Source organism: Plecotus auritus, assembly GCF_963455305.1.
Source record: "Plecotus auritus genome assembly, chromosome: 6".
Taxonomy (NCBI): Eukaryota; Metazoa; Chordata; class Mammalia; order Chiroptera; family Vespertilionidae; genus Plecotus; species Plecotus auritus.
In genome coordinates this window covers 22,002,644-22,141,010 of record NC_137773.1, presented here as the reverse complement: position 1 = coordinate 22,141,010, position 138,367 = coordinate 22,002,644, and the positions used below count along the sequence as shown (strand labels likewise).

The window sequence follows — 138,367 nt, the reverse complement described above, 5'->3', positions numbered from 1 at the left end:
CCCCTTCACGGTGGCACGCTCAAGGGGAGCTCTAATGTGAGCAGTTCCAACCCAGCTCTGCCTCTTCCTGGCCGTGGGACCCTGGACAAATGACCTGATCTGAGCTGTCTCAGCCTCAGTGTTTTCAGCTGTAAAATGGGGATACAAGTACTTACTTCACAGAGTTGTTGAGAGGCCTGAATAAGTGATGCATAGAAGGCACTTTATGCAAGAAACAGAGAAAAGCAAGAAAAATCCACGAACGGTGACAGGTTCTCAGGTAGCTACTGTCATAGAAGTCCTCCGAACGCTGGGACAACCCCTCGCTTTACAGCCGGGGTGACTGCGTGACCAGGACTGGAAATGAGTGTTTTGTCTATACTTTCAGGCCCATGCTCTTCCCTGAAGTAGGAAACCAGGCTGAACTGACCCCCATCTTGATCCCCCCCCCCCCTTACCTTGTAAGAGCCGGAAGCCACAGTTCTCAGTGGGGCGGGCTTGGGGTGGGGGGAACGGGGTCCGGAAAGGGCGCCTGAGTGGGAGATTTCCCAGGAGGCCGCTCAGCACTCACTCAGGCAGGGCCAGTGGCCACCACATCTGGCTCTCCCACGCTCCCAGCACTGCGCCCCCCACCCCCCACCCCAGGCTCCTCCTGGGCCGAGGAAGTAGCACACATGTCCCAGGCATCAGCACAGTCATCTTGGATGGATATCAGGGCCCCAAGAGTCCTAAGAGTGAGTCCATTGTACAGGCATGGGAACTGGGGCCCAGAGCACACAGCGGACTTGGAGGACGTTAGCAGAGAGAGAGAGGGCCTGGAATGCAGGACACCGGACCTCTAGCTCAGTGTGCTTCCCCACTGCCCACCCTGAGCAGGAGGGTCCTTATTCCTGCAGCTGGGGAGCCAGAAGAGGCATGCAGTGGGAACTGCCCCTTTCCCTCCTGGACACTAAGCATAGTGGCTGTCTAGCTGAGCACAGGGACCAGTGGGGACTTCAGGCCACATTCCTACCCTAGACACCTAGGACTGCTCTTACTGGGCAGTAAGAGCTTATATCCCAGGATATAAGAGCTTCAAGACCTGCTGCCAAGATAGCGTGGCTCAGTGGTTGAGTGTTGACCTATGAACCAGGGGGTCATGGTTTGATTCCCGGTCAGGATACATGTCCAGGTTACAGGCTCAATCCCCAGTGGGAGGCATGCAGGAGGCAGCCGATCAATAATTCTCTCTCATCATTGATATTTCTCTTTCTCCCTCTCCCTTCCTCTCTGAAATCAATAAAAATATACTTAATAATAATTTTAAAAAGACCCTGCTTACCTCAGACTTTCCAGCTAGCCTCAGCCCCAGTGCCCCAGGGAACAAGGGTGTGTCCTGGGTGCCTTACACAGGTGTCTCAAGGTCATCAGAACAGCAGGGCCCTCAGGGGCCACAAATCTCCCCGCTGGGTCCCAGAGAGGGCCAGAACCTGCTCCAATGGCACACAGAAAGTCTAGAATGGAGCCTCTGACTCTGACTCCAAGACCATCCTATTCCTCTCACCATTTCTCCATGCAACCAAAGTTAATTGAGCACCTACTGTATGCCCTGTCTTCCTACAGCTCACCAGATAACACCAAGGAAACCACAACTTAATAATATCAAATTGTGATGTGTGATGAAAGAGAGAGAATAATGGGCTGGATAGGTGGGGGTTCTTGTTTAGGCAGATTAAGGCCTCCCTGGGGAAGAAATATTTCAACGGAGACCTGGGGTCAAGAAGACACACATAATGAAGGGACAGGAACTGTGCTCTAGGTAGAGGAAACATGTGCAAAAGTGTAGAGGCCGGGAAGAGCTTGGAGTCCTTGGACAGAAAGAAAAGAATGGCTGAGACGCAGAGAGAGGACATGGTGGGGTATAGGCTAGAGAGGTAGTCAGGGGCCAGGTGTCAGGGCCTTTGGGCCCCAGAGGAGTCTGACTTTAATCCCGAAGGTCAGGAGGGGCCACTGCAGGATTTTAAACAGGAGACTAATGAGATCAGGTCACTGAAGTGCACTTGCTAATGGGGGCAAGAGGCGAGGGGGTGGGGCTAGTAGGGATGCTGTTGAAGCCCAGCATGGGCTGACTGCTTGCCCCCAACCATCTGAGAGGCTGCAGGAATGCATCTGACAGGGAGTTGGGACTTCTGGGCCCCAGTCCATGCTTGCCCACTGACTCACCTTGGAGCCTTCCTTTCCTCATCTGACTTCTCTATCTCCTCTGAACAGAGGGTCAGACACAGTGCTCCTTCAGATAAGGACATTCTGTGCCCTCTGCTCCGTAAGTGGCAGTGTTCTGGGGGACTGCCTCCCTCCTCCAGGGCACTGTTTCCCCACAGGGAGCGGAAGGAGAATCAGCAAAGCTGGGATTGAAGACCAGGCAGCCAGTGAGCCCTCCAGTAGTACCTGGCAGTGCCAGCAGATGGCGCCCCAGCCTCTGGAGGGGCAGGAAGAGGAAAGGAAAGGTACTACCAGGGAAAGGGAGGGGCTGCAAAGACACCTGACAGATGCCCCAGCACCCACCCGAGAGCCTCGCATCTGCCCCCTGAAGGTGAACAAGGTGGGAATTACCACCCCTGCTGGGACCTCAGGCACAGCTGAGAGAGGGAGATTTCCTTGCCCAAGGTCACAGAGTGAGGTGGAGGCGTGGTTGGGACGAGCCCGCAGTCCAGGTCGGCCTAATGCTGGCCCTGGTGCCAACCAGCTACTCTTAAGTAAACCACTTCCAACAGAAAGCTGAGCCCAGAACCTTTTCTCTCCCAGGGCCATAAACCTGATTTAAAAACCAAGTTATCACCCAGATCTTTATGAGGCCATCCTCTCTGCACCCCACCCAGGAAGCCCCGGTGGGGTGTGTGGGAGCAGCCCAGAGGGAGGACTTCCAGAGGGAAGAGGGGCCCTCCTGGGGAGCCAGAGGGAAGGAGAGGTCCAATAAACAGCCGCTCCCAGAGATAAGGGGCTGTCAGAGAGGAAGAGGCTGCGCCAACGAGACGTGGTGGACGGAGGGGGGTGGTGCTTCTCCACCCACACATGGTCACAGTGCCATCGCTGGACCACCGTCTAAACCACCCAGTCCCTACTGGTCACATGGGAACACTGAGGCCCAGGGAGGTGAGGGCAAGTCAGAGGGAGGACCTGCCATTTCAGCCACCCAGCCTGGGACTTTCAAACAAGGTCACAGTGTCCTTGGGGAGAAGCTGGGTGTGTCACATCAAGGCTGGCTCAGGTCTCTGATGGGGGTGGTCCACCCAGAGGTGGTCATCAGGGATTCCTGAGGGTCTTTTGCACGATGAGGCCAGAGAAAGAGGAAGAACCAGCTATTTGTTTAAGCAAAACCCTGGGATTGGGGAGTGGGGGGTGTTGTGAGGCACACACAGGCTCACTATCCTCCCAGGCTGGCGCAGCTGGAGAGCAAAGAACTTCCACGCAGGCCACTGCCTTGCTGGGTGGCCTCAGGCAGGTGACTTCACTTCTCTGAGCTGCAGGTGCTTCATCTGCAAAATAGAGATAACAATCCAACTCTACCTCATGGAGGATGAACTGAGATCACAGGTCCCCACCCCCATCGGAAAGCAGAATGTTCCTATGAAACATTTCTTAAGCGGAAACAGCGTAAAGCAGAGAAGCAATTAACCTCAGGACACGTCTTACTAATGGATGCACAAAATGAATTGGGATGAAGCACAGGTACTTCAAACACAGATCAAAGCTATGATGGCTTGATGCTGAGATGCTGAGCGTAGCTCTTGGGGAAGGAGCTTGGCGAGGCCACCCTCGCTGCTCAGGGTACACACTGCCTCTCTAAGGGCTCATGGCAAAACAAATGCTGAAAGCTACTTGATTCTTTGCCTTTTTCATAAAAGCGAAAATCCTTTATCTGTCCCTTAGCAAAAACAGGTACTAATGTAGGTCTTTCCTAAAAGCAAAGTGGTATAAAGAGAACTTGCAAAAAGTGGGGGATACCTGTACATGCAAACTACTTGGCATGGTGCCTGGCACTTACTGATGCTCAATAGTCATTCTATTGTTATTATTATCCAGCACAGGTAAAGGGTCCAACTCTGCAATCTCAGAGAGATGCAGTGAAGGGCCGCTGTGCTGGGGGTCAGAATACCTGGGTCTGTTTCCAATACAGCACTGACCTGCTGTGGGAACATAGAAAAAAACCCACCTTCGTTCTGTAAGCTTCTGGGACTTCATGTTGCTGTCAAGTGAGCGGGTTGGCTCTCTGAGGGTCTTCCATGGTCAGGATGCTCTGGATCCTTGCTGCCCCTGCTCTGCTACCCGAGGTGGACTGGAGGATCAGCAGGACTGGGCTGAGGACCCCTCAGGTAATCTGGGCATTGAGAACGGCCAGTGAGGTCAGGAAACCCAGCTTCTGTACCCAGCCCTGCACCTGTGTGACCTTGGCCAAAACCTGGACCTCTCTGTGCTTCCTTTCATCACCCAGCAAATGGAATGAATTTGCCCCATCCTTCCCAACACCCAGGGCTCAGGAAAGAGCAGGCTGGGGAGCAGGGGGTGGGGAGGCTCACCCTAGGGGTGTGTGTGGAATAGAAGGCAAGTCCAGACTTCACCCTGGGAGAGGACAGCTCTGAGGGGACCACAGAGCAACTGGGATGGCTCCCCTAGACCTTAGGGCTCCCTGGCTTTGCACTCACCCTGATCAGGGAAATAAACCCTGCTTTGCTGAAAAGTCCCCCATTTCTCAGCCACTTCCCAAGTCCTGGACACCATCTTCCTCACTCCTGAGTCCTGCCCAGCTTCCATGCTGCTCTCTGCCCCCTCGGCCCTCCTCTGGCTCATTCTCTACACACCAGCCACAGCCACCTTCCCACTCTCACCCTTGATAACATCCTTCATCATGCCTGGCCTGCTGGGCCTTGCCCCACCCCTCTCTGGACTCATCTCCTGCCCCCCATCTCCTGCCCCCATCACTAACACCAAACTGGTGTTTCAGTTCCAGGAGACCATGTGTCCCCTTGGGCCTCAACACTGTCCCTCTGCCCACAATGTCCTTCCCTACTCCCAGGACCTTGACTCATATGTCACTTTCTCTTGCAAGACTTTCCTGTCTCCTCCAATTGGGCCAAATCTGTGGATTCCTGGCCCTCACCAAGATGCAATTTTACCTTTATTTGTGATTATTTGATTCATCTCTGCATCTCCCTTTCCCATTCTGTAAGCACCCTGAGGCAGGGTCTCATCCTGTACCTAAAAGTGTCAGCACAAAGGAGGAGTGTTAATACATAGTTGACAAATGAATGAACACAAATGAATACCTATGCCTTTTCCCAACCTTTAAGCCTTCCATTTAAATCTGATTTAGCATATTCTTGGAGTCAGAGGTCACTAACCTTCCCACCCCCCCTCCCACCCCCCCAGGATAGGCATCTTTTCTGCAGCATCCCTGACCAGGGACTTCCAGCAGTCACTTACATACCTCCTGTGATGGTGGGCTCACTCTCTTTTTCATGACAACCCATTTCCTGATAGATGGCCCTTTAGAGAGCACTTTATTGTGGGTGGGTTGAAATCTATGTCTGTGCCTGCAGCTTTCTTTCTTTCTCAGGTCCCAGTTCTGCCCTGTCCCATTCCCCACACTCAGACCTTCAAGTGCCACTCCAGGTTTTCTCTTCCTCTAGCCGGAGCAGTCCCAGTTACCTCAGATCAGAGAGTCGAGCCCAGTCCTCCTCTCTCTGTACCTTTCCAGTTTCTCACTGACCCTGTGAAAGATTTTACATGACTTCTGAGTAAAATTTTACCAACACATCCAATTCCTGTCACGGGAAGGGGGCCTTCCCTGCTGAGGCAGCCATGTCTGCATCCATGTCAGCCACAACCCAGGCAGTCTCTGCTCCCCTCTCCAAGAGCAGCCTTCGTTTTATCGCATAAACTTGGGCACTGCCTCTTTCCTTTCGAGGCCTCAGTGATTCCACCTGTATAATGGAAAGAGTTCCTCTGAGCAGGAAGGGGAGCCCTGGCCCTACTGTCCCTGCTCTGTGTCCATCAGAGCCCCAGAAGAACAAGATCCTGACTGGGGTGAGCTTCATGGGAGGGTCACCTTGCAGTCATACTGGGCCCCATGTTTAGAAGGGCCTATGCTTGGTTGAACTCTCTGCTGTTGCCATCTTGAAATTCTTAATAATTTCTTTCTTTTTTTAAATAATTTTTTTCTTTATTGATTAAGGTATTACATATGTGTCCTTATCTCCCCATTGCCTCCCTCCACTCATGCCCTCACCCCCCTGGTATCTGTGTCCATTGGTTAGGCTTATATACATGCATACAAGCCCTTTGGTTGATATCTCCCCCTTAATAATTTTTGAATGTGGGATCTCACTTTGTCATTTTGCACTGGGCCCTGTCAATGTTGTCCTAATCCTGACACGTCTATCTAGCCCTGAGATATGCTGACCTGCCCCAGGCCAATGTGGTGACTCAAGGGAGAGACAGGCTGCATAGATAAGTATCTGTCTCATTCTGTCTACTTCTGGGGGCCACATGTCCCTGAACATTTGGGGGCCCCAAGAAATGTCAGAGGTCAAACCCCATAGGGGCCTTCTGAGCAGCTCCTTGGCTCTTTACCTCCTTCCGCAGCCTTTCTGGCCCAAAGCCCTGTCCTTCAGGAATTCTTCCTCGGATCCCACTCCCAGCTCACTCATGGCCCCTCAACTGCCCACCTGCCCCTCCACTTGGGTTGCGGTGAAATGTTTGCCAGTCTTAGAGTGGTGGGTGCTAGGTAATACCCAGGAATTTGTGTTAATTTTATTAGATGTGACAATGGCAAATTATGTAAGAAAATGCCCACGTGCTGCAGGCTGAAGTATGTGGGGGTAAAATGACAGGCTGTTTAAAATTTGTTTTAAAATACTTTAGCAAAAAAAGAAGGGGAGGAGATGAAAGGAATCTTGATAATGGCTGAAGCTGGGTGACGGGTATACAGCGATTCACTATACAATTCTATGTTCGTGTAACCTCTCGTTAAAATAAAGGGGGCAGGAGATGCCAAGAGAATTGAGAAGTTCCTTAGAATGTCCCTCCCGAAGATGGCTCTGCCCCACCTCTTGAAAGAACTTGTGTATGTGCATATGTGCATTTTCCCGGTAAAAACATCCACAGCTTTCATCGGAGACTCAAAAGGGTCGTGACCCCTGCCCCCAAAAGATTAAGAATTCCTCTACCTTCCAGACAGGAACCCTGTTTGAAGTCAGGTTGCGCCCTCCCCTGGAGCTGGTCACTGCGGAGTGTGCCGCAGGCCTGGTGGCTGTGTGACCCTGGCCTGGAGTCCCCGTGCAGCCCTGGATCCCTTTCCTCCTCGGGGAGATGGAGGTGCCAGGCCAGCCGCTAGGCCGCCGACCTCTCCGGAGGCTCCTACACTTCGCGCGCCTCGACGCGGGCCCGGGAGGCGCCTCCGCGTCCCCACCTCTTCAGGCCCCGGCCGGTCCACCTCCCACTTGGGGTGGCAATTTGTCTCCTTTTGAACCCCCCGCCCCCGACGGGTTTCCCCCTTTGATTCGCGGCCCTGAGGCTCCCCCCGCTTTGAAATGCAAACCCGCCTCAGCTGGGGCCGCGGGCCCGGGGCTATAAAAGGCTGGGTGGGGCGCCGGCCGCGGGCGGCGAGTTCAGGTGAGCTGTGCTCGCCGGGGCGGCCCGCAGCGGCGGCTCCCGGGCCCAGCATGCGCGGGGGTCCCTGCGGCCACCATGTACGTGGGCTATGTGCTGGACAAGGACTCTCCCGTGTACCCCGGCCCCGCCAGGCCCCCGAGTCTCGGCCTGGGCCCGCAAGCCTACGGGCCCCCACCCCCGGGGCCCCCGCAGTACCCCGACTTCACCGGCTACTCTCATGTGGAGCCGGCCCCCGCGCCTCCTGCGGCCTGGAGCGCGCCCTTTTCGGTGCCCAAGGACGACTGGGCCGCCGCCTATGGCCCTGGCCCCGCGGCCCCGGCTGCCAGCCCAGTCCCGCTGGCATTCGGGGCCCCTCCGGACTTTAGCGCGGTGCCCGCGCCCCCTGGACCTGGCCCGGGCCTCCTGGCGCAGCCCCTTGGCGGCCCGGGCGCACCGTCCTCGCCCGGAGCGCAAAGGCGGACTCCCTACGAGTGGATGCGGCGCAGCGTGGCGGCCGGAGGCAGCGGTGGCAGCGGTAAGGACCCCTCCCTGGCCGTGTGCTTACTACGGTTCCCCTGGGCACCGGCAGGTGCTAGGGTGAGGCCCGGCTGCCCCCTGTCTGACCCCCTGTCTGCCCCCAGCTGACCTCTGCTCTGGCCCTGCTTGGGTCCCTGGAGTGCAGTCTCCGACCATTCTGGCAATGGGGACTGCGCTCTCAGCTTCCCCTTCCGAATCCCAGCCTACGGAAGCACAGCCTGTCTGTCTGTCTAGGTAGGGAAACTGAGCCCTGAGAACTAGAGATACCTGCAGTGTGGGTACTGGCGCGGCTGGAACCAGAACGCTGCCCCAGACTTTTGTCCTAGGGCTCTTTTAGCCACACCCGCCCTCGTCCTCATCGGTTTCTTCTACCCGGATCCCCACCCCAAGCGGAGGCGAAGGTGCCCTAATTGTAAGGATGGGGTCAGGGCACTTTCCTTTCCCGGTCCCAATCCCCCCCACAGTGAAGAGATCGGTGGGTCATATCATCTGGACTGAAAAAGAGTCTCTTTGGTTAGATTGGCGCTTGGGGGGCTCCTACCTTCCCATCCCAGGGTCCTTCCTGAACTCTTGACCCTGGGGGAGGGGAAAGCAGGAGCAGTTGGGAAGGTGGCTGCTGTTTGGCTCCTGAGCCTGTGAACCTCCTGCCCCCAGGCAGGCCTCTCTGATCCACCCTCTTCAAAGGCAGGGGAGGGGGCAGGACAAAGGCCCAGCTTTAATGAGGGGCGGCCTGACCTCCTTTATAGGTCCCCCCTTTGTCATGTAACAGGCTGCTCCTTGGCTCGGTAGTGACTCCTGTTGGCCGGAAAGTGAACACGATACCCCATTGTCCTGACTGTGTCGGGCCTGTCCTGACAAAGGCCACCTGGCCTGGTGGGCGGGAAGTTGGCCTGCCCACCCTTTGATGTCCAGCCCCTCCTCCCCTTCCCCCAGCTGGGAGGGAGCCTGGGACTTCCCCACCTCCTCTCTCTCTTCACCCCCATGTCTCCACACATGCCCAGCTCACCCAGGGGGCAGATGCTGGGGAAGGCTTGATCAGTAGCTACAGGTCTGGCTGCAATCAGACCATCTTCTTGGGAGGCTCAGGGACACATAACCTCCTAACTGCCGCCAGAGGCCTCAGAGGGCTGGGACTTATGGCCCAGTTTTGCCCCTTGTTTCAGCGGCCTTGGCTAAATTATGACAGCTAACATTTATAGAACCCTTACTAACGGACCAGGCACTGACCAAGATCTTGCATGTGTTAACTCATTTAATTCTTATGTTATAGTAGGTACTGTTATCACCCCCAGTGTTGAGATGGAGACATGATGGCATAGAGAGGTTAAATACTTGCACAAAGCTGTATAACCAGCAAATGGTGAGGCTGGGACTTGAAACCTGGCAGACTGACCACCAAGCCTCTGGGCTAATTCTCTAAACAGCTTCTCTTAAATCCGTCATCTTTTCCTGAGTCTCAGTTTTACCATCGACAAGAGAGGGAAGGGTCTCGTATCTTTGAGTTACAAAATGACCCCTTTGAAAAATTAATGGAAAGTATAAATCTTCTTTCTAGAAAAGAGTATTGCCTAATTCGGTAGACAATTTCAGGAGTTCTAGGGGCCCCAGAAGCTTTATCCATAAACCCCAGTTGAGATCCTTCCATATGAGAGTGGGCTGTGGGGCCACACCCTTAGGGTCCTGCAGTTCTGTGTGCAGTTCCCTGGAGAAGGAAGCCCGCATTTCCTGCTCCACTATTCCAATTGTTGCTTCCTGCTGATTGGGTGGCTTTGGAGATGGATGGGGAGGTTTCCTAGGGGCGGGACTTGCAGAGAGGCCCTCACTGTGTGAGGCAGAGAGAGTGGGCCAGTGGGAGTCAGAGGCCTGGGGGAGCTTGCAGGCCATGTGATGTCAGTCAGGTAAATCACCTCTTCTCTGGGCACAGGAGCTGAGAGCCCAACTCAGCCTCTGGTCTCAAAAGTCATTTGAACACTGTTGTTCTCAGGCAGAAAAAGGGCGTAGGAGTAACTCTGCCTAAAGGCAAAAGACCTTTCTCCCTGTACTCCCAGACAGGAGGCGAAAGGGCTAAGGGAGGCATGGGGGCTCCTGAGCAAAGTGGCTGCCCCTAGGAGTCAGGTAGGACCCGTTCTGCCAAGGAGGCAAGAGCCTTGGCCTTCTGAAAGCTAGACACTGCTGCCTGTCGGCCCAGGGGGCATCTGGCTCTTGACCAGTGCTCTTGAGATTCAGGCAGAATTGGGGTGGGGTTTCAGACCCTCCCTGAGAAAGAGGCCAAGTCCCTCCCCTATTTGGCCTCAGTTTTTCCTCCTGGGCAAGGAAGATACAGGCTCTCTCAGGGGTGTTTGCTGTGTCCACGCTGTTGTCTCAGATGGCAGAGGGAAGGTCAGTGCATGCCACCCACCCCCGCCCCCCGGCTGGATGTCCTACAAATGTGGCTCACTGGTCACCATGTCTCCTGGTACCATCTTGGCCAGCCCATTTTCCCTCCCTTGTGAGGCTCTGGCCTTCACAATATCTGAACTGGACATTTAGAGACCAGACATACAGATGGAGAACTGAAGCCCAGAGTCTGGAAGGAATGTTCTAGTTTCACACAAGTGGAAGTTGGACTAGAATAGATGTTGGATGAGTCAGTTAAAATTTTTCCAAAGGTTTTCCATCATTTTTAGGGCAAAATCTTCACTCCTTCCTGAGAGCTCTGAGACTGTAGAGCTTCCTGCCTTCCTGACCTCATCCTAGGCCACTCTCCCTTTGGCCACCAAACTAGCCACTCCAGCCTTCCTTTAGCTTTTCAGATATGCATGTCCTACTGCAGGTCCTGTGCATGTGTTGTTCCTTCTCTCCAGAAACCTTTTCCTTGACTTCTCACCCTTCAGGTCTCAGCTTAACGGTCACCTCCTCAGAGATGTCCTCCATGATTTCTCAAGGAAGACCTCCCCCCCCCCCATACCCACCAATAATCTCTACCATGTTTCCTTTAGAGCACTAACCCTGACTGCAATTTATTCACTTATTGGTGTGTTTGTGTGTGGTCTGTTCCCCTACCCACCCACCAAGGTAAACACCTATGAGGTCTAGAGCCATGTCTATGTGGCCTGTCACTACATTCCAGACACCCAGCTCGGTGTATGGCATTTAGCAGGTGCTCAATGCATATTGTTGAATAAATGAACAGGGCAAGTGTGAAATCTTGGCTTTGACATAGATTTCTGAGGTCCCGACCCTGGAGATGGGACCTATGACTGTCCAGGCGAGCAGCTCATGCCAAAGGTTGCTCCTCTCTCCCTGCTGGGACAGTGAGGTGCCATCCTCACCTGGGAATTGGCATGGCTAAGGCTGGGACTAAGTCCTGGCTTTATTCTAAGGAGGTGCCAGTGAAAATGGGGGAGATAAGGGCAAGGCTGTTGCCCTTCATTCCACAATCAAAATATTAAACAGTTCCAAGTGATTATTGTCACTTGATTGAGGCCAGGGTAGGAAGTGACTACAAGGGGTTCTATTTTTTTTGCCTTCCCCCTTTGCATTTATATATACCAGCCTTTTCATTAAGAAGGCTCTACATCAGCCTTCTGTCAATAAACAGGGCTTCACAAGTTAATGACCCGTTAGGGTGGCTAAGGTCCCACACAACCAGGGAGATGTTCACTCAGATGATGAGACAGCTGCAACAGGGTTTAGATCTTGGTCCAACCCCTTCAGCTTTCAGATGGAGAAACTGAGGTCCATGGAGGGATGAACCACTCCTTTCCCCACCACATTCCAGATCCTCCCCTTGACCCATTGCCACAGCCACACTGGCCTCTCAACTCCAGCCTCTCTGATGCCCCAGCTATCTTCTAAACCATTAACAGATTTACCCGTTCCAGACACATCCCCTGCTCAAGAGCATTGCATAGCTCCCCACTGTTATGGAATCGCCATTGCATTTTATGCCATGTCATTGCTGTAAAATCCAGCCCCATTTTTGTGGCATTTGAATCCCTTTTGAGAACTGGCCCCCAACCCTACTATTGAAGCTACTCTCACACTGGTTTGCCTAGATAAGAGATGCTTAATGGCAACAGTTAAGATCTGGGCCTTAACTGTGAATGAATTTCTGTTAGAAGCTGTGTTAGCATCAGGAAAGCTAATTTGGATCATTTCTCTGAGCTTCATATTTTTCCACTGTAGCATAAGGATAACAATAGGATTGCACCTTGAAGCAATGGTACCTAGATCCCTGAGCCTGGCATAGTAGGTGCTCAGTGACCATCGGTACCTCTGACCATCCCTTCTAGTCCTTAGCAGGTGCATTCAAGCACACACCCTGCCTCTCTAGTCTGGGTCTCTCAACCTGAACTACCCTCCCTTTCCTCTTCTACATTTTCACCTGTTCAAATGCTGCTCCTTCTCCAAGGTCGCTTCCTCTAGTAAGCCCTCCTTGGTTCCTCCCTCCCGGCACTCCATCAGGCCCTTGTATTAACAACGTTTACCACTGACTGTATTTATCTCTATCAGCTCCGTCCTTCTCGCCATACCTTGCCCATAGTAGGAGCTATTGATAAACCTGATAACTGTGGTTTTGGCTGAGTCCTTACCATGTGCCAGGCACTGTGCCAAGAACTTTGCCTGAGTGATTCCACTTAAGCCTCATAACAACCCTAAGAGGTGTGAGGTTCTATTATTAGCCTCATGTTACAGATAAAGTTAATGAGGCTCAGAGAGGGTAAGGTGGCTTGCCAAGCTCACACAGCTGAGACGTGGCAGCACAGGGTTCCAGCCCGGACACTGTAGCCCAAGGAGCACCTATCAAATAGAGTAACACCCTGGGCACAGGAGCCCAAGCCCCCTTCATGTGCATCCCAGCCCAGGTGGGGAGAAAGGAGGCCAGTCAGGGAAGAGCTACAGGAGGCTGGAGGGGGAGGGTGGGCACAGCAGGGGCCGAGCTGTTTAAAACTGGTTCTCAAGGCAGAAGCTCCATGTGACACCTCATCTCTCAGATGTAGCTGGGAAGGGGGATGACCCAGTTAGGAGGTGGCAGAAGGCTGTTTTTGGTCGAGTGTTTTCTCGCCCCCGTTTTGGCAGATACTGCTGCTGAGAGCCGAGGGAGTCTTTCTGAAGGTCCAAAACGGCTTTGTTAGCAGTAGTGTCTGGCTTGTCAGGAGGAAGTTATCTTAATGGGCTGACCCCTCAGATGTCTGTCTGGGAGCTCCTGGGATTTAGAAACAATTGCATCTGGAGTCAGGTCCATCATTGTGTTAACAAGCTAAACCCTCTTTCCACACTCACCCCTTACATTTGTAAAGGGGCGTATAGATCCCTTTGCATGACCGAGAGGGAGCAGGTGTTAGCGAAACCCAGGCTGATGCTCCAGGCTCAACACCCTCCAGTGACTTCCCGTCGCTCTTGAAATCAAATCCAAACCCCTTATCCCAGGGCTCAGCTCTGCTAGCCTTTCCAGACTCATTATGTGCCTCATTCATTCATTCATTCATTCATTCATTCATTCAGGCCGGCCGGTCTGTGGGCAATAATATTCTCCAAGTGTCTCTTCTGTGCCAAACATTCTTCTAGGTGCTGGGGATTCCATCCAGAACAAGCAGACAGGGTCCCCTCAGGGAGCTGGCATAGTCTGCCCCTGACTCTGCTTACTTCTGCCTTGGGGCCTTTGTAGATGCTCTTCTCCCTTCCTAGAATATTCGTCCCCATCGGTGACATGGAAACCTCCTTCTCAACCTTCAAGTCTTGGCTTAAATGTTGCCTCCTCCAGGATACCTCACCCAAACTAAACAAAGTATGCCTCCCACCTCCCGCCACAGAACCTAGCTCTCAGCTCTATGCTTGCTTTCCTTCATACTAATCACAGTTTGTAATTATTTCATTTGTTTGTTTTTAATCAGTGCCACCCCCCAGTGAGAGAGGGGAATGAATTATTTAACAAATACATACCAAGCAACTAGCATAGTAATAATATGAACTAGCATCTCTTGACTGCTCAGCATTTTTTCAAATGCAGGTATTCTGACCCCAGAACAGCGCATGTGTGCGTTAGATTAGTGGCTTTGAGGATGGCTGTGGGAGCAGTGCAGGTGGACAGACAGGTGTCCTTTGGAGGTTGAGCTGACCAGCTGATGGAATGGATGTGGAGAGTGGGGAAGTGCCAGCAAGGCTTTTGGCCTGAGTGGCTGAAGGGTGGGGCTATTGACTTAGATCAGGAAGACCAGGTCAGCAGGTTTGTTACGTATTCAACGAGATCCAGCAAGTACTCGCAGTGTGGCAGCCACTGTTACCGGACTGGGCGAGCAAGGTGGCATGGTGCCTGCCCTCATGGAGCATAGGAGGGGCCAGGCACCGGGGGAAGGGGGTTTGCCAAGGTCACAAATAAGCTAGAAAAGGGCAGGGTTGCCCAATAGAACTTGCTTTGTGATGAACATGCTGTCTATCTGTGCTGTCCAGAATGCTAGCCACTCGCTGCTTGTGTCTTTCCAGCACTTGAAATATGGCTGATATGACCCAAGACCTGAATTTCAATTCTGTTTTATTAATTTAAGTATAAAATAGCCACGTGTGGCTAGTAGCTGCCACAGGGGACAGTGCGGGAAAGTCCCTCTCAAGTGTTCTGAGGGTGGTAATCCACTCCAGATGGGCTCCTTGCTCTCCATGGTGGAATCTCTCCGGCCTCTTCCTTCTCGAAGTGCTCTTCATCGTTATCTTCCTCGTCACAGCTAGCTTTTAATAATTACCTGTTAAGTAGATTGTCACATCTAATCTCCACAACTACGGTGTATAAGGAGGAATTCATGTCCCCACTTCACAGATGAGTAAACTGGGATTCAAAGAGGTTCAGTGACTTGCCTGGGTTCTCACAGCTGGCCCGTGGCCGGGCGGGGTGAGAGCCATCGGGTCTGTCTGACTCTGAAGGCTCTGTCCTCTTCGCTGCCTCCCAGAGCCAAGGCTGTGGACCTCCAGGAAGAAGATAGGGCAGCGGGTGACACACAGGTGGCCTGGGAGGAGGAGGGTGACAGTGGGGGGGAGAACCTTGCCCGAGGCTGCAAGGATCCTGGTGTGGCTGGCCAGGCCATTGCTCCCCACCCCATACCAGCCTCACCCCTGCTCCGGGGCTTGAAAGAGGAACTGTGATAGAGAATCCTGGGACTCACAAATCAGCAGGAACAAGGACCCAGTCAAGAGCCCAAAAGAAAGCTTCACGGCCCACGAGACATGTCTATCCATCATGGAACTGGCCGGGTCAGGGCTGCCACAGCAGAGGTCCCACCCCTGGCAGCACAGATGAGGAAACAGACCCAAACCGAACATCACATGTACAGCCGGTGGCCCAGCCAGATCTCCCCACACCCAGGCCAGCGTGTTCTTTGCCCTGCTGCTCCCCATCAGGCGGCATTCCTCCCTCTCCCAGGGGAGCCTCCAACATCCGCTTCTACAAATAGCTCAGGTCTCCTTGTCCTCTCCACAGCTCTTTGCCCTTTACAAACTGCTTCCACATCCATCTGTTCCCCAGGGGGAAGGAAGCCCAAAGAGGTTCAGCCACTTGTCAACTCCTTCAGCTAAGGGTGGTCAGACAGGGGCCAGGTCTGGGGACCACTCCCCCGGCCCCCCATGTAGCGAGCCTTCCCCAAATCTCAGGACAGTGGCAAAGCTGCTAGGATCAGGGCCTCTGCAGAAGCGCCACCACCTCAGGGCTACCCTGCCACCTTTGCAGCCCTCTTATATATGTTATCTGGATAACACCTCACGTGGTTTATATTAAAGTTATTTGCATGCGCAACATATTTGTAATTCTTTTCTCCTCCTCAGTATACTGAAAACTGCCCACCCTTTCAGTGAAGTATGTCTCTCCTTCCCCACTCCAGATTCAGGACTCCTGGCAGTGGGATTCCAGGGCCATCCCGTCCTTCCCCCTTCCCCGAGCTCCCTCCTGCCAAAGGTCCCAAAGCTCGCATTTCTCTTTGTCCTCCCCAGACCAGGGCTACAGACAGGTGCCTCCTGCCCCTCATGTGTCTGAGGCACTTGGCTGGAGGATGTGCAGGCTATGCCCTCCCTGTGGGTGCTGCCCATGAGGGGTGGGGTGGGAGGAGGGGTGTCTGGTTCTTATGGAAGGGCTCAGAGCTGCACAGAACTTTGGAAACCACAGGGCCCTCAAAGCTGACACCCCAGCCCTCTTCTGATGCACAAGAGAAACTGAGGCCCAGAGAGGGAAAGGGACTTACTCAAGGCCATACAGATGACACAGAACTGGGGCAGCAAGGCCCTGCTGACTCCAGATGATGGTCCAGATGCAGGAGATCTGGGGTGGACCTCCTGTGTGTTGGGGGAATTTGGGTGCACAGCCAGGGCTGGACCACACAGGGAGGGGTGACAGAGGGTCCAGGGCTGGATTTGTGTCCCAGGCTCTGAGAGCCAGAGCTGGCAGTGTCATCCCTCAGGGCCACAAGAGGGCAAAGGAAGTGCTGACCCAGAGTCCACTTGGTTTTCCTGGAGCTCCCCACCCCGCCCTTGAGGCAGAGTCTGGACTCTGTCCTCCCCTGGCCCAGGCTGGATGCGGTGGCCCCGCTGAAGGCTGTGTGGCTCCTGCCCCGTGTCCTCCAGCTGGAGAGGCTCCGCATCTAGACTCTCAGACAGGGAAATCAGTCTTAGAATTCTTTCAGCAGCAATAACAAACACAATCAGAGAATCAACAAACATTGGGAGCTTCGCGTTTCCAAGTTGGAAGGGACCTTATAAATAAACAGTCTCGTCTAACACACCACCCATTGCACAAATCATTCCCCAACATTCCTGCCATATGGTTGTCCTGCCACTATTGGAAATGAATGCGATCTGTCCTTCCACACACACCCATTGCATGCCAGGGACTATGCTAGGCATCCTCCATCCATCTCAAGTGATACCCTGGACATACCACGGTTGGGTGGTTACAGGAGAACTTACACTTTGTGGTAGGTGCTAGTGCTGCTCTGAGGCTGGACACACCTGCGTTTAAATCCCACCTGCCAGATGTGTGGATTTCTCTGAGCCTCAGTTTCCCCATCTATAAAATAGGGATAAAAGTTGCACAACTTCATAGTTTGTTGAGAGGCGTATACAAACTGCCTGACCCGTGGACATGTTGGCCCTTACTAGAATAATAGTTATCCCCATTTTATAGATAAAGAAAGTGAGGCTCAGAGAGGTTGTAGATCACCCAGCCAGTGAGAAGCTGTACGGCACAACCATGTGTCAGGGTCACAACCACGTGTCAGAGAGCTCTTCAACTATCAAATCCCTGAGCCCTATTTCAACCCCACTGAGTCTGAATTTCTGGGCTAGAATCTGTGCTTTCTAAAAAGCTCCCGAGCCAGTTCTGAGGCTGCTGCTCAGGCGTTTGTGCCATTAGCCTTTAGCTTCCAGGGCCTCTGCTGTGCACACTGAGGGGATGGGGAACTTGACCTTCACGGCAGTCTGGTGCACATGGGTGGCCATTCCTCAAGTCTCAAAGCCAGGGCAGAGAGAGAGAGCCTCTCAGTTGGGTGAGTTACCCAAGGCTCTTCCTGCCATGCTCACCCCTGAAAATCTGGGGGCTCCCCCCACCCTCCCTCTGCCCACTCACACTGGCATCTGGCCCAGAGGGTTATTTATTAGGTGGCTGGGCGCGGAGGCCCCCATCAGACACCTGTTACTGGAGCCTGGACTTCCCCCTCAGCCCCAACATCCCAGCGGCCTGTAAATCATTGATCCTGGGCCCTCTCCCCGCCCCGCCACTCTCACGCACCTCCCTGCTCCCTCCCTCCTGGGCTTCAGGGTGGCACAGGTGCTCATAGGAGAGGGGAGGGAGTGAGGGTAGCTTCGGGCATTTGGGAGTTCTGGCCCAGAGCTGTGACTGGAGCCCAGGGATCCCGTCATTAAAAACACAAGTTCACATCTGCACATGGCAAAAATTTAAGCACCCCTAAAACTCCCTCCTACCTGGGGCTCCCCAGTTCTCTCTCCAGAGGCAGCTCCTGCTAATGGCTTTTTGTATATTCTTTCAGAAAGAACCCTATGGGTACACAAACATGTGATGGGGTATATGTGAGTGTGTATCCCCATTTTTATACAAAACCAGTAATATTATTCACAACATTCAATATCTTGATTTTATTTTTACTCAACAAAATATCTTAGGCATTGCTCCATATTGGTACAGATGGAGCTTTACAGTCTCTTTCGAATGATTGCACAAAGCTCGTCTGCATGGATGTGCCATCTTTTATTTAACATTTTCCCTACCTGTAGCATGTACAGTGATTTTAGTCTTATGTCGCTTCAAACAGCTACAGCTTTGGACATTTCTCTGTGGGATCAGCTTCTGGAGGTGGGATGATTGGGTAAGGGGCATGCGATGCTCAGTGAGGCTACACATCACCAAGCTGGGCTCCTGTGGGACTTGCTGACTCCTGGACCACACGGTGTGATAGCAAACATTTTGTTCTTTAGCAGAGCCATTTTGAAGCAATGAAACTCTGTGCTTTGAGCAGCTCTATCAATAGAAGTTGGTCAGTAGGTTCCTGAGCCCACCAGCCCCTCTCCCGGGCCCAGATGGGGAAGGGGGACAGGGAAGACCAGGTCTATGGGCTGCGTCTTCACTGGCAGCCATGCTAGAACAGAGAGGACTAATTATTCAGATAGAGTCCTACCTCCCAACTGGTCCCACCCCCTTCCCTCAACCTGGACTCTGGGAAGAGCTAGGCTAGAGGTCGGGACACCTGAGCCTGGGACACCTGAGCCCGGGTTCATACCCTACCAGGCAGAATAGCCCTAAGCAAGGGCCCCTTTTAAGCCTCAATTTCCCCCATCTGTGAAATGGGTGTGATGGATCCCTGCTTGCTCACGAGAAAGGATGGGAGTGAGAGCTGGGTGTCTTGGGGGACAGGTAACGGCATAACCACTGCTTGGAATCTCAGGCTGAGGTTTGGGTGGGCAGGGAGCCTCACTCCCCACCTCAGGCTGTGGGTCTTCCGGCTGCAGCCCAGGGCTCTCAGGGGTCTGCCTTCACTATGGACTGGCCCCTCCCTTCCCAGAAGTACACGTAAATGGGTGGTCTGCTGTTTGAGCTTCTGCTGCCAACGCTTAGGTGGGCTCCATAACGAGTTCTATAGCCCCTAAACGTGGTGGGTGACGAGTCGTGAATGAGAATGGAGAGCGAGAGCTCTAGGCCACGGGACGTGGTCTTGGGCGAGTTCGACTGCCAGGGCCTTCAGTGACCCTGCCTGCACAGGGAGGCTGGATTGGAAGGACTCACCAGGCCTCTCTTATTTGGATCTCTGGCAGCTGTATAACCATCCTGAACCGCAGTCTCTTCATTTATAAAACGGGAGGAGACTAAACTCCCATGACCGCTCTGGGTTTAGCCTGGCGAGCCCAGTGGGCTGTGGAGGCAGAGCTCTGGGCTCTGGTGGTGGTGGCATTAGGCAGAACTGATTTTGAGCTGGCGTTGAATCTTCTAGGCCAAGGAGGGGCTCCATCTGGACCGAAGCCTTAGCAGCCACTCCCTTGTCCCTTTCCTGGGCCAGGCCTGGCAGCGAGCCGAGGCTGTCCCGTGCTGCGTCGGGCAGGGAGCTGAGGGCCGTGGATGTGGGAGCGTCCAGCGCGGTTCCGCTGCTCTGGCAGGAAACCAGGGAAAAAAGCCCAGTAATATCTGTTGTCTCCCATTCTCCACAAAACCATTTGGCTCTTGAGGAGCCCAGTGCTGCCCTGCCAAGTTGTGTGGGCTTGGTGGAGGGGGTGGGGGCTGGATCGGGGTACGGGGTAGTTAGGACAGGGGTGCTGTGACCCAGACAGAGGGAAAGGCTAGGGTGTTGTGGGGGCACTTGGGTGAGGCAGGAGGGGATTGATGGGGATTCAGAGACCCACCATGCCCTGGTGGGATGCATGTGTAAGTCTGAAAGTGCTTGCATGTGCCTCCTATTTATAGCCATGTGCTCAGCTTTTTACAAAGAAAACTCGTGTTTAGTCAGGCCTCCACACCAGCCAGGCCAAGCATGACTCTTAATATTCTCTCCAGACAGACCTCTGATCCCAGCCCCAAAATAAGCCCTGACATGAACCCCGGTCGGTCCTCCAATCCAGTTCCTGGCCCCAGGCAGAGCCCCATGTAGAAGCCAGCCCACCGCCTTCTCTCCCCTGGGTTATTGCAGGTCTCTCTGTGCTTCCTGCTGCTTCTTGCCAATCTGTTCTCCGTGCAGCAGCTATGGAAACGTACATCAGACCTCATGTCTCCTCTGCGCAGGACCCTGCAATGGTTCCCATCCCAGACAGAGGAAAACCCGGAGTCCTTTCAATGGCCTGTAAGGCTCTGGGCCGCCACCCCTCCCCTCTTCCTCAGTGCTTTCCAGCCACGCCTTACTGTTTCTCACACATGTCAGATGTCAGGCATGTTTCTGCCTCAGGGCCTTTGCACTTGCTGTTCACTCTGCCTGGAGCCCTGAATCTTTCCGTTTTGCTTTTGCTGATGTACCCCAGTGCCTGGCTCACAGCAGGGGCTCAGTGTGTATTTGTGAGCTGAGCAGTCATTTCTGCTCTGTGCCCGGGCACAGGCAGAAGGGTGGATGGTTTCAGGAAGACCAGCCCCTATCCACCCCTAGCTCAGGGCTTGGTGTTCAGGGCTAGGGCTTCTTCTTCTTTTTTTTTTAAAATATATTTTATTGATTTTTTACAGAGAGGAAGGGAGAGGGATAGAGAGTCAGAAACATCGATGAGAGAGAAACATCAATCAGCTGCCTCCTGCACATACTGGGGATGTGCCCGGAACCAAGGTACATGCCCTTGACAGGAATCGAACCTGGGACCCTTCAGCCCGTAGGCTGATGCTCTATCCACTGAGCCAAACCGGTTAGGGCAGGGCTAGGGCTTCTTAAGGTAACGTCTAGGTCCTCAAGAGTCACCAGCAGCCACATTCAACAGGAATCGAGGTGCCATACACCCCAGGACAGTCCGGCAAGCGTCTGCCCTGCCTACAGTGGCTCTTCCCTGGTCTCCTCTGCACAGGAGAAAGGAACAGCTGCCATCATTAGTCTCCACCTGCCCTTGCCTGCCAGATGTCCCTCCATCTCACTGGTGTTCACACCTGTGGTCTGAGGGCCTGGAATGGAACCACCTGGGGAACATATTAAAAATGCAGATTGTACGCCCAGGCTTTCTGACTCACATGGTCAGGGATGCCCTGGAAGCTGCTTTCCACATGCTCCTGGACTTTCTGTCACGCAGCCACGTCCACAAGCGGCTGGGTTAAAGCTGGAGGAGCTGGTGATCAGAGTAGGGCTGTGCTGTGTGACCATGGCCAGGAGGCTCAACCTCTCTGTTCTCCTCCTTTGACTGAGCTCAGGAGACCAGGATTGAAACCCAACCCCACCAGCAGCTTGCTGTGTAACCCCGAGAAAGTTGTTTTCCCTCTCTGTGCCTCAGCACCTCCCCAAAGTGTTTGCCTCTTAGGAAGTCTCCAAGCCTGAGCCTGGGGGGAATGATTGTCACCCCCAGGTCTGGGGTGTACCTCTCTCCCCACCTCAGGGTCCTTCTTCTAAGGGCTAGGGGCCTTGCCTGTGCCTTTTGCAGGCTGCCCCTCCGCACTCACCTCTCCTCCTGGCCCCTCTGCCTCTCAGGAAAGACCCGGACCAAGGACAAGTACCGCGTGGTCTACACCGACCACCAGCGCCTGGAGCTGGAAAAGGAGTTCCACTACAGCCGTTACATCACCATCCGGCGGAAATCGGAGCTGGCTGCCAACCTGGGGCTAACTGAACGGCAGGTGTGTGGGACCCCCACCTCAGCCACAGGAGCAACACTGGGAGTCTGGCCTCCAGGCTGTCAGGCAGATTACAGAGCTCAGTCAAAGGAGGAGAACAGAGAGGTTGAGCCTCCTGGCCATGGTCACACAGCTCAGCAAAAACTGAGCTACTGCCAAATCCTCTCCTGCCTCAACAAAACCCAATATCTCTAACTCCCAGTAGGGAAATAGGGGATCTGATTAGCTATAGACCAAAGCCGGCTACTATCGGTGCTGTTTAAATCCAGACAAGGGAGCAGTCACAGGCAGAACAGGGCGAGCTTCCTGGAGAAGGGGCGTCAGAGTATGGCCTTGGGAGATGGGGAAGAAGAAGGCTACAGGAAAGCTTGTCATTAGAGTAGGGGAGCATGTTTTAGAAAGGAGAATGTGTTCAGGGTCCACGAATGGTCTGGGTGGCGGGAGCAGGAGGAAGGCTACAAACACCACATCAAGAAGTGAGAGCTCAGCTGTCATCCCTCTCTTCCTCTCACTGTCACTGGGTCTCCGTACCACCCACCTCTGTTCTCCAACCACAGGTGAAGATCTGGTTCCAAAACCGGCGGGCAAAGGAGCGCAAAGTGAACAAGAAGAAACAGCAGCAGCAGCAGCAGCCCCCACAGCCACCACTGCCAGCCCACGAAGTCACCCCCACTGCAGCTGGGCCGCCCCTGGGGGGCCTGTGCCCCAGCTCCGCTAGCCTCCTGGGCGCCTCCTCCCCAATGCCTGTCAAGGAAGAGTATCTGCCTTAGCCCCCTGCCCAACCTTGTGGGGACTCAGTTGCTGGGAATGTGTCTCTCATTGGGGCTCAGGAGGCCTGGTCTGAGTCCCAGCCCTGTCACTGACCTTCTGAGTCACCTTGGACAAGTCACCCACCCAGCCCCTGTGTGCCCTTGGCCAATCTGTGCAGTGAGCTCTTTGGATAAGGACATTTTCCTTTTCTAGGCCTCAGGGGGATAAAGGAACCCAGGTTGGGTGGTCTCAATCCCTATAGGGCTGGGTGAGGGAGTCAAGATAAGTCCCCATCCCTATCTCCTTCTCCGTAGGTTCAAGGGCAGAAGGCTGCTATAGGGACTAGACTGATCCTGGAGAAAGGAGATGGAGCTGAGGGAAGATGGAATGTTGACCTGTGGGGAGGAATGTGATCAGCTCCTACCTGCCTGGTCCTGCAGCCTCGCCTCTACCTGCCCCAATCCTAACACACCCTGAACCTCTTCAGGCTGATGCAGAGCAAAAGCCCACAGGAATGAGCCCGTGAGGCTCTGATGATTGTCCCCTCTGGGTTGCAGAGCCATATCCCCTCACTAGTATTTTCAATGGGGCTCCAGGGTGGGGGCTTGGAGGGGGACAGAGGTCAGAGCCCATACTGCCAAGTTCCCCCTCACCAGGCTGTCCCTCAGGGCCCAGGCCGCAGTGGGCCCTCGGAGGACTTTCTCTGAACCAAGCAGAGCTCACGGCTGGGCAAGTGTTGTACATAGAGTGGAATCTCATGGATACAGCTTCAAGAATAAACTTTTTTCCTCTTTTTAAAGATGTATAAAAATCATTTTACATAGCATTAAAGGAAATGTTAAGTATAAGTCATCCTCCCCCTTTCCTGACAATTGCATAAGCCCTTTCAGTCTCCGTCAACCTACAACAAGGTCACCTTTAAAATGCATTTGAACGATTAAAACATGACATTGTTAGAGTAAGTCTATGAGACCATGTAAAATTTTAAGTCCATTTTGTAAGCAGAATCATCAGACTCAGTATAGCAGTCTTTTGAATTTTTCAAACACTTTCAGCTCAGGATTTTACAATATTCATTGGGCACCCGCACGTGCCGGGCATGGTTGTGCCCCCCGGAAGTCCCCAGTCTGAGTTATGCTCTGGGCCTCAGAGAGCAGAGCATGATTCAAGGACTGAGCTTCTCCTGGAGGGTCCAGAAGGCTTCCTGGAGGAGGTGAGGTCTGAGCAGGTGCCTAAAGGACTAGTGGGTGCTGTTAGGCCAAGAAGGGAGGAATGATAATAAAGAGTCTGAGCTGTATGAACTTAACGTACAATTTTTTAAACCCCTGAGGAAAGCTGCTGTCCTCAACTCCCTTTCAGAGGTGGCCAGGAGTCTGCTACCTGGAGCGCTCCAGTGCCAGCTGCCTGCCTCTCTGTTTACTGTTCTGGGAGGTGGCCCAGCCATAAAAGGTGTGCACAGCCTGCCCTTTGCTCCGGGGCACATGACAACAAGGCACGAGGTGGATCCCTCCCACACACAAGCCCTGCAAGGCAGCAGGCACTCCTCTCTCCTCCTGGTGGGGGCCTGGGAGAGGTGGCCTCCCTGAAGGTGCTGGGCATCTAAAGCAGGGGAACCAGGTGTGCCAGGGAAAGGACCAGGGTCCCAGGAGCAGAAGAGGGTTGGTGGAAGGGTGGCTGGCAGTGACTGCAGTTTTCTGATCATCAAAAACATTTGCTGTGTGACCTGAGGTGACCACTTCCCTTCTCTGGGCCTTGTGCCCTATCTAAAACTGGGGAGCTGGTTTACCAAAAGTAAGTGGCTCCGGTCAAATACGTTTGGAAAGTCCTACAGACTCGACCCTTCTGGGAGAGTCACGGTGCTGCATCAGCACAGCAAAGGCTCTGACAAGTCCCACAGCAAAGACTCCCCTTGAATCTTAGTCCAGCATTCCCCATGCTTCACTACCCAGGAGCCCCCTAGAGCACCTGCCAGCGCCCCACTGGACACTCTACGCTCTGGAGTGTGGGGGTTCCGTGAGCTGGAGGGCCACACTTCAGCTGTGACTCAGCATTTAGTAGCAGGTTTTGTCCGGTGGCCTGGGCTCCAGCCTAACTACATTCAAGCTGTGAGAGTTCAGCCACGTTCCTTAGCTTCTCTGAGCCACAGCCTCCTCATTTGTCAAATGGAAGAAAAAAAAAAATACTCTAACCTACCTCAGAACAGGGCCTCGCACATAGTAAGTTCTGGGTTTCTGCCACCTGCTCATAGAGCTGTTGCATCCTCGTGTGACAGGCTGCCAGGCCTGACTGATGTTGTGGCTACCCCACCCCCAATGCTGAGGACAGATGGTGGCTGGGAAGATCTGAGGCGGGACGAGCCTGTCCCCAGCTACCGGAAGACCTTCCTGGCAGGAGGTCAGTGGCCAGGCCTGGCAGGCTGGGTGAGCCGCAGCTGCTACCTGCATGGGAGACCAGGGGTTGGGTGGGGCCCACAGGTTGGGTTGGCGATCACCTGCCAAGTAGTGTGAATGCTGTGAAAAAGGAAACTTCTCTAAAACAACTTCCAAGCAGTACCACGGGCTGGCTTGTGAGGTAGTGAGTTCCCCGTCACCTGGAGAGTTCCACCAGGTGTAAGACTCAGGAAAGGGACCACTCATGTCCTCATAGACCCCCGTGCTAAGGGATGTTCCAGCTGGTTGGCAGGCTCTGCATTGATACTGGAGACCCAGGGTCCAGACAAAAGTCACATCTGGCCTAGCCTGGCCCCTGAAGGCTCTGGGCCTAGTCACGGCTTCTACTGAACCAGAAACATGCCCATCAGCACCATGATTTCCCTTCTCAACCCTTCATGCCATGCTGAGAACATCAGTCTAATGGAGGCCATCACTGATTGCCAGAGATCGGTGTGGGCTGAGCAGAGAGAGTCACAGCCCAGCTCTCGGAAGAACCCATCTCAGAGCTGGGAGTGGAGTGTTCTCACACAGGAAGTCTCCAGCAGCCCGGGTGTGTGTGTGTGTGTGTAACAGGTTACAATGGGGGGGACAGAGGGCTGTGGGGCTCCAAGAAAACCAGCCTGGCTCTGGGTGGCTGAGAGGCCCAGCTAGTGGAACGCAGAGCCTGGGGCACAGCAGGCCTGCGACGGGCAGCTTTGGAGGGCAATCCTATCCTAGCATGGCTGCTCCGGAACCACTTCCTCGGAATCACGCCAGATGGGCTAGCAATCTGGATCCTCATTTTTCACAGTCGCCACTCACGGGTATAACAAAACACATGCTCTACAGCTATAAAGTCTGAACATTAAAGCAAATTAAAAATGTTTATTTATGTGCATTTAAAAATATCTCCCTATATAATAACAGGAAGTACATTTTCATCTGGCACTTTCCTTAAATTAGCACACATCTCCACTTCACTTTTGATGTGAGACCAGAAGAGAGAGAGGAGGGGAGGGGAAGAGGGAGATAGATTGAGCATTCACTGGTTTGGTTTCCTAAGTAGTTCCTTTGCCAAGTAGTACCCCGACTTCCTCTGGGATGCTAGCAATGGTCCACCATGCTTGGTAGCTGACTGCGTGGTCAGTTGTATGATCATAAAACTGGGGCTTCAGTGGGTAGATTGACTTATGTGGACCATCTTTTCCAATGCTGGGGTTTTGTTTGTTTTATAAAGTACAGATTTTCCCCACAGCGGCTGTGGTGGGGAGAGGACGGCAGAAAGGTGTGATCTGAGGGTACAGCCTGCGTGGGGTCGGACTCCTAGACTCCAGGCCTGACCCTGCTCTACTCCACAGAGTGAGTTTGCAAAGTCCTACCACCTCTGGGCCTTAGTTTCCCCATATGAAAGGTGTGGGCCCAGGACCATGTGCGCCCCATGACTACGGCTGATGCTCAGTAGTCACCCCGTGATGCGTTGGCTTCAGGAAGGCTAAAGCCCTGGCCCTGTTCCTTCCTGGTCCCCCAGGGCTGGCTCCCTCCAGGGTTGGATCTAGGGAGAGCAGGTGCTGCTGGGAAGGGGCCATAAGAGGCTCTGGAGCTAATGCCTTGCTTCTGTTCCCTGTTCCTATGGTTCTCTGTGCCTTCCATGGGGTCTAATGAAACCAGGATGCCAAAGGGAGGGAGTGGTTCAGAAAAGCTGTGTTTAGGGAGGAGGAAGAAGGGTACTGGCCGGGCCTCCTTGGGATCCCCAGGCACAGCCCCATGTCCCTTTTGTTTTATCTCAAAACTCAGAGATTCAGTGACATCACTCCTCTGAGACGGTGTCCTCAGGTGCCAAATGGGGCTGCACAAACCTGTCCTCTCAGGCTGCTAGAAAGAGTCGAAAATCAGTATCAGATACGAGTTCATCTAGTACACACAGTAGGGCTGGATGAATGCTCCTTCCCTTCACACTCATGGCCCAGGGGCTCCTTCCTCCTGGGTCCGGAGAGCCCCTGGCCTGCCCTGGGAGGCCAGTTTCAAGGAAGGAGCAGCTGGTGGAACTTGGGGAGGGGAGGTGGGCCCAGGATGGACCAGACCAGGTCTTTTCCCCAAGCTCTTTTTTTTCTTCTTTTTTTTTCTTCTTTTTTTTTCTTTTTTTTTTTCCCCCCCAAGCTCTTGCTTTGATTTAACCCTTCCCACCTCCTGCCAGGCTCCAGAGCTGTAAATAGCAGCTCCTATCTTCACTCGCCTCAAAGGCCTCCCCATGTTGGCTGATGGTAGGATGACCCTATGAAATAGTGTCTGAGCTGGGACACTTTTAAGCGTGAAAGGGCCCCAGCCGGCATGGCTCAGTGGTTGAACATTGACCTGTGAGTCAGGAGGTCACATTTCCATTCCCGGTCAGGGCACATGCCCAGGTTGCAGGCTCCACCCCCAGTGTGGCATGTGCAGGAGGCAGCCAATCAATGATTCCCTCTCATCATTGATGTTTCTATCTTTCTCCCCCTCTCCCTTCCTCTCTGAAATCAATAAAAAAATTTTTTTTTAAGAGTGAAAGGGGAACAATTTTTAATGCATATTCCGGGTTCACTAGCATTACTGGTTCAGTCCCACAAACCAATGCATATAATCACTCTAGCTCAGTGGTCGGCAAACTGCGGCTCGCGAGCCACATGCGGCTCTTTGGCCTCTTCAGTGTGGCTCTTCCACAAAATTAGGAGTACCCTAATTAAGTTAATAACAATGTACCTACCTATATAGTTTAAGTTTAAAAAATTTGGCTCTCAAAAGAAATTTCAATCGTTGTACTGTTGATATTTGGCTCTGTTGACTAATGAGTTTGCCGACCACTGCTCTAGCTAATAATTTCCCATCCTAGACATAGGCTCTCTGGAACCTTACAACACTCTAAGTCAGCTATTTACAACCAGTGTGCTGCAAGATTTTTTTAAACATGTAATACCTGACTATTTAGTCAGGGGCACTGACCTCTTTTCCCTTAGATTGTCAAATAAAAAAACGACAACAGCCAGCACAACAATAGCCATCTTATGTGAATGTAACAAAATTATATTTATTTTTTTGTCAGATTGGCAAAAAATAATATATTTTTTTGGTGTGCTGCAGACTTTTAGTAATGAGTTTATGTGTGCCATGAGATGAAGAAAGGTTGAAAATCGCTGCTGTATGAGGTCAGCCAGGCGAGGGCTGGTTGGTGGCCCATTTGACAGATGTGCAATCATAACATTCCCGTGGTCATACTGCTGGTGGTGGACAGGAGCCCAGGTGCTCATGATCTAAGTCACAAACCATCACAATGACACAGTGGCGCTTGCGCTGTTTCTTCTTGCCCAAAGCTCCCTGTTTCACTTTCATCCCAAGGGAAAAGGGACTGTTCAGGACCACTACTGGCCTGGAATCTCGATGAGGCCTGACTCTGCCACTGGTGTCATTCACCAGCTGTGTGACCTTGAGTGAGAAACTGAACCTCTCAGTGCTTCAGATTCCTCATTTGTAAAATAGGGATAATACCATCTGCCTCCCCAGGTCACTGTGTTGATGAACTAAGACCTAGCCTAGGATCTGATACACTTTAGGTACTCAATAAATATTGGTGGATTGGATGACTGGGTAAATATCTGACCAATGGCAGGAATGGGCAACAAATATTGAGCCCCTACTATGTCCCTGGCCCCGTGCTAAAGCTTTTCCTGCACCATCTCCCTGAATTCCTTATAAGGGAACTAAGATTCTTTTTTCTTTTTATTGACTTCAGAGAAGAAGGGAGAGGGATAGAGAGATAGGAACATCAATGATGACAGAGAATCATTGATTGCCTCCTATACACCCCCTACTGGGGATGGATCCCACAATCCAGGCATGTGCCCTTGACAGGAATCGAACCCAGGACCCTTCAGTCCGCAGGCTGACGCTCTATCCACTGAGCCAAACCAGCTAGGGCAGGGAAGTAAGATTCTTATTCCCATTTTCCAGATGCAGAAGTGGCAGTGCAGGGAAGTTAAGCAATGTGGGCAAGGTCGCACAGCCAAAGAGGGGGCACTGGGATGCTGGAACCCACAAAGGACTGTTCGTGCCCAGCTGAGGAAAGAGAGGCCCAGAGAGGAGAGGTTACTTGCCCAAGGTCACGCAGGAGACTGTGACGGAGGCCTCCAGACCTCCAAGGATTTCCATCGCAGACACCCCCACCTTACGCGCTTGGCCCCTCCAATCGTAGCTCTGCGCGAGGGGACGCGCATCCCCCCATCCCTACCCCTCTGCTGTCTGTCCATTTGGATGTCTTTGCGGGCGCAGCCGTGCACCCCTCCCCAGCCTCCGGCCCTGCGTGGAGAGAGACTGGCGTTCGCAGCTCCGCTCTGCGCCCCACACCCGCAGCCGACAGACGGCAGCGCCTGCGCTCGCGCCCCCAAAGCCGGTGCACGGAGCCGCCGGGGCAAAGGCGCGGCGCTGGCCGGCGGCGCATCTCCCGTTCTCTCGCTCGCTCCCTGCTCTCTGCGCTGAAGGGAAGACAAGCCGGGAAGCCCCAGCAACCTGCCCTCCAAGATGAAGAAGCTCCAGGAAGCTCAACTACGAAAGGTAGGGCACCAGGGCGGACTGGGCGCGCACCTGAGAGGGGAGTACAGAGGCCCGCCCCCAGAGAGGCCCCGGGAAGGCAGGGGGGCACCAGGACCCAGTTCCGAGCTCTGGGGAAGGCCGGACTGAGTTGGATAACAGGGAGGGACGGGCCACGGCCTGTGCCACCCCATACCACCCCACCCCCCGTCTGAGGGTCGGGAGGTAGTGTGTTTAGGCCTGGGGTTCATTGGGTCAGGTCCTGGGAACAGGTGTCTGCAGCCCAGGAGGCGGGAAGTAGGGGTGGCTAGGGCCAGGCACCCACCCCTCTCCAATCCCCCTAACCCGCCGGGGGAGGATGGCGGGGTGGGGTGGGGGGTGGGTAGAATTGCTGAGCACTAGCCTTGAGCTGGACTAATTTCAGGGTAGGTGGGGGGGGGGCGGGTGGCGCCGACATGGGCCTGGTCCTCCCCTGTGCACTCTAAGCTGAAGCAGCCTCTGCCATCCAGCCCCTGCTACTGCCTGCCGGGGCCCACCACCTGCTTCCTCCCCACTCCCTTCCTTCCCCAGGCAGCTTAGTGTCCCTGCTAAGACCCCAGGCTGCCCCTCAGCAGGGCAGAAGGAGGCAAAGGCAAGGAGTGAGGAACTTGGAGACCCAAGGGTGAGAGCTGACATGAGAGAGGCTGCCAAATCTATGTGTTCCTGGGCCCTGGGCCCAGACCTCAGCCCCTCCCCACCTTGTCCTGTGGGGTTGGACCTCCCAGCCAAGTGGCACAGGCCTGGGGAGGGAGAGTATTGGCCATGTTTTCTGGCTTTGGGCTTAAAACTACCAGTCCCAGCCAAGGAGTCAGAACTCCAGGGCACTATTTCTGCAGATGTCCCTTATCCTGTGGCTTTGGGCTAGTCCATTCTCTAACCTGGACCATTGCCTGTCCATCACCTGTGTCAGCACCAAAGCAGGACCCCTATCACAGGTGCTGGTGGATGCGAGACAATCGTCCATCAGGGCTGGTTTTATTGACCACTCCCTTCCTCCAAGGCTCTCCCCTATTTATCCAAGCTCTCTGCCCTTGGTCAGCCACGTGGGACCACGGTGATAAGTGGGTCCTTTTTCCTCCTGACATGAGTAACTTCTTTGGGCCATTTGAGGGTCTCTTGGGTCTTGAGTTCTGCCTGGCTATTTTCTCTTCTCTTCCTTTTCCTCCCCTCCCCGCAGGAATCCCTCCCCTCATTGCTGTAGGGCCACACATTATGTAAATAGCTATGTTTTGTGAAGCCTCATCTCCTGTAATCCCCCAACAATTCTGGGAGCTATGTCTTATTATCCCCACTTTATAGACAAGGAAACCAAGGCATACAGGGGTGTAGCTTACTGCTTTCCTGAAGGTGGGCTGAGCAACTTAGGACCAGCAGAGCAGGGGTGGGGCCACCTAGCCTCAGGGTCCCCTCCCTTGGTCTGAAGGAGAAGGGGGCAGGGAGGCAGGAAATGCCAAGTATCAGCAAAGGAGCAACAATGTTCAGAAATGAGTACTGGGCTGAGAGTCAGGGATCTGGGTCCTGGTCTTGCTCTGCCCTTAACTTGCTGTTTGACCTTGGGCTCATCCCTCCTCCTCCCTGAAACACATCTGCACACTGACGAACGTGGGTTCAGGATTCCTATCGCCCCTCATCCTGAAAAAGGTATGAGAGCCTTGGCTTAGGCGGTCCTACCTCTCCCAGTCCCTGGCGCTGCTGGTGACCTATATCTGCTGGTCCCTCAAAGAGGAGGTGTAGGTCTGCCAAACTCAGGTGTGTTCCTTCTGACTCTGGGTGGGGAATGGAGGGGAGGGGTAATCTGGAGTGGGAGCCTCACACCCAGTGGAAGTGTAAACTGACTCATTAAGCTTCCAGCCCTGCCCCATTGATGTGGTTGCTTTCCGCTGTCTCCCAACTGGTTCCATCCTCTGTTCCAGCCCCTGGGATTCACTCCATGGTGGGGTTGGGGGCTCCTCCAGCGATGGAGGACCCCATTCCCTGCCCCTGGAGCAGAAACAGGCTTCCTCCGATTGGGGGAAGAGAGGGATTGAGAGCTGGCAGCATCCAGCTCTTGGAACTCTTGTCACCATGGAAACAGAGAGCTGGGCCGCTCTGTGAACATAGAAAGGGCAGCAGCTTCTCAGAAGGGATCAGAGGAACCTCATTATCAGGCCTTCCTGCCAGCTGGCCGGGATGGGGTTGGGGGGCTCTCAGGGTGACAGGCTTGCCTCACCACTCAGTATCCGTCCGTGTCATCTGGCATTATCCCATCCCTTCTGGAGCTTACCTATGAGGGCGTGGTTCCGGAGGGCTGATGCTCACCCAGCTGGTGAGGGAAAAGGCATCAGGGGGAAGGGGCAGTTTTCAGATAGGTCTGAGAGCTGCTGCTACCCTAACCCCAGCAGAGGTCACAGCTAAAGAACCGCCAGGCATATATTTCAACCCTGGGTGCCCATTTTTTTAAAAAACAGCTTTTCATATTCTTCATTATTGTCACCATCACCCATAATCACGCCAGGCTGTCCTGGTCACCACTACCCTTCCTCAGGAAGGATCACCCCCATGCTCCTCACTATCACTGAGAGTCAACCCAACACTGTTACCCCATTCCTGCCACCTGAGCCTATTGCACCAACCCTGTCACCACAGCCAGATACATCCAGTCCTCTGACACTTGCACTCTTCATCCCAGCAATGCTCATGTGACAAATCCCCAGCAAAGCCTCCTCTGTCGCCAGCTGATTTGTGTGTAGACACCTACTTGGTTCTGGTGGCAGGAAGGGCGATTTTAGGAGAAAACACAAGCCTGATTAGTAGCTCTTTCCTGAGCCCCTGTGTGTGAATCTGGCCTGGCCCTCGACCACTGCAGGTGTCTCCAGCGAAGAATCTTGCCTCACACATCAGAGCCAGAGACTATTAGGTAGAGATTGTCTAGACCTGTATTTCCCCAAGTATATCATGGCAGGCCAGCTCCTTGAAACCCTTTTCTTAAATAGGATTGGGAAATACTGTCTATTCCAGTCCCTATTTGGAGAGTCACAGTGCATATTGGTCCATTAAAGGATCTGACAAGTCCGTGAAAAGAAGCCTGTCTTACCTGTGTTAACCCAGCTTTTCCCAAGTCCTTTGAGTCAAGAATCATTTGTTCCACTGACTACCAAGGGATGTGTTTTTGGAAACACTCACCATCTAATCCCCCCAGTGTCCAGATGGGAAACTGAGGCCCAGGAGACTCTTCCCTAAAGTCATAGGATGAATTGGCACAGACCTGGGACTAGTATTGTGGTCTCCTGACTCCCAGTCCAGTGGCATCACTGCTTCCCCACAACCATTCCTCAGTGGGAAGCAGGGGCTTCTTTCTCTCTGAAAACCATGGATGTCTTTCATAATTGGCCTTCTTTGCAGTTCCATCTTTTTCCGCCATAAGGTGAGACTTTCAGAGGCAAGCAGGAAAGGTAGGATTGTCCCTTTCTCCTGGCCCATTCCTGGAGTCACGTATGGAAGCTGCTCTCTGGGTTTTAGGAGGTCATCCTGGTATCTTTGAGCTTAATTCCAGGCTCTAAGCCCAGGCAGTTCATGGACGCGCTAACTCACATCCCTTGGGGCCAGGATTCCAAGCAGCTGATCCATCTCCTAGCCCCAGCCTGAAGGGAGAATGCCGGTGGACTTCCAGCCCTCCTTGAATCACAAGGGGGCCCTTAGGGACAGCTGGCCTCCATTCCCTCTGTATACATCTGCCCTCCAGTGACAAGAAGATTATGACTCCTGAGATAGATCGGTGCCTAAATAGGGACTTCCTGCTGGTGAACTAAAATTCACAGTCCTCTGTAGGCCCCTTGAGCATAAATCTACTCCCTTCCTCAGGGGAGCTCAAGGTCCCTCCAAGCCCTCTCCTTTCTATGCTCAGCGTTCCCAGTTCCTTCCTCTTGTCCTCAAGTAACCGCTTTTCCTGAGCAACCTCCAGTCTGGCCACCCGCCCTTTGGACATGCTCCAAACTGCCTGTGTCTTTCTAAAATATGGTGCCCAGAATGGAGCAGCTAAGCTTCAGCACTGTGTTTGAAGACATGGGCTTGAACTGCAGGAAGCTCTCCCACTCCCCAGCCTTGTAAAAACCTCAGATGTGGCAGGACTCCTCTTTGACCTTCAGTTTTTCCCGTCATTGAAATGGAGCTTAGATGAATACTTAGCTCACAAGGTTGTTTTGAGAATGAAATCAACTAATGGGAGTAAAATGTTTATTCCATAATCATAGTAAGTGCTCAATGCACGGTGACTGGTAAGATCACCATCATTATCAGCGTTGTTGTCATCTTAAAATAGGACCATCCCTTGATTTGACCTCTGTGGTAGCCAAACGAAGATCAAGGTGGCTTTCTTAGTGCCTGAGCAACCCTGATGGTCTCATAAGTTTGCAGTCACCGAAAACTTCGAGGGGCTCCTGCTTATGGGCCATGTTAGCCCAGAGAGAGGAATTGATCATCTGAACCAATAGAATGTCTTTCTTGGAGCCCTGTTCAAGTCTATATTCTTGTATTGGTGGTCACAGTTCCATCCTAGCCTCACCTTTCTCTTTCACCCTTTTGGTTTCTCTTATTGGCAGCCCGTCACTCCAGACCTGCTGATGACCCCCAGTGACCAGGGTGATGTAGACCTGGATGTGGACTTTGCCGCAGACCGGGGGAACTGGACAGGCAAACTGGACTTCCTGCTGTCCTGCATTGGCTACTGTGTGGGCCTGGGGAATGTCTGGCGTTTCCCCTATAGAGCCTACACCAACGGAGGAGGTATGGGCCTGATGTCCTACCTGAGGGGCAACCGAGTGATAGGTCAAGGCTCCGGGTGCACTGAGGTTTGAAGTGGCCTTAGCTACCATCTCCTATTGGACCTTGAGCAGAATTAGTTGAAAGTGGTTTTATAGCAACCTGGGACTGGAAAGAGAGAGTCATCTGCCTTGTCCCTTGTCATCACCCAGGCCTCGCTTCCCTCTCTCTCATGGGTACGACACAGTAAGCCCTAAGCCTTGGCATTTCCTGGGCCCTGAGTGATGGGCAGACTGCTACCTCTACTTCATGAGCAAGAGCTGTATCTGCCTGTCAGTGATCACTGCACTCTCAATATCCACCCCCTCACCACACACACACACCTCCTCCAGAACCTTACTCTATCAATAATTCCTGCTCGTGAATCCTCTATCTCTCTTCCTCTCCTGGTTCCTTCCATCCTGACTGCGAACACAGAGTCTCTCCCATCTTAAACAAATTATCTGTTGTCCCTCCTTTTCCATCAAGTGACTGTTCTAAGTCTTATTACAATAGCTGGGGTTGAGCACTCACCATCTGCCAGCCCCAAGCTTGATGCTCTCCATGCCTGTCTCATTTAACAGCCCTCCTGGGTGGGCACCTTTGTCCTGATGAGGAAGCCTGGGCTTGGAGAGAGAGGCCAGTTCCTTGCCCAAGGTCACACAGTAGCCAACCCAACATCTCACCCAGGACTATCTTCTGCAGAGCCAATGCACGCCCACCAGCAATCCATATCTTCTCCCATCTCTACCAAACCTGTTAAAGAAGCTCATATTGTCAGGGCGACGGAAATCCAAATAAATGTACACGAAGCAACGACAGATGAATGATAAGATTGGGAAGGGAGGTCTGGAGCTGGGCTCTGAAGCTCCAAGAACTTCATAATATTCCCAGTTCTCTCTGCATGCCCCCCTACCCCCACCCCATCCCCCGGTTCCCGACTCTTTTTCCCTCTGTATGCTGGCCTCATTTTTTCCTGGGACAGGCTTCCTCCTTGCAGTTGGGTGGCCAGAGACAACTCTGGAATGACTTCCTCCTCAGAAGTGCCACCCGAATGAATTTATATAGAATTGCAGAGAAGGTCTCTAATTGGCCTGGTTGGGATATGTGCCCATGAGGAGGTGGGCAGGGGTTGGCTGCTGTCACTGGCAGCCCCTCCAGAGCCATATGGTGGTGGGAAGTTCTCTAAGGAGTTGGCTGCCAATATGTGAAGAAAGGGGGGAGAGATGTTGGGCACATGGGACCACAGGTGGCAGCCACGAGCATCTGAGGTGGCAAAGTGAAGGGGTGGGGGGGCAGGTAGATGGGAGGCTTGATTTCGGCCCTGAGGAGTTTGCCCTTTCTTCAGCAGGGAAGTCACTCATTTATTCACGTATTTGTTCACTCAGTGTCTGCTCTAAGCCCAGCCCTGGTCTAGGCACTGGGGCTATAGAGGTGAGTGAATTTCTGTCCACCCCTTGGCCCTCCGTGATTGATGGTAGAAAAGAAGACAGTCCCAAGCCACAGAAGAAGTGTTCCCTCAGGTCACAGGTGGTGTCCACTGCTCAGGGGTGGGGCGGGGCTAGAGCTGGGCATTAGGGGATCTGACCCCCTGCTACCCTGCCCCCACCCCTCCCCGCAGGTGCCTTCCTCGTGCCCTACTTCCTCATGCTGGCCATCTGTGGCATCCCTCTCTTCTTCCTTGAGCTCTCTCTGGGCCAGTTCTCCAGCCTGGGACCCCTGGCCGTCTGGAAAATCAGCCCCCTTTTCAAAGGTGAGGCCTCAGGGATCTCCGGAGTGGTCTGGGCCTGGGGGAAGCCAGGTGATTGCCCCCTACCCTTTAACCTCCAGAAAGGGAGGGCTTCTGGGAGGAAACACAGCCAGCCCCAAGGAGGGCATGGCCTAAGGGCAGCCCCTGTTGCCACGCCAGGTGCCGGCGCGGCCATGCTGCTCATTGTGGGCCTGGTGGCCATCTACTACAATATGATCATCGCCTACGTCCTCTTCTACCTCTTCGCCTCCCTCACCAGCGACCTGCCCTGGGAGCACTGTGGCAACTGGTGGAACACAGACCTCTGCCTTGAGCACAGAGGCTCCAAGGATGGCAACGGGGCCCTGCCCCTCAACCTCACCAGCACCGTCAGCCCCAGCGAGGAGTACTGGAGGTCTGGGAGGGCCCATGCCCTGGGGGGTCGGGGGAGGGCAGGAATGAACCCAGGTCCCCACGGGGCCCAGTGTTCACTTCAAAGATGCTAGTATTTAGTGGACTCTGGGTTCTAATCCCAGCTATTCACCTGACCAGCTATGTGATCTTAAACAACTTATTTGGCTTCTGATGCTTTATCTTTTTAATATATATATATATATATATATATATATATATATATATATTGATTTCAGAGAGGAAGGGAGAGGGCGAGACAGAAACATCAATGATGAGAGAGAATCATTGATTGGCTGCCTCCTGCACGCTCCCTACTGGGGATCAAGCTCACAATTCAGGCATGTGTCCTTGACCAGAAATCAAACCCAGGACCCTTCAGTCCGCAGGCCAACGCTCTATCCACTGAGAAAAGCTGGCTAGGGCCTGATGCTGTAGCTTTAAAGTGGGCGTGATAATAGTATTTCAGAGGGTTGCCATGAGAAGTAAAGGAAAGAAGGTATATAAATTTTGCCATCCAGTCTGGTGGATAGCAAGTGCTCAGTAAATGCTAGCTGATAATACTGACGATGGTGAAGGTACTAACAGTGATAGTAAACTTTTGGGGCCTTAGTTTCTGCCTCTGTAAAAGGTTTGGGATGAAAATAGTCCCTCCTCCATAGGATGTCATCCATTGGCTGACCAGAGGACACAGACCAGGTACCCCAACCCTTCATCTGCCAAGGGCTGCTCTTAGGAATCTTCCCCCAGATGGACCCCATGTCTTGATATATTTTGTTCTCCAGCCTACATTTGTTATGCGGCTCCCCCGTTTGTCCGTGTCAAGTCCACCCAGAGTGTGTGCGTCTGCTGAGGAGTATGTCTGGCCAGTGGGAAAGGCGAAGCTTGAGTCTGCAGCTTAAAGCCAAAATGTCACGTGGGGGTCCAGCAGCTGCTGGGATCTCCATGGAAGTACCGTGACCCACTGCGTCAGGGGGAATGCAGGCAGAAAGCAGACAGCACTCTCCCAAGACTTTAGCAAAGGGAGTTCAGTGGAGGGAGGTGACAGTGTGAGGGAATCCGCATGGAATGGTGAGGCACCAGGAACTAGCAAGGAGGTCGGCTTTAACACCCCTGAGCCAAGGAGCAAGCGGAGGGACCCAGGGAACTGGAGCCAGGGAGATCTGGAGCCTTGGAGGAAAGGCTGCCCAACCAGAGCTTGCTATGGAAGAAGGCAGTCACAGCCAGGCCTTCTGATGCGTGTGTGCATGCATGCATGCGTAAGCATGTGCACACGTCTGTGTGCAAATACCCCTCACTCCTCCCACCCTCCAGTCTCCTACTGTAGCCTCCCACTAGCCAAATCCAAATGGAAATCAGAGGGGATGGCAGCCTGGGCGATGTGGTCTGTAGAGGCAGCTTCCAGGTGCAGAGCTGGTCTGAGGATAGACCAAATCAAGTGGAAGCTAGCCAGGATCGCCTCGCAGGCTGGCCACGGCTTTCCTCCATGTCAATGGAGCGTGACCAGCGGACACTCAGACCTTCGTCTCCCACAGCCGCTACGTTCTCCACATCCAAGGCAGTCAGGGCATCGGCAGTCCCGGGGGGATCCGCTGGAACCTCTGCCTCTGCCTGCTGCTCGCCTGGGTCATCGTGTTCCTCTGTATCCTCAAGGGTGTGAAGTCCTCAGGCAAGGTGAGGCCCGAGGGGCTGGGACGGGTGAGGGCTTCCGGGAGGAGGCAGGGCTTGGACTGACCTAAGAGGGTGAGGGGAAGGGAAAGGGCATGGAGCTGGGAAGATGTGGAGGGAAGGATGGGCAGTGGCTAGGCTGGTTGACTAGACTAGGAACTTGCCAAGGGCAGGACCTATTTGTTATTCAGGTTTGTGTCCTGACCCAGTGCAGGCACTCTGAAGAGGCTCTGCAAGTGTTTCTTGAAAGCTCGGAGGGTGGCTGTGAATCAGAGCCCTTTGAGATGCAAGTGGCCAGAACCCAGTTGTCACAATTGGAAAATCCAGTGTGTGCTTCAGGCATGACTGGGTCTAGGAGGCAAGTGGAGGGAATATCCCGCCCACGGGCCGCATAAGGCCCGAGAAATCATTTGGTCTGGCCCTGCCAAAGCATTCGGGGTGAGTTAATGAAGTGTTTTACCAAATAGAGCAGGCTAATTTTAAGTTGGTAATTTTGTATGGCCTACAAATGATGTTATAAGTAGCCAAGTGGGCCTCGGCAGAAAAGAGGTCTAGGGGTTCAATTAATGTTATTAGGACTGTGGTTCTCCCGTCTCTCAGCCGTGTTCTCAGGCTTCATTCTTTATGCGGTTGCCCAGCAGCTCTGGGCTACCCTTTACATGCTTAGTGAAGGGTTCCCCCTTTCCCCAGTTTGCAGAATCCTAGAAGTGAGTCTTACTGGGTAAGCTGATCGCCACACCCATCCCTGAACCAGTCACTGTGGCCAGGAGGGTGGAGTGCTGGGCCTGGATCACCAGAGCCAGGAATGGAGTCAGCCCCAGCTGGGGAAAGTCAGGGGGCTGTTATCTGAAGAAGGTCAATGAGATGCTGTGCAGACTAAGCCACAGGTGTCCACTTTAGGTTATGAAGGGCGAGAAAGCCATAAAGCTGTTTGGAAGGACTTGGAAACCTGAATGGTTTACTTAATCATTTATAAATCAGAACTGTCCCTCAGCAAAGTACTCAGAAGTGATGTCCATTTGGAAGAGAACCATTAAAAGAAAGACTAGGAAGACAGAGAAGAAAGCGTTTAGAAAAAGAGGAGAGGTCATCGTGGTGCAAGCTAAGACAGCGGGGAGCCTGGGACTCGATGGTGTCTGCTGAGGGCGGAGACAGGGCAGTGGGGAATCTGGGAATGTCCGGTCTGGTAATCATGCTGGCCGATGACCACATGGGGTGGGTTTGCCGGGGCTGGGGGTAACATGTGGGGTAGGAGGCTCTTCTGACCTTCAGGGGAGGGGTGATGGTGGCCTGGACTGGGCCACAGTGGAGCCGGAGGGGGTGGATGGATTTGGGAGAGCCTTGGGAAGCAGTGACAGGACTTTGCTGATGGGATCGGTGTGAGGAGGGAGGGAGGAAGGGAGAGGGGAAAAGAAGGAGGGAGGGAAAGAAAAAGAAGCATCATAGGTTGATGGCTGTTTCCCATCTTGGGAGTAAGATGGGGCTTTCTAGAAGAGGAGCAGGGCAGAGGAAGTCACCCTGCCTTCCATTCCCACTTGTTGCCTCTCAGGTGGTGTATTTCACGGCCACGTTCCCCTACCTCATTCTGGTCATGCTGCTAATCCGCGGAGTCACTCTCCCAGGGGCCTGGAAGGGCATCCAGTTCTATCTCACTCCCCAGTTCCACTACCTGTTGTCTTCCAAGGTGAGGCCATTGGGACTAGGGTGCGGAGGGAGCGGTCAGGCCTGACCTGGGAAGTGGAAATAGGGATCCCTGGAGAAAAGAGTGGGCAGGGGGTAGGAATCCCTCACGAGATCAGCTTCCAGTACCAGGCACTGTGCTCAGTCCCGTCTTTTTCCTTTATTGTTCTCGACAATTCTATGAAGTAGACATTATTCTCCCATTTCACAGATGAAAAAACTGAGGCCTGAAAGAGTCAGTGATCAGCTTACGGTTACATAGGGAGTGGCAAAGCTGGGATTCTAACCTAGATCTGTTTGATTCCAAACCCCACGGAGGGCATTAGTAATATTAGTCAATGATGGCTATCATTTCTTACTTATTAACAAATGACTATGCCTAACCACACTCTCAGCACTTTGCATATATGTAGTCATTTAATCCTCATCACCACCCTACTCCCATTCCCTTATTGCAGAGGGGAGAAGCAATGTGGCTTTCCCACGTTATACAGCCAGAGAGTGCTAGAGCTGGGTCCAAACCCAGGTCTCTCTGACTCCAGGAAGGAAGTTTAAGGGTTACATGGGCTTATTGTCCACCTGAATTTCCTGAAAATTTTACATGAGGAACTATTTCCTTCAGATGAGACCAAACTTGGAGATTGCCTTCTAGATCCTGGATGGGGAAACTGAGGCCCTGAGAGGCACAGTCTAAGGGTTGAAGTGGGTTTGCTCCCAGCCCAAGTCACTTGTGAGCCAGGCCCTTCCCCACGCCATCCCTGGACCTATTGACTGGCTCTCTCCCCACCTCCTTCCTCCTGTTTCCTTGGCCCTCTGACACCACAGTGTGCCAGCTGCTTCTCTTTGTCCTCCATCTGCATCCTTCTCGCCACAGGTGTGGATCGAAGCTGCCCTTCAGATCTTCTACTCCCTGGGTGTGGGCTTCGGGGGTCTCCTCACCTTTGCCTCCTACAACACGTTTCACCAGAACATCTATCGGTCAGTGCAGCCTCCTGGACCCCAGGGCCGGAGCTGGGAGGAGAGGGGCGGGGTGGGATGGACCGGGGAGGACTTCTCCGGGTGAGGTTCACCCGGCCTGAGCCTGGACTTCTCCCGGCAGAGACACCTTCATCGTCACTCTGGGCAACGCCATCACCAGCATCCTGGCTGGCTTCGCCATCTTCTCCGTGCTGGGCTACATGTCTCAGGAGCTGGATGTGCCTGTGGACCAAGTTGCCAAAGCAGGTGGGCAGGCTGCCCGGCCCTGGTAGGAAAGGGTGTGTGTTGGGCACAGCTGGGTCTGGAAAGTGAGCCTGTGTGTGGACCAGCAAGGTTGTGGATGGGTATGTGAGTGTGTGTACACACATGCACGCATGTACGCACAGATGAACCTATCTCGGCTGGTCTCTGGGTGGCCATGTACAAGTGAGTGTGCATTAACCTGTGTCCGGAGATAAAGGAACTTCTGTGTGAGACTGTCTTACATTTGTCACATTAGTAACTCTCTTTGCTTGTCCAAATGAGTCATATCCTGAATTGAGATGTCTGTGTGCAAGTGAATGGATGTTGTGAGTGATCTTGGGAATCCGTGTCTTGTGCCACTGGACATGTTTAAGCATGTGTGTTAGTGGGATTGTTTGTGCAAATGGTTGTGTACATAAGTGTATTCAAATGAGGTATTACTAATTTACTCATTATTCATTACTAATTCATTTATTTTATCAACTTATGTTTACTGAGCACTGACAATGTGCTGGCATGTGTCCTAGGAATTAATAAAGTATCAGAAGTATGCAGTTAGTGGACATCTTTGGGTTTGCTCAGGTGGGTGTAAGCGACCATGAGTGTGTGAGTATGGATGTGGGGGCCTGCCACGTGCCCCAGGCTGCTGACCCCGTGTGCCCTTGGCCCAGGCCCCGGCCTGGCCTTTGTCGTCTACCCGCAGGCCATGACCATGCTGCCTCTGTCGCCCTTCTGGTCCTTTCTCTTCTTCTTCATGCTGCTGACTCTTGGTTTGGACAGTCAGGTGAGCCTTGCCCATTCCAATAGGTGCCTCATGCACGTGCGCTGTGTGTATCTGTGTGTGCGTGAGATGTGTGACTGTGTGTGATCTGTGTGTGTCTGTGATGTCTGTGGGTGTGATATGTGTGTCTGTGTCTCTGTGTGTGTCTGTGAGTGATGTTTGTGTGTGTCTGTGTATCTGTGTATGTGTGTGTTTGAGTGTCTATGTGTAATGTGTCTGAAGTGTGATATATGTGTGTGTCTGTGGGGTGTGTGTCTATATCTGTGTGAGTGTATGTGTGTGGTGGAGACAGAACTCTGAAACCCCCTTCCTTCCCCCCAGTTTGCCTTTCTGGAGACCATTGTGACAGCTGTGACGGATGAGTTCCCCTACTACCTGCGACCCAAGAAGGTCGTATTCTCAGGGCTCATCTGCATGGCCATGTACCTGATGGGGCTGGTCCTCACCACTGATGTGAGTGGCTTTGGGGGCAGGTGGCTGGTGGGTAAGGCTGGGAGGACGCCTCTGGCAATGTCTGTGGCCAGGCTGTGCACTTCCTGAACCACCCACTTTCTTGACCTCTTTGGGAGGAACCTAGACCACCCCAGACCCTCTCTCCCAAGGGGCACCTTGGCCTATGACCCAGAGTCTTGGCTTTGGAGTGTGAAAGACCTGGTTCAAGCCTCGCTCCTGCACTTGCTGAATGAGCTCAGGACAAGTGACTTCACCTCCCTGAGTCTGTTTTCCCATCAGTTAATCTGGGGCCTGCATTTAAGGCTGCTGTCAGACTCAAATAGGGTGTGGCGGGTGGACAGGGATATGCTGACATCAGCTGGCTCTCCCCGCCGCCGCCCCCCTCCCCAGCCTGGCTGCTTCCTGCCTGGAGAAGGGTCTACAGCAGGGAGCCTGGCTGTGGTGAAGGGATCCCAGAGCTGTGACTTGTATTCCAGGGGGGCATGTACTGGCTGGTCCTTCTAGACGATTACAGCGCCAGCTTCGGGCTCATGGTGGTGGTGATTACCACATGCCTTGCTGTCACCCGGGTATATGGTGAGAGGGGCTGGGAGAGGCGGAGTTGAGGCTCCCCCTGTGGGAGATGGGAGTCCCCCAGCAATTGGGTCCCTGTTCCCAAGGGCCAGGGTTTTGGGTGGGGGCCATTGGGTGGAGGAGGGGCTGCTGGCACTTGTGGGGCCTATGGGAGGGACCTGTGGGTGGGGTCATGCTCCTCTCCTCCCGGTGCAGGCATCCAGAGGTTCTGCCGGGACATCCATATGATGCTGGGCTTCAAGCCGGGCCTCTACTTCAGGGCCTGCTGGCTGTTCCTGACCCCGGCCACCCTCCTGGTAACTGGGATGGGTGGGAGGGCTGCTGACTGGGGCCCAGGGCTGAGAACAGGGCCTCTCTGAGCATTCAGTCTTGTAGGGCTGAGGGGTGGGCTGGGCACCAGAATCAGGTCTACTCCCCTCCCCCGAGATGCCCCCAGCCTTTGTGTCTGTGCTGGGCCTCGTCCTCAGTTTGGTTGGCAAAATGAATGCGGCTTTCTCAGGCCTCTGGGCCTTATGGCTGGGCCTTGAGGCTCTCCTTTCTCAGCTTTGGGGTGGGAGCAGGTCAGGGATAGACCATCTCAGACTCTGGGTGTCTCAGCTGGGCTGTCGCAGGCCTTGGGATGGCCCTGGGCTGGGCTTCCTCGGGCCTTAGGGTAGCTCCGCCCTGGGCTATCCTAAGTCCTGGGGCCAGAAGGCGCACTGTGATGCTGGGAGCCCCCTCCCTGCAGGCCCTGCTGGTGTATAGCATCGTCAAGTACCAGCCCTCAGAGTACGGCACCTACCGCTTCCCAGCCTGGGCGGAGCTGCTGGGCATCCTGATGGGCCTGCTGTCCTGCCTCCTGATCCCAGCCGGCATGCTGGTGGCTGTGCTTCGAGAGGAGGGCTCGCTCTGGGAGGTGAGTTGGCCTCAACCTTGCCTACCCCCAGCCTTCCCGACCTGTGGCCTGGCCCTGGCTCACCGGCTAAAACAGAAAAGACTCACACCAATACCTTATCCAGGGCTTTGCAGGCTTCTTTTAAGCAGGCTTCTTTTAAGAGCAGTTTTTCTAACCCGTACCCTGAGCTATGAATCAGCTCAAACCTATTTGGGCTGAGGTAGGCTTGCAGGCCTGCCCTGTGGCCCCTCATATCACACAGTGACTCTGGGGGCCACAATCCAAAGACCACCAATGTCAACCAACAGCTGCTAGTCTTGCGGAGAGGACAAGGGACTTGCCCCACAGTGAGTCAGGCAGGGTCAGGACTTGAACTCTGGTCACCAGCCCAGAGCTTCCCTATGGGACTCAGGGACAGAAGGCAACATTGAAGGACCCCAGGGGTGGGGGGTGGGGGCGCGGTTTGTCTCCCTCCTCCTGTGTCCAGGAGCCCTGCAGTGGGCGCATGGGCCTGCTGTGACGCTGTGTGGTCACGGAGAGATCCTGTCCCTCTCTGAGCCTCGGTCTTTATACTGAGCCCTTCACCTCTGAGGCCATGGGTGTGGAATCCTCTGGTGGCAAGAGGCTGTCATAGTGAGCAGAGCTGAACGAGCCTGCAGACCAGCAGAGAGAGCCAGGGGACCCCACCTCCTACCCCCATCAGAGATGTGTGGATCCATCTAGTACTGCCTCATGAGAGCCAATTGTGAAATATTCGGGAATGTCATTAGCCACTTGTCAAACCATTGATAGCTTGAGGGCACTGGTGGGAATATTTGCACCACTGAACCTGACTACACATCAGGCCTCCTGTACCCTTCACCCTCCTCCCCAGCCTGCTTACCAGCACACTCCTCCCCACTCCCCATACAGCTGCACTGCCCTTCCGCTGTCCTCAGAGGGCTCAGAGCCCTTTCCTGACAGAAGTGGGTTGTGGCCACTCTGCCCAGACCACAGGGGTCCTTGAGTCCAGCCACTGCTCTGCCTCCAGCTGCTGTGTGACTGGGGGCAAACCCCTTGCCTTTTCTGAACCTCGGGAGCCCCAGTCGTGCTACTACAGAAAACGCATCTCCTTGCTTGAGAGCCAGGATGTCTGTAAAGGGAAGGAGGAAGAGGGATTGCTCAGGTGAAGGGCTCCAGTCCCTGGAAGGTTATGGTTTCCAAGCCTTGCTCTGCTGCCCTGCTGCCCCAGCTGCTCACAGCCGGTTGGAGAGGCATGTCTTTGGAGGGACGGAGGGGGGGGGGGGCGGGGAGTGGGGCGGGAAACTGCAGAGGAGTCATTGTCCAGCTCCAGAGTGACACCTTCAGAGACCAGGGCTTCTAGCCCTGACAGACACCTGACTAACTTGACAAGGTGATCGCTATGGAAGATAAGGGGAGAGCGTTCCAGGCAGAAAAACAATTAGTGCAAAGGCCCAGAGGCAGGAGGGGCTGCCATGCTTGGGGACAGCAAGGAGGTCAGTGTGACTGGATCAGAGAGGGTAGAGGGAGAGTGGCAGGAGCCAAGTCAGGGAGGAAGACCGGGGCCAGGACACGGAGGCCGTGATGAGCACTTAGGATTTCATTCCAAGTGAGGTGCCAAGCCAGTGACAGGTTTCTGAGCAGCGGGGTGACATGCTCTTCATAGATTTTAATAAGGGTCATCATGTTTGAGTGCAGAGCCGTGCTAGGCCCTGGGCTAAAGGCATGGCATACATTCTCGCCCCTGAACCTGCACCCCCTGGGCTCCCCTTACTGTCGGTTGTCTTTCTTTCTTGGAGAATCTAGGGCCCTTTTTCCTGGCAGGGCAGAGGGCTTCAGAAATGTGGTTTGAGGAAGAAGGAACCTAGAATGTCCAGGCTTACTCATCCTCTTAGTCAGCTTCCTCCTTCCATGGAAATGGGGCCTCGGAGACGGAAAGGTCAGACATCAGAGTCAGAATGAGGCCGAATGTCCGATACTTGGAAGGTCAGAGCTAATCCCTGCCTCAGTTCTCCAAGTTGACGGCTCTTTCCCCAAAGCTGCCAGCTCCTTAGGACTGAGCATTTTAGGGAAAGGGACCCAGAATGGGCTTCTGTATTGGCCTTACCCCGTTCCCAGCACCCTGCACAGCAACCCTAACTTGGCATCCTGAGTCCCAGTTACAGATGAGGAAACAGAGCTTACATTCTGTGCCCAAAGTCCACCCAGCCTGAGAGTGGCAGGCAGAGCAGGAGCCTCATCCAGGCATGTGACTCAGTCCCCAGGGCAGGTAACAGTACCCCCATCCCTGGGTTGTTGCAAGGACTAACCCAGGTGATGTGGAAGGTCTTTGCTGGATGCTGGGTGCTGGGTGCTGGGCCCCAGGAAGCACTGCTGGAGCTCGGGCTGTTTCCACCGCTGTCTTTGCTCTGCTGCAGAGGCTCCAGCAGGCCAGCCGGCCCGCCATGGACTGGGGCCCGTCGTTGGAGGAGAACCGGACAGGCATGTACGTGGCCACCCTGGCAGGTAGCCAGTCGCCCAAGCCGCTGATGGTGCACATGCGCAAGTACGGGGGCATCACCAGCTTCGAGAACACTGCCATCGAGGTGGACCGAGAGATTGCCGAGGAGGAGGAGTCTATGATGTGAGGCAGGAAGCAGGTGGACAGGAGGTCCTGCCCCAGTGCAAAGGCAGCTGCGACCTCTGGGGTTCTGGGAGGCCTGAGGCTGTGGGAGGTTGCCATGGTGATGCCAGTCCTCAATGCAAGTCCTTCTTTGTGGTCTCTGCCTCTCCCGAAACCTCCATCTACCCCCTACACACACACACACACACACACACACACACCAAGCTGAGAATGATCTAGCTCAGCCCTCACTTCACAGATGGATAAACCGAGGCCAGGGAGGAGGACTTGCCTGAGGTCTCATGGCAGAGGGGACTGAACCCCAGGCCTCCTGACCAGCCAGCTCCCTTTCTCTTGTGGCAGCTGGCACTACCCTCTCATCTGTGTCCAGAGCACAGGCCCCTCCCTTTTCTCAGGAAGCCTGCCCCCCAAGCCTTCCACACAGCCAGAATCTTGAGCAGGCAGACACCCAGGGTGTCTCCAGGCCCACCGGGCCCCGGGCATCGAGGGTTAACAAGTCGAGTGGGAAAAAGATCCCTCCTGGTTCTTGCGCAGGTCAGGTTTCCTGGAGGGTGGGCAAGTTGGAAAGAGAGGAAGAGGAAGGCAGGATAGGAAAGGCCTCTGGGCAAGGGGCTGACCCTGCCAGTGTGGAGATCAACATGTAGACTCTTCCTCCTGCCCCGGGTCCAGGAGGAGGCTGACTGCCTGGGGCAGAGACCAAGGGCTGAGGAGCAGGAAGAGTGGCAGGAGAAGAAGGTACTAGGTAACAACAAGGTCCAAGTAAGGACGAGGAATACTGGGGAGGGGACACAGGGTGGGCAGGGGATTGGCAGGATCTGTGTGTGCTTTAGAAAGAATGTTGTTCTGGGTCAGTGTGCAGAGTGGTTAGAGGGGACGGGGTGGAGGTGAGAGGCCTGTGGAGGACAGGCAAGAGGGGCTGGTGGCCCAGGCAAGCGTGATGGAGGACACCCGAGCATGAGGGTGGAGATAGCAGAAGGCAGCTGATACCCCAAGCCTGGGGCCAGAAGCCTTGGTATCTTCAATGCCCAGGCACGGAGGGGCTGCCCTGGTCCCTCCTTCCCTGAGAGATGAGGGTGGGGGGTGAAAATGCCTGAGCAGGTCTCCTGCACACAGCGATCTCCCCACCAGTGGGGCACGGCCCCCACGTGCAGCTATGCCAGCCTCTGCGCCCATCTCTCTCCTGGTGTCTCCCCAACCCATCTGTGTTCTGTTGGTTACTTGTTAATAAAACCCAATGAGGTCACCCTCCTTACCCTGTCTCCTTACTGCAGAGAGCCAGGAGGTGGGCAGCACCGGCCTTCCAGCTCCCATTGCTCTGATAAGGAGACTGAGACTCAGCAGCCTCCTGTCCTGGCTTCTCTCCTGACACAGTTTCTCTCTGGCAGTGGTGGGTGGGTGGGGCTGAAGGAGGAGGATGAAGAAGATGAGGAAAGCTCTGGAAGACCACTTGGATCCCCCATTATACATACGAACAATCGCAGGCCCTCCGAGAGGAAGAGACCCAGTCAGGGTTACTCAGCTGAGGCTGGCAGAGCTGGGGCCAAACCAGGGCCTGCAGCATGCCATCTCCCTCCAGCTGTTCTGCCTTCCCTGCAGGGGAGCTGGAGCTGGGAGACCAGGGTTGGGAGGAGCCAAGAGTTTCCCAGGCTGGAAGAATGTCCTGGCTCTCCCCACCTCCCCCCACCCCCTTCCTGGCAGGACCTGCCATATAAAAGAGCCCAGAGCCTTTCAAATGCGAGGCCCAGGTGTTCCCAAAGACTTTGATTGGGGGTGGAAAGGAAGGGCCTGCATGCTGCATATTTCGGATATTAATAAATTTCCCCTAACAAAGGGCCAGACCCCCCTCCCACTCCTCTTTGTTTGGGGCTTTAGGTGGGGGAAGAGAGATGGGTTTGCTAATTTGCAGAGGATGTAAGAATGGACTTCACAATTCAGGGGGCTTCTTCCCACACCCAGGGGGTAGGCTCTGGCCTTGCTGACAGAGCCCCTGGTGCCAGCCCTGAGAGTGACCCTGACCCTGTCCCTGTGCCTGTCCCTGGCCCTCCCCACCAGCTCTCAGACAGACCCTAGGCCGCCATGGCCTTGCTTGTACTCCTTACACAGATGCATATTGGGAGTCAGGAACGGAAGATCCTAGAAGTCTAGGCTTCTCCCTGGATTCTGAGTCTGCAATTGGAAGATCCTAGGCATCTGGACTACTCCCAGCTTCACCTCTCCCTGCCTCATCTCCCTGACTTGCTTCCTCCTGCCTCCCTTCCCCCTGCTCAACTACCCTGTGCTGGGCCTGTGGTTCCTGGACTGCCCTCCCTGGCCCAGTCCTCCAGGCTGTCCTGCTTTTCCCATTTCCGCTGCTCCCAGACAGCCTGGCCTACCGCACTACCCTTCCCTCCTTCTGCCGCCCGCACCATCTCCCCGCTGAGCCCATCCCAGTCCTCAGTGGGAGCTGACTAGGGACCAGGGACCCCCAGCTAGAGGACTCCATGACAGCATAGTGGGCACCTGAAAGGAAACACAGCCCTGTCTGGAGTGGAAGCTCAGCCAGGAATCCTGGACGGTCCTGACAGGTGATGAAACCCTGTGCCTTCAGGGCCAGGCAGGGAGTCCAGGGGAGCAAGGCTAGGTGTGAGCAGAAGAATAAGTGGCAGCTGACTGCTAGTGAGGATGCCTGCCTCTCTTAAGAGAGAGGTTACCCTCAGAAGTGTGGGCCCAGGTTGTAAGATATCAAGGCTTTTAAGGAGAAGTTGGATGTCTGAAGTTTTATGAGAAATTTCCCATTTCTAAACATGAGCAACTGATTCAAAAGATGTACAGCAGCATGGCTCAGTTAGGGCCTCCTGTCGGCCTCTGCAGTCTTAGGGGATCAGCAGCCAGAGGGCCAGGGCTTGTCCCAGGGCTCCCCACCCAATTCAGTGCTCTGGTCTCCTCAGCTAATCTCTGTGATCATAGTCCCTTGACCTTGAGAGGCTGGTGGGGGCCCTGCGAGGCAGCATCTGGGCCTGCTGGGTGTGGTGGAGGGTGCCCTGGGCCCTTCATTCCTGTTCTGGGACTCGTCAGAGAAGGTGGTCTCTTGGGCGGTGCTGGAATGTGCTGAGATCCCTCGTCACTTCCAACCCATGATCTGAGAGCAAACATGGGGGGAGGGGAGAGAGGGGACGAGAACCTTATCATGAGGGCCTGCCACCTTCCCAAGGTCAAGTGAGGGTCAACAGACAAAACCAGGGGTCACAAGGGTTAGTGTTTGATCCTCAGTAGGCTCTGCCCCAGGTGTTCCTCCCCATGGCCCGGCCAAGTTCATCCTTGCATGATATCCTGAGCAGCCTAGGCTCCTGATCCAGTGTCTTCCCCATCCACCCATGGGAATCCTGCCATTCTTGTAGGTCTTGCGTCCATATACCCTCCATTCCCACCAGTTGTGAACGTGGACCTCTAGAGTCTTGGGCGGGGGGCAGGAGAAGCGGGCTGGCTCAGTCCTACCACTGGTGAGCCCTGACAGCCCAGCCAGCCTGCACAGGCCGCTGGAACTCACCACCTTCTGAGACAACCCATTTTCTTTCCAGGAAGTTAAGGCCCTTATCACGCTCCTTGGACCCCACAGGACTTGGGGGCAGGGAGCGCAGGCTGCTCAGCCACACACCCGGGTTCATTCCCTGCTCTGCCCCTCCCTGCCTGTGTGTCCTTGGGGACCCACAATGCCAGTTCACAGCTTTGCACAAAGCCGCATTGCTGAAGGCTTGGTGGTGAAGGCTCTAGAGACCAGCAAAGAGTTAAGATGTTCCCAGTCCCTCCGAATTCCACGTGACCTCGGTTGCTGAGCCTTCAGGTCTGCGGTGGACGCTCTTCTCCAGACTCATTTTTTGCTGGTGGCTCATGGAAAGTTTGGCTCCTTGAGCTTCAGGCCACTCCCTCTGGGGCTGGGGCTGAGGCCTGGCTGACGCTGGCCCTGCCCTGGGAGGGCGTCCACGGCTGCCCTCCCTCCCTTCAGCACCCCCTTGCTCATCTCTGCCTGACCTTCTCCCCTAGGACAGAGCAGCAGCCTGACCCCTCTAGCCTCACGGAGGCCTCCTCCCAACACCCTCCCCAAGATTACTTTTATTTGGGGGAAAGGATGCCTTTTCCCGGTAAAGTCCACAGCATCTCTGAGCTGCATCCCTTTGAGAGTTGTAGCAGGTAGGTGCCGAGGCCACCTTGGACATCGCTGGTCAGAGCCTGTCTGGGATCCACTGCTCAAAAAGTGATCAGAGTGCTTAGAGAAAAACACGGCATGTAGAAACCCTCCAGGTGGGTTTCTCATGAGCCTGCTGGCCCTTGTTTAGATAAAGTAACTGTCCTAGGCCATTTTGCTCAGTGGTTGGAGTGGCAATCCTTGGACTGAAGGGTCGAGGGTTCTATTCCGGCTGAGGGTACATACCTCGGTTGCAGGCTCGATCCCCGGCTCCTATCGGGGTGCGTGCGGGAGGCAGCCAGTCGATGTGTCTCTCTCACATCAATGTTTCTCTCTCCCTCTGTCTCTTCCCCTCCCTTACACTTTCTCTAAAACTCAATGGGAAAAAAACATATATATCTTTGGGTGAGGATTAACAACAACAATAAAAAAGAAAGAAAGAAACTGAGGCCCATCTCCTGCCTCCAGCCAACCAGCAGAAGGAGGGCAGGAGTGGTGTTACTTTGAGCCAGAAACAGGCAAGACAGAGGCACAGGGCTTGCCGGCACCTTTCGGTTCCATGACAAGGAGCCTTGGAAGCGGGACCTCAGTGTGTCCATCTGTAATGAATGGGTTGGACAGAAAGAGTGTGCCCCATAGAGGTGCCTGGGGGAAGAGCCGTGGACAGAAGGGAGCCACCTGCCCTTCCGCTAGAGACCACCATGGAGGGCTGCAGGGCGAGCAGAGCCCCTTCTCTGAAGCTGGACTTTGGGATTCGCTCCTCTTGCCAGATGGAGTTAATGGTTAGGGGCCCTGTGGTTTCTCCAGGGGCCTGGATGCCCTGCTAAACCAGGAGGAGATGGCAGTGGGACAGCAATAAAACCCTCTGGGACCCACGTGTTCCTTTGACCTTGACTCTGTTGACCCAAGGTCAGGGTCTCAGCTATGGGGCTTTGGGGTGGCTCGGGAGTCAGAGGCAGGGGAGGGCCCTACGGTCAATATTGACCTAGCTGAGTCAGGAGAGCGAGATGGGGAAGCGGGAAGGCTGGGGTGGGGCTTGCCGATAACTGGATCTCCCAGCTCCAGTGTGACTGTGGGAACTGGGGAAGGGGGTGCTTAGAATTCCCAAACAGGGTGCTTACTAAAACTACAGCTGCCTGGAGCCCTGCCCAGCCGTAACATAGCCTACTCTCTAAGGGTAGGGCCTAAAACATCTGTATTTTTAGCAAACTCCCGGGACGACTCTGTGGCAGCCATCCCAGTTCCCATATTTGGGGACACAGGTTCAACTCCATTGTAGTAATAATGAGGAAATTGAGATCCAGAGAGGGAACGTAACTCACCCAAGGGGGGGGGGGGGGCGGGGGTTGATGATAATTCCCCGCTTTTCTTTTTTTTTTAATTTAATAAATCTTTATTGTTCAGATTATTACAATTGTTCCTCTTTTTCCCCCCCCATAGCTCCCCTCCACCCAGTTCCCACCCCACCCTCTGCCCTTACCTCCCCCGCACTGTCCTCATCCATAGGTGTATGATTTTTGTCCAGTCTCTTCCCGCACCCCCCACACCCTCTTCCCCCGAGAATTGTCAGTCCACTCCCTTTCTATGCCCCTGATTCTATTATATTTACCAGTTTATTCTGTTCATCAGATTTTTTATCCACTTGATTTTTAGATTCACTTGTTGATAGACATGTATTTGTTGTTCATAATTTTTATCTTTACCTTTTTCTTCTTCTTCCTCTTCTTAAAGAATACCTTTTAGCATTTCATATAATACTGGTTTGGCGGTGATGAACTCCTTTAGCTTTTTCTTATCTGTGAAGCTCTTTATCTGACCTTCAATTCTGAATGACAGCTTTGCTGGGTAGAGTAATCTTGGTTGTAGGTTCTTGCTATTCATCACTTTGAATATTTCTTGCCACTCCGGTCTGACCTGCATAGTTTCTGTTGAGAAATCAGCTGACAATTGTATGGGTGCTCCCTTGTAGGTAATTAACTGTTTTTCTCTTGCTGCTTTTAATATTCTCTCTTTGTCTTTTGCTCTTGGCATTTTAATTATGATGTGTCTTGGTGTGGTTCTCTTTGGATTCCTTTTGTTTGGTGTTCTGTGTGCTTCCTGGACTTGTAAGTCTATTTCTTTCACCAGGTGGGGGAAGTTTTCAGTCATTATTTCTTCAAATAGGTTTTCAGTATCTTGCTCTCTCTCTTCTTCTGGAACCCCCATAATTCAGATGTTGGTACGCTTGAGGTTGTCCCAGAGGCTCCATACACTATCTTCAAATTTTTGGATTCTTTTTTCTTTTTGCTTTTCTGGCTGAGTGTTTTTTGCTTCTTTGTATTTCAATTCTTTGACTTGATTCTTGCGGTCCTCTAGTCTGCTGTTAGGTCTCTGTATGATATTTTTTATTTCAGTCAGTGTATGTTTAATTTCTAGTTGGTCCTTTTTCATATCCTCGAGGGTCTCGCTAAATTTATCGGCCTTTTCTAGGAAATTCTTGAAAAACCTTATAACCGTGGTTTTGAACTCTATATCCAGTCATTTGTTTTCCTCCATTTCTTTCATTTGTGATCTGTTTCTTTGTCTCCACATTTTCGCTGCTTCCCTGAGTTGGTAGAGTAGCTTTGTGTGGTAGGTGTCCTCTAGGGCACAGTGGCTCAGCCTCCCCAGTTACCTGAGGTGGACACTTTTGGTGCACCCCTTTGTGGGCTGTGTGCTCAGCCTTGTTATAGTTAAGTCTTGATTGTTGTTGGTATCACTGGGAGGAATTGACCTCCAGGCCAATTGGCTGTGAGGATCAGCTGTGTCTATGCTGGGAGAACTTCTGTGCTGGAGACACTCTTATGAGACAAGACTTGCAAAATTGCAAAAGCCTCTGTGCTCAGCTTGGATGGGGCGGAGTTTCAGGGCTGTGCAGACAGCCTTGGTTTCTCACCAGCCCTGCCCTATGAGGCCCCTGGGTCTCAGTGTCCCATGGTAATCGCTGCAAGCACCTCTGAGAGAAAGCCACCCTCAAGTTTCGCCTGCTTCCAGACAGTCCAGTTTCTCCCTGAATGAGTCGGGGTTCCCAGAAACTTGCCCGGAACTGGAGTTCAGTGCAGTCGGGAGCTTCCGTCTCCCTCCCGCTTTAAAAAGCCAGCCGCGCACTCAGCCTCCCGTGCATTCAGCAGTCAGTCCTCTCTGTGCGCGCGCCTCCAGACCTCTGCCTTCTGCAGCTCCTGAGTCTTAGTGTGCTTTCTCTTTGCCTGACAGTCCAGATTCCCCCTGAATGAGTCTGGTTTCCCAGCGTCTTGCCTGGGACTGGAGTTCAGCGCAGTCAGGAGCTTCCGTCTCCCTCCTGCTTTAGAAAGCCAGCCGCGTACTCAGCTGCCTGTGCACACAGCCGCCCATCCTCTCCGTGTGCGAGTCTCCGTACCTCAGCCTTTTGCAGCTCCTCTGAGTCTCAATGTGCTTTCCTCTTTTCTTCTAGTTGTAGAATTTCCACTCAGCCAGCTTTCCTGTGGTTCTGGATGGTGTCCGTTTTGTCTTTTAGTTGTAGTTTTGATATTGTTGTTCAAGGCAGCAGTTTAGGTGTTTACCTATGCCGCCATCTTTGTTTCTCCTCCCCCCTTTTCTTGAGGGGAAGGAATATCTACCTCAGATAGCTCCATCCACCCCCAGCTGTGGCGCAGGGCTCAGGAAGGGATGGCGGGGCCAGGCTGCCCAGAGGGAAGTGGCCTTTGAGACCTTGACAGGCCCAGGGGAAGAAGGGAGGATGAGGCTCATCCCGGGGGAAGGACTGGAGAGGAGGCCATTCCCACTGGACTGGATCTGCTCGGCCTTGTCCTGTGCAAACACTCCCAGAACCTGCTGGGAGGTGTTTCCTAAAAGATTTACTAGGGCCCCAGCATGGGAAAGGCCGTCTCCATTGCTGGGGACCCACCCATGCCCTGGAAAGGCATGCCCGCAGCACAGTAAGTTGGGGCACACTTCTGGCCTTCCTCGGCCTCCTCCCCAGCCCCTTCTCCATGACCCCTCAGCCTTTGCTTTCACTCTCCCCAACATGTCAACCTATCCAGCACCTGCACAAAGCCCCCCAGAACCCCCAGCTGCTGCCACGTGCTTCCTGCTTCTTCTGGCTTCCACACACTTTGCACCTCCAGGTCCAGCCCCCATCCCTGTCTGCCCTGAGTTCTGGGTCTCTGTATGGCTCGTGCTTACTGGGGTGGTGTCAGGGATTTCTGGGACAGGAGCCCAGTTGGCTGCAGCCTGGAACTTAGAGTGGCCAAGATTCAGAATCTCACTTCCCTCCCTCACATGTGGGGCCATCTTGGGCTGGTTCCTTCGCCATCTGCACCACAGGCTCCTCATTCATGGGGTGAAAAGTCATGCCCAGTAGTGGGGTGAGAGCTCACATAAAGGAGATAGGTGTGCAGATGTTATTGCAGAGGTGGGTGTAACGCTCAAGCCCCCACAGCACCCAGTTCTCCTTCATTGCAGCAGCAGAGATCTGCCAGGGGTCTCCTCTGTGCAAGAGTGACGACCCCTGCTGCATGTGGCCTGAGCCTGGATAAGATGCGGTCGCAACTTCAAGGAGCGCATCAGTTGGCAGATGCTTGCTAAGGTGACTTCAAACCAGACGGCTGTGTGAGGTGGTAGAGAAGCCATGGAAGCCCATAGAAGGACCTACCCCGGTGTGTGTTGGGAGAGAAGAGGAGACGTCCCCAAGAAGATACCAGACCTGTGTCCTGAGGGCCAGGAGGTGTTGGGCTGAGCAGGAGAATGAGGGGTAGCCAGCCATCTACAGTGGGTTTTGGAGTACATGGGCAGTGAGGAGGTGGAGACGGCGGGTGTAGACAACTGAGACATGAGGCAATAGCTGGAAGGGACAAATGAGTTCCTAAGAACCCCAGTCACTATGTGCTGGCTGCCCAGAGACGGAAACGGGCCAGGGCAGGGAGATCCTGAAGGAAGCGGAACCCTGCCCTGGAGCCCTGACTGTCTTGCAAGAAGACTCTGCCTCTGAGTCTCATTGTCTTCATCTTCAGAACAGGGCTGTTGTGACTGGGACAAGAGGTGTGGTGAGAGTTCTGTGAACTATAAAAGGCCATGCTCCATTAGCTAATAATAGTGTTTTAAGTGGAGCTGGCACTGTCGGAGAGTTAAAGGTCGACTGGGAGCGCCCAGAGCACAGTAGCCCCACGGGGCCCAGGACATCCTGTAACCTGCTCCTGTGCTTCCACCTGCTGGCAAGTGTCTGCAATGGCATCCCAAGCCTCAAGCCCTGCCTTCTGCCCAGGCGGCAGATCCAGGGCTCCTGAAGGCAGAGCTGGGTGGCCTGGCACTAAGATTTGCAGGCACCAGGGCAAGAGTGTCAATGGAAGCCCCCAGGCCCCTCTGCAATCAGCCTTGGCCTCTGCTCTCACTGAGAAGGTCCCCATATGTGTGCTAGGGGTACATGCCCATGAGACGCCCCCGGCCACACACATAGCAGCAATGAGCATAGACCCAGAAAGTGGCTGGTGCAAAAATTCTGGAACTCCGGGACACTGGGAGCATGGTCAAGGGGGGACTGTGGGCTCCAGAAGGCACATTCCCTGGTCCTGTGGAATCTACACCTCTTAGGGGACATGGCTTAGGGCGACCAACCCATCTGGTTTGCCCAAGACTGTCCCAGGCTTAGCAAAGACCTACCCCGGTGTGTGAAAGTACCCTGCCCCAAACCAGGATGGTGGGTCACCAAAGCCTCTGCATTACCCCCTGGCTCAGCCTGAGTATCTTGGGCTCAAGGAACCAAACTGGCCTCAAATGTGGCCTCAAATGGGCCAGTGGAACCTCTCACGCCTTTCCTCTCTCCAGCCCCAAGGCCCCTGTCCCCATGCACTCTGTCCACAGATAGTTTGTGGGTAAAAGGACCCTTGTCCAATTCAGTCTCCAGGGGCTCTGAGGCCTGGGGCTTGTCTGTGAGGTTGGGCTGAGGGAAAAGAATGGGTGGGAAGGGACTTCTGGAACAACCTCCTCATTATACAAGGAACCAAGGAACCCAGGCCTGGAGGAGAAGAGCCTTGTCCCAGGCCCCTGAGGGAGACTTTGCTGTTGGCTCTTTAGAGCCACCCCTTTGCTTTTGTTAAGGGCCCCCAGGTGCCTGAGAGCCCCATCCCTGTCTCTAAGGTTGTGGCAGGTGGTCTAGGCAAAATCTCACAGTGATTGGCTCAGCCTTGAGTATGTGACCAAGTTGGTCCAATCAAAATGAAGGCCTGGGTTTTTATTTTGCATCTAGGAAGATCTAGAACAGGAAACAACCTCCCAGTGTGTGCTTGACTCAGACAGGGAGACAGCCTGCACAGAAGTTTGTAGCTATTTATTGCACTGAAAACACCAAGAATAAAACAGACGTCCCTCTTTCCCCCCTCCCCCCCAATAGCAGAAAGTTTGAGCAGTGGTCATTCAAGTTCACAGCCACATATTTTTAAAAACAGAAAAGAAAAAAAAGAAAGAACTGAAACAAAACCCCAAACAAATAGTAACAAAGAAACCAGCATGGGGAGTCTGGCAAACACATCCCCCCCAGAGGGTCTTCCCATGAAGGGAGACGGGAGGCCATGGTCAAGGTTAGCGCCACGTGGGCATGAACCCGGGAGAACACTTTCCTGTAAACGTGTTTGCATGCTGGAACCTAGGCGGTGTCTTAGGTCTGGATTTTTTGCATCTATAGGATGTTTGGAAGGAGCACAGAGTTGACTGTGTTTGAGGCGGGGGAGGGCATGGGCTCTGGGCTGCTTTGTCTGTCCGTCTCCCCTGCCTGCTGCCTCAGGATCACACTGGTGCCAGTGCCGGTGCCTGCAGTCCACACCGGCTGGCTGCCCACCCGCAGGCGAGGCCTTCACACTGGGGCCATCTCAGCCTGGGGGAGGGGCCTGCCTCCACTTCCCTGATACTTAGAGAGGGACATGGTGGACAGGAGGTGTGTCAGCAAATGGGAGGCAGGACCTTGGTGTCCTCCAGCTCAGTTTTCTCTGGTGGGAAAGTGAGGACCAGAGCGGGGAAAGGATTTGCCCAGGGTCACACAGCAAGTCTGCTCAGAGCTGGGACTGGAATCCCAATGACCCCCAAACCACAGCTCTTGCTTCCCCGCAGTCCACTGCTGATAAGCAGTTGACAGGCACCAACGAGGAGAATGAGAGGGCAGGCGGGGGAGGGGACTGGTCAGGCTTAGAATGGAACGGGAGTCCAGCCAGTGACTAACCCCGTCAATTGTACCACCCCATTTGATTCTCCCATCAGCCCTGCAACACAGGCCGGGCAGGAATATTTAACCCCTATAACTGATGGGGAAACCAAGGCTGAAGAAGGGACCAGACTTGACCTTGAGGGTTGCAGCATCCCTGGTGAAGGCCACACCTCTGGCTTGGGGATGGCTGTGGGAGCTGGCAGCTCACAGGGAGGCAGGCATCTTTGCTGCTGGGATGCTGGGATCAGTGGGCCTTACTGGGAAACCCTCTGGGCCTGGGGCAAGCCAGTGCCCACCCCTGGGCCTCAGCAGCAGGGTCTCTACCAAGAACAGAGGCTACTGATCGACCAGTTTGGAGACCAGGAGGCCTGGGCAGCTTCTTCACTGGCCTGTGGCCCCAGCCTGCCTGCCTCACCTATCCCCAGGGCATCAGCCATTGAGAGAAGAGCCCACAATCGGGGAAAACTCAGAAAGGTCTGGATCAAATATCCCCATCAGTCCTTTTTAAAAACAGAAAAGTGAAGGCAGAGCTGGGCGGCCTGGCACTAAGATTTGCAGGCTCCAGGGCAAGAGTGTCAATGGAAGCCCCCAGGCCCCTCTGCTCTCACTGAGAAGGTCACGCACCCAGGCTCCCGGGAGGTTTGGGGGAACCAGTGCCTCCTCCAAAGCCTTGGGGATGTGGCTCTTCCTCCCCTAAAATCCTCCAGAGGGGACAATATCTCATGCTGGCAACACATGGCCACACAGAGGCCAGAAGCACAGAGAGGCAGCAACATATTTCCGAGTCGGACACTGAGAATACAGCCTCTATTTTTTTTTTTTTTTGTCCAAAACATGTAGATTGGTTTTGCTGTGATTTTTCTTCTTTTCTGTTTTTTTTTAAACATACTTACTGCATATAAAGTCATGCAAAGAAAATAGTGCAGACAGTAGATCCTAGTGGATGTGCCAAGGCGTTCCACATCAGAGTCAGTCCCAGGGAAGAGGGCAAGAGGAAGGAAAAGAAAAAAGGAGGGAGCGATGCGGACCCATGGTGGCAGGACGAGGCGTGGAGAGGAGACATTCCGGTGCTCTGCTTAGACCAGCAGATACCGAGGGGGTGGGTGAGGAAGACACATGCTCATGGCCCTCGCCAGAGATGGGGGAGGACGCTGGGGGTGGCACACAGATGAGCTGGGATGGAAGCTTGGGAATCGTGGTCGTGAGGACTCCCGATTGGGAGGCAAGCAAAGGGAAGTCCAGATACTTCCATCCTGAGAACCTCCCCCAGGCTCTCTGCCCCCATTTACTGTTTCTTATCAGCACTAACATCTGATTCAGTCCTGAAAAGAACCTTGGGACCAAAATTTCAGTGAGGTACTTCTCGCTGAGGCTGGGGAACCACTGGTGACAAAGCCCATCTCAGAGATGACATTAAAAAATAAATAAATAAATAAACAAACAGAAAAAGAGCTACCGCTCTGTCCTCTTCCCTCCTCCCTTCCCAGCCCAACCCAACCCTCCTTACAATAATTGAGAGGTCTAGTTATTACATAAATATCAATGAACGTGAAACCCATTTACGAAACACACAGGAGTTTGGCTATAAAAAGGCATGCGGTCCAAGTAGAAGTGATAACCTAGGCGTTGCTTTCTTTTGCCCCCAAAAAGCAATCAGGTTTTCTCCCTCAGATATGATGAAGCTGGAATTCCCCGGGCCCGATGGAGGGTGGAATGGGTGGTTAGCAATGGAGGTAAACATCAGAGAAGGAAGAAGGAGAAGAGTGGGGGCACCCTGAGAGGATCGCGCTCCCCACACTGAGGGAGAAGTATCAGGCGGGAGCCTGGAGGCCAGGACGGGACGGGAGAAGAGGTAGGGAGGCAGTCTGAGGCAGGAGGCTCCTGGCATCTGCTCCTCTCTCACTCTCTCCCACAGGGGAGGTGGGGTCAGGGGTTGCGGTTCATCTGCCTTTCCCAGAGGAATCCTGGAAGAGGAGAGATCAGGGATCTCCTGACTCCACCTCTTCTTCTCCCCAGCCCCTGGGCGAACACACAGCTGGGCATTCTGCAGCCAAGGCAAGTCAGGCCAATGGCAGCCAGGCGGGGGTCCTCAGGGCCAGCACCCAGGGCACCCAGGCCTGAGGAAGCTCCGCCCTGGCTGGGGACAGAGACTGAGACTGGCGGGCAGCAGGGAGATGTGGCCATTTGCTCTGAAGACGTGATGGCTTTGTGGGTAGGTTTTCTTGATGCAGGTATGAAAGTGACGGTGATGGTGGTGGTGGGATGATGTGAGTGGGGGAATTCCAGCAAAATCCAAGGTGGGAGAACCAGCAGCGACATTCCACGGACGACGGACACGAGTAGCTCTCTGTAGTAGAGCGCCCCCGCCTGGTCCTTCAACTGTAAGATACGATAATTCATGGGTCATGCAGGTGCATCCGAGGTGCCCCATTTTCCTACGGCACCCACCCCGGCCTACTTCCTTAGAGGGAGGTAGCTACCACCTAAGGGACCTGCCCAGCTCTTCCCCTGGGACCTGCAGGCCTGGTCTCCTCCCGTGGTCCACCCGCTCCCATCCCATGGCCTCCCTTTAGATGGTCCTAATGACAAGCCAGGAAGGAGGGGCCCTTACTGGGGCAGGACAGAGGGCGCTCCAGATCTGTGGAAGTGGACGATCTGCCATTTGCCATCCCGGCGGTGCCAGACGCGGGTCTCCTCCGACTGGGCGGTGCGGGGGATGCCGCCGGCGTCCAGGTACTGAGTGATACGGATGTAGGCAATGCAGGCTGACTCGTCGCCCATCAGATGGATGTGGGGATTCAAAATGGTGGTGTGCACAGGCTTGCTGTTCCGGGACCACACTGCAGGTGGGGACGGGAGTGAGCAGAGCAGATGCAGCTGAGGGACTTCCTGCCTCATGTCCTTCACTCCCCCAACTCCCAGCACATTCCCAGGGGAGCCCCTCTGCCTGTCTCATTTCCCGAGGAGCAGTCTCCGTGACAGGGCTCAGCCACCTGGGTGTCAAGGCAGAACTCCTAGATGACTAGGTCACATCCCAGCTTAGGGATGATGGATTTCAGACACCCCGACGTCTTCAAGCACAGGGAAATGGAATTTTAGAATCATAGTGTCTCAGACACAGAAAAATAGAACTTAGATGATTATAGAATCAAATCAGTTGAGACCAAAGTCTTGAACCCAGATCCCTTCAGAGGCCAGGCAAGTACATAAATGAGGGGCTGAGCTGGGTACAAAATACTAAATGACAACTGACCATTTGCCTCTGGGTGAGGGAGACAATAGGGAGTGGTGGATACTGGTGAATAGCTGAGCACATTCCATCCACTGGGGGGCGCCCTGTACACAGCTCCCCTAGTGGTTGTTATCTGAATAACGGGGACCCCCTAGTAGTACCATACTTTCTGACTTCTCAAGAGAATCAGGAAATCTGGATTTCTATGTGGAAATGTCTAATTTTTAAATATTGGCATCTAATTCAAGTTTAAAACATCATGCAGGCCACATAAAACACGTGTGCAGTCCAGATATGGCTTGTGGGCCCCTCATTGGGCACCACTGTTCTCAACATGTAGAATGAAGGAAACTTGGGGAATATTAAGATTGTAGAACCTTAGACTCTTGGGATTGTAAGGATGGTATTTGCGGTTCATAGGGTGAGGTCACGGAGCTTTGCAGAGTTAGAGAGAAATGCATAGCTCTTATAATCATAGACCTGACAAATGCATCTTTTGAAAGATCTGAAACATTTTTCTCTATGGAAAATATAAGCCATTACTACTACTACTACTACTACTACTACTACTACTACTTATTTTGATTCTAGGAATTCTTAATTTTTTCCAGCAAGATAGAAAACAAAGCACAGAAAATGATGATGAGCCAGGGAGGGACTGGACAGGATCATGGGAATAACCCTTATGCTTTTCCTTAGTATAGCCCAAAGGTAGGTACAAACCTCACAGAAAGCACACCTCCACCCTTGGAGATGCCAGTTCAAGAATCTGTAGTATTAAGAAGCCCCTGTCCCCTTCCCCATCCTCTCTGATTCTGATGCCCAGCCAGGTTTGTGAGTCACTGAGTTCCTGAAAAATCTAAAATGTCTTTTTTCCCCCATGACTGTAGAAAGCCTCCAATAGTGTCCACCCCTAATATTATAATCACACTCTACCCAGGATTTGGATAAAGGACTCAAAATCACTGAGTCTTAGGTATGTAGACTAATGTAGTTTTACAATTCTGGGCTTGTAGAGAGAATGTACAGCTTTTGTGTTGTAGGCTTGGGAGTGACCTCAGAGGTCAGAGGTCACCAGTGGCCCTCCTCCCAATGCAAGGAAGCCTCCATAAGCATCCTTGACAGCATCCAGAGCTGAAGGCAGTCAAGATGGTCTAGTTTAATGCGTCCATTTAGCAGATCTGGAAACTGAGGTCCAGAGAAGCAACCTGACTTGTTCTAAACTGGGCCAGGTTTTCAAAGAAAAGCAGTAGAACCTAAAAGAAGTCAGTGTCTCTGTGGGACTGAATTAGAGCAATCTAGAACAATCCCAGAGGGACAGACAGAGCTTCGCATTGCTGAGGGCACTGGGCCTTGCTGTTGTTGATGAGGGTGGGGGTCCTGAGGGGCCTTTTCGAAGCAGTAACCACACTGATGTGGTGTCTCTTGAATAGACTGGAGGCTTTCAACATCTGCCGTGGTGGATAGCATGGGAGAAAGCCGCCGGGTCCTCCAGCAGGAAAAGGCAGGGAGTAGGGTAGGACTCGGCCAGAAGCAGGCAGATACTCTGGATCTTGCTCTTAGGGGTCCTGTGACATGACCAGATGGTCAAGCTCAGAGTTTAGGGGGCTGGGGTGATGACGCAGGCCAAGGGCTAGCACGAGCTTCTCTCTGTGTTCTTTTCCCTTTGGCCATCCCCAATCCCTTAGTCAGCTCAGCCCAGTCTCTGCTCTGTGAATGCTGGAGTACAACATGGGGAACCAGCACCCCCAGAGGACAAACCAGTAGAGAGATGGCCTCGGTGAGCCTGGGAGCTCTAGGGTGATGGGGACCGATGGGGGCGAGGGGGGAAAATTAAACTGCCATTGCTAGCCTTAAAGAATCAGAGTTTGACTGATCAAGGAAAAATGCAATGTTCTTCTTCACAGCTTTTTGGGGTGCTCTTGAGCCCCTGTACCCTATAAGACTCAGTCAGATTGGGTGCAGGTGTCCAGCTGATGGCCGCTGATGCACAGAGGAGAGGGGCAGCACATGGAAGGGAAGAGAAGGGAAGGGCGCTGCAGTGAGCCAGGACTGGGGTCTGCCACTGACTTTCTGAGTTCCTTTGGACAAGTCACTTCCCCTCTCTGAGCCTCAGTTTCCGCCTCTGTGTGATGAAAAACTGGACTAGATCCTAAGTCAGCCACTTAAATACCTCCTTCATTTTAACCTACAACTGCCACCTACACTTCATTAAAATATTTCCTTAAATCGATTCACTTTATTATTTGATATTTTAAAAGAAAACTTTCTAGCGCAATAATCAGTGACAACCAGTATCACAGAACACAATTTTAATAAGTCCAGCAGAAATGAAATGAAGCTATGTAATCCTAGCTCCGCATGCCTGCCTGCAAGAGATCTGAGCCGGAGACCACTCTCTCTGATGAAGAGGGAAATTAGAAAGTGTTACGGGGTGTTCAAGACAGACTAGCATCCAACTGGGCCTTTCCCCTTGATGGAGCCAGATGTATTGAAGGAGAATTTAGAAAGGGACCAACTTTCTCACTGTGAGAACCACTGTGGTTTTGAGCGGTGCCCACGTTCCCTGGAAATAATCTGGTGAAGCCTCAGTGGTACATGCCTTCCCTTGGAAGACCATGGCCATGTCACCTCCCAAGGCCTTCCTCCGAGTCCCGAGCTGCATGATCCTAACCTGCATGCGCTGTGGTTCATCCCTGTCTGACCCCTGGCCAAGGTGAGACACGGACACAGGCAGAAAGCACCCTAGGTCAGGCCCAGCCTCAGCCCCGACAGCCCCTGGTTGCCAAGCTGCCAGGTCTCTCCTGCAGAGGAGAGGCCCAGAGAGGACAGACATGCGGACAGAGACCTAGACAAACAGGCAGGGCACAGCAGTGTGAGCTCGGGGCCTCTCCTCTTCCCCAGGCTGCCCACCCAGAGGGGGCACTTGCATAACAACCCACAAGCCAGCTTGTGACCAGTTGGGCAGCTGGGGTGGTCCCCGGTGTCAAGATGACTATAAATTGGATGTGTGCCCTCATGGGAAGGGTCACGGGCAGGAGAGGGCTGGGAGGACCTGGCATGCTTATCCCAGGTCCCCATCCTCAGCCACAGGAGGGGCAGCTGGCAGTCAGGGGGACCAGGGTTAGGAGAGGGAACCAAGGTGGTACCAACCCCTGTCCACACGGGATCTTCCTCTTCGCTGGCTCCTGAGCCGCCCCGGGGGCCCTGCCCGTCACCCTGCTGTGCCATCCGGCAGGACACGGAATGAGAGCAGACAACAGGCACCCCAGACAGAAGGAATTGCTCACGGTTTTCAAAATAGAATCGATGGAAGTCCAGGCCCTCGACCAGGTTCCCCAGGGCCTCGGGTTCGAAGGCTGTCATTCCGGGGTCACACATCTTCCTGGGGGGAGGAAGTCATAGGAAAGAGGGGCTGGGGCGGCCTCTCAGAGCCACCCTCTCATCCAGGGGTCTGGACCCACAGAGGGTGAGCCTGTAAAATTGGAGTAATTGCACCCATCTCACAAGATCAATGAGGCTGATGGATGGGGAAGGGGCTTGCGAACTGTGTGTTGTGGGGCATCGCTGGCTGGCTGGTGCCATTTAGAAATGGGAGGCCTGGGTTCAGGTCGTGGCTCTGCCATTTTACTGGCAGGAGGCTTAACCTCTCCAGCAAGAGCACCATGAATGTGTGCAGAGCTGTGCCCTGCAGTCCAGCCTGGAGGCTGCTCTCCAAATTGCACCCCATTCCTGCCCAGGCAGCAGATCCACAGGGTGGGGAGTTCCTAATTCATCCTGGGTTCCTGGGAAGCGGACCTTTTCACTCACATTAAAGTGACTTGTGCTCACCAAGAAGGTCTGTCCCTGGAGAGGGTGTGTTTTGCTACTTTAAACAAAGATGCCCTATTGTGAACAGCAGCCCTCGCTATGAGATGAGGAAAACAGCATTCCACAAAGCAATGCCTGGGAGGAGAGCGGCCGGGGCACGGCCAGGGAGGCCCTCGCTGTGTATTTTCAGGGCAATGCTCCCTTCCAGGTCTCAGCCTTCCGAGAGACCCTGACAGCTGGGTGGGGGGAAAGGAAAATGGATTCCCCCACCCCCAGGTCTCTGTGGCACAACATGGACTCCTGTGACAATGACAATGAAGCCAGGGACAGAAAGTATCCCAGGAGAAACTGAGGTCCCGATCTGGGGAGGAACTGAAGACGACTGGAGGAGGGTGTCAGGCCCAGCATTTTCTAGCAAGTGCAGGGCGCTCTGTCCCTGTGCTGCCCTGACTGCTCTGTTGCTGTCAGGGACTCCAGGCAACTGGCTTTTCCACTCAGAACCTCAAATTCTCCAGGTGGATTAACTTTGGGGCCGGGGGCTGTGCTCAGACCACATGGGAGTCTGAGCTGTAAACTTCGGGGAGACTGAGCACCATTGGGGAAGCCCCTCTCCAGGAGGTCTCTGGGCATCCCTGCCTCTGAAGGAGACCATCTGCTTCAACCTCATTGTACATGTAGAGAAATTAAGGCTCCTGACATGAAGGGACTTATCCAGGGGTACACAGGGCCAGACTCAGGGCCCCATGGCCCCCAGAGGGCATGGCAAGGGATCAAAACCTAGAGTACACTACAGATGCCAGAGAAAGTGACATCACAGAGTGGGCGAGTCCCCAGAAATGGCACTGAGAGACTTGGGGTCCACCGGAGCAACCTCTCTTTCCCCCCTTTCCTGGCTGTGTCCTACCAGCGCCACTCTCCGGCTCTCCCATGGCTGACTGAACCCTTTCTAGGGCCGCTGCAAAACCGATTTAACAGTGCATTTCCATGCTTTTATGCAACACCCAGTACACACACCCCTGTGCACACAATCGCAAACCTGCATGCATGAACAAGTGCATGCACACACATGTACCTGTGGCTTCAGTCTAACACCGGCACCTTCCAAGGTCCTGTTCCTCCAGAGACAACCAATAGATTTCTGGGACTTTGCCACCCGTCGCTGTGGAAACCCTCCCACAGTGACTGCCAGGCCTTGGGAAAACTACTTCAGCTCCTGGGCACAGTGGAAACCAAGAACAGTCTGTCCAAGGAGCAAACCTAGCCAGGTTGTTCTCCCTTCACCTGAACCCAACAGGCAAGGGTTATTCTGCCTCAGCTGGAAGTTTCTGTCCACTGAAAGCATGTGTGGGCTCTCCGGGCCCAGACCTTAACAATCCTAGCCAAGAGACTGAGGCCTCAGCCTGGAATCCTGGCTCTCCCTGGAGCAGCTGAAGACAGGCTCAGGGCCTGCTTCTGGGCCAGACCAGGAAGGGTGTCTGGGAGACCACCAGGGGGCGCTCCAGCTCAGCCTTTGCACACAGCTGCCCCTCCAAAGACTGGCCCAGGTGTGTAGAGAATATCTTATACCACCTGTTTCCTCTCATGCTTTTTTTGCACACTGCCTTATTCCCTAGAGAATTTTAGCTTTCATTTTGAGGTTCTTTTGCTCACCCTTGCTTACTGGAGGTACACACCCTGTGGATTCCTGACCACTCCTGCCCAGCTGAGGTCAGAGGTCTGAGAAGGTCCAGGGTGAAGACCCAGGCCCATAAGGCAAGACTAAGGAGGGACCTGCCTCCCTCTCCTCCTTCCCAGCTCATTTCCTGAGGAGGCCCGTGCTGCGGTGGAGATCACCCCCTCTTTCCTCAGGGAAGCAAAAGAGTCCTGGGGAACGAGAATGAGGAGCAGGAGGAGCAGGACTGAGGTATAGAGAAGCATTTTGAACAGAAAGCTTAATAAAAGCATAAAGTCTGAACGCAAAACAGAAACTCGAGTTCATTCTGATTCATAGCACATGCAGAGTGAGTGACTGAGGGTCAGAGACACGGACCCCAAAGTTAGCCATCAGCCCCCCAAACAGCAATCCAGGCAGGACATGCAGGATGGGCCCAGCCGACTCACGTGTAGGACTCAAAATCTCCATTGCTTATGGCTTCAATCAGCTGCTCTGTCACTTTTATAATTTCCTGTTTCCGCACTGTAAGGCAGGAGGGGACACAGAAATAGTAGCAATCGTGACAGTAATGAAGCACCAACTACCATTTCCTGAGTCCTCGTCATGTGCCAGACCCTGTCCTGGGACCTGAGGGCCTCATATACATTGTCTCAGTTATCCTCACAGTAGCCATGACAGGTAGGTATCATTACTCCCATTTCACAGAAGAAGAAACTGAGGCCCAGAAAGGTGAGAACGGTATGAAAGTTCCCTCAGCTACAAAGGACAGAGCCAGTGTCTTAGTTGGCAGCCATGGAGGGCATTCCCGCTCTAGGCCTGTTTTGACTTCAAATACAATATCCTATCAAAACAAGGTCAACTGTCATGGTTGTCACTAGCAGCCATGCCCAAACTGGGGCCGCTAACAAAGGTCTCAGGGCTTATTCATCCCTTAGGTATGGGGAGCTTTATGCTCCATTTGGGTGCCTGTAGGAATCAGGCTCTGAGCTTTCCAGAACTTTCTAGGCATACTGATTCCCAGTTGCTGAGACCTGGCCTCCCCTGCCACCACCAAAACAATACAAACAGCTGCTGTCTTTCTGGTAGAGGGTTAGACGTCACTTTTCTCATATGTGTGATTTCTGAGCTCCAGTTTTCCCAACTGTAAAATGGGGACAACATCACCTCTCATTCATTCCGTGCCAAAAGTATCGTGGAAAGAACCCAGGCTTCAGTACCAGACAGGCTTCATCGAAATTCCAACCCAGGCCCTGGCCAGTGAGGGTCAGTTGATTGGGCATTGTCCCGTGCACTGAAAGGTCGCCAGTTCAATTCCCTGTCAGGGCACATGCACGGGTTGTGGGCTCGATCCCCGGTCGGGTGTGTGAGGGAGGCCGCCAATCGATGTTTCGCTATCTCTCCTTCTCCCTTCCTCTCTCTCCAAAAATTGATAAAGGAAAAAAAAAAAAAAAAAAGCTCGAGAGCAATTATATGTAGAAGGACCTTTCATTCTAGGTTGTACTCTTTAAAAAAATAAAATAAATAAATTCCAACCAAGGCCCTTACAAGGTGTGCAACTGTGGGCCACAAGGCAGGTCCCTGGTCTGTCTGATGAGATGATAGTGCTCCCCTCCTTGGCATGAAGCTGGGATGAGGTGATGAGCACGAAGCACTCAAACCAAAGCCTGGCACACAGTCGGTGCACGGTGTAGGTACCATTTCCTGCATCCTCCCACATGATTGCCACATCTGCTCCTCATAGACACCCTGGGAGCTGGGCGGGGCCAGTTTCCCCCAACAGACACCTGAGGACACTAAGCCTCAGTAATGAAGGACTTTGAGGCCAGGTCTCTTGGTCCCAGAAGGACAGTTCTACCAGAAGCTTTACATGGTTTCCCAAGGGTACGCCCTCCTTCTCCCCTCCTGTCCTCCCTTCCTCCCCCAGGTTCAAGCTCAGCTCCAAATCCGGTCAGTTCATTGGCCTATGGAGCAGCTTCAGGTGAGGTAGATGGACACGCAGCCCATTTCTCAGTTTGGAATGTGGGAGAGAGAGAGAGATCATGCTGGCTGAGGTTGTCCCTGCCCTTTTCCTCATCACTGCCCATGTCACCCCATGCCATCTCACACCAGGAGCTCACCTCAGACCCAGAGGACACAGAGTCACAGAATAGCCAGGCTGGAAGAACCCCTGGAGACTGGGACTCAGCCTTCTTATCACACTACTGGAGAAACGGAGGCCCGGGAGGGGTTGTGACTTGCCCGGGGACATGGAGCAGACAGGGTGCAGAGTCCAGCTCCCAGCCCAGGACCTTTCCACAGGGCCCCGGCACCCCACCATGTTTCCTGACACTCAGAGCCTGTATGCTGTCTATTCCCCAACTCGAATACAAGTTCCATGGAGGCTGGGCTGTGGCTGCCCTTGGCTGCTAGATTCCCAGGAGCCTAGAACAGGCCTGCCCCCAGGGGAACTCATTATTAAATAAATGAGCGCACCAGGCCTTGTGCTGTGTGCTCAACCTGCAGGATCTTGAAAGCTCACAGCACAACTTCACGTGGCTATCACTTCCACATCACAGGTAAGCAATCTGGAGGTGAGAGAAGTTAAATTGTCTGCACTGTGGACCAACTGCCCAGCGTTTGCAGCTCCAAAGCCCATCATACTCTCCCCCACAACACACGCCCCTCAGGGCTGGGGCCCCTGCCCAGCACAGCTCTTGACACATGGTGGGTGCTCAGCAGATATAGCAATGTTCATCTTCAATGTCTGTTACCACCATGAACAATAAATTATTTTTGAATAATCACCAGGCCTGGGGATGAGTCCATCTGAGACCATGAGCTCTGCCAGGTCACTCTGGGGCCTTGCCTGGGGTTGTGGCAGAGGTAGCAAGAATAAATGAATGAGTGGATGGCACCAAACCAGGGCTGCTGTTTTTGCCCTGTTTCCTGGAATTGCCCAAGTCGCCTAGTGGCTTGTCCCTGGGAGCCCAAGAGCCTGGCCTCCTGGTCAACTCTGCCCTCCTGCATAGACGCTGGAGACTGAGGAATGAAAAAAGCCACCGCTGCCAGGAGACACCTCATCCCAGCCTCTCCCACACAGAACCAAGGTGATGACCCAGAGCGAGTCCATGTGCTCACGGCAGGCATGGGGTCAGTGCCACCTCCCTTGCCTCCTCCATCTGGATTTTAAGAATGCTTCCAGCTTGACATCCCATGAGCCTGTGCTTAATGCCCTGTCCCCTGTGCGCTGCTTCTCATGCCATCTCAGAGAGGCTAGCAAAGTGGTCAAAGGCATGATTTCTATAGCCAGACTCCCTGTGTTTGGATCCTGGCTCTGGGACCTTGGGCAAGGGACTTCACCATGCCTCAGTTTCCCCATATGTATAATGGAGCTACCAATACTTACCTCATAGGGTTGTTCTAAGGATTATGTGAGTTAAGAATATACCAAAATAGCTGATACATATGTGGTCCTCACTAGGAACCAGCTACTGTTCCCAGCCCTTTATATCAACTTCTTTATGTCAATAATGATGCAATATGTAAAGCACTTAGAGCAGAACCTGGCACTCCCTACGTGAGAGCTGTGGTTAGTATCATTAAAAAAAAATAAAAATATTTTTATTGCTTTCAGAGAGGAAGGGAGAGGGAGAGAGATTGGAACATCAATGATGAGAGAGAATCATTGATTGTCTGCCTCCTCCATGCCCCCCACTGGGGATCGAGCCCACAACCCAGGAATGTGCCCTGACCGGGAATTGAACTGTGACCTCCCGGTTCATGGGTCAATGCTCAACTACCGAGCCACAGCAGCTGGGCCTGTGGTTATTATCGTGTGCAAATCTCTGAATTGGAAGTTCCTCCTGAGGATAGCCTCTAACCTCGGGCTGCCTCCCAGCAGCCTAATATGTGAGGCTTTCATCTTGGATTCATTTGGGGGCTTGCAGCCCACTGGGCAGCCCGCTGCACTATGAGACAGCTCCTTCTTCTTCCAAGTTGAAATCTGTCGCCCTGAAGCCCCTAGCTATAGTTCTGGTTCCTTTCTGCCTTCCGGGGCCCTGCACTGAGTTGTCTGCTTCCTGGATTTATGCCTTTTCCCTGCCAGTCTTCTCTCCTCAGGGCTGAAGGCCTCCAGAATGTGGTTTGCAGGATCTGACTCAAGCGGGCCATCTACTCTTCAAAGGCCTCACTGAGTGGAAGCATATAATCCCAGGTGTGGCTTGGATTTTACACAATATCAAGTCTGGAGTAGCATTCTCTATCCCCTCCCCATTTTGGACACTATACCTCTATTAATGTAGCCTGAGATAGTACCTAACTTGGTTTTGCCTCCAGCCATTCAGGACACCAGTTATGCCAACAGTCAATGCCTCATGGGCAGGAATCTCCCTAGCTTCATTCTCTGGGACAAAAAAAAATAATCAAAAAAAAAAAATCTGGGAGTCTAGTGTTCCTTAAGTCTGGATAAATTCACTCTGGTTCTGGGCCCCTCTCATGCCCTCAGCAATCCCATTGCTGTGTGAGGGGTTCATTCAGCAGCTGCTCAGGAGCAAGCTGTGCACTTCCACCTGCCAGGATTCACCCAGACAGTCCAGGAGTGCTCCCCTACAGATGGAAAAGCTGAGGCTCCAGAGAGGTTAAGGCACCCTCTCAAGGTCACACAGCATGCCAAGGCTGAGATGGGATCAGCATTCCTGGCTGATATTTCCCAGAATGTCTCTGCTGAGATTCTGAGGCAGCTCTTTGGGCTGTAGAGGAAATTAATATTTCATGGAGCTTACCAGGAGGAGGTAGGGGAGTGGGGAGAAAGCCTGGCAGAGCCCAGCGAAATTTGGAGGGTGAGAGTCCTGTGCATGAAGCCCGAGGTGCTCTGAAATATTAATGTCCCTTCCTTTGCTCATGGGAAAATGTTCCCTGAAGGATGACATTTCTAATTAATTTTAATGTTAGGTCAGAATCCACCCCACCAGCTGCTATTCTCACTTAGGAAGAAGACTTAACAGATCAACACCAGAAAATGATTCTCTGGAAAGTTTCTCTGAGGCCTGGAGAAGCTGTGGGAGGCACAGGGCTCCTCTTCCCTGCCAAACACAGGAGAAGCTCCTGGCTGAGCCAGTGTCTCTCCCATCAGACATGGCCTTCTGCATGTGGGGAAATGAGGCAGGGAATGGCTCCCAGTTCTGCCATTAATAACCCGATGTGACCTTCCTCCTCCTTGAGCTCAGACTTCCTCCTGTAAAAGGGCCTACCCCTGGCTGGTGTTGCTCAGTTGGTTGGAGCACTGTCGGGTGCACTGGAAGGTCATGGGTTCGATTCCTGGTCAGGGCACATATCTAAGTTGCAGGTTCGATCCTCTGTCAGGGAGGCAACCAATCAACATCTCTCTCTCACATTGATATTTCTTTCTCTCCCCCTTCCTCCCTCTCTAAAATCAATAACATTTTTTAAAAAGAAGGGGAAACAAAGGGGGGACTAGATGAACTAAATAAAATTCAAGGTGCCGAAACCGGTTTGGCTCAGTGGATAGAGCGTCGGCCTGCGGACTGAAGGGTCCTGGGTTCGATTCCGGTCAAGGGCATGTACCTTGGTTGCGGGCACATCCCCAGTAGGGGGTGTGCAGGAGGCAGCTGATCGATGTTTCTCTCTCATCGATGTTTCTAGCTCTCTATCCCTCTCCCTTCCTCTCTGTAAAATATCAATAAAATATATTTTAAAAAAAAAATTCAAGGCTTCACAAATGTTCCCATGGTGTTCTAAAGCAGAGAATGATGACTGTAAATGTGGGGCCTCGGGGATGAAACCCAGAGCCATTCCCCCAGGTGGAAAATGTCTTTGGCAGCTCATATTTTACATTTATAGCGCTCACAAATTTTGCATTCTCTTCCAAATATTTCTCTGTCTGTTTAATATATAAATATTTGCCTTAAAATAATCTTTCAGTAAAATGGATGTTCCCAAAATGGCATGTGGCTTCCTGTCAACCACAAGCTCTAGCTTCAAAAAAAATGTAAGATTTATTAAACAGTTTCCATGTGCCAAACACCGTGTAAGCACTTTATATACAGCCTCTTATTTCATCTTTACAGCAATCCTCTGAGGTTGGAACTATTATCATCAACTCTTTATTGTTAAGGAAATTGAGGCTCAGAGAGGTTGAGTAACCTGTCCAAGGTCAACCAGCAAATGGACCCCAGTGAAGAAGCACAGAGTTAGCTCACCTCCATGGTCCCTAACTGCTCTGAGGCCAGAATTATGAGGCCACAGCGAGTCTCCTCAAAATCCCAATCTTACCATCAGGACAGTGAGTCTCAACTATGGGGCCAGTCACAGAAACACCATGTCTCAGCCCAACGCAAAACCATAGAATCGGAATCCACAGGGGCAGGGCCAGGGGTGCGTGGAGAATTCTACTTGAGGAACTTAGAATGCTGATTTGACCCTAACAAGGGATTCTTCTTCAAGACTATGTATTTTTAAAGGTTGGCACTAGTGCCATCATAGAAAACAGATTTGCTCTAGTGCCAGGCTATGGCGTTAGTGAGTCACCCCACCTGCGCCCCCACAACTGGGACTGATCAGAAAGGGCCATACACAGGTGGGGCTGATCTTCCAGGGTATCCTGGCAGAGGCAAGAGGTAGTCATGGCATTTATTGTATCAAAGCTGTCTTAAAACCTGAATTGCAATTGTGCAAAAATATTTATTGCATAATAAAATGCTCTTTCTCCCATCGTTATGTTCTTTTAGAGGAAAATTATCTAAACTACTGAAAAATGTCTAAACTGGTCCAGCTGCGATCTCTCTGGGTCAACGGTGTCTTCCTAGATTTCAGAGGCTCCCAGGCGTCGCTGACACGTGCCCAAGTGTGGGAACCCTGAGGAATCTGGTCTCCCTGTCCCAGGGGGATGAGGATGGCTGGGTGCAGACAGAGCACAGAATGTCACCAACTCATCCAACAATTTGGTGTCCCCTGGCCAGAAGACGCATGCTTTCCACACACCAAGGCCCCCAGCGTGGTGGTTATGAGCCAGGCCCTGGAGTCACACTACCTGGATTCAAATCCTGACTCCACCCTTTCGAGCTATAGGACCTGGGGACACTTGACTCTACTCCTCTGTTTCCGGGGCTGTGGGATGCATGGGGTTAATTACAGCACCTCCCCAGAAGGTTGTGATGAAGTTCAGGTCAATATAAAGCACTTCCAGGTTAGCCCACAGCACAGCCATTATTTCTATCACTGTCTTTATTACTTCCTCTCTTACTATCCGATCACAATTATATTCGGCTTGCTCCCTCTGAGGCTGAGGACTGCTAGTCGCTCCTGCATTCCAGGTTGCTCTTAGGCAGGATTTCCCATGCTTCCCATACAACTGAACATCCTGCATTTTTGCTTTCCCTTTCCTTACAATTATTACTTCATGTTTTAAAAATAAGCACACTTAAAAAAATTCAAAAATGCTTATTTCAAAAGGAAAATACATATCACTGTGATACATTTATGCCATGAATGTGTTACATTAATTTTTCCTAACACATATGAAAGTTAATGCATAACCTCTACAATGAAAGTCCAGCTATGTACCACTAGTGGGCTGAGTATCCCACGCCGGGAACAGTGTACTCAGTCTGGAAGGAACCAAAGTGAGGTTCTGTGCAGAGCAGCAGGACACAAGGTTGGCACTGGGGCCTTTTCAAACCAGGGGCTGTCAGTGAAGGGGGCCTGAGGAGGCCTTGGGGCCCAGACGCCAAAGGCAAGGCCCCCCTACCTTTGGTGTCTTCGTCCTCAATGGTGGTGTTGGTGCTCTCTGAAGATTCCTGCCAGAGAGAACAGAGAGGCATTGAGGCCTGCCTGGCCAGCAGGAGGGGGCACGGCCAGTGGGGGGCTGCCCCGGCTGCCTGATGCTGCGGCCCGGTTTCTGTAAGCCTCATTGGCTCTGCCATCCGGATGCTCCCCTGAAAACCTGTCAGACTTCTGAACCTACGGAGGGGAAGGGCCCAGCTAAGCAGGTGGCTGGTGGTGGGGGCGTGGATGGAGGGATGGATGCAAGGAATACCCTGGCCTTTCTGGAAGGGCTGGAAGGGGTTCCTGGGCCCTTTCTGCTTGAGGGATCATAGAGGGAGTGTAGAGGGGCAGAGAGGCACATGGTGGCCACAGAATGGGGAAGGAATACACACATTGGCAGGAGAGGAAGAGAGAGAGAGAGGGATGCCCAGTGTGAGAGAGCTGGGCTTTTCAGGGAGAGAAAAACCACACATCTGAGGGAGATAGCAATGGAATCAGAAGAAGAGGGACATGGGCCACCATGCCACCACTGGAACGTTTAGACAGAGGCAGGGCTGGTGGCTCCTCTGCCACCGGCAGGCCCTGTATAGCCTTGCTCAAGAAGGGCCTCTACAGCGCCCACTACATTGGCCAAACCAAGCCCTTCCACCCTTCGTCACAACTGGCACAAACCAAGCCCTGAGATGAGTTCCAGAGCCGAGGGTGGGGAGAAGCGAGAAGCCAAGGGCTGGATGTGGGATGGGGTTCAAATCAACCTTCATACCCAACAGAGTTCTCAGGTCTACTGTCAGGCTGCTGGTCTGGGCCATGGAGTTGGAGGTGTCAACAGAAACACGCCAACAACACGCACACGCAACACACATATTGTCACACGAGGCACACGTACCAAGCACGCCCTGAGCACCCTCTCCCCGCCCCGGGTTCCCCGTGCAGCCTGCAGGAGGGAGGCAGGAGCGAGGGGTCGAGGCCCAGCATTTACCGGCGTTTGGGAGACGGCAGACACTCACCATTAACTGAACGCTGGAACTGGACTTTCTTTTCTGGAAAAACAAGGAGAAGAGATGGGACAGGAAAAGACACAGCGTGAAAACGGCAGAGAGCAGAGGAATGGACGACAGGGGAGGTTCGGAAGGAGGATGGGCCTCAGGATCATCCTCTGTGGGCCTGTGCCAGCAGGGCATGGGGGCAAGGAGTCAGGGCCACCAGCAACAGCTGACCTGGTGGGACCAATCCTCTCTTGGCCTGAAGTTCTGGGGCCTCATGCACAGCTGCTGGGTCTCACAGTCTAATCACCAAGCTCCAGGTCAAGCCTCCCCTGGACCAGGGCTCCCTCTACGCCAAGCTCTGCTGGGGGAAGTCAACCCTGGGTCTCCGATGCCAGTTGCCTAAGGCCTCCAGAATCCAAAGCTCTTGAAGGACGAAGGGGTGCTCGGGTCTGGGGGCAAGGCCCAATCTCTCCTCCTAGACTCCCATGCATCCCTGCTGAAAGGACCCCAAGTGTCCTAGTCACATATAACCAGGCCCCTTCGAGGAGTCTGGGAACTCAGTCTAGGGTGGGGCCTAGGGATCTCCGTTTAAAACAGTATCTCCAGGAGATTCCAGAGCAGGGCCAAGTGCAGGAACCAGTCTTCTAAATGGCCTTTGAACTTCTGCTTGTGTTCACAGCTTCCCAGTGACTGGCCTAGCCAATTCCTTAATGCTGAGAGAGAACCCAAGGCACAGCCAGACATACAGCAGAGCCCAGAATTTGAGCCATGGGGCCCTGCCATTCAGCCTACTCTAGCTTTTGGGGAGTTTGCATACTGGCTGTGGAACCAAGGGAAGGAAAGAGAAAGGACAAAGGTAAATTATCTTCTTCTCTCAGCTCTAAGCCAAGAGTCTTAAAGACTCATACAGAGGGTTGCAGCTCAAGACTGACACTTGAATTGCACAGGTGAGAAACTGGGGCCCAAAGATGGGAGGTGATCTGCCCGAGGTCTCTCAGCTGCCACTAGCAGAGCAGAGGCCAGAACCCCTGAGTGCCGCTCTCTCCTCTGTCCAGGCCTCAGGCACCCACAGCCTGGCCGCTCCTCAAAGGTTTATCCTTCCCAAACCATTCATATCTGAGGCCAGGAGGCTGCTCTCCTTGATGCACTGCAGGGGGGTGGGAGGGGGAGCAGAGGAGGGAATGGAAATGCCCTTAAGTTGGGTCCACCAGGGAGAAGCACAATATTCTGAGGGTCTTCAGGTCTGATTCTGGGTTGAGATCCTGTGCTCTCTCTCCAGGGCCTCTGCAGACATGGCAGGGGTGGCTCACCGGGCACAGCCCCTGCACCTGCTCCAGCTGGGCCGGACAGTGTGAATTCCAAAGCCAGCAGCCTACAGACAGCCCTTCCTCTTCTCCCCTCTCCTCTCCTCTCCACTCCTCCCCTCTCCTCTCCTCTCCCTTCCTTTCCTCTCCTCCTAGAGTCAGCCTCACTCCTGGATGGAGCCAAGCCAGGCACAGTGTTTGTGGGAGGGGACAGGCCCTCTCAGCTTGGCTCACAGCAGAAACCTGAGGACTGGCCCGGGGGGCCAGGAGGTTCCAGGCAGGACACGAGGAGGGAACACAGAGCAGAGACTGCATCAGATTCGGACGTACAGTGACAGGATGGGACATGGGAGAGAGAAGTCACAACGGCACGGATGGGACACCAACAGGGGCAGTGAGTGGGACTGAGGGTGGGAGCAGGTGGCCCCTCCTCATAGCAGTGGAGGCCTTGGGGTGGTTGGGGGGGGCATCGCTTCTTGATAATAGGAAGACTCAATTTCCCTGAGTCACAAATGATGATACTAACAATAACCCCACACTGACCGGCATGTTAGCATTTGATTTACAAGAGTCTTTCACCAAAAGTAGAGTCACATCTCTTAGAACCACCTGGAAAAAAGCATGGTTCTAAGGTTAGCAAGGATGATGGAAATGAGAAGTATGTTCGAAATTAGCCTCAAAAGCCATTAAAAGCCCTTACAGTACAGTATTGTCCCATATCTCTAACTCCAACTGGCCAGCTGTCCTCCAGTGGCAGGACCAATCCCTGCTTCTTCAGCAAAGCCCCGGATGGAATCTGTGATTTGTGTCTAGAACAGTATTGTAGGAAGAATCTGTATTTCCTCACTTTGGCTGAACGTGTATCAGTTGAAGAAGCACAGGATGACTCCACCAGGCTCGCAAGCCACTGCCTTTCTTCCTTTGCACAGATGACAGAAGCGATGACCCTGGTCCCCAAGGGAGGGAAGGTGGGGCCCAGATTCAAACCCTTGGCTTCTTGAATAGAGCCAGTTTCACTCACGGTGAAAACATGACTGGACCCCAGAGTGACATATGGCAGGCAGGGGCCCTGAATCCTGGGCGAGGCCCTGGGTGACTTGTCTTCCAGCTGGACTTCCCCCTCGGCCAACCCCCAGGAGGGGAAAGAGGCAGCACTACAGAGAGACAGTCGGGCCAGGAATAGCCTTTGAGCTTCTAGCTTCTGTTCATCCACCCAGGCTGCCCTGAGAAGTCTCTATTGTAGCTGCCGAAAGGAGGGGCACTTTCTTCAGCTGCACCCACTGTGACTAGTGAGCGAGAGCCCCACTATGCCATGGCCTTGCCCTCGGACAGGCTCCGCCTCCTGGCCTTGCCGGAGAAGAGCCAGACCAGAGCTTTGTCCCAAGACCCTGCCTGCGGGAGGCCTTGACCTCACAGCAGTGGCTCTGAGTTAGCCTTTGCCAGGGCCACACCACAAGCCAAGCAGACTGGGACAGCCCTCCCTCTGCCGCCTCCTCCTCCACTGACCTGGGCCACAGCACACCAGCACCTGTGGCCTCTGCCCCATATCTCCCAAATACAATTTTCCCCAGGGAACCCCGTGCCCCAGTGTCTACCAACCAGGGCCAGAGAGAGCTCCAGCGGCTCCAAACCGGCCACCCCACATCGTACATCCCCCCATTACCCTTTCAAATGGCGAGCCAAACAGCAGGTGAGCCAAAACTCAATTCTGAGCCGCACTGCAGGACTCGGGATGTGTGCATGTCAACTTTAGAAACTCTGTGGGCTTTAGATCTGTGGATTACTAAATATTCTCTTGAGCAAACTTTGTTTTCAAGACAAATCTTAACCCAGAAGTCCAATATATAAAACAGAAAAGATAATAACACCGGCAGGCACCTCATGAACATGTGTCGCACACCCTGCACCGTGCTAAGCCCTCGACACACGTGATCTTGGCTCATCCTCACAAACAGCCCTGCGAGGTGGACACCCCTTGACCCTCTTTGCTTGAACGAGGAAACACAAGCTCAGGGGATTCAAATAATTAGCCAAGGTCTGCGGCTGCTAAGCCCGCCCAGGCTCTCTTAACCACGGTGCTGGCTGCGACACGGAGCCGTTCTGGCTGAAGTGGGCATGGGAAGCCCAGAACCTTCTCTGCTTGCCGCTTCTAATCTCACCCCACCCCATCTGCTGCCGGAGGTGCTTCCCCAGAACCTTTGGGCTCCAAGGACTTCAGTTTGAAAACCACAGACTTCAGCTGATAACCAAACAGTTAGGTATTCCTCAAGCACCCAAGACAAGAGGGAGAGTGATTAGATAGGGTTTTGTGGGGTTTGTTTGTTGGTTGGTATGTTTTTAAAGCTGAAATCCTAGAAATCATGGAGTCTACATCCTTCCACCTGCCCATTGTACCTACAGGAAAACTCAAGCCTGCAGAGGGCTAAGAGCAGAGGGGAGGCCCGAACCCTGGCCTCCGAGAGCCAGCCCAGATCCCTCCCATGTAACCGTGACAGACCAAAGCCCGCGACCTGAGACTGTAAATGCCACTACGAATGAAGCCATGGAGCCACCAGCCCACCTGGTGGCTGTGTTCGGACAACGTCCCACACCTTCCAGTATCCTGGGCACAGCCCAGCCCTGGGGCCCTGGCCAGGCAGGGCTCTGAGCCCAGAGAAAGGCAGGGTCTCAAGAAAGGAGAACCCACAAGGCGAGCCAGTGGCAGGGAGAAGGGGGCTGCAGAGAGTGGGACCAGGCCCCAGAAAGCAGAGGGAGAAGAGAGAGGAGGGGAGCGGGGTCAGGGGTGTGTGTGTGGAAGTAGCTCGGGCTTCAGGACTGGGAGGGAGGACAGAGGGCAGGCCTAGGTCGGGGGAGGCAGGGATGCTTAGCATTGAACCAGCAGGTCTTCAGGGGGAGAGAGCACCTCTGGACCCCAAAGTGGAGAGGAATTGCTGTCCATCCTCTTGGACTGGGGTGTATTGGGTCAGGGATCCATTCCTGCCAGCCCACACTCAGGAAAAGGGAAGTTACTCCTCATGGTCATCTCTATCCCTTCCTTGTACCCCCTGCTCACCAGTCCTCCAGCCCCAGAGAACCCCAGAAACCTCCTTCTGACCGCCCCTTTTCTTGTGCCCACTCCAACCCCAGGCCATCTGTGTCTCCCATCAGCTTTCAACCCTCCCCCTCTCCCGCTTCCTTTCCAGCTTCCTCCCCTGATCGTGGTGAGAGGTGGGCACCAAAGCCCAGGTCTCTGGGTCTGGGGATGGCCTGGCTGCCAGAGAGACCACATCTGCCCAGAACACCACCAGCAGGGCCTGGGTCTTCGCCAGGCCTGAAAGCCGGGCCTTCTTGAAGGAAACGCTGCCAGAGCAGGCCCTGGTGGCTCCCAGGGGGCTTACCTTCACACCATCATTCTTCTTGTTTCCTCCACTCTTCCCTCCTATGGAGGAGAGAAAGTAGAGGGTTACCAACACCAGGCAGGGCACCAGGGCCCAGAGTGCAAGGAAGAGCAGCATCCACGGGCAGCCGGAGGGCAGGGAGCCGGCTCAGCGATCTGGGGAGACCTCCTCCTGCTTCTCCTCCCTCCTCTGGAGCCTGGGACTGCCAGGGGCCCACTAGGTGGGCCTGGGCTCCCACAGTTCTCAGCGATCGCAAGTGTGACCCCCCAGCCCCATGGGTTGAGGTTGAGGAAGGTATCCAGTGCGTCCCAGGACTGTGAGTTACTGTTTGAGCCCGGGGATTCCCTCTGGATCCCGGTCACCACCCGTGCTGCTGTGGCCAACCCGGAGGCCCGGCTGCCCGGCCAGGGCAGGATGCTCCCTCCCCAAACCGGCCTGCTCTAATTTTAGCCCCATGCTGCTGCAGAGGTCATGTGTCAGCCCTGCCTACTCACGCTGGACAGCTGCGAGCCGTGTTTTGCCAGTGACAAGAAGCAGATGCCCCTTGTGGGGCCCAACCCTGCCAGAGCACCCATCCTGGCAGAGGCCTCCCCACCCTCAAACTCCAGAGCTCCAAGCTGGGGTTGGCTCTGGCCCCGGTAGCCAGGAAAAGCAGAGCAACAGATCTCAGGGAGGCTCCACTTCTGTCATTCCCCTTCCCCTCCCTCTCACCTCCTGGCCAGAGCCCATGGAGAGGGAGGGCATCAGCCAGGAAGTGGCATGAGTGCCCAGCCTTGCCCAACCTGACAACCGGCTGCTCAGACCTCAAGCAAATGCTTTGCGTGAAATGAGAGGGGGTGTCTATAAAGCCCTTACTTAGCACAGCGCTTGGCCTCTGTGCAGTAGATGCTCAATAAATGGTGCCACTTGCACTTCTCCTGGTGGCCTGCAGAGTGAGCTGGCGACAAGGGGTGTACAAGATGTTGCAGCCCCAGAGGCTTTGAAGGATGGGGTTCCTGGTCTGTCCAGCTTCCCAATCACCCTCACATTTCCAATGACCCCTACCTGGCTCTCGTCCAAAGTTTCCCTCTTGTAAGCAAGTGGGTACCTCTGGATCCAAAGCCAAAAGGAATGACTGTCCCTCCCCCACAGGCCTTGTGGGCTGAACCAGGCTGCTTAGCGGGCCAGGAGTGCTTGCCCCTCCAACCTCCAGGGGGCCCTCTCAGCTCCAGCCACTATCGCAAGACTTGTCGGGGTCTGTGAGGCCACATATTCTATTTTCAAGAGAAGACAGAGATCTGGGCTTTTCCATTAAATCTCCTGATGTTTAAGTGCTGGAAACACTTTCCAAAAATTTTTTAAACACCACTGTCCCCCGCCCCCGCCTCCCCCCGCCCCCCGCAAGCACATCTAGAGGTTGGAAGTAACCCCATGGGCACCATCTTTTAGTTCTGGATTAGAGTTCTCTAGGGGCACTTCAGTTGTTAAAAAAAGACTCTGTCTGGGTGGCTCATGTTTCAGTTTGAGGAGTTGCAGGATCCTTGTCTGGGGAGAGAACGGGAAGGCAGTTCAGGCAGTGGCAAAAGCTTAGGTCTGAAGTTCCAGGGTTTTCCCACGCTGGGTCTCATTCTCCCAGCTCGTTAAATGAGCAGGGGGACCTTCTCACAGGGCCTGGGCTGTAGGCGCCCAGAGTCGGCCCCTTGCTGCGGGGCCAGCCACGTGACCACAGCCACCTTCTCAGGCTGGCTCCAGCCTCAGGCAAAGGGCCCCTCGGGTGAGCTTTGCCATATCTGCTCAGCTGCCCACTTAGCCTCCGGGCTCCCCAGAGAGAAGCCTCTGGCAGCGCTGGTCCTGGAACTCTCCAGTGTGCCAGGGGGAGCCTCTTGTTAAACCCTGACACTAATCCCTTCCCCTTCTCTCTTCGGGGCCCACATGCCACTGGTCATTAGGCATTCCCTTCCCTAACCAGCCTGCCTCTGGCCAAGGCCGAAGACTCCTGCCCTGGCTAAGGGCACTTGCACTGAGGTTGGTCAAACCTGTGCTGATCACAGGCTCTGCCTCCCCCTAGCGATGCCACCTGGGCCTACCACGTCCCTCCTCCCCCTGCCCCCCCCCCAACCCCGAGCTTCAGTTTCCTCCTTCAGAAAGCAGGGATGGTGATGGCCCCCAGTGCCTTGTCATAAAGGCCATGGAGATTGCTCAGCACAGGGCTCAGTCACCACAGGGAATAGGAACACTGCTCAGTCCCACCTGGACCTGGACCCACATTTGAGAGGCCTTCCCTCTGGCTAGCCCAGCCTGAGAACCCCAGCACTCCTGTGAGGCAGAGGATACAGACTGAACCCCTGACCCTTCCCTTCCTCGTGGGCCCATAGCTTGCCAACCTCTGACCCTTCTCCACTTCTGGGTGCAGGTTTGCATCACGTGAGCAAAGCCCCCAGTCACGGGGTCCTCTGCAGCCCCGCTCTCCCAGGCCCCCGGGCCGGAGGGTACCCAGGTATCCGACATGGCAATGTCCCCACCTCCTGCAGGATGTGTTTGGGGCTTTGAGGTCCTACCACCTACCAGAGAAGTTCCTGGTGGCCAGCATCGTGGTGAGGATGGCTCCCTGCACAGGTGAGAGGAGAGGGTGTGGTGGGGAGAGAAGCCGGAGGTGAGTGGGGAGAGGAGAGACAGAGAAATTGGTGATGAGTGGGGAAGGAGAGACAGGTGCTCCAGTCATACACAAAGCCAAAGCCTCTGCCCCTCATTAGTCCCCCATGCCACAGCCCAGGGACCAACCCCCACCTCACTGGAGAAATCAGGGTGAACTCAACCTTAGCTGGCACTGCTCCAGGGACAGGGCCATTCTAGACGCAGATATTAATAGGTTCCACCGGCCTGGCCAGAGTTGGTGGATGGGCCCGGGGACACCTGTCTGGGGGCTGCTAAAGGCCAAGGAGGTGTCTTGCCTGGGCAAGGACAGTAGACCCTGCACCTCAGGGCCCCTCCTATGTCCACCATCTGCCTGGGGCACTCAGCACCTCACTCTAGTACTAGCACATCCCTGGGCTTGAAACCCTGGAGGGTTAATGCAGAAAAGCCCTTTCTGTCAACAAGGGGGCTGGGGGGCAGTGGCCCTTCTAGTCTGACGCTCTCTGATTTGGACACTCTCTGAGTCCGACAGCCCATGGTTTTCCCCCTAATTCTGACACTTTGAGACTTCTTCTGTGACAGTTCCCACTAGGGGCTGGGGGAGATACTCCGTTTTCCTGGCATCATGCTGGCCGCCACCCTTGGCCCAGGTCCCCATCCTGAGCCACCGTGCCAAGCTTGGGAGCAGTTGGTGAGAAGGATCCCAATGAGCCGGGGCCTCAGTATCTGTCACTCAGCATGCTGATGGCTTCTCTCTTCTGACCAGATGGGGACCCCTCGGTCGCTCTTCCTACCTGCTCATGGGGTCCCTGGCAGGGTCTAGGCCAGGAGTTGTCATGGCTCTGAGAACACAGAGGACCTGCTGAGAGGCCGCAGCTCAGGGCCCACTTGGGTCTCCATGTAATTTCCTTGGGGTCACGACCCCTACCCAAGTCTCTGGGCCATTCCTCACCAGTGTTTGGCAGCTGGGATCTCATCCCCATCATGGCCTCCTGCCTAGTCACATGTCACTTCTGAAACCGCTGCTGAAACACTGCAGTCCCCCCTAGGGATCAAGCTCGCTTCTTGATCACTTTTTCCACAGGCTTTTCTCTCTGTCTGAAGCATCTGCCCACTCTGACACTACCCTGCTAATGCCTGCTTCTCCTTTGGGGCCTCAGCTTGTATGCTACTTGCCCGGGGAAGCTTCCTGGATCCTTCCCTGGTCCTTCTAGACCTGGCTCATGGCCCTGCTGTGTACACCCAGAGCCTCAGGGCGTGTAATCACAGCACTCACCACGGCCCCATCATGTCCTGGTTATGTGTCTGTCTCCACTGCTCACCGCCCTGCCCAGACAGCAGATGTTCAATAAATGTTTGTTGACTCAGTTAAGGAAAGAACAGAGAGTGGTCTCCTACACACTGTGGAGACCCAGGCCACGCTACTCCCATGTCTGGGGGCATGGAGGGTGAGGACCTGTTACCTTCAGTTTTCTCCTAGCGTTGAACTTCTTCAGGCAGTCCACAGTCTCCTGTCTGTGCATGCAGGAGGCCACGGTGGACCGGTGCTGGAGGGAGTAGGGAAGAGGTCTGTGAGTAGAAGGCAGACCTACCCAAGGGCCCCTCAGCAGGGCATCTTATGGTTGTGGTTGGCATCTTGGGGGAATAGTTCTTTGTTCTAGGGGATGTTGTAAACATTTCAGGTACTTAGCATTTGGTGCACTAGACATTCAATGCCAATACACCCCCGTCCTGATGCCAACCTCCCATTTGCACTTTCCCTGGGAACCACAGCAGGGTCAGTGTCTCTTGAATAAAGCCCCTCACCCCAGAGACAGGGACAGGACTCCGTGAAGGCCTTAACCCTGAGGTCTAGAGGGGTCCTGGGAAGGGTCTTGCTGAGGAAGGCTCACCGAGATCCAGGGGTGCTTGAGGGCCTCAGCGGCCGTGATGCGTTTGGACGGGTTGATGGTCAACATCTTATTGATGAGATCCTTGGCTTCTGGAGTGACGGTGTCCCACTCTGGTGATGGGAACTGAAAGGGGCAGAGGGGCCAGGTTTGCCCAGCCTACCCCAGGCCACCCCTGCGATCCCCCAGCCCCTGACTGGCAGGGGAGCAGGCAGGGGTTCTACTGCCCATCCACTTGGGCATCCATAACCAGGAGGATTGGGGCAGGGTGCCCTGACCCAGGAAAAATCAGGACGAGGGGCATAGGAAAAGGGGGCCTCCCTCTGCTGTTCTGAGGATGTGCCTTATCTGGAAAGCAGCAGGCCTGTGGTGAGAGCCCAGACTTCAGGATCACAAGGCTGGGTTCAAGTCTGCTGCCTGGGCTGAGTGAACTTGGGCGAGCCATGTAACCTAGAGGTGTTGTGAGGGTTAAGTACGGTATAAAACACATGGCACATAGCTTGATAGAAATCAGTCATGTAAAAAAGCAGTATAGTTTGTAGTTAGAAGCTTAGACACTAGAGCCGGGCCGCCTGAGTTCAAATCCCAGCTCTACCATTTCTTAGCTATATGAGCTGAGCAGTTATTGAACCTCTCGATGCCTCACCTGTAAAACGAAGACAATAACAGTACCTATGCCATAGATTGGTGTGAGGACTAACTATAATAATATATAGAAAGCGTTAGAAGAGTGCTGTATAAGTGTCATCTATTATTATTTGTGTGTATATAGATCTCTCTATCTATTGATCTATCTATCTATCTATCTATCTATCTATCTATATAAATCTATATCTAGAGAGAGAAAGAGAACTTGGCTCTAGGACCTGCCCCCGCCCCCACCCAACCCTCAACCTCTTGCCTCACTTTCCTGCTGCTTCTGCCTTCTGGAGCCCCATGGGCTAGACCCCATCCCTTAGAGGCCCCCGGTCATTAGACACAGGCAGCTCATCGTCTGGCCTGTCAGCCCCTCGAGCTCCGCCTGACATTCACCCCCTGGCAAGGAGATCTAGATGGACTGGGAGGGCAGAAGGGTGGCATCCTCGGGTCCTGACCTCACTGGCCATTGGCTTTCACTGGAAGGGGCTCAGGGGATGGCAGGGAGGCTGGAGAGAAGAGTGGCACTCACATCATAGGCGCCGGCTTTGATCTGCTGGTACAAGCGGTGCTGGTCCTCATCCCAGAACGGGGGATAGCCCACGAGCAGGATGTACAGGATGACTCCTGGGGAGAGCGCCAGGAGGAACTTCAGCCCCTTGTGAGGAGAAGCAATGGGGAGGGGAGTGATGGGAAAGAGGAGAGAGGGCCCCAGAGGTGCCGGTGGCCAGGGGGATAGAGGGGCCTTTGGAAGGACTCACCGCAGGCCCACAGGTCCACGGGCTTCCCGTACGGGTCCTTCCGCAGCACTTCTGGAGAGAGGTATCCAGGCGTCCCGGCAAACCCTGCTCCCCAGACACACAGACAGGCAGACACACACCGAGGGTGGCACATAAGTAAACCAAAGCAAGGTCCTGCTGGAGGAGGGATGAGAGCTGCCCTGGAGATGGCAAAAGCACTTCCTGCCCTCAGATGGGGCCAGCAATGCCTCTAGACCAGGCGGGACAAGTACAAAGTACACTGGGCACCACCCCCACTCCAGAGCCTACGGCAGAAGTCTTTGATCAACCCCAGTGCCCTTCCCATGGGGTCCCAACTCAGCTCCATGAACTTCTAGCAAATCCTCCCAGCAGCCACTACCAATCAATTCCTGCTGGCACTCAAGACAAAATGTCCTTGCCAGCCAGCCCCACGCTGAGCTGAATGAACCCTGGCCCACGTCTGCCCCTTTGAGGAGCTGGTCCTGGGATGGCAGGAGGCTGTCCCTCACTCTGGCTTTACCCTCAGTCCCTTGGGGAGGTCTCTTTTTAGGCTTCATTTTCCTCATCTGTCAAATGAGGGCTTAGAGATTCCTATTTTAAATACCTTCCAGCATTGTTGGGAGGATCCGTTGAAATAATGGACACTCCAAATACTCTAACAGTAATCATAAGAATGGTTCCTATTTATTGAGTATGTGTGCTAAGCAGGGCTGAGCACTTTCTATGCCTGATCACATTTAACCCTCACACAACCCTGAGGAACATTCTGTTATTGTCCCCATTTTACCAATGAGAAAACAGGCTGGGAGAGGTGCGATGAGGCCCAATCACACACCCCATATGTAGCAGAGGTGGAACTGGAACCCAGAGCTCTGGCTCTTAACCACTGGTCAATACTGCCCACTAAAAAGTGTCCCCAGATAGCGGGAAAGACTCAATTATGCCCAAATCTCAGAGCATGCTGGATCATCTGAGCTTAAAACCTTGCTCTACCCCTTTTAATCACCTTTGACCTTTTCCAGGTTTCTTAGCCTCTGTTCCTCATCTGTAATGTCGGGATAATAATCTCCAGCACTCAGGATGTGGGGGAAACCCATAGAAGCCTCCAGCCAACAGTGTAGGTCTATGTGCATGTGAAGAAGCTGCGCACTGTTTGATTGATAACCATGTCCCTGCGCCTGGCTCTATCCACTGACCCAGAGGCTGGGTGGGGAAGGACCTCTAACTCTGCTATCTGAGCCCTGGCTGGTCCAACACCTTCTCCAACCTGCCCCTGTTAAGGCGGAGGTTCCTAGAGGCCAACATATCAATACAAGTCTGACCCCCAATCCCCCCTGCCCCCACTCACCGAACCATGCCTGCTGCTCCCCCTCCACCTCTATGGCCAGGCCAAAGTCTGCCAGTTTCACCGCAGCACCCTTGAGCTTGGAGGCCAGCAGCAGATTCTCCGGCTTCCCAGGTCCAAAGAGAAGAGGGAAAGGTGGGGAGGAAAGGGCCAGAGGACAGTGAGCAGGTCCAGAGCCTCATCTCCAGGGGCCTAGGCTTACAGGTGGAGCAGCTGGATAATCCAGAGGCACACTGCCCCCACCTCCAGCTCCAACCCCAGGACCCTGAGTTTAGTCCCCAGAGAGAGGACTACCCCACTGCAAGTCTTCTGCAACAGAAAGAACCTTCTTCCACCAGCCATCCCCTCTCCTCAGGGCCTGGACCTGGGGCTGAGGTGAGGGGACAGCCACCACCACAATAAGAAAAAAGAAGCAACATCTACTATGTTCCTACAATGTGCCAGCCACTAGGTTAAGGGCTTTGCACACATAACCTCATTTATCATCTCAACAACTCTTTGGGGTAAGCATAATTAGCCCCATTCTTATAGCCCCTGAAACAGTCATGCTAGTTCTCACCTCAGGGCCTTTGCACTTCCTGTATCCCCTGCCTAATTTGTTCTCCCTATGAGCTTCACAGTGCTGGCCTCTTCTCTTCATCTGGCTCTCACCTTCATGTCACCCCTTCCAAGAAGCCCTCCATGACTACTCTATGAAGAGCCCCCAGGTATCTCCTATCTTAGCTTCTTGTTGTTACCTTCATAGATCTCATTGTGATTTGTAATGTTTCCCCCATGTGTCTACGTGCTTGTACATGATCTGTTGCCCTGTAGTATGTGAATTATCTGTCTTGTCCACCACTGCATCGCCAGCACTTAAGACAGAGGCCCGCACATATCAGGCACTTAGTAAGCATTTGTCATATGTAGAAAGAGGAGGAAACTGAGGCTCAGAGAGGTAAAGTTTCTTGACAAATATCACAGAGCTGATAAGAGACAGATCCAGAATCATGGCACAGCCTGGCTCCCAAGCCATGCTCTTAGCCACTCTAAGCTGAGAGACAGGGATGGGGAACGGAGGTCATGGGGGCCTCAGACAAGCCTTCTGGCCTCTGGGGTGTTGAGGCTGCTGTCTCCTGCTGGGTCTAGAAGACAGGAAATCGCCCTAGTTAGGACGGAGAGGAGTTAAGAATGTGGACTTCCCAGTTAGATAGCCCTAGCTTCTGACCCCAGCTGTGGGATTTGGATAAATTATTTCACCTCTCTAAGCTTTAGTTACCTCCCAGAACATGGGGATAGTGCCTATCATTGGGTGGCAGACGAATGAGTTTCCATCATTCACATAAAGTACTTCACAGTGGCAACAGCAAGTGCCTGATAAGCATCCGTACTCATTTTCTGCATGGGGAGGGGTTGGGGCTCCAAGTCTCTGGGGACAGCTGGCTTCCTCTGACCACTTCCCCACTTGGATTTCCAAGAGGATCACACATCTGACCTTTCACTGCCCAAAGCTAGATGGGCCACAAACAAATATAGCTCATTATGGCCCCTTTTGTCCTCTGGGGACTGTGTTCCCAACATGTCCTGGGTCTCAGTAGCCGTCCTGCCCTGATTTGATGAATGTGCCACTAATTATTCCATCCAGAGTGGCCTAAATTTGTGCTGCCTCTCCTCCCCGATCCTCCCGTGCAGGGGCTGTAGCTATAATGGGAACAGGCCTTCGGGGAGAGCCACCCTGCAGTCTGGCCAGAGACCTTCCTGCCTATGAGTCTAGACTGAGCCGTAGGGAGCTCACCTGCGTTCAGATGAGGAGCCATGGACTACTCGTGGCAGTCAGAGGTGGGCAGGGGTTCTGCTCAGAGCATTTCAGCCCAAAGAGGAACCAGGCCTGCCTAGAGGGTGCCCAAGGAGGGTGCCCTGGGTGAGAAGGGCCCGGAAGTCCTATCCTGAGAGGGAATGGGGCACAGCCTGAGGATAACTCAGGAGCTACCGCAAAGCCACCCAGGTGCCTCCAGGGCTGCTCTGAGTTGGAGGCTTGATCTGTGTGGCCCCAAAGGGTAGAACTGGGGAAGCCCCCATAGCAGGGAAGAATGAAGGAGCATTTCCCAACGGTACAGGGGCTACCCTGTAAGAAGTGAATTTGTAGTCACTGAAGACCAAAAAGCAGAAGTTTGATGGATACCCAGAGGGTCTCCCACCAGGGGCTACTGCAGAAGCAGGAGCTGGATTGAGTGGTTTTTGGCCTCAGACCACCTGGGGCCTGGGATCTGAGGCCAGGATTCCCGTCTTAGCTCAGACCCGACTGAACTGCATGTTCTCAGGCAAATCCCTGGGACTCTTTAGGCCTAGTTTCCTGCTCTGCAAAAAAGGAGTGATGCTATGAGCTACCAGCTGCTGAGGCCACAAGGCCCAGCAGAGGAGCGCTGTGAAGTCTGTGCTGACCCAGCAAGACCGTGCGCTGGTGCCACCCCTGGACTCCGCGTCTGCTTGTCCTGCCCATCTCCTTCTTCAGGTGGGGAGAGGACCCGAGGGCCCCAAGACCTTTTTCATTCTCCCCCTGCCCCCACCTGCCAGAGACCTGGAAACAAGAGTAACCGCATCTGTGTACCAGGCACTGCGCTGTCTCCTTTGACATTCTCGCCAACCTGTGCAGAGGTTGCTATGGCAACACCCACTATAAAGAAGCTGACACTGTGAAGCTAGAAAGTGGCCCAGCTGGGATTTGGACCAGACCATAGCCAGGCTTGGCATTCTAACCGTGTCTCACCTGCTTGGCACAAAGCACGCAGGGCTGGGAGTCAGGAGGCCTGGGTCCCGAGCCCAGATGCTCCCCCTCCCTAAGCCCAGTTTCCTTATCTGGACAGTAAGGGGAATATTCTCCCTCCAGTCCAACAAGGGGAAATTAAAGGCCCCTGGTGACACCATTGGTGGCTCTGCAGGTGGAGGGAAGGACATGGGGCAGAGGAGCAGTCCCTGGGGAGCTGCACCCTCGGGCTGGCGGCTCACCTTCAGGTCCCGGTGCACCACCCCCATCTGGTGGCAGTGCAGCACGGCCTCCAGGATCTGCTGGATACAGTGACTGGGGAGAGAAAGGCAGGCGTCACCATGGGAAGACGGGCCTCCCCTGGGAAGCTGGCAGGCGAGATGCCCTGCCAGGCCACCTGGGGAACTCACCTGGCATCAGCCTCACTGTAGTACTCCCGGGCCACGATGTCCTCAAACAGCTCCCCGCCGGTGACTCTGGGGACACAGGCGTAGTCACCCTCCCACAGAGGCCCCAGGTGCCGCCTCTGCTGGAAGAGTCTCCAGGGAGCTAAGGGCGGGGCCTGGGCACCTCAGAACCTCAGCCCCAAAGGGAGGGACTCACAGGGATGTCCCCTGCTACAACCCCCTTCCTGGCTTCCAGCCCACCCTTCCACTAACTTCCCTCCCTCCAGCCCTGGCTCTTCCCCGACCAAGCCCAGGTGGGAGCTAGGGTGGGACCCTCAGAACACATCACTAGGATTCATTAGGTTCCTAGAAGCCCAAGGGCCGGGTCTTGGTTTTGTTGTTTAATAGACTTTATTTTTAGAGTCGACTTAGGTTCGCAGCAAAGCTGAGAGGAAGGCACAGAGGTTTCCCACACACCTCTGTCCCTGCCACATGCATAGTCTCCCCCATTATCAACACCTCAAGCGCTGTTGGGTTTTTTACGGATGAGACCAGTGTCATCACAGAGCCTCTGCCAGACCGGGAACCACCAGGCCTCTCATTTAATTATGGTTTTTCACTCAATCGACTGGCATTCAAAACTTTAACATTATTCCAAAAGGAAGCTTTATATCACCAGTAGCCACAAACAGAGACAAATAATGTGCTGGTGTTTCAGGATCACCCACTTGCAATCACTTCTAGGAAACTCTATCAGAAGAGGGAGTTCAGCCCATTCTGGGGGCATTTGGGACCCAGAGAGGCCCTCCCTGCTCGGGCCGCCCTGATGTGCCCTGTACATCCCAGGATGGGCCCAAACTCACAGGTCGAAGATCAGGTAATGGTGCCCCTCCTCGGAGATGCTGTCGTGGAGCCGCACTGTGGGAGGAGCCAAGGCAGCCAGTTACAGGAGAGCACACTGCCCTCCCTCGTCTCTCTGGCAGCAACACTGCAATTTCTCAGTCACTGAGCACAATGAGGAACCAGGTGCTCTGACAAATGCAGGTGAACAGGGACTCACTCACTTCAGGCACTGCCAAGAGGGCCTGGGCTTAAAGACAACAGACCCCCCCCCCCTTATTTTTTAATAATATATTTTTATTGATTTCAGAGAGGAAGGGAGAGGGAGAGGGAGATAGAAACATCAATAATGAGAGAGAATCGTTGATTGGCTGCCTCCTGCACACCCCAAATGGGGGATCAAGCCCACACTCTGCATGTGCCCTGACTGGGAATCGAATCGTGACCTCCTGGTTCATAGGTCAACACTCAACTGCTGAGCCAAACTGGCTGGGCCAGACCCCTTTTTTTGGGCCAAAGTTTGGTTTCCTCCCTGCTCTACCTCTCCGTTTCCTTTCTGAGCAAACAAGCATCATGGAATTACCCTGTAGCTCAAATCTCTGCCATTTGCTAGCTGTGTGCCTTTTGGCAAGTTGCTACACCTTTCTGAGCCTCTCGTTCCTTGCCTGGACGATGAGAATGAGACTCTTGGACTTGGAAGCACACAGTCGGTGCTCACTCGGTGCTGGCCCTGGCCAAGTGAATATCCCCGATCTGCTTCCAGGTCTGAGCAGAGAATAGAGTATGTGGAGGCGGGAGTGACAGCAGTCCCCGAGTTCTGGCATGCTGAAAAACTGTCCTCCCTTCATTCCTCATTTACCAAGAACAGAGCCAGGCTCCCAGGAGCCCAGAGCTCCCGAAATTAACCCCTGAGCTTCTGAAACAAGGGGCCCGAGGCCTGGGGCTGACTGGGGGGCCTGCACCCTGCCAGCCAAGCGCAGGTTCTCCCCGGACAGGTTCACACCCTCCCCTGCACCACAACCTAGAAATGTGCACAGAGCGGGTGCGGGCCGGAGGATTATGATGTATCGCACGATGGGAAATTACACAGCTGTGAAGATCACGCGGCGATTATCTATTCACTCATTCGGAATCAGCTCTCAATTATGTTGTTTGGTGAAAGGCAAAATGCAAAACAGTGTGCGTTGTCCTTTTTCCACGGATGCATTTAAGCTTGTATGTCATAAGTCTCCCCGGAGGAGATGGAGATGTGGGCATTGGGGTGCCTTGGGGAGGGGAATTGGAGGAACAGGGGTCATGGAGAGGTGAGACTTACTGTTCACGGTGAACCCTAATGCCATTGGAATTTTTGCCATGTGCAAGGATTTCTGACTCAATACTGAATCCCCTAAATTCTTTATGGCTCTCATATCTGCACATAAAGTTTAGAGAAACAGGCATCAAATACCCCAGACTGGGTGCCTACTCTGGGGAAAGGGGAGCTGGGGACCAGAGATGGAGGAGGAGGAAAGGAACACAAGTTTACATTTTAAAAATGTTTAATTCTTAAGTGATGATATATATTTATAAATAATACCTGAAAGATGTTTTAAATCTATTTTAAAGCACAGCTAAAAAGCAGGCTGCCTCCGAGGACATATAATATAATCCTGTTTTGATTTTTTAATCAACATTTTATTATAAAAATTTTAAATGTACAGTCAAGTGGACACCCATGTGCCCACTACCTGGGTTCTACCATTAATGTTTCCTTATACTTGCCTAACTACATTTATATCCCTTCCTCCATCCATTCACTGACTTTAATTTTTGAATGCATGTCAAAGCAAACGCAGGCTTAATTTTTAAAAGGTAGATGTGTTTTGAACTAAGCATTCTGCATTTTTTGTGTGCAGACTGTAGCAACCCTGCACTGGGGCTCTGCCCTGCCCCCCTCGGTAAGACGGTGCAGCCACCTGCCACTGCCGGGAAGGTGGCCTGCCCACAGCGCACAGCTGCCTTTCCTTTCTGGAGAGCTGCCCACTGCTGATGGAGCCACCTTGCCCAGCAGGTGACCCGCAGCTTCCAGCCAATGACTGAGGAACGTGAGGAGGCAAGGTCGCTGCAAAGGTCCAGTCTCCTTGCCTTAAGGAGGGACAACTCCAAGATGGAACTTATGCTCCAGAGGCCTCCCCACTGCACCCCCCATCTGGGATTATGTCAGTTAGACTTGACCTCAGGCCATTCCTTCCCCTTCTCATTCCTGCGCCCCATCCCCATCCCTTACAGGTCTCTGCTGGGAGTACAAGTACCTAAATCCCTGCCTTGAGCTCTACTTCCAGGAAACCTGACTCAAGAAGAGATGTATAGGTGTCCTTGGGAGGCACAGGCATTAGTTATCAAACGGAAGCATGATCATACAGTGTTAGCCCTCGATGCTGAGGTTATAGGAGATACTTTAAAAGTATTTATCTTCTCATTTATGGACCATAAGCTTGCATTGTTAGTGAATCAAGGCCAAGTGTGGGAAAAGACCCTTTTTACCCTGGCCAGTGCCTCAGTGGTTAGAGCACCAGCTCACACACCAAAGGGTTTTGGGTTTGATTCCCAGTCAAGGGCATGTACCTAGGTTGGGGGTTCCATCCCTGGCCCTGTCAGGGCACGAGGAAACCAATTGATGTGCCTTTCTCACATCAACGTTTCTCTCTTTCTCCCTCTCCCCCTTTCTCCCTCCCCCCTCCTCTCCACTCTCTCTAAAAATCAATGGAAAAAAATATCCTCAGGTGAGGATTAACAACCAAAAAAAGATCCTTTTCTCTCCCACCTTCCTCCGGGTAGACTCTCGGTGACAGACTCCTTCCTATCTCCTTGGCTCTAGCAGGTGTGAGAGGTTTTGACTTCCCTTTCCTGAGCGTGAGAAGCTCTAAGAAGCCAACTTGCAGCCAGAACCATCTCAGAAAGGCCTTCTGGGGTCTGCCCCAGCAGCCATTTGCGGGGAGCTCCAAAGAGACTGGGGTTCCAGGTCCACTCTCTCACTAGGAGCCTCAGCCCCTTGAGAGAGGGTCCTCGGGATTCAGGGCAATGGACAGAACTGGATGGGGGTGTTGTTTCTAAAGAGCTGACTTCAGCTCAGATGGTGCCTTTGTGCTGATTGGAAAAGGCTGCCCCTCTGAGCAGCCAGGCGAGCGACACTGGCTGGACTCCAGCCTCCATCCAAGGGACAGAACACTGGCGGCAGTTTCCGTCCCTGGAGGGTGGCCGACAGACAGGGCCTCTTCTCTCACTGCTGTTCTCACATACAAACCTCCCCACCCATCGGGAGAGGCCTCCCTGACGACAAACTCAGCCCAGCGCCCAGGAGGAAAGCAGAATCCAAGGACCACGGGCTACATGACAGTCCCACCCCCGGTGCAGAGATCAGCACGTCTGTGCCCATTGGATTACGCTGTCACTTTTTTTGAATTTTTAAAACATTGTCATAGAACCAAAATTCTGTAATCTAGTTTTTATTGATGTAGCTGAACTCACGAATCTCTGACATTCCTGTCATAGTTCTAACAGTTATCATTTTTCTCTTAGAAGTTGAAGGAAAGTACTTTTCCCCTTACCCACACGCCCCCCCGACAGCACACCCCTGTGGTCCACTTGGGAAGCTGAATAGAATGATTGAGAACGGGCTCTGGAGTCGGACTTGCTGGGTTCACCTCCCAGCAACACCTCTTACAAGCTGTGTAACTTCCAGTGAATTCCGAAACCTCTCTGAGCCTCTTCTCCTAACAGCAAGGGTGCTGGCGAGGTACTCAACACAGTGCCTGGCATCCCAAATGACCTGCTAACCTCAGGTTGTCCCCTGCTCCTTGGGGTGGCCGTCTGGGGTCTGCCCCATCAGCAGGTGGTAATGATACAGAGAGCTACAGTCTGTCAGCCCCAGAACCCATACTTACTGCTCCCCATTATAGCTGGGAATGAGAGGGAGATGGGGTGCAAATCGGAGGAGGCAGCATTGACCCGAAACAGCTGCAAAGTAGCAAAACCACATACGCGCGTGTGCACACACTCACACCTCCTTTATAGGAACTGTGGGATTTTGTAGTCAGAGATCACTCACAACCTCCTCCGTGATACTGTTGGGGAGTTGGAGCACGGGAGGGCGCCACAGAGTGAGGCCAGGAGCAGATCAGGGACCAGAGTCCAATCAGAGTTCCTCCCCACCAGCCGCCAGCTGCCCCTTCTTTGGTTCTGGCGCTGGAGCCTCCACTGCTGCTGCTGTTTGTGCGGCCCTGCTCCCCTTCCCAGGCCCAGGGAAGGGGAGGTGCTTTATGGGTATAAATAGCAGATGGAGATGCTTCTCTCCAGCAGAAGAGTTAACCCTTGGGGCCCTGGGCACCGAGAAATGCTTCCCTGGAGGGAGAAGGTGTGGTGGCTATCAGAGTTGGAATATTCCTTAGAGGGCACCTAGGCCTTGCTCCTCAGAGTGTGGTCTGTGAACCAGCAGCCTTGGCACTGCCTCAGCACATGTTAGAAATGCTAAATCTTGGGGCCACCAGACAGGCCACCAGATCTGCCGAACCAGAATCTACTTGTTAACACAATGCTCTGGTGGTTCCGATAGCACCCTCCTTGTGAAGATGGGAGAAAGTGGCTCAGAGGGTAGTGCTCCCTACCCAAGGTCACACAGCCATTTCCTGCAGAACTATATCTAGAATCGGTACTTCTTTCCTTCAGGACTCAGAACTCCGATGGGCAGGGAAACAGCCCCTCAGACTGTGCAGGGGTGGGGAGGGGAGTCCAGCCTGCCCTGGGGTCAGCCCCTCCATGCAGCCTGCATGCATTCTATCCCTGGGCAGGGGCCACTTGCTGCTTGCCTTGAAGGGGCAGGCCAGCCACAGGGCTAGGCAGGTGGGCAGGACCACCGTGCCAGGCTGACTCAGCATGGGGGTGAGTTAGGGAAGTGGGCTGCACTGGCCAAGGCCAAGCTTGGCCTATTTTTGTCTCTCGAGAGAGATGAAAGGCTTCGGGAGTTTTCCTGAAACAGCTTTTCTGAAGGAGGCTGCCGGCAGCGTGGGCTGCGAGGAAGGGCCCCTTCTTCACCTTCCCCCCAAGCAAGCTGGTCTCTGAGGAATGTGGAAACCATCAAAGACACCCCCTTGTCCCATCTCTCTTGCCACCATCCCCAGAAAAGAGAGCAGCTGCCTCCCTACCCCATCAGCAAAAAAACACCAGGATGGGCAGGGGAGCAGGGCCAAGCCCCACCCTGCACCCCTCATTTGTTCCCCAAGAACTTACCGATGTTGGGGTGCTTCAGCAGGCGGCAAATGCGGGCTTCACGCTCCAGCTTCTGATGGTCTGAAACAGGAATAGATTTCAGGTGAGTCCCAGGTGAGGCGTAACCTCCACCCACTCCATGTCTCCTCCTACAGCCTCTCAGGATAACCATCTACCAGGGCAGCCCCTGGGCCTTTCAGGCAGAGCTCTGGGTTCTCAGGGCAGTGAGAGGCAGCAGAAGACGGAGAGGCCGGGTTGCAATGATGCAGAAGTCCCTTCCCCTCTGTGGGCCTCAGGATCCAGGGCTCTCACAGGAAGGGCATCCTTGAGCCCCTCCCTGTATTAGACCCCAACGCCATGAAGCCAGGCCAGGCTCCTGCTGCCCCTCCTCCAGCGCTGCCCCTCACACTATACTCCTGCCAGACGAACCGCTGAAATTCGCTTCTCTGGGCACACCCTGCTCAGTCCTCTCACTTTGGGGCCCTCACACTGTTCTCTCAGCTTGGAACACTCCCCCTCAACCTCCCACCGGTCCTTTACTGGCCATCACTCACTCCTACCCATTCTTAATGTCGCCCTCTCCTGGCAGCCTGCCCTGATTGCCAGGCTGGTGTGCCCCTCCTCTGTGCTCTCAGGGCCCCTGGATAGCACATCTCACTCTGTCTTGTTGATATCTCTACCCTTGAGTATGGGGACTTGGTCTGTTATACCCCTGGCATCTACCCAAATGCCTGGCACATAGTAGGTGCTCAAAAAATAACTGAATGAAAAAACAAATGATTAAATGAGTGAACCTCTCTGAAGGAGTGGGTATTCTCTGTGGAAGAGCTGTATTCATTTGTAGAAGACACCTCCTGTGCAGAGGACACAGAGAGCCCCCCAAAACATGCAGGGTAGAACTTGTATGTGGTTGAGCCAGAGCTCTCACACCTGCCTTCCAGGACTTTTGTCCAAACCCCCTGGGTCTCCCCACTCACCTGGGAGAGAGGCCTGGTTCAGGATCTGCCACCGGAGGCTTCTGGGAAAGTCATACCCCATTCAGTCCTCCCAACACCCTGGCTCTGGGCATCACTGCCCCCACTTTACAGATGAGAAAACTGTAGCCTGAGAAGCCAGGGCCTCATCAGTGGCAGAATTGGGACTGGAAATGTATTTTCTAATCCCCTTCCTGGTGCTTTACACACAATTCGGTCGTTAATGCCTTAATTAAAAAAACAACACCAATAAAATGGGAGCCATTTACAAACGTAGAATATTTACCACTAGCTAGGCACGTGAAGAGAGCTTTATATGCATTTTAAGCATTCACTACAACCCTTTGAGGGAGGTGTAATTACTATTCTGCCTTTTAAGAGGAAGAAACAGAGGTTCAGAGAGGCTAAGTACCTGCCCAAAGTCACACCCGTCGTGAGCAGAGGAGCCTCGTGTGGTACCCAGGCAGCCACTCCAGGAGTGAGCTTTAAAGCCCTGTGCTGTACTGTTCTCCACGCCCTGACAAATCTCCACCACCTCTGCCTGCCCCCCATTCTCAAAAGGGAAAATCGAGCCCCACGGGAGGGTTCTCACAAAGACTCAGAGGTGGAGCTAGGATTAGAACCCTGGTCTCCCAAGGGCCTCTTCAGAGCAGGTAAGCATCAGGGAGGGTGATGAGGAGGAGTTCTAACCCTTGCCCCTGGCAGCCAGCTCCCCTTTCCCCACCCCCTCCATGAGAACAATCACTGGCTATCCTCCAAGGGCTGCAGAAGCCAAGATCAATACTGAAATGTGGCTTTTCCATCAGCAACGCAATTAAATCCAATCAAGTTTTCATAGAGTGTAAGCTCAACTCCCCAGGTAACGACCAGCTGCAGGCTAAGGAGGGGAGGTGGACCCAGGGGCATCCCCTTAACTCCCCTTCCCTCCCAGCCTCCTCCTTTACCCTTTAGGGTGGGGGAAGGGCAAGTCCAAGGCAAAGGAGGGGAATCCCCATCTACTGAGGAAGGCTGGGCCCATCCCCTGCTCCATATCCTGTCCCTTCAACCGTCCATCTCCAGCAGAACCAGAAATCAGGCAGGTCAAAGTTGGGCCTACCAGAGGGGGGCGGGGAGAGGGGCAAATTCAGAATTCTGGTGTTTCTTTCATGTGAGCTTAGCCAGAAACAGAATTATACCCAGGATTGAAAGAAGAAACCATTGGTCATGCAGCTAACTTGTGCCTGGTTACCAGACCTCAGTGCAGGAAATGCTAGGGACTAATCTTTTTTATAAATCTTGTAATCATATTGTGTATAGTACAGTTACATGGCATTGTAACTTGCTTAAAGCATTAACTTGAATGGAAACATAATGTTACACAATAATTTTTATAACTCTGTTTGAAAATGTTCTCATTTTCTAATACTATACAGGAAACCTCAAGAAATGTAGGGATTGTATTTCTCTTGACCTCTGAGGCCTCATTCTGTTATGTAGATGGGAAAACTGAGGCACAGTGATAAAGAAACAGTCACTTTATCAAACTCACTCAGCTAGATGGTCCAGCCTTATTAGAACTCAGAGCTCTGAGAATCCACTCCTGGATACACCACCCTAACCCTAATCTGTCAAAACTCCTCAGCAGCCAAGGAGCTCTTATCTATATATATAAAAGCCAAGCGACCAGAATGACCAGAATGACTGGAATGACCAGAACAACCAGAATGACCTGAACAACTGGTTGCTATGACGTGCACTGTGGCCGGCCAGCTTGCCCGATCAGGGCTGGGGCCAGCCGGCCAACCTCCTGCGGCCCTTCCCCCGCACCGGCTCAGCCCCAAACGGCCTCAATCATAGAGTGTAAGCTCAACTCCCCAGCTAACGACCAGCTGCAGGCTAAGGAGGGGAGCCAGCCGGACTCCACCCGTGCACAAATTCGTGCACCGGGCCTCTAGTTAAAATATAAAATAGATCCTGTCATTCCCAGGCTTCAAACTCCCCGACAGCTTCCTAATGTCCTTATAATACAATCCAAACTCCTCAATACAGCCAACAAGACCCTGCTTCATCCTGGCCTTGAAGTTCCAGCCACCTTGGTCTCCTTTTGAGCCTCAAGCACACCAAACCCTTCCCACCTCAGGGCCTTTGCACTTGCTGTGCCCTCTGCCTGGAATGCTCTTATCCTGGGCCTTCTCGTGGCTGCAGCCTTCTTTTTTCCTGCCCCATCACTTCCCCATTACCTTGTCTTATTTTCTTCACAACACTCATTGCTTCCTGAGATTGCCCAGCTTATCTGTGTTTAATGCTCTTTTCTGTCCCCCTTCCTGAAAACAAGTGCCATGAGAGCACAAGGTTGTCCACTAGTCACTACCGTGTTCCCAGGCCTTAGAGCCCAGCTGGCCGAAGATCCCAGCTAGCTAAGAATGGGCCAGGCTTGGACCTTAGTCCATGTTCACAAAGACTACATCATCTTGCCTCCCATTCTAGTAATTAACTCATTGTTAAATCAACCCATCCAGCTCAGTAGAGCCCCACGATGGTGAGAGGTCTGCGGGAAGCAAGTCTACAGCCCTGGAAGGGCCGCCCCCAGTGCCCACAACATGCCTTGTGAACATTCCCCCTCCCTCCCGGGGGGGCAGGCCTCCAGATGCTGGGGTTGTGGGGACCAGCCCTGCTCAGAGCTCAGCAGGCAGGGGTGGGTGGACACTCTGGGGGTAGGTTACAGGGGCCGGCAGGGTGCGGTGGGACAGAGCAGAGGTGGTGGGGGGGGCAGAGGGGCAGGTTCCTGCCGAGGTGGGCTCCAGGGGTAGATGGGTTCCAGAAGCAGGTGGGTGGCGGGATTGGAACCAGAGGCACGGGCACAAGGAGAGAAAATAGGCCTCTGAGTCTGGGACAGGAAATGTCCCTCCCTCCACGGGCCTCATCAGGGCTCCCACTCCTGGGAGGTTGGATAAATAATCCCGAGGACTGAGTGCCAGGCAGGGTGGGAGGAAGAGGAGGAGGACAGGAGAGATGCTCCCTCACGTGGGCCTGCAGCTCTGGGGCAGCTGAATGAGCGCAGGCCCTGCTTCCCACCCCGTGTCCTAAGGCTGGTCACCAGGGAGCTGAGAAGTGGCCCCTCAGTGCCAGGGTGGACAGTGAGGCCTATGGAGGTCGCTGTACCCAGGCCAGTCACCTCTGGCTGCACCAGCTGGGCCCACGTGCCCAGCCATGGTAATGAACTCTTTCTGGGTGTGCCCGGTGAGCTGGGGCTGGAAAGCACACAGAGCCCCTGGCAGGGACTTCGCCGAGCAGATACTCGCTGACAGGGTTTTGTCAACGCGGAGCCCGGCCTCACCTACTGAATCCAAGTCCGGGGGTGGAACCGCCCAGGGCAGCTGCAATTTTATAAAGGCTCCCAGGGCATTTGGCAGGGATCCGGAAAGGCAACGTTTTTACTTCTCATTTCATGTCTATATGGTTTCTTGGAATTATCTATCCTATGGGTGTTTTATTGAAAAGACTAGTTTAAAAATACATAGAACAAATATCTCCTGGGTTTCGGAACCGCTGGATAGAAGAGGCTGCCCCAGTGAAGGGGAAGCCATAGCTCCCTGGCGGTTGGACAGACACCCCAGGTGGGCACGGCCCCCCACCGGGAGCTGCCAAAGGCACTTGGGAGTGCCAGCAGGAGAAGCTTCGTGTGCATTGCCAAATATTCAGTCTCAAACCGTTGCCCACCCCAGGCACCTTGAGTAGCAAACAAAGAAACCCGCTAAAAAGGAGCCCAGCTCTCCTCCCACTGGGGAGAAAGCATTGGCAGCGGCAGGCTTCTTTGGAAAGGTTCCTCCGAGAACATCCCCACTCCCACCCTCCATGCTCACCCAGGCCTGGGCCACCTTCTTCCCAGGAGGTCAAAGGTTCAACAAACCGAAAGCGGGGGCATGGCGGTTACTGCCTGGCACAGCCCATTGCATACACTGCCCAGGAATGCTTAGTCACCTTCTAAAAAAGAGGCAATTTCTCTCCATTCTCCCCCATACGTGTGTGTGTGTGTGTGTGTGTGTGTGTGTGTTGAACCCACTCAAGACCCCCAGCATCCAGGAAGGACCTTGGTTCCTGATTCTCCCTTGTTTCGAGGCAACGTCAACCCGTCACCCCAAGTCATAACTCTGGTCCTGCCCCCACTATTTTTCAGGGATTGGGACATCTCCCTTGATTGTCAGAGACACAAAACACAGAGGGCACCAGGCTGCCACTAGTCACACAGCAACAGCCATGCCAGTTCCACCATCTGGACAGGAGGCAGCGCTCTGGCTGGCCCTCCTGCCCGTCCTGGCCCCTCCCCCTGGCTCTGGCCCCAGGCCTTTCGCAGGACGGTCTCTCCCTTCCTTCCACACGGGCTTTCATGCTGGCCACATGCCACTGGGGCTCTGAGCTTTCAAAGAATGCCACCCACCCCAACCCCAGCCTCTTCTCCCTGCAGGACACTGGTTGGCCTATAGGGGAGCTTGGTAACTAAGAGAAAGTGCTGGGCGCCCAACCACACTGAGTCGGAGAGATGAAAAGCAGCAACACAAGGTCTAACACGAGGCCTGCTGGAAGGCCTGCAGGGGACAGCGTGAACATCCTGATCCAGCCTCCATGAACCCCACACCTGCTGCCACCTGCGCCAGGCAAACACCTGGACTATGTCAGCCCTGCACACGGTGTCTCACACACCACACAAGCCCTGGGCTGCACAGCCCACACTGCACCATGCCACCCGCCAGAATTCCCTCCACCACCCAATGATCCCCCCAAAGTAGCTTAGACACTGTTCAGACCAGGGATTGAATCTTTGAAGGTAACTCTCACCAACACCCAACACCCTGACCATGGCCACCACCATTACCGCCCGAGTCACCTGCTACAGTGAAGAAGTAAGACTTCTAGACAGGCTCCCCAAGTTTTACCGTCCACGTGAATTGCCCGGATGTGCTGTTAAAATGCAGACTCTGATTGCTTAAGTCTGGAGTCAAGAATTTGCAGGTTTAACAGTCTCCTAGTGATGATGATGATGCTGGTCTAGGATCGCTTCCAAATTAGAATTACCTGTGGATCTTTCCCAGGTCACACCTCCCAAGCTAACTAAATCACGACCCCTGGGAGTGGAGCCCAGGCATCAGGAGTGTTTGAAACTGTCCAGGAGATTCCATGGTGAGGACAGGTTTGGAAGCCACTGTCCCAGGGGGCATCAGGGACCAGAGATCAGACTGATGTGGTTGACGCGGAGCACCTGGAGTTTGATGGACACTAGCTGAGCACCTTGGCTGTACAGGGCGCTGTCCTAGGTACTGAGCATGTCACAGGGAATGAGACCCCTCCTTACCCTCTTAAAACTTAAAGTCAGGAGGAAAGATGAATGTTAAACAAGGAACCAAGCCCGTAAATGGATTAAGTCCAGGTTGGGGGGAAGCCACAGGAAAGTAAACAGTAATGAGAGATATAAAATGGGGGAGAAGCCCTCAGATTTGGGGGTCAGGGAAGTCTCTCAAAGTATGTGACCTGAAGCCAACCTTGTAAGGAGCCAGGTAAGGGCATCCGGGTAGAGGAAACAGCAGGTGCAGAGGTCTGGAGGTGAGAATGGAGGCGAGAGGCAGAAAAGAAGGGAAAGGAAGTCCCACTTGGCATCCTAGCCTTCACCTGGATATCCAGGCAGAGAGCTTGGCCTATCAGAAAGGCTGTGACCTCCAGCCTAAATCCCATCAGGATGGGAAATGGAGGGAGGGGTCTGTTTTCATAACACCCACAAGAAGAGCTCTCACTCCTGCCTGCAGCATCGCCCCTGGGGACAGACTCCGGTCCTGGTTCTAAGCCAAGGGGTAGAGGGAGGGGTGAAGGGAAGGAGACCCCCAAAGGTGGGTAGGCATGGATTTCCCACCTACCTCTGGCTGAGAGTTTCTTGGTGTTGATGATCTTGGCAGCATACTCCTGGCCAGCCAGCACCTTCACACACCTGCGCACCACCGAGAAGGCTCCCCTAGGAAGACAGAGAAGTCAAAAGGGGTGAGGGAAGGCCCAGGAGATGTTGGTGTTGATGCAGCTTCACTGTGGTGGATAGGGAGCCCTCCTTTGGGGCTGCTTGAGCTCAGAGGGAATGCTGTGGCCGCCCCAGGGACATAGCAGGGACAGAGACCCAGGAGAACCATGGATGATGAGCCTTCCAGAGGCTTAATAAGTTAGGCTCACCAAATTATAACACATTAGAATCACGTAGTGTTAGAATCACAGAATCTAGGTCCCTGAAAGTGTTTAGTTTTTTGTTCTTTGAATAGGTAACACATTGACATGGTTCAAAGCTCAAAAAAATACCAAAGTGTAGATAGTGAAAAGACTCTCTCTCACCCCTGGACCCAGTCTCTGAGGTCCCCTCCCCAGAGACGGCCAGTCTTACCAGAGCATCTTTCCAAACACTCTCCCCCATGCAAATGCTACTGGATCTTGCAAGCTGTTCTGCATCCTCTATTTTTCACTAGATATTTAGGTAAGCCTCCTTCCATTACACAAAGAGCTCCTCACGATACTGTATTTAATCAAATGGCTGTAATGTACCTAGCCAATCTCTGTTGATGGGCCATTAGGTTAGCTCCAACCTGTAGCTATTACAAACACCGCTGCAACCACTAACCTTCCACGTGTGTGTTATAATTACGTTTCCCATGTGTGCAAGTGTTTGTGGATAAATTTCTAAAACCTGTGTTGTTTGGTCAAAGAGTAGGTGTTGTGTGGTAATTTTGATAGATAATGAGAGATTTTCTGTCTTAGAGATTGTACCAACTTGTGGCGAGGAGCCTGTTTTCCTTCATTCTTGCCCACGTGGTGTGCTATCAAACTTTCTTATCGTTGTTCGCGAGACTGGTAACAAATGGCAACTCCATGTAGATCTGATTTGTAATTCTCATACTAAGAGTAAGGCTGGGCATCTTTTTATATTTTTAGGAGGTTCCTTGGATTTTATCATCTAAGTATTGGTGGTTAGAAGAGAATTTGAAGTATTTATGTGAAATGTCTCAATTTTTAAATACTGGCACCTTATTCTCTTTAAGTATAAACATAGTCTCTGGCCAAACAAAACTAGTTTGAGGCTAGAGCTGACACCTCCACCACAAAGGTCATCTGGTCCAACCCCTTCCTATCACAGAGGCGGCGGCTGGGGGGCTGGAACTGGCCGTGGCTGCCAACATTACCACCCTGGACCCAGGCTGACTAATGGCAAGAAGCAAGTCTGGGGGGCAGGCTTCCCCATTTTTAAGGTTCATACAAAGGACCCAGGTGTCTTGCTAAAATGCAAATTCTGATGCGTTAAGTATGGAGTGGGACGCAGGACTTCAGCTTCCGTGTAGCTCAGTATAGACTGCACGAGGTCACACAGAGAGTTGCAGGCAGGGCCACACCAAGAACTCAGCTATTTGCGATCCCAGGTTTTGGGCTTTTCCCCCACCACTGAGCCTGCTACTTCCTGGCCTGCACGTCCAGGCTCCTGCCGTGGGCGCACTCCATCATATCCTCCAAATGTTGGTCTCCTCCTAAGCATATGAGCAGATCCCAGCCACCAAGATAAGGCTGGTGGGGACAGAGAAGGACGCTGGCAGGCACCGAGGAAGCCAGCAGGCCGGCACAGATGCCCTCTCTGCACAGACCCTGGGCATCGTGTCACTGGCTTTGTGTCTGGGCAGCATGAGGGAGCCTGCAGGGGGTGGTGGGACACTGTGGAGAAAGATGAGAAGAAAGAGCTGGGAGGAAGCTGGAGACTAGGACACATGACCTGGAAGGAAGCTGGAGAAACCAGAACTCCCGGGCAGATGGAGAGTCTTGCACAGCAACAGGCCCTCCCGGGGTGTGCAGCCCCTGCCCGTCCTGCACCCAGAGTAAAGCAGCAGGACCCGGTCACCCTCCCTGGGAAGCCTCCCGTGACGGAGCCTCTGGTTTGCTCTCCCAGACACGGAGACACCCCCCCATCTAGCTCAGGTGTGTGGCTGCTGGTCAGGTGGTCTTCCCTGGCTGACAATGACCTCCCGAGGGCCAGGGCCTGAAGTAGCTTTTCCACACCCTCGTGCCCGGGTACCCAGTGGCTGCTACCCATAGATGTCACTTTCAGGAACAGGAGGTAGATTTGAGCAACAGTGAGACGGCCTGGAATGAGCTAGGGAGAGGATTTTCAGTCAGGGGTGTCAGGAATAGGAACAGGCGTCTGAGGAACATAGGGCCCAACGTGCCTCTCAAAGGTACCCATGCTCCCCAGGCAGGGGATGGACCCATAGACCAAGTTCCTGCTCGGGTCCCCTGCCCAGCCACCATTTTCAAAGGCCCCAGGAGAGAGACTGGTACAAGTGGCCACTTCCGGGAAAGGTTCCGAGATCTCCAGGCAGAGACAGGGCCGTGAAGGAGGAGGCTCTATGCTCCCGAGTGCAGGGCCGGGTTCAGTGCTGCTCGCAAGCATCCAGGCCCTGCGTGGTCCAAGCTGGAGTTCAATTCCTATGGGAGGGAGGGAGAGAATGTCCCCACCAGAGAAATAAAGCCCAATTCTAGGTAAAGACCTTAAACCAGTGGTTCTCCAACTGGCTGCTTCAGAACCCCTTGGGGGTGTTTTAAAAATGTGTATTCTAAGGCCCTGTTCAGACCTCTGAGTGGGGCCCAGGAAATCTATTTTAGTCTAACATGTTGTCCCAGTCAGCTTGGCACTGTCTTGCCCACCTTCTGGGGAAGTCCTGCCTGATGCCCACCCCGTTCTATAAATCAGCATTGGTGGGCGCCACGTGGGGCTCTGAGCACGGAGGCCCCATGAACCTGGCTCTGTTCCAGGAGCTGAGGTCCGAGAGCACCGCCTATAAAACAGGAGAAGGGCTTGACTTCCTCCTCAGAACACAGCCCCGAGCTTTGGAGTATAAACCCCAGGTTCTGCCTAAAGGTCCAGGCCGTGGATGGGGGGGCTGTGAGGGTGCTGTACCCCCCAGGGACAGCCTGTGCCTCTTTTTTGTTTTTCTGAGGCAAAGGTGCATGGCTTTCAGCAGATGCTCAGAGTTTATCAAGACCAGTGCAGAGCTACTGATCCAGAGCACCCAGGCCTCACACACCCAGGAGGTGGTCTTCCCCGGCTAACAGTGAGCTCCCTTCAATGCACATCCACTGCTAGCCTCCTTCTGGACCCTCCGTTGGAATTCTGGTCTCCCATTTAATAGATCGGGAAACTGAGGCCTCAGGGAGCAGGCATATTCCTAGTAAAGCTGTGGAGAGAACACAGGTCACCTGCATATGCTCTTCCAACTTCTCCAACGGCAAGAGAATGTGACTCAGGAGCCAAGGCTCTGGGCTCACAAAGCCCTGTGGTCCGATCATGACTCACCCCCACCTGACTGTGATATTGAACTTGGCGCCGCACCTCTCTGTCTCCTCCTATAAAATGGGGACAATAACAGCATGTGCCTCCTGGCTATGGTGGGGAGATTAAGGGAGACAACTACAAAACTCTGGGCACAGTGCCAGGCACATAAAGCTGCAAACGGGGCGAAGAAGGACCTGAGCCCCTCTTTCTACCTGGGCAGCCTCAGACCTGTGTCCAGAGTGGGAAGGCTCCTCCCCGCCTGCCCAGGTGCTGGGATCAGGGAGAGGAGGGGCAGGGGGAAATCTGTAGGAAAAATGAGAGCGGGGGCAGCGAGCCTGCTGCCCTAACTTCCTCCTCTTTTATCTTCTGCTTCAGAAGGGCATGTTTCTGCATTCTGGTCCAGCGTGAGCGAGTGGCCACAGGCAGCTGCCTTGGCAAACGGAAGAGCCAGCCCACTCCTCCCCCGGCCCTGAGCTGAGCAGGTGGCCAGCAAGCGGGTAGGCAGGAGCTTGGAAACAGGACAGAGAGGGAGAGGGGAGGAGGCCCAGGTGGGGAGGGCAGGGTGGAGGAAGTGACCAGGGCTCCCAAGAGGAAGGGATGAGGCCTGCCTGTGAGGGCTCTGTGTGAGAGCAGGGTGTCATGAGAGGGTCCTGGGAGTGCCTGGGAAAGTGTCCTGGTTGCAAAGGGGTCAAGGAAATGTGTCTGCTCACAGGTGTGTGTCCCATCTACCTGGTGTCCATGACGCCATGAGGCTCTGGGTGGGACAAAGCACAGATGCTTTGGGTTTGAAGTGTGTATCCACGTTATCAAGAGGGTCACAGAATGTGGGCAGGGAGGGGTGAGTGTGAGACAGAGAGACACTGGGGGTCAGAATCTCAGGCCTCAGTCGTGCTGGGAGGTCTTGGGCAGGGGGTGGCATCAATGGGCCTCAGTTTCTTCATCTGCAGCATGGGCTTGGGGTCTGGAGGAGGCTAACTAGCAGAGGCCTTTCCATCTTTAATATTCTACACCAGTGCCTCCCAGCAGAACTTGTTGTGTGTGACGATGCAATGGGTCTGCGTTGTCCCACTGGCAGTCGCTAGCTTCCTATGACTGGGGCACTCGCGATGTGGCTAGCAGGACTGAAGGTCGGAATGTTTCATTCTATCTCACAGAAATAACTGTATGTGGCGAATGATCCCGTGTTGGGTAGTGAAGTTCTATGTGGATGACAGGTTCTTCAGAACCAGAGCAAGCACAGTTCAAATCGTGGTTTAGCCGCTTACTAGCAGGTGCCTTAACCTTGGGGAGCCCCTTTCTGCCCTGTGAAATTCGGTAAGAGCAGTGCCCACCCTGTGCAGCTTTCTCAGTGACTCGATGGTAATAAGGTATGCGATGGGTTAGCACAGTCCCTGGAGTACAGTAAATGCTCAGGAAACAACGCCTTTTATAGGCATCATTACCTACGAGGTGATGCAAACAGCTGGCATCATCAGAAACAAAATGGACTTTGTTTGCCAGGCTCAGGGAAGAAGCAAGCTAGGAGAGCACGTGGGGGCCATGGTGAGGAGGGACTGCTCCCCCAAACCCAGCAGCCTGCCCCGGGGTGTGTGCGGGCATGAATGTGAGCGGGAAGGAGGCCTTGCCGGGCTGTCCAACCTCTCCAACTGACAGATGGAGAGGGCGCACGGTGAGAGTGGGTCCAGCATGGCTGAGAATGTGGGAACGTGCTAATGGGCTGTGAAAAGCAAGAATCACACGGGGAAATTGCTTTCTGGCTGCCTGGCAGGCGTGTGTCCTGGGAATTGCTGGCTGCCAGCCCACAGGGGTTCATCACCCTCTCTGGCCTGAAACACCCTAAAATGCTGACATGGCAGTTAGGTGCAGCACCAGGAGCATTTCATGGGGAGTGGAAAGACCTGGGCCCTCACCCAGCTCGGTTACCAGCTCGATTATCCTTCTGGGCCTCAGTTTCCCTATTTGAAAGATGGAGATGAGGAGCCCCAACCCTACTTCCTTCTGAGCCATATGTGGGAGCCTCTGCTCTGTAGGGATGAGGAGAGATGCCTGCTACCCAAGACTGGTCACTGCCAACACCCTCTAGAGCAGTGGTTCTCAACCTTCCTAATGCCGCGACCCTTTAACACAGTTCCTCGTGTTGTGGTGACCCCCAACCATAAAATTATTTTCGTTGCTACTTCATAACTGTAATTTTGCTACTGTTATGAATCGTAATGTAAATATCTGTGTTTTCTGATGGTCTTAGGCGACCCTGCTAGTCGCGACCCACAGGTTGAGAACCGCTGCTGTAGAGCCTAAGACTTTAGGGTCTTCACTTCACTGGCTGCTTCCTCCAACACACCCAGGTCTCCCTCTTTCTGGAAAAATAAACAACCACCCTGCCCCTAATATTTAAAAACAAATAAATTTAAAACTAAGAACCTTTCACTCGACTGGGCCACTTCCTTCCTCCCTTTCTTGCTGCCAAACTTCCAAAACAAGTGTCCGACATCCGCCGCCTCCTCTTCCCACCTCCCACGCTCCGTGAACCCACCACAATCTGGCTCCCACCCCCGGGCTCCCTGGTAGAAAAGCTGTGCCAGGCCCGCCCACCCAGTGCCCGCCCTCCCTTCCCCCCAGCCTCGGCCCCACTGTTGCTGTTTGGCCTTGCCTGCCCATATCAGGCAGCATTTGGCCCCATTGACCACCCAGCTTTGAGCACCCCCTCTACTTTTGGTTTCTGGGTCACGGCATCTCCCTGGCATCCCCACCCCCGACCCCGCTTGCTGACATTGTATTCACTTCGTCCTCTTCCTCCCAACACCGCTGTTCCCCGCTCTCTCTCCATCATTCTCTTACCATTTCCCCTTCATCCCATCTACCCAGGCCATTAGCTGGGATCTCTGGGGAGGCTCTGGGCATCCATGAACACACTTGCAATTTTAATAAAATTATTCTGTGTCTGTGCATTTTTCTGAGCAGAGGATACACATTTTTCGTCAGTTTCACAAAGGATTCTGTGAGCTCTCCTTCCCCCCGCCCCCAAAAAATGGTGGAAGCCCTTGGCCATCATTCAAGATGGAAAGTTGCTTCTAGCTAGCCCTCCTCTCTCCAGAATTCTAGTCCCAGATTCCTAGCTACTCCATCTTGTCTGGATGTCGGTGACAGGCACCGACAACCAAAGTCCAGTCTTCTCCCCAAAGGCCTCCCCACTGTCAGTGAAGACACCTAAGCATTCTACCTCTCTGAGATGAGGGTGGTTTCGGAAGTGCCTGGTCAAAAGCAGACAGACCTGCTATCTGTGGGAGGATTTGCATCAAAAACCTCTTGATGGCCAGTAACTCATGGCCCAAGTCAGTGGATCTGATTACTCAGCACAGAGCAAGGCCTGGGCATGTGGAACCCAGAGCAGACAGGGTTAGAACGTCTGGGGCAGGCGTCCTCAAACTACGGCCCGCGGGCCACATGCGGCCCGCCGAGGACATTTATCTGGCCCGCCGGGTGCCGCTGCCTGTCCTGCTTAGCAGCCGACTCGTCCCGGGCCTGCAGTGCGCATAGGAATTTGTTCATAGTTTTTTTTTTAAACTATAGTCCGGCCCTCCAACGGTCTGAGGGACAGTGAACTGGCCCCCTGTTTAAAAAGTTTGAGGACCCCTGGTCTGGGGAAAGGGACAGAGCTGGGGTAGGCCATGGGAGCAGCTCCACAAGGGGCCAGTGTGGGCCACATGTGGCTGCGGCAGAAGCTTGGATGCCTTGTAATATCTTACCACAGAGGTCTACCATCTCCCCATTCCATAGATGGAGAAACTGAGGCCAAGACCTTGAACCCAGTATTCCTGCTTCATCTTCCAGTGCTCTTTCCAATACCCATACTCTCAGATCAGAAGGGCCCCTCACTTGGGGGTCCACAGGTAGGCTTTAGAGTAGGGGGACCTGTGGGAAGTAATACACAACATTCTGTGTGAGTGAAGGAGCTGCATTTTTCTGGGGAGAATGGCCGTGGCTCATAGGAGATTCTGTGAGGGCTCCTAGATGCCCAAAACAATTAAAAAACTGGTGTCAGATTTGCTCAGAAACAAAAGGATTACCCTGTTCCCACAACATCGACCTCTATGTACTTTAAGCAAATCCCTTCACCTTTGTGGGCCTCAGTTTACTCATCTGTGAAATCACCTGTTGATCATTTTTAAGCCCCCTCTCTCTTTTTCTTTATTTCTTTTTAAGCAATAGTACCCTTTCTTTATAACAAACAAACAAAACATAGCTATGCAAGTCCCTGAATGGCCATCAGAGCAGAGAAGATAGGAGTTGGGGGCTCAGGATCCCCTCTGCTTGGTTTTCTCTCTCTTCCCCCCAGCTCACCACAGCAGCTCTCCCCAGAACTCCACAAATGACAGCATTTTACAGCCAGAAAATCCTAGGCCCTATTACAGAAACCGCGCATCCCTCCTCCCAGCCCGGCTGCAGCCGCCCACTCTCAGACTCCAGAAGATGCCGCAGGGACATTGTGTGTTGGAGCTGTCCCGCACCCCCGGGCCTGCCCCACGCCAACCCAGCAGAAGTCTTGTGGGGGACACAGAAGGCCTGAGGACCGGAAGATTCTGTTGGCTGCAGGGAACATTGAACCAACAGAAGTTCCTTGTTTGGGCTGTGCCTGGGTTTTCTTGAATGGGTTACAAAAAGGGAACTGGAAGAAATATTCACAGAACTTGGAGACAGGACCAGAGCAGGCAAAGCAGGGGGGTGCTGAGGGGCTGCTTCCTCCCCAGCCTCAGATGGCCTCCTGGCTGGCTCCGTCCGCCTGAACACCCCAAAGGCTCCCAGAGGTTCAGAGAGAGGCACTCCGAGGGCCAAACACCGGAATGGAAAGAGGCGAATGATGTGCCCAAGTCTCCTGTGTCACTGGCTTGTGTGACCTCAGGCAAGTCTCTGGCCCTCTCTGGGCCTCAGTTTTCCATCCGTAAGTCAGGGCGCACGCCTCACTCCACTACTCTGAGTGGGACCGAGGATATTCTGGCCCCTCAGCCATCTCCCACTTCACACATGCAGCAAAGCATCTCACCAGGCGAGGGCAGGGATGTGGGCAGGAGGGGACCAGAGGCGCAGGGGTGGGGCAGGGCTGTGAGTGTGCACTGTCTCCTGAGGGCATGTCCATCTAGGGGGCAGAGGAGCAGTTCTGACCGTTAGAAGGTTCTTCGTTTCATTGAGCTGAAATCCACCTCCCTGTTACTCTACACATTTGGTCCTGCTCTGCCTTCCAGGGCCACACAGAGCAGTCTGCTCTCTGCCCTAGGGCCCCAGGACATCCCTGCAGAGATGAGGGGAGAGGACACCCTCCACCTCAGAGGTCCCGTCTTCCTGCTAAAGTCCCTCAGCTCCTTAGCCCTCTCTCACTTGATGTGGCTTTCAGACCTCCAACACCCTGCCTGGCCCTCTCTTCTAGACAATCAACAGGTTTTTATATTCCTTCTTAGGCTCCAGGAATCCAAAAGTTGGGGGCAGGCTGAGCAGGTCTAAGACGAGTGAGACCCTCCATTTCCCCAGGACTGACATGTTCCATCAAAATACACACCTCAGAACCTTTGCCTGTGCTGTTCCCACTCTGAGGAACACTCTTCCACCTCGGCCCTCTGATTAACTCTTATTCAGCCTCCAGCTTCCCAATGTCACCTCCTCAAGCGAGCCTTCCCTGATACCTTCCTTACCCCAACTCATTGGGGTCTCTGTAGCTCATAGCTCTGTGTTTGTGCTCATAGTCCTTGTCCGGTTGCATTTAAATAATTTCTGGGGTGATTTAATTAATGTCAGCTTCCCATCAAATTGCAAGTCTTGCATGTGGCGCCTGCTGGGAACAGAGTATGGGCTCAGCAAACACTTGTTGAATAGATGCCAGAGTCATAGACGCTCCTCCTTTTACATGATCCCCAAGACACCAAGGCCTTCAACCTTCTCCAGCACAGAAAATCCCACTGGCCTTACAGCCCCACCTGATGTCTTGGTGGGCAGCCAGGCCCCACCAGCACCCAGAGAGCCTGGTTTCGACATGCTCGGGGGCTGCCCCAGGCTGGCCTGGGATAGGAGGCTTCCTACCGTGCCACAGAGAAGCTCCGAGGAGAACGTGACATGGGCAACATGCACACAGGAGAAGGTGAACTGTGGCCAAGAGACCCACACAAAGACAGGGCAGGGGAGAGAAAGAAGAAGAGATAGCAGAGACAGAGACCAGAGAGACACAGAGAAAGGGAGAGAGGGAAGGGGAGAGAGAGATAAGAGAGAGAGAGCCCAGAAGCCCGGCCAAGTATCATCTTGCTCTATCTGCACTGGGAGGTAAATTCATACTTAAAGCCCAGTTGGAGCCAGTGTGTGTGTGCCCTCATGCATATGTATGCGTGTGTGTGTGTGTGTGTGTGTGTGTGTGCATGTGTGTACTTGTGTGTGTGTGAGCGCGCACTAGCAAAAGGATGCTGGTGTTGCATCCCAGGGCTCTGCCCTCACCCCGCTGAGAGAGCCAGTGCCCCAGCCTGCAGGGGTGCTGGCAGCAGTGTCACTGTGTGTGCCTGTGCAGGGAGGCGGGCAGGCGGGCGGCTCGGCAGAGTGTCAGTGTGTCTCAGCCTGTGTGGGGGTGGTTGTGTGGGGGCGGAGGGCTGCCGCATGCACCAGAACATGTGCGTGCCTGCCGCTCTGATGGCTTGCAGGGGGGGAGGAAAGGCTGTACCCTCCCCTGTCCCTGCCACCCCCTCCTGAGGACCTGCGCCCTAACTTTCCATTCTTGGCCTCTGGCCCCTGCACATCATCAGGCCCCCTCCCTGGCTTTGCCACGGCCTCGCCCTGTGGCCTTGGGCAAACCATTTCTCTGTGGGTATTGACTTCACCATCTGTGCTATGGTCCTTTCAGCCCTGAGGTTCTGGGAGTCTGAAATTTCCCGTGTGTGCCTCCCACAGAGGGAGCCTAAAGAGGACAGCAACTCTAATGAGGGCGTTTTAGCATCTGCAAAGTTATTTCGATCCCATTATACAGATGGCAAAGTTGAGGGACACCGAGGACAAGGGATCCATCCAGGGTGGCCCAGTAAATGAGAGGCAGAATCCTGATTGGAAAACAAGCCACAGCTCTGAGTCCCCTCACCCACCAGGCCACCACCCCTCTTCCTAGTAGTGTTCCCCAGACACAGCACCAGGAGGGGACCCTCTCATCAACCTTCCCCCATATGCAGGTGCTGGAGACCTACATGCAAGTCTAAGCCCTGTCCCCAGTCCCCCGAGCCAGTCATCCACCTGCTTAAGCGTCAGTCTGCTCATCTGTGAGATGGATAAGTAAGGCCCCTGCCTCTCGCCCAGATGAGCTCATCGGTGGAGAACAGCCTTGCTGGCCCCAAAGTGCTGTGAATGTAATAGGTTATTAGGAGCAAAATAAAAGCACACGCCCATCTTTGGGTGGCGCATCCATGCCCAGATGCCCTCTCTCTCCGGTGTTACATCATCGATCCTCCTAACATCTCGGGAAGGACCAGAGAGCTAAACACATTGTGCAGACATTAGAGTGTGGGTCCCCAGAGGGGAACCCAGGACCCTGGACACCCAAGTGCAGGGAGCTGCCTCTGGGCCCCAGTGTGGATCCCTGATCAGCCCAGCGCACATCCGGTTCACAATACAAAGCAGAGGGGGCAGTGGTTCCAGAGCCAGCTCTCTGCCCTCCCTCTGCCAACCTTGCTGGCCCTCGGAAGCCCTCCCCCACCCCAACACGCCCTTGAGACAATTTCAGATCTCTGTGTCTAGAGAGAAAAGAGTGGGTTGCACCCGCTCTCCAGTCTCCCTCCCTCTCCTTCTCTCAAGTAATGTCTCCTTCAGAGGCTCTTTCTGTACTGCCTGGTGATTACACAGGCTGCAGGGCAATTCTCAGCCTCCCTAACCTCCCCTGGCAGTGGGATTCAAAGCCCAGGGAATGTCAGAGGCTGGAGGAGGCATCCCCCTTCTCCACCTCCTGGAAACTAACCCCTTGCCCTGATCCCAGTCTTTGGAGAACGGAGAATGCCTAGCTGGTCTGCCCAGGCCCACCCTGACCCTGAGGTGGCATTGCTGCAGCCTGCCTCCCAACAAGCTTCTGTGCACCTAAGGTCCGGCTTTCATTTCCCTCATTCCCTGGGAGGAAGGAGGATTGGGGTGAAGGGAGGGGAGAGTGAGTGAGGCTCTGGGTCCAAGAGACAGCCCCATCTCAACCCACCCTCTCAGCGACCTGGAATCAATTCCTGGTTTATCTGACTCACATGCTGCAGTGGGACCTGCCTCCAGTGACATCGAGAGGCCCTTAGAAGCCCCTGCCCAGGGCACTGACTCCAGCCCACACCCCCAGCTGGCTGCCCACCAGGAGGGACAGGGGCAGCTTCTGTTCCATCCACAGCCAGCCCTACCCCTGGGATCCTGGAAGGAAGGCCTGCAGTCACGAGCCAGACCGCATCGGGCAGGACACCAGGAAGCCCTCAAGAAGCACGTGCCCTCCTCTCCAGCTGGGCAGCCCAGGACCCTGTCGAAGGAGGTCTAAAGGCTCCCATGTCCCTTTGTAGGGCCCACCCAGCTGTCTCTGCCAGTCACCCTGCCAGGTACCTGACATGGGCTCCTGGAACAGGGGCTCAGCTTTGGGTCGTGACTGCAGGGTCCCGGCTGGCAGGGACCTTGAGTCACCAAACTGAAGGATGGGCCCTGCACACATCTTTGGTGCTCCAGTCCCCAGAAGCAATGCTGTCTGGAAGGCCCACTGTATGCCCGGCTTGTCACTACGTCTTCACACATACCATCTCATCTCATCCTCACAGCCCTTTTTTATCTCCAGATTATAGGTGGGGGCAGGGGGATAAGAAGTGCTACAGCCTGCCCAACGTCACTGAGCTGTGGGTGGTGAGGTCCAGAGCCTATACCCTGTGCTGGGCACTTCCCCTCCTGGCCTCTTGGGCTGAAGCTGTCATGCAGAGCAGAAGACGCCCCTCCCCGTGGTACCCTGACCTTTTTAAGCCAGGCATCAGAGGTGTGGGTCCTCATCCCCTTTTTTCTAATGCGAGCATCTTTAACCTGAGGCCCAGCCACAGCCTTCCTGATGTCCTGCAAGCTCCTGACATTGCATGCAACATATCTTAGTTTTGTGCATTTTCCTGAGGAATGTAGACTTAGCCTTTCGTCAGATTCCTGGAGGAATATGTGACCTAGAAAAGGTTAGGAGCACCGATGATTCTGGAAGGAAGAGGTCTGAAATTGATTAGACAAGACCTGGCCACGCCTGCCACCCTCAGCGCTCCTGCCATGGACACACCAGGGCTCCCTGTTCCCTGAAGTGCTGCCATGACCCAGGTCCCTCCAAGCACCCTGGCAGGCAGCGGGGCTGAGAAGGCTCTCTGCCAAGTCGCCCCCACAGCACCCAGTCTTCATGGTCTCATCTCCTCGGGGGGCAAAACATCACTTTTATTGTCATTTTGAGCACCTGAGTCACATCTTAACTCCATTTCACTGCACTCTGTGACGCAGTCCTCCCAGCGCCCCCTGAAAGGCAGCTCCCAGCTAACCAGGGAATCCCGGCTTCCAGTGGGCACTGGAAACCAGCTGAGAAGGGGGTCCCCACGCAAGTTTGGCAGACAGCCTCAGTCCTCCAGGGCAGCCCTAAGCATTTTGTTCCTGCTGCCTCCCCCAGCACAAAAACACACTCAGAAAGACAGGTAGTCTGCAGACAAGCGTGAGCACACGTCTGCACAGGGGTGTCTGTACGAAGAAACTGGCGTGTGCCTGTAGGTGTCAGGCTTGTCCAGGGTGCAAATGTGTGTGTGCAGGCAGCCTACTTGTACACAGCCACAGGCCCACCTCCTACACATATGCAGACACCAGCAAGAGCTCAAAACACCCACACTCCCACCCTAGCCTGTGGGCTCAGGTCGCACACGCACACACATAAACCTTCCTGTGTGCATGTTCCCAGGTCCTCACATGGAAATGCATGTCCAGACCTCATAGGGACACCACTGTGCCTACGTCTCAGATGTGCATCCTTACACACACATATGTTTGCACATGCCCAGACCTCACACACATTTGCCTGCTGATGTGCACACAGATGACTTGCCATACATGTGACGCACGCTCACACTTTCACTCCTATGCAAACCAGCCAACAGCACTCCTGTGCCACTTGCACACATCTACACTTGCAGGGCACACTTGCATTTTCAGGCTTCACACACCAGCCCCTCCTCCTGGTGCACACACTTGAAACACTCACACACCCTTTCAGTGCACAGAGTGTACGCCAGAGGCAGTCCTTATATGACACACATCCAAATGAACACTTGTGTGTGCACTTCTAGACCTCACAGTAGCCCAGCCCTGCTTACAGAGCCCCTCTCCCTGCACTCCTGCCGCTACCCCAGGGCATTGGAGTTGTTTTGCCCAAAGGGCAATCTGCCTCCAAACTGTACCCTTACCCTGGATCCATTCCTGCATCTTCCACAAATTCTACTGGGGGCATCCAGGAATGCTTCCCTAACACTCCATAACCTTAGGGCTACCCCAAGGGGCTCCTCTGTCCCCCATCTTTCTACCCTTCTCTCCACACCAGTCATCAGAGGCAGAAAATGAGCTCTGGGACTGAACAACTTTGCCAAGGACCAGCACGGGGCACCTCACACCACTAGCCCCTGCAATTGCAGTGCCCCCTGCCAACTTGCCTGACTGCCCTTCCCCTCCTCCCAACACCCAGAGAGCCTCACCCTTCGCTCAGTTATTAACCCCTGCTGTGCCGATGCCCTTGCTCCTAACGGAGCTGGGAGGGGAGAGTGCTTCCAGGGAGAAATTGGCTGTTCTGCAGTCGTGGAAGCTGTCTAAAGTGAGGAAGGACTACCCGGCAGGTGCTGAACTCTGTCACCAGAGGTACCCAAATCTGCCACCTCAAGAGAAACTCACAGGGAATTCCAGCCTTGGACTCAGCTCACAGGAAAATCCCTTTTTAACCCCGAGTTTCTAAGAATCCGTGTGCGCCCAGGTCATGAGATGTGTGTGTGCGCATACATGTGTGTGCACTCACTGGCCTGCATCATCAACTCTTCACCTCTATACACACACTCGCTCAGCTGGTTTTGGCACATCTGTGTACCCACAAACATGCCCGTGTCAGTTCTGGACACTCTGCACATGCAAGTGCCCCCAAACACATACAGCCTTCCTCCCTCTGTGAGCACAGGAAACACCGCAGGTGCACACCCCCGCCATGGCACAGCGCCCCTGGGCCCTCCAGGACTCTCTAAGGTGTAACTCACTTTCCCAATTCCTCGAAGAGCTGGTACTCTTCCGTGAAGCGGGTGCAGGTGATGGTGGCCATCCTGGTGCCGTGCGGGCAGGCGAGGCTCAGGGCTGGAGGACCAGGGCTGGGGCACTGCTGTTCTGCTCCCGGAACCAGGAGCCACTCGCCTGCCCGTGCTGCCGAGTGAGAACCTAGAACCGGCTTAACTGAGGAGCCCCCAGCTTCTGAGCAGGGCACTGTGGCTGCTCACAGCCTCGCGAGCCTTCGTCAGCATCCAGGTCCCCATGGCAACCAACTCGGAAACGCCCTGTTCCCGTTGCCCCGGTAACTGCCTCCCCAACACCTGCCTGCCTTCCACTGCGAAACCTGCTCCAGGACGCCCTAGCCTGACCTGCACACAATACTGCAGGCATGTGTGGGCTGGGGGCAGGTGGACAAAGCACCCCGTAGGAGGGGGGGGGTGGCGGGGGGGTGGGGAAGGACTGCAGGAGGGGGAGGAGAAGAAACTTCATCCACAAGTGATCTGCTCTCTTCCCACCTCCCCCACTTCCAACTGTGGGGCCCTCAGATGGGATTAAATGGGGCAAAAAGGCAGTTGCCATGGTAATGGTGGGTGCCACATTCCAGGACGGTCCCCAGGAAAGACAGGATGCAGTTACCCTGGCAACTTCAGCTCCTCTGGAGAGACAGGTATTGCCCCGTTGTCCTGGCAACAGTGGGGTTCTAAGGTTTATAGGGAAATGATGGCTAATTCATTGGGATCTCTCTCTCTCTCTCCTATCTCTCTCTCTCTCTCTCTCTCTCTCTCTCTCTCTCTCTCTCTCTGTAGTCTCTATAACTGTCTCTCTGCTCCCCTCTGTATTTTTTTCTTCTGCCCTTTTTTCTTATTTTTTCTTATCTCTGCTCTTTGCCACTTTGCCCATCACACTGGTGCTCTAGCTTGGGGAAGAAGTCCCCCTTTCACAGCTGTAACAGTTGGTCCCTCCTGAGGCTCTTCCATAACCTCTCCCCTGACCCATGCCCCAGAGGACCATGGAGAGCTGGTCTCCTGGGGATCGTGTCCCAGTTTCTGCTGGCGCTTAAAGTCAAGGTGAAAGAGGTGGAGAAGGCAGTGGGGAGGGGAGCACGGCCTGGCATGGAGAGAAGCGGCCACAGACCTGCCCTGAAACCCTCATTCCCAAATCCTGTGGGTACTTTCCCTGCCAACTGCAACTCTTCAGGGCAGGAGCCGTATCTGTGGCCTGAAAATCTCACCCCAAGGCCTGGGGGGTTAAGAAGGAAGAAGACTAGGGTCTAAGGATCTGAGTTCACTTTGAGCTCTGACATTTGTTGGCTGTGTGACCCTTGGAAAGTCAATGCTCCCCTCTGAGCCTTCAGCCCCTTTTCTGCAAAACAGAACGAAGCTGCTCCTCAGAGGAAGGCTGTGAAGATGGAGTAGGCTCATGGCTGCGGAGGCCTCTTGTTAGTTTCTAGGAGAGAAAAGGGAAGGTCTAAAGCAGGACCATGACCACCTGCATCACTCCAGCTTGAACTTAGAATCTCAGACCCTTCGCACCCTCTCCCTCCATTCAAGCCCATTTTACAGCCCACCAGGCTGAGGTCTCATGCCAGCATTTGCCCATAATGGACACAGGTTGGATAATGGGATCCAAACCCTCTGGGTTTCTAACCCACCCACTGAGAACCTCTAAATTGCCTTACTGGTCACCTCATTTGCTGGACACGGTGTCTGTTTGTTGGTAATCCCCAACCCCAGCAGGTCCTCAACTCACATCCCTAGGACCAGGGGTCCCTGGAGACATCAGGTACCCCATCTCCCAAATTCTACCCCTATTCCTGGAAGTCCAGGGTGGGAATGATGCAGCCACTTCTTCCCAGGAGAGAAACAGGAGGGAGGCAGAGGGGAAGGAGAAGCAAGCAAGGGAGGAGGGGTGATGGCTTAGCCACTAATTGTACCATTACCACCTTCAGAAAAAGGAAAAACCACTCAGTTTTGTTTCTGTGCACAATATGCTTCCCGCTTCTGCCGCCAACGTTGCAATTCAGAGGCAAAGAAGAGAAGCCTGTGCTCTGGGCTCACAGCCGGTGGGCAGCAGGCAGGGCACGGAACACCCGCTAGAGGCTAGATATGTAAATGAGGACGTGGGGGAAGGGCCGCACCTCTCCCTGCCCGACCTTGGAACAGGTTCCCAGGAGGGATCGCTTCCACACATGAAAATGCTGGAACAGCCCTTAGTGACCACGGAGGACACCCCAGTTATTGTCCAGGAGAGGAAAGTGTGCAGTGGTTAGAGCAACTCCACGACCTGCAGGCTGTGTGATTTTGGATAGGTATCCTAACTTCTCTGTGCCTCAGTTTCTTCGTCTGCAGAGTTAAAATTTTTCCCTACCTCCAGGGCTATTCTATGGCTGAAATGAGATGAGCCCAGTGGCTGACACTGTAAGTACTCAATAGATTGGAATTGTTATTATTGAGGGACTCTAAAGACTTCCTAAAGACGCATTGCTCTCTCTGCACCATGGAAGATCACACCACCATCTTTGAATCACAGCACTTTGGGGTGTCATTCTCTGAGGCCCCACTGGAGTAGAGCTCATGATTTGAACATCACCTTGCCCAGGCCTGGTTTGCAGCAATTCCTGTAGAACGAAGGACTGGAGCTAGAGGGAGAGGGCTCACAGGCCTGAGGCTATATTCATGGGAATCTAATGTTCTGACCACCCTGTGCCTCCTCCTCGCCTCTCCCCAGGAAATGGAGCATGTCAGAAGAGAGCAGAGCCCATGGGAGAGGTCCCAGGGTGATCCCAGAAAGAGCCAGCCGTGACTCAGAGGACATGAGGGAGGAAGGCATAGATGACCAGCTTTCACCCTGACTCTGCAGGGACCATGGAGATGGCCTCAGGGGGCAGGGCCAATCCAGCCCCACTCCAGCCCATCACCACCATCACCATATCCATCTGTTCTTCCACTTCCATTTCTCTTTTCAGCTCTCCTTTTTTCTTTCTTGCCTTTCCCCCATTTTCTTCCTTCCCTCCCTACCGCCCTTCTTCCTCAGTGCCACCTATCTCCCCTCCCATTCCTTTTCACCTCCCTTCTTGTCGCTACCTTCCTTTCCTTCTGTCAGTCTCCATCACTCTTCTCTCCGTCCCAGCGCTGGCCGGACCCAGGGCACAGGATCCTGGGGGATGGGCAGGACCCAGACTGCAGGATCCTGATGGTAGAGAGATGGCTGGAGAGGAGGTAGGGGAGAAGGGGAAGAAGCTAAAAAGGTCTCCTTGGCAACTCTCTCTTTTTCTCTCTCTCTCTCTCTCTCTCTCTCTCACACACACACACACACACACACACACACACACACACACACCTCTGAACCTTTGAGAACCTAGCACAGGCGTGTGGACACTGCCTTAGACGATCACCCCCATCCAGAATGTAACTGCCACCCTGCTAAAGAGGCACCGCTAATTCACTGCCTCCCATGTGCCAGAAAGGCTGCCAGCTGTGCCCAGTGGTTGCGGGGAGCAAGAAGCCGGCCCTGCCTCCGTGGCGCTGAGAGAATGAGTTGATGATTGCATCAGGGGAGACTGTTCTTACCAGACTCTCCACTCCCCAGGGCCAAGGCAGGCATGCGAGGCAGCACATGTGCCCCCATCCGCAACATGTGTGCGGTACACAAGAGCAGGACTGCATGCTGCGGGCTGGTGGCCAGTGATAGGAGCCCTCCAGGGCTCTGACATGCTAAGATAGGGAATGTGAACATGAATACAGGCTGTACCCCTTGTATATGGGGAGGGACAACTGGGGACCAGGGCCAAGTTCCTGGGCCATGGTAAGGATGGGGTTGGGAGAGATTGGAGTCCCAGTAGCACCGTGGCAGCTGACTCTAAATCCACCTTCCACAGCCCTCTCAGGTGCTCATGTGCACATGCCCAAGTGCCTCGGGGTCCTGCAGGGCCTGGACAGGCACCACGGGAAACGTGCCAGCCAAAGGGTCCCCACGAGGCCTGTCCCACTAAGGGCAGTGAGCGTAAGGGGCAGAATCGGTGGAAAGTGGGCCAAGAGAGAAATGCTCCTGCAGAGGGTCTAGGCAGAGGGTGATGTGGTGAATTCATTGTAGTAATGCCAGGCTTGACCCGGAAGGGAGAGAAGTGGGGAGTCAGGGAGCCGCACTGTCCTCTGAGATGTTCCCCACAGGAGGCATCCCTGCAGGGGAGAGGGAGCAGGGAGCCACGGGACAGAGGACAACAGCTGCTGGGCCAATGTCTGCACAGCACGACCTGCAGTTAGATGACCCAAGTTCAAGTACTGTTGGCTGTGGGTACTCGTGGCACATCTTTTCCCCATTGAGGCCTTCACTTCCTCCTGAGAAATATGGGGACAAGATGTTCCTTCACAGACTCCAAGGATATGAAAAATAGTTTTTCCACTTTAGAGCCAGGCCCTGTGCTAAGCACTTGACATATTGCACTATTTGTACCTCACAATGAATGTCCACGAGACAGGTACAGTCATTGTCCGTTTTGCAGAGATGAGACGTGATTTACCCATCTAGGGTTTGTGTGACTTCAGCATCCTGCCCTGAGCTCTTTGGCCTCCACTAGGGTTGGAAGGGCTCTGAGGGAGCCCAGGCCCCCTACAGATCGGTGGCCAAGGCACAGAGAAAGGAAGCTGCCCTCCCGCAGTCACACAAGTCAGGGGGAGCCAGGGCCACAATCTGAACCTCTGACTCCCAGCTCCTTCTCTTACCCTGCTCTGCCTTTCCCCTTTCTGACACTGCAGGGCTGCTTGCCCAGGTCCCAAGATAGCCAATAGGCACTGAGGAGAGGAGGAAATGGTGCCAAGGCCCAGGGTGGGGCTCAAGCCCCTCTAGCCGGGTCTGGGGCTCTCTCCTGGCTTCTAGGAGACTGGCCATCGCTGTTCAGGATTCTATAAGTGGGGCCCAGCTCAGACAGGGCCGCCCCTGGCTCAAACCCATCAGGCTGGCAGACCTGCTGCCATCTGGTTCAGCCAAGGGGGAAACGGGGCTTGTCTGGCATCCTTGGACTCCACTCCCCCAGATCAATAACCCAAGAGGTCAGAGCTGCCTCTGGTCTGCCTGCCGCCCATCCCTCCCGTGGGCAAGCATCTCCCTGCTGATACCAGTCAGAGGCTTGACACAGAGTCCAGACCAAGGTGCCTCTCATGCAGGGGCCGTGGCAAGACAGGGGGCAGAGGGAGCATGCTGATTGCTGGGCAGAGCAGAAGCCATAGCAAACAGGCTGAGCCTCTTGTCACAATGTCCTAAGTCCTGGTCACATCTCATCTCACGCCCTCCCTCAATCTCAGGTCAGGGCCAGCTGCCAGACCCCTGTTAGTCAGGCTTGGGGGCTGCTGGGCTATGGATCAGATGGCAGGCTGAAGCTTGAGGGGGCTTCTGGGCTGTTGCTGGGCTATGAGTTAGGTAGGATTCAACCAGGTAAGCTCCCGGCTGAGCTGGAGATTAGACTGAGCCTCCTTCTCAGGAATCAGGAATGGAGCCAGCCCCAACCCAACCCCACCTGGGCTCTCTGTTTGGGGCCAGGTTGACTAAAGGGTGGGCCTTGGTGTGTAGGAAAGAGCAGAAAGGGCTTTTTATGGCTCTGCACTTGTGCAGAGAAGCAGGGCTGGAGATGGAGGCTGGGCCACCTCAGGCAGAGCCAACTCAGCAGGCATGGGCAAGCCTATCACTCAACTGGTACAAGCCTAGAGCCACGGGGGAGCCAGCTCCACGTCACTCTGGAAGGGCCCAGCCCACACAGCTGGGACATGCCTCCAACAGAGCAGGGGTATCCTGGGTAATAGGCAGACTGTGGACAACCCCTCCCTGGGACACCATCCCAATGGGTGACTTCTTCCAAGTCTCCCTCCTGAGCAGGCAGAAGCTGGGGCTGGCTGGAATCAGAGGCCTCAGCCACTCCTGGTCCCTGTCCACCATGGCCCTGGCACCAACACCCTGGGAAAAGGAAAAGGTTTCAGTTGGGGGGCCAGGGTTGGGAGTAAGGAACCAAGGATATGAATGGTCGTCTCCGCCCTGCAGCCCCAGGACAGACCTTCACTCCTGGGTTGAGCCACCTCTGCCGTGGGGATGCAGCTCTTAAAACCCAAACCCCCTCCACTGCACTGCACCCACCGCACCCCACCCCATCCGCAAGCTGACGAGTCCTAACAGGCCTCCTTTGCCAGTGACAAAAATAACTATTTTCAAAATTCACAGCAGGGCTTTCGCCTACACACGCTGTGCCGACTGGAACCTGAAGGGAGATCTGCAGAACGCAGTGTGCGGATGAGGCACGTTGTGCAGCAAGGAGGCTCTGAAACCCCCATGCCCCTCCTCCTACCACTCAGCCCATGTCCCCCAACACACACACACACACACAGGGGAATCCAGAACAGCCAGGTAGGAAGGGCTCTTAGATCATCCACTATACACAGGGGGCACTGAGGCCCAGAGAGGGTCTGGGACTTACCTGAGGTTACACAGTGGATTTGTGCCAGGATGTGACCAGAACCCACACGTTCCACCTCCAGGCCAGCTGCCTACCTCCTCTCCCATTTACTTGGAGGTCACACCTGGATGCACATGCACACACCCACCTGTGTTCACAAACAGTACTACAGCCCTTGCTTCTGTGTTACTGCATTTTAATCAAGTTCACGGGCTCCTCCACAACCACTAGCCGGGTCAGTCCTCTACAGCCCTGTGAGGTAGGCAGAGCCAGAGATAGCATCCCATTTGCAAGTGGGGAAATCGAAGCCCAGAGGGAAAGGACTGGGCCCAAGGTCAAAGCAGAACCCAGATGTCCTGATTGTTGGTCCTGCAGCAGCTAACAGCCGGACCAATTCCTCTGGGAGCTGGGGACAGGAAGGAGAACTCTCTACCACAGCCACGCCCCCACCCAACAGTCCGGCCCCAGGCCATGTGAAGAACCAGGAGGGTCACCTCCCTGGACCCCTGCACTTGCACCCAGCAGTCAGGGATCTCTTCGGAGAGTGGCCAGATTGCCATGCCTCAGCTGGGGTCCAGGCCTGGACTTGCCTCCATGTGGCCCCTCGCCCAAGCAGTACCGCAGAGGGCAGGGTTCGAGGATGAGACCTTAAATGAGCTGGGAGGTGGTGAGGTCCCAGGAACTGCACCATGGCACCGGCACCAGGTCCACACCACAGAGCCACAACATCATCAGAGCTCGTTTCACAGATAAGGAAAGTGAGGCCTGGAGAGCTTGTGCAGGTCACCCGAGGTCACAGAGTAAGTCAATGGAGAGGCAGGACTGGGACTCGGGCAGCCCATCTAGTTTATTCTACCCCTACGCCCAAGCCAAACTCCCTACCATTCAACTGAGCGGCTGTATACCCTACATCTCCCTGCAGATGGGGCTGTGACCTCAGGCCCCTCCCTGGTTGAGGAGCAGGACCAGGCTTGAGTGGAGGAAGACAATTAGGAGGACAGAGGTCCTCACCCCCTTCCCCCCACATCAGATCCGGTGGGACATCAGTCTGGTGTTGAGTTTACGGAAAAAGGATCGCAGCTTGCAAATCTTGCATTTTTTCTTGCGGCGCCCCCGGGAGAGGCTTCGAGACCTGGCTTCCTCTTCCTCCTCCTCTTCTTCCTCATCACTGGCCCAAGGCCCCCAAGCACCCCCGTTAAAGTCAGGATGGGCTCGGGGATTCTCAGCCGGGTAGCGCACAGGGATGGCTGTGCGGTTATAGTCCACCAGGCGGGCCAGCAGGGCGCGGACCACGTCTGGCCGCTGGCCAGCAAGGTCCTCCCGTTCGTAGGGGTCAGCACTGATGTTGAAGAGCCACACAGCCTGGCGGGCACTGGCCATCCGCTCCAGGTTCCACCAGCTGCCTGGGAAGGCGGCCAGTGTCTGCGGTGGGATCCAGTCGCCATAGCCCGGGTCTCCCGTCAGCAGCTTCCACTCACCCACACGGATGGCAGCCTGCACAGCAGTGTTCCAGATGCCAAAGCCACCCTCAAGGGAGCCGTGCCGGGCATGGTTGTAGAGCGGGTCAATGTTGTGCAGGATCTCCGTGCGTGGTGAGGCCCGGCCCTCGCTGATGGCTGGCCACACGTCATAGCCATCTAGCCCATCGGCCGCAGAGACAGTGCCACCTGCCAGTCCCACCAGGGTCGGGTACCAGTCAGTGATGTGCACCAGTGCCCGGCTGGTCCGTCGCTTTCGCTTGAGCAGAGGGCTATGGACGAAGCCCAGGCCCCGCACACCACCTTCCCAGTAAGTGCCCTTACGTCCTCGCAGCGGCCAGTTGCTGCCCCCCGAGAAGGTCTGGCCGCCATTGTCACTGGAGAAGATGATGACACTGTTGTTGTAGAAACCATAGCGCTTAAGGGCCCAGGTGATGTTGCGCACGGCCTCATCCATGCAGGTCACCATGGCTGCATATTTCCGCCGGGCCACGTTGCCCATGGTGCGGTAGCGGTACAGGTACTCACGAGGGGACTGCAGGGGCGTGTGTACTGCCTGGAAGGCCACATAGAGGAAGAGGGGCTGCCGGGGGCTGTGGCTGGCTAGGATGTGGCTGACACGCTGGGCATAGAGCATGGTGGAATACTGGCCACTGAGCCCCCAGGCCACATTCTCGCCCTCGTGCAGGTCAAAGCCACACACCCCAGGGCCATCGCAGTTGTCATAGGTGTAGTAGTCCACATTGCCCGTGAGCGAGCCCAGGAAGGTGTCAAAGCCCCGGCGGGTGGGCAGGCACTCCTTCCGGTAGAAGCCCAGGTGCCACTTACCCACCATGTGGGTAGAGTAACCTGCCTCCTGCAGCTTCTGGGGCAGTGTCACCTGGTCCAAGGGCAGGCAGTTGGGCTGCCGAGGGCGGATGATGGAGTGTTGAAGTCCCGTGTGGATCTGGTACCTGGTGAAAAGAGCAGAGGGCACAGAAGGCACAAAGTGAGCTACAAACCACTGCCCTGGCCACCCAACCCCCCAATACTCACCCTGAAGTGGGTCCTGGCCCCAGCATTATGAGCATACATAGTAATAGTAACCAGCAGGTATTATCAAATGTGCTGAGCACTTCAAATGCATTATCTCTTTGAATCATCAAAATCAACTGAAGCAGATATTATTACCATTTGAGGAGAATGAAGCTCAGAATGGTTAAGCCACTCACCCAAGATAACACAGCTAAGGAGATGGGGAGTTAAGCGTCAAACCCAGGTTCATCTTAACAACAAAATAATAATAGCTAACACAAGTACTCACTATGTGCTCAGTATTGAACTAAGCCCCTATATGAATTATCTCACAAAATCCTAACAGCAACCTAGGAGGTACATATCATTATTTTCCCATTTCCCAAATAAGAAAACTGAGGCTCAGTAAAATAAATCACTTACCCAGTGATTCATACAATTAGTAACTGGAGTTGGGATTTGTGTCCCTGGCAGTCCTTAGAGACTTCTGAGTCTCTAAGTTCTAAGCCACTAACTTGCTATGGGGCCTAGAGAAGTCCTGCTCTCTTGGGCAAACTCCTACTCACTCTTCTAAGCCCAGCCGAAAGTCTCCCACTGTAAAGTCTCTCACACATCTTTCAAAAAATGAGTCACTTTTGCTTCTGAGTTCCCTCAGCATTTAGTACCCATGATCATTGTCACACTTGGCCATGAGATTCTACTCAGTGTACATGCTCTCGGGCCCAGAGAGCCCAAGAATCTACTCCGTATACATACTCAACTTTGTATTCCTAGCACTCAGGTGGTATTTAAAGAAACAATTACTTATGGAATAAAAGAATGATACTCACAGGATTTAGAGTCAGAAGGTACCTAAGTCCTCTTCTAGCTTATTCACCTTGTCTTTAAAAGGAACTAAGATCTAGACTAAGGGAAGGGCCTTCCCAAGGTCGTTCATTGGTCAGGGGCAGAGCCTGGACTTGAACATAAATACAAACAGAGTCCAAGCACAGACCCTTTTCCAGCAAACGAAGCTGCCACTTCCCTGCTCTGTCTGCTCATGTGCAGGAGTAAGTTGGTTGAAATGGAAGATCTTTACAAATCTTTCTAGGCCTGGCCAGGTAGCTCAGTTGGTTAGGGCATCATCCTGATATGCCAAGGTTGTGGGTTTCATCCCCAGGTCAGGCACATACAAGAATCAAACAATGAACGTATAAATCAGTGGAACAACAAATCCATGCCTCTTTCCCTCTCTCTCCCTTCCTCCCTCTTTTAAAATCAATGAAAAAAAAAATCAATAAATAAAAACATTACCGTTCCCAAACTCTATGAGACTAGTTCTTCTGTGTCTGCCTGTAAATTCATGTGGCCCCTGAATCTGGGTCACTTACAGAGGCTAACACCCTGAGGCAAAAGCAAATGGTTAGCCTGCATTCCTCATTGCTCATTCATTAATTCAAATCCCATTCCCCCTTATGTGGTAAAGGCCCTCATGTGATCTGCTTATGGGGTCTTGCCTTTACTCAAGTCTTAAAAGTCCAGAGTAAATAAGAAGCCTGGAACTTCACAGGAGTATCAGAAACCCACACCTCTCCCCCCTTCCCTGGGGTATCCAAACTAAGTCAAGACCTAAATAACTGACACCTTTAACCTAGGTACTGGAGTGGGGGAGAGGGGGGGAGGTATCTGTTTTGGTTTCCTTGTCTTATAGCTGTTATTATTAGCTATCATTAGCTACTACTGCCATTTTTTAATTTTTTATTTTAAAGAGAAAGGAAGAGGGAGAGAAAGAGAGAGAAACATTGATGTGAGAGAGAAACATCGATCAGCTGCCTCCAGTACGCACCCCAACTGGGGATCAACTGTGACCTTTCAGTTTATGGGATGGCGCGCCAACCAACCAAGCCACACCAGCCAGGCCTACTGCCATTTTTAATACTATATACCGCATACATTATTTCACTTAATCCTCAAAAAATCCTACAGGAAAGACTATTATGACCTTCATGCTACAAATAATAAAACTGAAGCTCCCAAAAGTGCAGCCAGAGGCCCAGACAGCTGGCAGTGGAGCTGAGCTTTGAACCCAGTGTATGCAACTCATGCTCAGAATTTCTCGGTGATGCGGCCTCTGCAGACCTCAGTCGAGCTAATGAATGATTAGAGTGGATTAGAGGCCAAGCCTCTCTTTCTAGGGGCTGAGCACCATGGAGCACTGTTGTATAAAGTGGGTGGGCCGGCTCAGAGTCCCTGAAGCCCATGTGCAAGTGAGTAACATGAGAAACCTTGGCTCTCTCCAGCTTCACCAAACACGACTGGACTTATTAACAAACACTAATGAGAGTCGTCAGCATCAGTCAGATGGAGCCAGCTGCAAGGGGCGGAGGGCGCTGCCCAGCCACGCTCAGCTAACTTCACCGATCACGGGGCTGGAACGCTGCCCTGCTGGCTGCTCATTCCCCTGCTTACACCAAACGTCACCTCTTGGGACAGAAATGCTAACTTGTGCACAACTCCCGAGAACACAGATTCCTCCTCCCTCTACTGGAGGTTAGTCACCATTTGGTCTTCACCACCACTGCCATGCACACCATATACTGGTACAGTGGCCCCTCTTCTTCTTCCTCCTGTTCTCTCTCTCCCTGTTTTTGGATGGAAATGCTGAGTGCCAGGAAGAAAAGGCAGCTTTGGACCCAGCTCCAGGACCCCTGTCAAGTACCTGGCCTCTCAACCCCCTCTCATATAGACCCCGAAGTCGGTATGGGCATGAATGAGTTGGGTCTTGCCTGACTCCACGCCTCAATTTCCCCCATCCAGGAATCAGAGAGATTACTGCTCTGGTTCCCGAGTTCACACTAGTGGCTTTTGGGTGGAACTTGGGAGAAAGCAGGCCTTGGACCCCATCCAAGGAGGATTAGCTTCAGCCTTGCCAAAGGATTTTCTCTTAAGTGGCCAAAGTTTGCTTTCCACACCCCCACGTCCTGTTCCCCTGCTCTTAATCCTGTAGTGCTGCTACCTTGCCTGTGGACAACTCCTGATGAGAAAGCAGCACGTCTCCTTGCAACCCCCAGCCAATGTGGGAGGCTTTTGCATATGAAAAAAACAGATGCTCTGAGAAATTAAGTAACTAGACTAAGGCTACTTAGGTCCTGGCATTGTGTCTGTCTTTCACCTCCACCTATCAAATCTTTGGTTTCTTCCCAAAAAGTCATCAGTTTGGGGATTCGAATCCCTCCAGTGACACAGAGCCTGCCATGCATTGACAGCCAAGCAGGTTACACGAAATTCATTCCATCCTTACCACTGTTTCTCAAGATAAAAACTATTCTTCACCCCATTTTATGGACAAGAAAACTGAGGCTTAGAGATATTAAGTAATTTGTTCAAGGCCTCAGGGTATGTAAACAGAAGCGTCATTCATACCTACACGTCAGAGGCTGCCCCTTTCCTCTAACAAAGGATGACCAGATGTCCCCTTCACATGGTGTGGAGTGTGAGCGTCCTAGAACACCAGAGGGAGAAGACCTCAAAGATGAGTCAACCGCTTCAGTGTACAGGCAGGGAAACTGAGGCCCGGAGAAGGCAAAGGATTTACTAATGATCACACAGCTAGTTGGATACAGAATTGGCCAGGAGTCCTGGTTTCTCGGGTCCCAGAAGGCTGATTGTAAATTGTAAACGCTGGGGAAATCTACGACTGGGTTTATTTGGGACTTGGACGGCCGGCGGCCTGGGCCATGCCTACCTGCCCGTGAGAAGTTGGCTCCGCGAAGGCGTGCAGATAGGCTGGATATAATAATTCTCCAACTTGACACCCTCGGCGGCCAGACGGTCCAGTGTAGGGGTCTCAATATCTGAGCCATGGTAGCCCACGTCGTGGTAGCCCTGGTCGTCGGTAAGGATGAAGATAATGTGGGGAGGCTGGGGTGGAGCGACGGAGGGCTGCTCGCTAGCCTCACTGGGGCCGTCAGCCACCAGACTCGGCTTGGTCCAGTCCCAGGACAGGTAGCCGAAGCTGAGCAGGCTGACCAGCGAGAAGCCAGTAAGGGCGTGCATCGCCAGGCCGGCCCGTGCGTCCCGGCGCGCAGGGCTCCCCAGGCCTCACCGCCAAGCGCGCCCAGGGCGCACGGCCCACACGCCCGCCGGCCGCCGGCCGCCGGCCCGGCCCGGACGATGAGAGAGCGCTTTGCGCCCCAGGGGGAGGCCCAGCGAATGGTCTGGAACCGGAGAGCGGACGGCGAGGCCGGACCTGCGCGGCCGCAGCCGGGCACTCTGGGGAGGTCAGACCCGCGCCCAGCTGTCTGCTGCCGTCCTCTAGCCCGCCCTGTGCCGCCCTCGTTCCCTCTCCCCCAGTTCAGCCAGGCCAGCCTGAGACGCAGCGTGGTGACTTCCAAAAGGTGCTCTCCACCATCCTCGGACTCTCCTCTCCTTCTAGCCCTCGATTTCTCCCGCCTCCTAATTTCTCTCGCCTCTGCTTTCCCTTTCTCCTCCCCCCCGACCCTCCAGCCCCAGGCCCGGCCTCTCGCCCCGCCCGGAGTCTTGAGAACTGTTGGCCTCCCCGCAGGAAGGTGGGCAGGACCCCAGCGGGGAAGGGGAGGGAGGCACGGGTAGGGCGTGTCTGGGGTTGACACCGCCAGAGAGAATGAGAAAAAGTTGTAACATCTGCCGGCGGAGCCCCAGGTGGAGGGGCGGACGCTGGGAGGCGGCTCCGCCCCGGGGCGGGAAGCCCGAGCCCGCTCGGTCCTCTAGCTTCAGCGCCCGCCCTGGCCCGGGGGCTGGGGAAAGGAGGGAGGGGGCTTCTTGGAATTCGATGGAACCGCTCCGGAATGGCCCGGTCTGACATTCCTCGATTATGGAGTCTTAGCGTCTCTGAATGTCAGCCCTAGAAGGACGCGCCTAATTTTCTGTTCCAACCGGGTCATCTACAGTGAGAGAAACTGAGGCCTTGCGATGGGTGGAAACTCTTCTAAGTCACGGAACAAGTTAGTGGCTTCTTCCCTGGGGCTCACAGTGGCTGTTTGAGTGGCAGTAGAGAGAGCAGTGGAAAACAGGAGATGACTTTGGCAAGCACCAGGGGCTGGAAATCAGGAAACTAGGTTCTGGCCTTGCCAGCTTCCCTCTCCTCAACCCCTCCCCCTCTTCATTCTGCAACTCACAACTGGAATCTTAGAATGCCGGAACTAGAATCCGGAGGGCAGGGGTTGTTGTATACATCTTGTACCACAAGCTCCATCATTATATGTAACATGCATGAATGAATGGATGAATGGGCCTCAAAGGTCATCCATGCCAACTCCCACCCAAGAAAATCTCCACTGCATGGAAAGCAGGGGCCCACTGTATTGCCAAGGAAGGCAGTGGAAGAATGTTGATCAGAGCGTCTGGATCTTCTGAATTTTTTTTTTAAGAAAACCCAAATGTAGTCTATTATGAGAAATATTCCAGGTGTTACGTGCTAGCACCTAATTTAAAGCAAAATTTAAACACCACGCAGGCCAAATCAAACCTATCTGAGGACTACTTTAGGCCATTGGGTGCCCGATGCAACTTTTTTATTGTCCAAATTTTTACTCGACTACATTTTAAAATGAGAGAACTGAATTAAACAAAACCAGTTAGGTTTCTTTACTACCAGGACTTCAAATGCTTAATATGCTCATCTCCAGGAGGGAGGTTGGTGAAGCTGTATTTCTCAATTTCATGTGACCGAGGACCCCCTTTTTCACAGAGCCTCTCAAAGAGCCAGTGTTTTGTGAACTTTGGGAAACAAAGACTGTCCAGGTGTGTGTCTTCTCTTCTAGTGCCTTCCCCCTGACAGTGTTCTGTTGAGATCCCTCCCACTTCCTTAAAACCACGGTGTGTGGGGAAAGACACCATTCCTCCAACATGGTCAATCTGCATTTGGAAATGAGGGCTGCGTGGGGCCGCTGCTCCTGTTTGCTCAAAGGCCCATATTTAGGGTGACCAGATTTATCAAAAGGGAAAACTGCGCCTGTTCTGGCACAAGAAACGTTGAGGACAGACAGGAAAAATACAGCCTCCTGAGGAGAAGGCTGCTAAAACGGGGCTTTGGCAGAGGCAATCCTGGAGGTCAAAGTGGGACAAGTCACAGGGGGGTCAGATGGACCTCGGTTTTGCATTCTTTGCATTGTTCCAGACCTTGGTCAGGAGGAACTGGAGAAATGGCACAAGGATAAATGGCAAAGGGGAGGGGGTGAGGACTCGGCCTAAAAGAAAAGCAATCTAGGAGGCTCACAGGCTACAGATCTCTATGAGGCTGTCACAAGGACAAGACAAGGCAGGACAAGCAGAATTTCTGAGAGTTCATGACCGTGGCCTCTGACATCAGACTGCGTGAGTTCATATGTTGCCGCTTAATTGGGGTCAGGCCTTGGGCAAATTATTTTACTTCCATCAGCCTCAATTTCTCCATCTGTAAAATGGGATGATAATATTAATGAGATACAATACAGTGCTCAGTAAAGTGGCCGGCACATAGTAAGCACTAGTGAATGTGAGTTGTTTTCATGATTGTCCTCCGGGATTCTGAGAGAAAAAACATAAGTCTTGTGAGTGAAAGGAACTGGAAAACAAATTTCAGGCCAATTTAGGGAATTACTTTTGTAAGTAATCTGGCAGCTTGCTTAATAAAAGGATGACAGTGATGGATGAATCACCCTGTGGAGAAGAGTGGGTGGAGCTCTTGGGCCTAACTCTTAACTCCCTAATAGTCGCATTTCTTTTAAGAGCCCCTCAGTAATCACCCAAACCCACAGTAGCCTCAGAAGACACCATTCCCCCTCTAATGGTCTAGAGAGATAGATACTGAACCTCAGTTCTTCTTTTAGTGCTATTACACAATGGGACCAGGCTGGAACATTTAAACCAGACATTTTCAAAGGCTCAGAGTTGACAAGGGGGAAATAACTGCAAAGAGTAATGTGAATTCAGGTCATATCTCTTTCAATATGTGACTCACTCATCTTCCCTTTGTGTCCTCTACAGGATGCCTGCCTGCCTTCTTTTCTGGGTCAATGACCATCAGCCTTACTCCCCCATAGGTAGACTCTCAACAACTCCAAGGTGTATCAGTGTCAGGCCCAAGAAGTAAGTCTCAGAGAAACAGAAGCTAGCCTTTGCAGTTTCTATCTCAGGGCCTAACCAGCTTCCAAGATGATCAACAGCAGGAATATCTACCCCATATACAGGTAAGATCTGTCCATCCATTCACTTGGGTGAGCACTCACCCCATAACCCCCAAAGGACAGCTGCATTAAAACACTGGGAGAAGCCCAACATCTGCACACGAAATGCAAATCAGATGTGGGAGGGATACAGTGTGGTTACTTTCTGACAGAAATTTCCATTGATGAAATCAGGCTTCAAAAAGCACTGAGCTCCTCCTTACTGGTATTATGCAAGAAGGGGATAAAGTGCCCATCTGTCCAGGAAGTAACAGGAAAGATTCCTGAACTAAAAAGGGGAGCAAAACTCAAGGACTTTAAAAGTTCTTTCCAACTTGAAAATGTTATGATTCTAATTATTTATCCGCAGAAAGCTTTTTAGGGCACAGAGATATAAAAGTGAAAAACTGGGTGAGTCTGTTCTGTGGCTTTGTCTTTCCTTGCTATGCATGGCATGTATGTTAGTGTGTGTGTGTGTGTGTGTGTGTGTGTGTGTGTGTAGGTATGTTTGACCACCTTTAAACTGAAATTATTTCAGTGCAGATATTATTTCCTTCTGACTTCATTGACCTTGGCAAAGATCTTATGTCCAGATTATACATGCTGCCACCCTCTGGAGGTCTATTTGTCTTAGGCTGGACCAAATCAAGGACCTGAAAGAAAATGTAGAAGGCCTCTGAGCAGTCAAAAATGTCAGAGCTCAGTCCCTTCACTCATAGGAGAGCTCCTCAGACTTCCTTCACGCCACGCCCAAGGACTCTTACTTTGTGCACAGTTCTTATGAGGCCTATGATTTCATTTCCTAGCCCAAGAATATTGGAAGCAGCTCAGAAAAAAACATATAAGGGGGGCTTGAGGATTCCGTTGGTTTTATACTAATACAGTTTCAAAGTGAAACATTAGGGAGAAACAAAAGAATAAACATAAAAATCAGACTGACAAATGTCCAAAGGCTGGGAGTTGGGGGGCATTTATACAGGAGAAAAAGAGCCATATCTACCTGAACAGACCCAAGGGCATCACCAAATCACGCCTCAGCACAGAAGTGAATGATGGGTTGCCCTCGAGAGTTTAAATTTAGTTCAGGATCCTCTCTCTCTAAGGAAGATGGGGAGGGCATGGGCTATTTTTTTGTTTTCCATCCAAAAGTGGTTACTATGACAAACTCATGGTATAAGCTCAGCTTCAGTTCTAGAGCATCCTCCCTGAAGATGCAGGCTTAGGAGGCAGCCACGTCTGCAGTGGGTTCCATGGTGATGAGGATGTTAGAGGTCAGGCTCAGAAACCCAGCGGCATGCTCCTCCCCAGTGGCAGGTCTGGCTCGTCCACCTCCTGCCTCCTCTTCACAGCCCTCAGATGCCAGCATGATGTTCCCTGCACTTCAAGCCCCCAAGCCTCTGTATCTTGAAAGGGCGAGTGGCCCTTGGGTAAGAAGTACACTGAGTAGCACACAGAATTCCAGCTCCGGTGCCCTTCCCGACAGTTAGGCCATATCCTCCTAATGAGCAGCTTCTCTCTCTGAAAAAGACCTCCACAGGGGAATTCCACAGGTTCCCTAGGACACCTAGTCTAGTGACCGCTGGTTCTCACTTTAGCTCCCATGCTCTCGACTAAGGCATCATTAATTAGAATTATTTATGATCCATGGAAAGGTTGGGGGTATTTAAGAAAGCCATGCTGGCTACATTATGGAGAACGTATTGCAAAGGCCCCCATTAAGGGTCCATGTAGGAAGGCCAGGTGGAGACATGCCTGCCCAGATGAGCTGTTCTCCCCAGTGGGCAAGCTGCAGGGCATCTGAGGCCCAGTTCTTCCTGGATATTACTTGGGAAAAATGATTCTTAGAGGAAAAGTGTTTTCTTTGATGCTGGGGCACCCCCATTAACATTTCCGGGAGAGACACACATGCCCCCTGACCCTTGCTTCTGGTGCTCTCTGTGGTCTCATTGAGTGTCCCTTGGTGTCAAAATCCCCATATCAGACATTGGAGCCAGGAGTGGCAAGAGCCGGGCACCCGCAGCCCCTTGCCTTTAACCCTTCACGGGGCCTCGGCCGGAGCATTTCAATGGCTCCTTTCTCTGGCGCTCAATGAAACATTCTTCCAAGTAGATTATTGAAAGCAGAGCTCTGAGTACACAATGGGTGCTCTGTGCTCACAGCCGCTGCCCAATCTGTTTGCCCAGCCTGACTGCGGCCTCGCCTCTCCGCACACTCCCCACCCTCCTCCCACCCGACCCCGGCCCCACGCCCCATCTCGAGGCCAGCTCAAAGGGAGGCCATCTGAAAGGACTTGTTCTCCGTCTTCTCAGAAGTTCCCGCCGTGGCTCTGCCAGCCTTGGAAGGAATTAGCCTAATGGGACCCAGGTCTGCCTCCAGCCCATCCATCCGGGGCTCTGCCCACTTTAATGTCTAGAGGCTTCCTTCCTTGCTGGTCAGCTGACATTTCTCTCTCTCTCGTACACACATGCACGCACGAACACACACACATGGAGTGGGGGTGCTGAGATCAAGGTAAATGGAGGGGCTCCTAAAAGTGAGAATGACAAGCTGCCCACCAGCACCCCCTCCTTCCAGATTCAGAGAAGGCAAAAGTGGTTCCTTCCAGATTCAGAGAAGGCAAAAGAGTGTCCTGGTCAAATGTGAGACGCCGGGAGCCAGATTGCCCGTGTTCCAGCCCAGCTCTGCCATTTGCTAGCTGTGTGACTTAGCTACCTGAGTTAGCCTCTCAGTACCCTATCTGTAAAATGGGAATAATAACAGTACCTGCCTCATGAGGTTGTTGTGAGGATTACAACAGACAAAGCATGTAAAGCTTTTAGCTCAGGGCCTGGTGCATAATAGGCTCTCAAGAAATGATCACTATTGTTATTATTGTTCCTATATTTAGATTCTATTGTCATTGCCCTCAGAGTCTGTTCCTGCAAATATATAGCTTCCTCGGGAACAAAAGTCTGTATTTCCCTCATCAAGTCAGTCCTCTCCTCCAAAATTTCCAGTGGCTACTAACTGCCTGCAGTAGCAAGCTCAAGCATCTTGGCTTGGCATTCAGAGATAGAACTTTAACTTCCTTCTTTATAACTAGAGGCCCAGCGCACGATTAAATCGTGCATGTGTAGGGTCCCCTAGGCCTAGCCTGCCATCAGGGCCATGTCCGCTGCCCCGCGACACCTCGCACGCTGCTGGCACCCCGCCCCACCCGCTGCGAGAGCCTCTGCTCGTTTGGTAGTGACGCCATAATGGCGTCACAACCACAGGCCTTTTATGATATAGACTAGAGGCCCGGTGCACGAAATTCGTGCACGGGGGGTGTGGCCCTCAGCCCAACCTGCACCCTCTCCAATCTGGGACCCCTCGAGGGATGTCCGATTGCCCGTTTAGGCCCGATCCTACCGGACATCCCTCTCACAATCCAGGACTGCTGGCTCCCAACTGCTCGCCTGCCTGCTTTCCTGATTGCCCCTAACCGCTTCTGCCTGCCAGCCTGATCACCCCCTAACCACTCCCCTGCCAGCCTGATTGATGCCTAACTGCTCCCCTGCCAACCTGTTTGCCCCTAACTGCCCTCCCCTGCAGGCCTGGGTCCCCCCCAACTGTCCTTCCCTACAGGCCCAGTCGCCCCCCAACTTCCCTCCTTGCTGGCCTGGTCACCCCTAACTGCCCTCTCCTGCAGGCTTGATCATCCCCAACTGCCCTCCCTTGCAGGCCTGGTCCCTCCCAACTGCCCTCCCCTGCTGGCCATCTTGTGGTGGCCATCTTGTGTCCACATGGGGGCAGGATCTTTAACCACATAGGGGCAGCCATCTTGTGTGTTGGAGTGATGGTCAATTTGCATATTACTCTTTTATTAGATAGGATAGAGGCCTGGTGTACAGGTGGGGGCCAGCTGATTTGCCCTGAAGGGTGTCCCAGATCAGGGTGGGGTTTCCCTTGGGGCATGGGGCGGCCTAGGTGAGGAGCCTGTGGTGGTTTGTAGGCCAGCCATGCCCCCCAGCGACCCAATTGGAGGCCCTAGTATCTGGGATTTATTTATCTTCTATAATTGAAACTTTGTAGCTTTGAGTGGAGGCCAAGGTAGGCCAGGGCTGCAGAAGCTTGGCTTCCTCCATCACCAGGGGCAACTCAAGCCTCCTGCTCTCTCCAGCTTCGTGGCTGCCGCCATTTTTGTTGGAATTTATTTATCTTCTATAATTGAAACTTTGTAGCCTTGAGTGGAGGCCTGGGGTGGCCAGGGTGTACGGAAAGTTTGGCTTCCTCCATTGCAGGGGAAACCCAAGCCTCCTGCTCTCTCCGTGGCCACAGCCATCTTGGTTGGGTTAATTTGCATACT

The 138,367-nt window shown here is 53.7% G+C and overlaps 4 protein-coding genes across 6 annotated transcripts; 2 read left to right on the top strand and 2 right to left on the bottom strand.

Moving 5' to 3' along the window:
• Positions 1 to 7,704: 7,704 nt before the first annotated feature.
• On the top strand, positions 7,705 to 23,444 carry CDX1 (caudal type homeobox 1; the record flags this gene model as incomplete). Its single annotated transcript, XM_080673256.1, has 3 exons — positions 7,705 to 8,143; positions 21,756 to 21,901; positions 22,456 to 23,444. The coding sequence occupies 3 exons, from the start codon at positions 7,705 to 7,707 to the stop codon at positions 22,666 to 22,668; spliced, it is 798 nt and encodes a 265-aa protein (XP_080529382.1). The 3' UTR covers positions 22,669 to 23,444.
• A 6,010-nt stretch (positions 23,445 to 29,454) lies between these two features.
• SLC6A7 (solute carrier family 6 member 7) lies at positions 29,455 to 47,684 on the top strand. Its single transcript, XM_080675087.1, has 14 exons — positions 29,455 to 29,637; positions 34,230 to 34,413; positions 36,050 to 36,181; positions 36,338 to 36,572; positions 38,104 to 38,242; positions 39,786 to 39,920; positions 40,791 to 40,894; positions 41,016 to 41,140; positions 41,809 to 41,921; positions 42,240 to 42,371; positions 42,848 to 42,947; positions 43,140 to 43,240; positions 43,672 to 43,839; positions 46,236 to 47,684. Exons 1-14 carry the CDS (start codon positions 29,605 to 29,607, stop codon positions 46,443 to 46,445), a joined length of 1,911 nt encoding a protein of 636 aa, XP_080531213.1. The 5' UTR covers positions 29,455 to 29,604; the 3' UTR covers positions 46,446 to 47,684.
• A 9,223-nt stretch (positions 47,685 to 56,907) lies between these two features.
• On the bottom strand, positions 56,908 to 118,696 carry CAMK2A (calcium/calmodulin dependent protein kinase II alpha; the record flags this gene model as incomplete). 3 transcript variants are annotated; one of them, XM_080675699.1, is made up of 19 exons in its annotated part: positions 117,940 to 118,282; positions 103,233 to 103,327; positions 96,395 to 96,454; positions 91,153 to 91,207; positions 90,314 to 90,379; positions 90,146 to 90,218; positions 87,164 to 87,266; positions 85,816 to 85,899; positions 85,587 to 85,681; positions 84,422 to 84,544; positions 83,993 to 84,076; positions 82,461 to 82,503; positions 79,917 to 79,957; positions 75,257 to 75,289; positions 74,233 to 74,281; positions 66,935 to 67,010; positions 64,315 to 64,409; positions 60,404 to 60,632; positions 56,908 to 60,171 (listed from the first exon to the last, which is right to left on the bottom strand). In XM_080675699.1, the coding sequence occupies exons 1-19, from the start codon at positions 117,999 to 118,001 to the stop codon at positions 60,168 to 60,170; spliced, it is 1,470 nt and encodes a 489-aa protein (XP_080531825.1). In that variant the 5' UTR covers positions 118,002 to 118,282. The 3 variants fall into 3 exon arrangements, with proteins under 3 accessions (XP_080531825.1, XP_080531826.1, XP_080531827.1); XM_080675700.1 differs by lacking the exon at positions 75,257 to 75,289 and having other exon boundaries at positions 117,940 to 118,696; XM_080675701.1 differs by lacking the exons at positions 56,908 to 60,171; positions 75,257 to 75,289 and having other exon boundaries at positions 60,400 to 60,632; positions 117,940 to 118,143.
• Positions 118,697 to 125,411: 6,715 nt separating this feature from the next.
• Positions 125,412 to 130,912, bottom strand: ARSI (arylsulfatase family member I; the record flags this gene model as incomplete). The annotated part of the gene is made up of 2 exons (XM_080674358.1): positions 125,412 to 126,816; positions 130,602 to 130,912. 2 exons carry the CDS (start codon positions 130,910 to 130,912, stop codon positions 125,412 to 125,414), a joined length of 1,716 nt encoding a protein of 571 aa, XP_080530484.1.
• Between the last annotated feature and the right edge of the window lie 7,455 nt (positions 130,913 to 138,367).

What these genes read in the sequence shown, in the direction of transcription:
- SLC6A7 (XM_080675087.1), top strand. Translation starts at nt 29,605, where the DNA reads ATGAAGAAGCTCCAGGAAGCTCAACTACGAAAG. An exon ending in GGACCAAGTTGCCAAAGCAG is followed by an intron (nt 41,141 to 41,808) that starts GTGGGCAGGCTG and finishes CCCTTGGCCCAG; the next exon opens with GCCCCGGCCTGGCCTTTGTC. An exon ending in AGGAGGGCTCGCTCTGGGAG is followed by an intron (nt 43,840 to 46,235) that starts GTGAGTTGGCCT and finishes GCTCTGCTGCAG; the next exon opens with AGGCTCCAGCAGGCCAGCCG.